Source organism: Carassius auratus, chromosome 30 (genome assembly GCF_003368295.1).
Source record: "Carassius auratus strain Wakin chromosome 30, ASM336829v1, whole genome shotgun sequence".
NCBI classification, from domain to species: domain Eukaryota; kingdom Metazoa; phylum Chordata; class Actinopteri; order Cypriniformes; family Cyprinidae; genus Carassius; species Carassius auratus.
In genome coordinates this window covers 1,395,216-1,532,386 of record NC_039272.1, presented here as the reverse complement: position 1 = coordinate 1,532,386, position 137,171 = coordinate 1,395,216, and the positions used below count along the sequence as shown (strand labels likewise).

General features: G+C 37.0%; 15 protein-coding genes across 31 annotated transcripts; 7 read left to right on the top strand and 8 right to left on the bottom strand.

Moving 5' to 3' along the window:
* Positions 1 to 2,335: 2,335 nt before the first annotated feature.
* On the bottom strand, positions 2,336 to 5,691 carry LOC113048784 (eukaryotic translation initiation factor 1A, X-chromosomal). Its single transcript, XM_026210632.1, has 7 exons — positions 5,512 to 5,691; positions 4,158 to 4,241; positions 3,673 to 3,776; positions 3,440 to 3,490; positions 3,281 to 3,362; positions 3,049 to 3,140; positions 2,336 to 2,710 (listed from the first exon to the last, which is right to left on the bottom strand). The coding sequence occupies exons 1-7, from the start codon at positions 5,525 to 5,527 to the stop codon at positions 2,705 to 2,707; spliced, it is 435 nt and encodes a 144-aa protein (XP_026066417.1). The 5' UTR covers positions 5,528 to 5,691; the 3' UTR covers positions 2,336 to 2,704.
* A 476-nt stretch (positions 5,692 to 6,167) lies between these two features.
* LOC113048783 (ribosomal protein S6 kinase alpha-3-like) lies at positions 6,168 to 19,754 on the bottom strand. Of its 2 annotated transcripts, XM_026210631.1 has the most exons (23): positions 19,449 to 19,754; positions 17,455 to 17,490; positions 15,149 to 15,210; positions 14,763 to 14,879; positions 14,584 to 14,665; positions 14,354 to 14,434; positions 14,122 to 14,201; positions 13,569 to 13,675; positions 12,965 to 13,002; positions 12,666 to 12,808; positions 12,512 to 12,582; positions 12,349 to 12,437; positions 12,178 to 12,242; positions 11,078 to 11,180; positions 10,855 to 10,985; positions 10,654 to 10,779; positions 10,357 to 10,446; positions 10,107 to 10,265; positions 9,655 to 9,816; positions 9,472 to 9,548; positions 9,234 to 9,351; positions 9,006 to 9,146; positions 6,168 to 7,300 (listed from the first exon to the last, which is right to left on the bottom strand). In XM_026210631.1, exons 3-23 carry the CDS (start codon positions 15,200 to 15,202, stop codon positions 7,178 to 7,180), a joined length of 2,157 nt encoding a protein of 718 aa, XP_026066416.1. In that variant the 5' UTR covers positions 15,203 to 15,210; positions 17,455 to 17,490; positions 19,449 to 19,754; the 3' UTR covers positions 6,168 to 7,177. The 2 variants fall into 2 exon arrangements, with proteins under 2 accessions (XP_026066416.1, XP_026066415.1); XM_026210630.1 differs by lacking the exon at positions 15,149 to 15,210 and having other exon boundaries at positions 19,449 to 19,753.
* Positions 19,755 to 20,944: 1,190 nt separating this feature from the next.
* Positions 20,945 to 29,035, bottom strand: LOC113048782 (pyruvate dehydrogenase E1 component subunit alpha, mitochondrial). Its single transcript, XM_026210629.1, has 11 exons — positions 28,864 to 29,035; positions 25,873 to 25,941; positions 25,226 to 25,399; positions 24,887 to 25,013; positions 24,667 to 24,758; positions 24,493 to 24,585; positions 24,202 to 24,357; positions 24,052 to 24,123; positions 23,837 to 23,904; positions 22,676 to 22,784; positions 20,945 to 22,219 (listed from the first exon to the last, which is right to left on the bottom strand). Exons 1-11 carry the CDS (start codon positions 28,918 to 28,920, stop codon positions 22,055 to 22,057), a joined length of 1,182 nt encoding a protein of 393 aa, XP_026066414.1. The 5' UTR covers positions 28,921 to 29,035; the 3' UTR covers positions 20,945 to 22,054.
* An 11,985-nt stretch (positions 29,036 to 41,020) lies between these two features.
* On the bottom strand, positions 41,021 to 51,086 carry LOC113048780 (pyruvate dehydrogenase E1 component subunit alpha, mitochondrial-like). Of its 3 annotated transcripts, none has more exons than XM_026210626.1 (12): positions 50,934 to 51,086; positions 49,692 to 49,712; positions 46,846 to 46,914; positions 46,199 to 46,372; positions 45,872 to 45,998; positions 45,654 to 45,745; positions 45,480 to 45,572; positions 45,190 to 45,345; positions 45,040 to 45,111; positions 44,278 to 44,345; positions 42,118 to 42,226; positions 41,021 to 41,624 (listed from the first exon to the last, which is right to left on the bottom strand). In XM_026210626.1, the coding sequence occupies exons 1-12, from the start codon at positions 50,988 to 50,990 to the stop codon at positions 41,460 to 41,462; spliced, it is 1,203 nt and encodes a 400-aa protein (XP_026066411.1). In that variant the 5' UTR covers positions 50,991 to 51,086; the 3' UTR covers positions 41,021 to 41,459. The 3 variants fall into 3 exon arrangements, with proteins under 3 accessions (XP_026066411.1, XP_026066413.1, XP_026066412.1); XM_026210628.1 differs by lacking the exon at positions 49,692 to 49,712 and adding an exon at positions 47,583 to 47,899 and having other exon boundaries at positions 50,934 to 51,064; XM_026210627.1 differs by lacking the exon at positions 49,692 to 49,712 and having other exon boundaries at positions 50,934 to 51,085.
* A 1,087-nt stretch (positions 51,087 to 52,173) lies between these two features.
* LOC113048779 (CTD nuclear envelope phosphatase 1A-like) lies at positions 52,174 to 60,186 on the top strand. The gene is made up of 8 exons (XM_026210625.1): positions 52,174 to 52,962; positions 54,821 to 54,887; positions 55,273 to 55,391; positions 56,131 to 56,202; positions 56,374 to 56,490; positions 56,656 to 56,767; positions 57,405 to 57,489; positions 59,265 to 60,186. Exons 1-8 carry the CDS (start codon positions 52,858 to 52,860, stop codon positions 59,323 to 59,325), a joined length of 738 nt encoding a protein of 245 aa, XP_026066410.1. The 5' UTR covers positions 52,174 to 52,857; the 3' UTR covers positions 59,326 to 60,186.
* Positions 60,187 to 62,810: 2,624 nt separating this feature from the next.
* gabarapa (GABA(A) receptor-associated protein a) lies at positions 62,811 to 67,076 on the top strand. Its single transcript, XM_026210624.1, has 4 exons — positions 62,811 to 63,031; positions 64,303 to 64,381; positions 64,495 to 64,613; positions 66,231 to 67,076. Exons 1-4 carry the CDS (start codon positions 62,942 to 62,944, stop codon positions 66,309 to 66,311), a joined length of 369 nt encoding a protein of 122 aa, XP_026066409.1. The 5' UTR covers positions 62,811 to 62,941; the 3' UTR covers positions 66,312 to 67,076.
* A 469-nt stretch (positions 67,077 to 67,545) lies between these two features.
* Positions 67,546 to 73,648, top strand: LOC113048776 (G protein pathway suppressor 2-like). 2 transcript variants are annotated; one of them, XM_026210617.1, is made up of 13 exons: positions 67,546 to 67,741; positions 68,126 to 68,149; positions 68,476 to 68,593; positions 68,705 to 68,814; positions 68,920 to 69,032; positions 69,617 to 69,696; positions 69,816 to 69,895; positions 70,045 to 70,219; positions 70,305 to 70,388; positions 70,889 to 70,965; positions 71,099 to 71,194; positions 71,349 to 71,432; positions 73,044 to 73,648. In XM_026210617.1, exons 2-13 carry the CDS (start codon positions 68,147 to 68,149, stop codon positions 73,134 to 73,136), a joined length of 1,113 nt encoding a protein of 370 aa, XP_026066402.1. In that variant the 5' UTR covers positions 67,546 to 67,741; positions 68,126 to 68,146; the 3' UTR covers positions 73,137 to 73,648. The 2 variants fall into 2 exon arrangements, with proteins under 2 accessions (XP_026066402.1, XP_026066403.1); XM_026210618.1 differs by lacking the exon at positions 68,126 to 68,149 and having other exon boundaries at positions 67,548 to 67,741.
* Positions 73,649 to 75,766: 2,118 nt separating this feature from the next.
* On the top strand, positions 75,767 to 85,761 carry tp53 (tumor protein p53). 5 transcript variants are annotated; one of them, XM_026210615.1, is made up of 11 exons: positions 75,767 to 75,791; positions 79,721 to 79,789; positions 80,006 to 80,051; positions 80,133 to 80,306; positions 83,206 to 83,389; positions 83,503 to 83,615; positions 83,761 to 83,870; positions 83,964 to 84,103; positions 84,212 to 84,309; positions 84,529 to 84,632; positions 85,066 to 85,761. In XM_026210615.1, exons 2-11 carry the CDS (start codon positions 79,743 to 79,745, stop codon positions 85,160 to 85,162), a joined length of 1,113 nt encoding a protein of 370 aa, XP_026066400.1. In that variant the 5' UTR covers positions 75,767 to 75,791; positions 79,721 to 79,742; the 3' UTR covers positions 85,163 to 85,761. The 5 variants fall into 5 exon arrangements, with proteins under 5 accessions (XP_026066400.1, XP_026066398.1, XP_026066399.1 ...); XM_026210613.1 differs by having other exon boundaries at positions 80,130 to 80,306; XM_026210614.1 differs by lacking the exon at positions 75,767 to 75,791 and adding an exon at positions 78,858 to 79,033.
* A 2,574-nt stretch (positions 85,762 to 88,335) lies between these two features.
* LOC113048773 (E3 ubiquitin-protein ligase TRIM39) lies at positions 88,336 to 92,476 on the bottom strand. The gene is made up of 10 exons (XM_026210611.1): positions 91,412 to 92,476; positions 91,180 to 91,304; positions 90,957 to 91,037; positions 90,119 to 90,235; positions 89,893 to 90,024; positions 89,649 to 89,777; positions 89,384 to 89,435; positions 89,252 to 89,278; positions 89,136 to 89,162; positions 88,336 to 89,043 (listed from the first exon to the last, which is right to left on the bottom strand). Exons 1-10 carry the CDS (start codon positions 91,434 to 91,436, stop codon positions 88,484 to 88,486), a joined length of 1,275 nt encoding a protein of 424 aa, XP_026066396.1. The 5' UTR covers positions 91,437 to 92,476; the 3' UTR covers positions 88,336 to 88,483.
* Positions 92,477 to 92,619: 143 nt separating this feature from the next.
* capga (capping protein (actin filament), gelsolin-like a) lies at positions 92,620 to 99,448 on the bottom strand. Of its 4 annotated transcripts, none has more exons than XM_026210623.1 (9): positions 99,266 to 99,448; positions 94,724 to 94,917; positions 94,392 to 94,546; positions 94,063 to 94,224; positions 93,789 to 93,938; positions 93,542 to 93,628; positions 93,235 to 93,367; positions 93,032 to 93,123; positions 92,620 to 92,948 (listed from the first exon to the last, which is right to left on the bottom strand). In XM_026210623.1, the coding sequence occupies exons 2-9, from the start codon at positions 94,914 to 94,916 to the stop codon at positions 92,883 to 92,885; spliced, it is 1,038 nt and encodes a 345-aa protein (XP_026066408.1). In that variant the 5' UTR covers position 94,917; positions 99,266 to 99,448; the 3' UTR covers positions 92,620 to 92,882. The 4 variants fall into 4 exon arrangements, with proteins under 4 accessions (XP_026066408.1, XP_026066406.1, XP_026066407.1 ...); XM_026210621.1 differs by having other exon boundaries at positions 94,724 to 94,920; positions 99,266 to 99,405; XM_026210622.1 differs by lacking the exon at positions 99,266 to 99,448 and adding an exon at positions 96,418 to 96,560.
* Positions 99,449 to 104,773: 5,325 nt separating this feature from the next.
* On the top strand, positions 104,774 to 111,244 carry LOC113048768 (extensin-like). Of its 2 annotated transcripts, none has more exons than XM_026210603.1 (10): positions 104,774 to 105,029; positions 105,986 to 106,042; positions 106,129 to 106,791; positions 107,148 to 107,780; positions 109,701 to 109,831; positions 109,940 to 110,033; positions 110,117 to 110,165; positions 110,300 to 110,374; positions 110,501 to 110,653; positions 110,745 to 111,244. In XM_026210603.1, exons 2-9 carry the CDS (start codon positions 106,002 to 106,004, stop codon positions 110,642 to 110,644), a joined length of 1,830 nt encoding a protein of 609 aa, XP_026066388.1. In that variant the 5' UTR covers positions 104,774 to 105,029; positions 105,986 to 106,001; the 3' UTR covers positions 110,645 to 110,653; positions 110,745 to 111,244. The 2 variants fall into 2 exon arrangements, with proteins under 2 accessions (XP_026066388.1, XP_026066387.1); XM_026210602.1 differs by having other exon boundaries at positions 105,982 to 106,042.
* A 924-nt stretch (positions 111,245 to 112,168) lies between these two features.
* LOC113048769 (28S ribosomal protein S31, mitochondrial-like) lies at positions 112,169 to 115,392 on the bottom strand. The gene is made up of 7 exons (XM_026210604.1): positions 115,021 to 115,392; positions 113,979 to 114,407; positions 113,641 to 113,793; positions 113,153 to 113,299; positions 112,999 to 113,072; positions 112,768 to 112,905; positions 112,169 to 112,667 (listed from the first exon to the last, which is right to left on the bottom strand). The coding sequence occupies exons 1-7, from the start codon at positions 115,137 to 115,139 to the stop codon at positions 112,441 to 112,443; spliced, it is 1,287 nt and encodes a 428-aa protein (XP_026066389.1). The 5' UTR covers positions 115,140 to 115,392; the 3' UTR covers positions 112,169 to 112,440.
* A 177-nt stretch (positions 115,393 to 115,569) lies between these two features.
* On the top strand, positions 115,570 to 123,987 carry LOC113048770 (mitochondrial ornithine transporter 1-like). 4 transcript variants are annotated; one of them, XM_026210605.1, is made up of 7 exons: positions 115,570 to 116,005; positions 116,548 to 116,645; positions 117,145 to 117,403; positions 119,045 to 119,182; positions 119,294 to 119,469; positions 122,321 to 122,479; positions 122,571 to 123,987. In XM_026210605.1, the coding sequence occupies exons 2-7, from the start codon at positions 116,591 to 116,593 to the stop codon at positions 122,690 to 122,692; spliced, it is 909 nt and encodes a 302-aa protein (XP_026066390.1). In that variant the 5' UTR covers positions 115,570 to 116,005; positions 116,548 to 116,590; the 3' UTR covers positions 122,693 to 123,987. The 4 variants fall into 4 exon arrangements, with proteins under 4 accessions (XP_026066390.1, XP_026066393.1, XP_026066394.1 ...); XM_026210608.1 differs by lacking the exon at positions 115,570 to 116,005 and adding an exon at positions 116,064 to 116,241; XM_026210609.1 differs by lacking the exon at positions 115,570 to 116,005 and adding an exon at positions 116,289 to 116,370.
* A 7-nt stretch (positions 123,988 to 123,994) lies between these two features.
* On the bottom strand, positions 123,995 to 126,354 carry LOC113048772 (transmembrane 4 L6 family member 1-like). Its single transcript, XM_026210610.1, has 5 exons — positions 126,126 to 126,354; positions 125,580 to 125,645; positions 124,894 to 125,030; positions 124,624 to 124,810; positions 123,995 to 124,297 (listed from the first exon to the last, which is right to left on the bottom strand). The coding sequence occupies exons 1-5, from the start codon at positions 126,300 to 126,302 to the stop codon at positions 124,289 to 124,291; spliced, it is 576 nt and encodes a 191-aa protein (XP_026066395.1). The 5' UTR covers positions 126,303 to 126,354; the 3' UTR covers positions 123,995 to 124,288.
* A 2,392-nt stretch (positions 126,355 to 128,746) lies between these two features.
* mpdu1a (mannose-P-dolichol utilization defect 1a) lies at positions 128,747 to 131,884 on the top strand. 2 transcript variants are annotated; one of them, XM_026210601.1, is made up of 9 exons: positions 128,747 to 129,119; positions 129,356 to 129,514; positions 129,750 to 129,815; positions 129,939 to 130,071; positions 130,156 to 130,241; positions 130,351 to 130,469; positions 130,582 to 130,692; positions 131,053 to 131,204; positions 131,719 to 131,884. In XM_026210601.1, the coding sequence occupies exons 2-8, from the start codon at positions 129,403 to 129,405 to the stop codon at positions 131,197 to 131,199; spliced, it is 774 nt and encodes a 257-aa protein (XP_026066386.1). In that variant the 5' UTR covers positions 128,747 to 129,119; positions 129,356 to 129,402; the 3' UTR covers positions 131,200 to 131,204; positions 131,719 to 131,884. The 2 variants fall into 2 exon arrangements, with proteins under 2 accessions (XP_026066386.1, XP_026066385.1); XM_026210600.1 differs by having other exon boundaries at positions 128,749 to 129,119; positions 131,053 to 131,884.
* Positions 131,885 to 137,171: the final 5,287 nt, after the last annotated feature.

Sequence of the window (137,171 nt, the reverse complement as noted above, 5' to 3'; positions counted from 1 at the left end):
GTTATCAACTACACTGTAAAAAATGAATCATGGGTCTTGTAATTTTCATCTAAAAAATTAAGGTGATAATTAAAAATAATGTGTGGATTTCATTAAAGAAATTGTGATTCAGTGTTGTATAGAAAAAAATGAGGACTTTTTACTAATAAAACCAAGAGATGCATTTTCCTCATTTTGTTTTAGGAGACTTAAGCAGTTTTGGTGCTTGAATTGGGGAACTGATTAAACTAAAAAAAAATTAGGAAAAGAAGGCTGCCTATTTAATTTAAGTGAATTAGCTAAATTTTGCAGTTTTATTTTAGAGGTGTTTGTTAGTTCCCAGCATGCTTGCATATGGCTGGATATGGAGAGTAAATTTTGAAATTAAATGCTACTTTATGTTTTTGAGTGAAGGGAGGCATCTATTAATGTTTAACGTTCAGTTACATTTGACATTTGTAAGAGTTTCTGTAACATCGAAGTTTCCATTGCACAGTGCAATCGTTACCACTGTGCAGAAGAGTAGAGCTTGTAGTTATGGATACTACTTTTCTAAGGCATTAAACCTTGTTTAATGAGCAGTAGCCTTGCTAGTGCTAGTGCAGTACTTTCCAGTATTTCTCAAGTATTTTCCTATTTGAGCTGATTGAGTGTATACAGTCTTGTAAATGTATAAAATAACAAAATACAAACAGATCTCATTTAAAATCACAGACTTCTGAGAATAAACTTAAAATAAATGAGCACATTTCCCTAATTATATTAAATGTATTGTGCAATAGACTAAATAATTTAGGAATTTAAATTTTACTTAATTTATTTGGGTAAATTTCACTTAAAAAAAACAACAACCTTAAAATCTACTCAAATATAATACGTGTAATATTGTTACCATACTTTTTTTAAGCAGATAGCATGTAATATTTTTTACAGTGTACATGAAGTGCATTAAACATAAGTCAAGGTTTTCCAAGCTGGGACTTATGATTTTAATGATAAGTTAATAATTAATTAAATAATTTAAAAAAAGTTAAATTAAAACAATTTTAAAAATTAACCAAATAAAACACTTGCTTAAATAAATTGTTTACCTACATGTTTTGTAACCATAACCAACATCAGCGATCCATGAATATAAAATTTTGATAGGCCTACTTCATTACATAAAAATTGTATAATAATAATTTCAGGTACTTCAATTAAAAATACATTAGGTGAAACAGGATCAGATATTATTTTCAGTAGTTAATTACTGAAAAGTTATTGCTATTGTGTAAATTATTATTGTATAATCATGTAATTCAAAAAATGCAGCCTAACTGTAGTATGATTAAAAAGTATTTTAAAATGTAATTTTATCTAATTAAATTTACTTAAATTTTGGAATCTGATTACATAGGCCAATTCAGATTATATGTAACCAGTTACTACTATTCTTGTGTATGTAGGCCCATGTATTAATAGTGTGGGTGTGGAGACATTTTTCACACTTTATTCCAAATGGACAAGCAGGAAGTATGCACTCATTAGCTATACTTGTCCATTCAATCCCACCAACCTCATAAATACACAAATAAAAACGATGATATTAGGGGATTTTAATTGTAATGTGTATTCTTGATGAACAGTGTAAAACACAGTTAATTATTTTTCAGAATGAACTATTTTAAGTGTGAAAATTCTCATTTACACTTCAAATTTGCTCAAAAAGGGGTCAAAAGAAACATTTAGTAGCAATCAAAAGAACCAACACTGCATCACATATATCTAACAGCAACGTTTGAGGTTAATGCTAGGTCTCCTCTGTGGAGGCCATGTGATATGGATGAAACGTGGCAGTCCAATACAGCCAGAGGGCAGCAGGACTGGCAGTAACGGGTCTAGATGAAGTGGGTCAGTACTTCTCTTATAAAACCACGCGCTCAGACAGAGTACAACAGTAGACAAGATCGACTCCAGACAACATCCAAACTTACTAATGCATGACCAAACTAAGGTCTTATAAAAAAAAAATAATAATACTACACAGAACCTGAAAAACTCTAATACTTATCAAGGCTATTGCCATTTTATGTACAAAATGTAAACCCTTTAAGGACAGAAATGTTTACCTACGGTTTTAACTGTATGATTTGTAATCAAGTCATTATTAGAAAATAGTAGTTTCAGTAACTTCTAGTGGACAAAATAGGTCACTGCTACTTCCATTCCATACAAACTGAAGGGGACAAATTATGATTATTTTTTTCCAGGCACAGCAGAAATGCACGCAAATGCCATGAAGACAGAGTAAATGGAGAAAATATCATATAAAAGAAAGCAACTATAACAAGAAATAAGATTCAGTCCAAACAAATAAAAGGCTTGAGTTTTTATTGTAAATTCTGGATTTCTTTGTATTTTTAATTCCACTACATACAGTGGAATACAATATAAATACTTTAAAATCATAACAAAACTATGCAGTCTGTGTTGTGTGGCTGTCATTGAATGAGAAAGGGTGTGATTGTTGTGACAGTCAGAATGCTCGGAGAAGACCTGTAGTGAGATTACGCAGCGGAGAGAGAGAAACAGATAGAGATGAGCAGTAAGCCTCCGAGTGTTTCTCTGAGGGAGGCTGCAGTAGGATATGGGGCATCAGTTATGCCCAAGCTGCAATTTTTACCCAGCAAGAAACTTTTCTCTCCTCCCAGTGTAAACAATATAACCCACCAGCAGTCGTAACTCAGATCTGTGAGAGAGAGCAGAAACAAACACAAATGTACAGGTTTTTCCAAACACTGAAGTATGCTGTATGTTAGTATGCAAGTATTTAGTTCGAACCTTAAAAGAGACGCTTGAAAGACCAGTGCAGTCAGAAACAGTTATTGCTTATGGTTGTTTGATCAATTATGCATAACATCTCTATCTACCATTCAAAGGTTTGGGGTCAATAAGACTTTTTCAGTTCTCCTCAGTTTCTTAATGTTGTTAAAGACTCTTCTCTCTTAAAGAACTTCGACATTTGTCACTTATTAAAAAAAAAAAAGGAAGAAAAAGTGTCATGATAAAAACAAATCAAACACGTACGTCATCAATGTCCTCATCGTCACTCCCAATATCATCAAACTGAATCTCATCATCATCTCCAGGTCCAAACGTGTCGGTTTCATTGATTTTAGCTGCAGGAACAAAAGATGATTAGCCAAGAGTCTTCAGTTGCATGCATCTACATCATCTGACACTTACAGTTGTGGGCGTTTTGTTTTAGTACAATGACATTTCCATATTACATTTCCAGTAAACAGAGTTTGAGACTCACCATGTTCTGGAAGCTCTCCATAGGCTTTAAGACTGCGGGCCTCATCTGCATTGTACTTTAAAATGACATCTGCTTTGGTATCCTGTGAAACACACATTCAAGAATTCAAAAACTTTTCATTTCATAATAAAACATCAAATGACAAATTGCAAAGCCTACCTGGTAATCTCTAAGGCCAACAAGGATTATGTCAGATGCGTTGATCCAAACCTAAAGGAGATATGATAGTACGTTTAATACTTAGGCAAGAAAAAAAAAAAAAAAGTTGTGTCCTTTTTAGGATTTCCTCTAGGTAAGCAGAAATAAGAGAAGTAAAATGAGTAAAAATTACATCAAATTATCTATACAGCCATTCAGATATATAAACTTACAGATCATTAACATTATTGTACCTTTTTCCGGAGCTTTCCACGAATGTGGCAGAGTCGCTTGACCCCATCAAAGCACATAGCCTCAAGCCTTCCATTTCCCAGCATCTTTATCACCTGACCATATTCTGGCACAAGACAAGGATAATTCTTGGATAACTGAACTGGTTTCTTTGCACGCGCGTGCGCACACACACACACAATAGATCAAACATTTGGCGTCAATAGGATTTAATGTTTCTGGAAGAACCAAACAAAAATACAACATATATATTTTTATATATTTTAACATTTAAATTCAGCGTCATTGCTCCAGTCTTCAGTGCCACATAATCCTTCAGAAATGACTTACAATTATTTATTTTAAATGTTAACATTTATCAAATATGATACACGCTTACTGAACCTAGCCTTTAAGTAAAGCTGAAACTTGATATATTTGCATATATACACAGGTCTATATTACTGGCGGATCTGAATTCTATCCCACATTGTTGACGTTTCCTTACCCTGGCCGTCCTCCTTGAAAACCAGCTCTCTCTTCTCGGATTCGTTCTCATTCTTACCACGCCGCCGATTTTTACCTCCTTTACCTATAGAGATGAAACGAACACTTTGAATTATCTTGTATGTAATAAGCAGATATTATAACTTCCCTTATATTTCAGTTCCCTCTCTCATCCTGGATATCACCTTTTCCAAAAGCTACAATATTGGATTCAATTAAAACACAACAGACACTTGTACATCTATTTACATACACGTGACACACTGTATATGTAGTAATAGGGCTGAAAGGCATTTATTTTTGCTCAGAATATTCACATTAAGCCTATACAGCATGCTACATCACATCTGATAAAAGAACGACATTAATTTTGCCCACTGATTGATAGTTTATACTTTTAGTAAGTTAGTATAATTCCTTTTAGTGTATTCCTAGCATGTATCTTTAACATACATAATCTTAAAATATACATCACTTTTATATCGTTAGCAATAATTACAGATGAACATTTATAGGAAAGCAACTAAGGTTTACGTTATGAAGTATTCTTTTATCTTTTTTATATTTATCAAATTTGAAACAACAGGTTTTTGAAGAATAATGAAAATAATAATATTTGTTTTCTTTCTTTTATAGCACCTTTCCAAAGCCAAAGGTTGTGCTATGAAACTTTTATTTGTACATCTCTCAATCATTTAATTGCACTGCTTTATGTTTTGCACCACAACAAGAACAACAAAACTAGAGCTTTTTACATAAAGTTAAGCATTAATAATCAATATTTCTAACCATTTCTTTACCATTATATTATTATCAGGGGACATAGAGTGCCAATTTTAGATTTTGACAATAAACAAACAAAAATTATATATATATATATATATATATATAGAGAGAGAGAGAGAGAGAGAGATAGATAGATAGATAGATAGATAGATAGATAGATAGATAGTTTTTTTTTTTTTCAAACAAAAACTAATTCTCACTTTTACTTTATGTCAGACTTCAACCTGGTTCCCATAACTTTGACCGTCATGCAAGATAAAATAACTTGTTTTAAACGAACCAGTTAACTGAATTATACAAAAATAACAAACAAAAAGGAGTTGTCGCAGTTGTAATGATACATCACAGATAAGGTAAATTTATAGTGGACAAACTGTCTGGTTATACACATCAGTTTCAGCATCGTAAAAACACACTCCAGCTCAACTAGCGGCTTTGAGAACTCGTGCTTTCAGAGGGGCGCCGCCGCTGGGCACGTTGCCGCCGCATTGCACGCGCACAGGCCGGCTGATTTAATTCAGCTCCGCTAACAACTGCTTGAACAATAAAGAGAGTTATATTTCCCTTACCTTTATTCTTTGGCATTCTCGGATTATAAATACAGCTGTCTTTGTTCGGTGATGTCGTACAAGAAAGTATGTGAATAAAGAATTGTAAAATTTCAAGAAAACGATGTCAAATAACTTCCCTCTCCCTTTTTTTTCTGATGACTTCCGCTTAAGCAATCCACGCCTGCGCAAAACACGATTTTACATAAAAACTTTATTTATACTCTCAAATACAATTTAAATGGGCGGGAAATACAAAGCGCGTAAATACATTTTAAAGATTTCAGTGCTGCCGAGTAATTTGGAGAAAAACATAAAATTGAATTGCAAGATTTATTTTATTTAAACTTAATCAGATTGTTTTTAATACCAGGGTAAATATCTGCTCTCTCAAGCACAACCGTGTGGGCAGAAGTGACCACTAGGACATATTTCTCACTTGCACTGTTATTATTAAAATACAGCAGCAACAATAAAAAAAGAAGTTGAGTTGACCTAATTCATGTAAATTAATTCAAGAACATGAAGACGTCGTCTGTTGCCAGAGTCTCACCAAACATGTAGCCTCACATGCAGACATACATATCCATTAACATAAAAAACTGTTCATTGCGAGGTATAAAAATAATACATTCTCAATAGTCTTTGAAATTATGATTGATAAAATTGAAACAATCTTGGTTAATATAGCCTGAAAACTTCCCTTTAATTTCATGAAGTGAATGAACATCAAGAAATACAAAAAAGGAGTGTGAGGAATCACTTAAGAGTAAGACAGCAGTATATCGGTCACTCCCAGTAAAAAAAAATAAAAAAAAATATGCCCTCATATATCCATCTACCATCAGCTCCTATATAATGTTACCATATCCATTATAAAAGATACAGCATACAACTGTTCTCATAGAAGTTCTGTTGAGTCGTTCTTATATGAAGGCTATTGGTCTGTGGAGAGGAAGAATATTTAAAGAATGAGGTCACTGTTTGGATTGCCTTTTTTGCAAATCAAATGCCCTTTAAGACACATGTGCATGACAAAGGGTTTTTGGACCACTTTGCCCAATTAAAACACTATATCAACACAAAATACTTGGTTTGTGACATACTACATTTCTAGGGACATACAACGAGGATTGTAAGTTTACTTGCATAGTTCTCTTTGATTTCACAAATGGTTTCAACACTGCACCATGTTGAAACACCACCTGAATTTGCATGTAGTGGCATTACTGATTGACAGCTCTTTCTTTCAAAAGGAAAAGCCTGAGTAAGCCATTTCAGCACGTGAGGTCTGTCTTGAAGAGGGTGGGCACAGCTATGGTCAGATAATACTAGCAATAATACGGCTCCATGCAATTGCTAGACATGATATCACCGCCACCACAATACAGAAAACAAACTCTCTTAACATCATACATTATCTCCACACAGAAATATTTTCATATCCATATATAATCCCATATGAAGTATATTTCTATAGTTTCCCCATAAAACAATTGTATATGAATTTAATATTCTCCCAAGAGCTTTTTATCATTTTTCTACATGATGATGATGCATCGATGATGAATGACAAGAACTAAAAAAATGTTTGTTTTTTTTGGTTTGGGCTGTCATTCCATGACGACAGTAGAACCACCATACAGCTCACATATTTATGTGCCATTTGTAGTTTAAATCCAAATGTTCACAGGGCGGTAGAGGTCAGCTTTTTGATACCACGACGCTGAGCGAGTGTGGAACATCCCACCGGCTCCAGTACGGGAGAAACATTTCTGTTCAGGGCTGAATAGGTGGCTGCCATTGCTCCCTGAGATAAAAGAGAAAATAATAAGAACACAGAATCTAACAGAAGAATTAAGTATTACAATTAGTGCTGGGCAATGATTAAAAATTGTAATCCCGACTTATCGCGTGGTTTTCTGCAATCGCACTGTTGTGTGCAAAAATCAATGATGAATTCAAAAGTAGTGTATTGTGCAATATTATTTTAAAAGTACTGCCACATGAACAAAATTGCAATAACATTAGTTTGCAAAACTTTTTTTTATAACAAATAAGGTGTTTTTTGTTTTGTTTTGTTTTTTACAGAAGTATTCCCTTTACATAGTAGCAGTTAAATTATTTATTGTAAATCTCAAAATATTAACATTGTCTAGTTGTTGTCTAGTTGTTGTTATAGAAAAAAAGTTATGCTCAGAGTCCAGAGCCTCGATCATAACATTATAAGAGGCACCTTCTGAGTAGAGACCTGCGCGATCACAGGACGCAACGCTGTGCAACAGAGTAACAAGTGTTTGCCGCATTGAGCAATGTGGACAGTCACAGATCTGTTGATTTCAGGAACGCATTGTCCAATCAAAGGTTTACAGAATCCACTCACTGCTCAACAGTTCTTGCACAGTGCTGAAAACTGCGTGCTTACGAATCCCCTCTCAACACACGAAGTGTATACATTGTGGAAGACTCATTGTGCATATATTCATTGTGTTATAAAAGAAATATGAGATCATGATGAACTGAGATGTCAGCTTCTTAAGCCCCTTTCACACTGCCATTCCGGCAAATACATGGGGTAAAGTGTTCCAGCAGTTGTTCCCGGTTCGCTAGATTTTGCACTTTCACACTGCCAGTGATTACCTGGGATATGTGCATGCTTTCACACACAACCCGTAAAGATCCCGTAACGACACGTGACATCAGGGCGTGACGTGTAATGTACGAGTCGAAAACGTTAGGCAAGTTACACTTTCACTGAAGCAAGCGAACGATCTCGGCGTCAGCGTGGAAAGTGAGGAACTAACTAATCTCTGCTTCATCACAGTTTGCACATATTTTTTTGTCACAAACAGCCGGTAAAAGAGTCACGCGATAACACACGTCATCACTTCGACACGGCATTAGATCTGGCTTTTGTTCACACAGCGCTTCACCAACCCGGGTTCAATACCGGAATCAATCCCGGGACGTGGTTGCTTTCACACAGAAGGCGACCCGGCAATGTTCCCGGTCCGACGTGCAGTGTGAAAGGGGCTTTAGTGATAATAAAGGGAGCCATAGCATGCACGCAGCAGACCATGCTTGCTTTTCTTTTAAAAATTAACAGTGAACAGTGGTTTGTGAATGTTGATGCTTAGCCTAAATAATTTGATCGTAGTGTTCATGTGAGCATTGCTGTAGTCTTAGGCCCACCCCAAATGCCCTCATTGGTTGAGACGCATGATGACACTCATCCCAAGCCAGTACTAAACAACATCCTACCCCTCCTGTGACCCATGGTTTGTCTGTATGTGTATCCAGAGCCAGGGAGCAATAGACTTTCAAAATAATAATAAAAACTGGTTTCATGCACTTTAAAATAATTATTGGCATTTATCAATTTATGTGTTAATGCGATAACGCGTTGAAATTTGCCCAGCCCTAATTATAATGATAATTCTGGACTGTCAGGGTTACAAGGAAACCATGATTCAATTTGCTAGCTTCATATTTTAAACTCTTATCGCACAGCAAACCTTCACTAGATGAGGTGCATCCTGGCGGTTAAGTTGGTATTTTGGTAGCTTGTCCTTGTTGACTATCCATGGGTGACGAAGAACTTGAGCAGCAGTCAATCTCTTGTGAGGATCAACGTGAAGCATCTTTGATACCAGATCCTGTCACCAAAGAGGTTTAAAGACTATACATCAAAAACATATACATGAGGCTAAGGAAGTCTCATAAACAAAAGGAGGGCCTTCAACCTTAGCCTCGAATGATACAGAATTCCAATATCCTCCAGAAAGGGAGAATTTCCCACTGCCGACCCGAGCCAGAATTTCTTCCGGTGTATCTTCCGGGCCATTAGCAAACGGAGTGAACCTGAAGGATGGATAAGAGCAGTGAGTTTTTAAACTGATATGAATATTGTTTTTTAACTAAATCAGGATCTATATGCAACAGAAAAAATGCAAGCAGAAAATGTATGCTATTTTAATGTACCCTGTAAGCATGGTATAAAGGAGAACTCCAAGACTCCAGATATCACAGGCTGCATCATAGCCTTGCTTCTTCAGGACCTGAGGGGATAATACAAGCACAAATATAATAACAGATTATTGAAAATAACTTACAAACATTGTATAGATATATTTAGCCTCTAAACTACAAAAAATCAAAAGGTACCTCTGGAGCGACAAAGTTTGCAGTGTAGCATGGTGTCATCAGCAGTCCATTTTCTGCTCGGAGTTGTTTGGCAAAACCAAAATCACAGATCCTGATGGATTCTGGGTTGCCAGATTCGTCCACATACAGGATATTACTGGGCTTTAGGTCTCTGTGTACTACCTGTAACCAAAGTGACAATCTATTGACCTTGATAACAAATATGCAGTATAAACCTGAAATATTTAAATATATATATATATTAATTAAACAACCAAAGTGCATATCTATGAACCATAACAAATCATAATAAATATATACATCTAAAACATGTATTTATTAAAAATAATAATAATAATTGATCGAAGGCACACCAAATAAGATATTTTAATGGTGTAACAGTGAACTTAATTATCCTGACTAAATTAATTCTTATTCCGTAATGTTTGGTGTGTGTGCGAGAATGCTCTTACCCCTTGGGTATGCAGATATTCAACAGTCTTTGCAATAGTGTGCAGGACAGCACTGGCCTCTCTCTCCGAAAAAAACTTTTGTCGGAGGATTTTATCGAGTAGTTCTCCACCTTTCATCAGCTCTGTGACCAGGTACACCGACCGCCCATCATCGAATACCTATAAACCCACAAAGAATCCGAATAACAGGAGACAAAACCTGAGACTTTCCAGTTATAAGTGTCCCACAGGCACTGAAACAATCACTCACATCTTTCAGTGTGATGATGTTGGGATGTTGTCCATAACGCAGCAGAATCTCAACCTCCTCTGTTGGATCTCTCCTCTCCTTACTGATAATCTGCAATCCAACCATTAAAACCAAATGCAGCCTTGGTGAGCATAAGAACCGTCTTCTAAAATCATACCAACCCTTATGAACGTTTGTGATAAATACACATGGAAAAACCTCTTTTCCATCTGACAAAGCAATCAGAACTGCCAACACATCACTTTATAAGATTTAGAAGAACCATGAAGACATCAGTAACAAAACGGATATATTTACCTTGACTGCATAGTCCATGCTTGTGCTCTTGTGCACGCAGCGCTTGCAGATGGAGTAAGAGCCCACACCAATGTCTTCTTTAACATCATATACATCGGTGAACTGAAGCGTGCTCCGGTGCGGTTGCTGTATAACATACGTGCATACACTTTATTCCCATGTTGCAGATGTGAGTGAAGTGTGTGAGTAACACAAGGATACCTGCAGTATGCCGCTCATGTTGAGGTTGCTCTGAATGGGCAGCTGGCTCTCCTCTTCTACTCCAGGAGCAACAAAGCTAAACCCTCTGAAGAGCTGATGGGCATTGGCACTTGGAGGGACACCAGGAGAGTCTGGGACAAATGAAAAATTAAATTGATTAACAGTAGATTGTTGGTACTGCAATATATTAATAAAACGTAATAAATATGCATCGCGCACACACCTCTTGGGGTTTTGGCAGTGAACTCCAAGTCAAAGTAAATCGTATCGTCTGGCCTCTGGTTGACTGGTTTAAAGGGAGGAATCACTTCCTTTCTGTATAATTTCTAAAGAGGAATACAACTCGTTTAAATTTAAAATATATAATTTTTATAAACTAAATGCATAAAAAAACAGTGCCCTGATGTTAAAATGAAATAAAATGAAATAGTATTGAAATTTTATACTATTTTGTGTAAATAAATCAAAAATACGTTTTAAATTGTACAAGTGAATTTAAGCATAATTATGAGTAGTGAAAAATGGATATTAATTTTAATCTTATTAAATAATAATGCTTTAAAGGTTCATTTGTGAACAGTTGATGGCAGAAAGGTAATATAAAAGTTAAAACAGAGGAAATGCACATAGACGATTAGAAATCAAATTATGGCTAAAATCTAACAAATAATACAGAGCTCATGGTATACAAAAGTAACTTTTACATGGTGTTTGCAGCGTGCAGACACAGCCACCCTACAATGATAAGAAACCATTTTTTAAATCCCCCCAAAAAACTGAACAGTCTCAATTATCAAGCGGTTTTGTTTTTTTCTGAGCAGTAGGACATCTCTGCCGACGGATTGTGCTGTATTATCATATTTTTGCCCTCACCAGTAGTACGCTGTCTGTAAATTTCTCCATATCTGAGCAGCTGTAATGAAAGCAAGTGTGACAAACAAAGCAGGTGTTTTGTAGTTGGATGAATAGGTCACTGTGAACAGAGCTGTTTTTAATAACGTAAAAGGGGTTTTTTAATGGTTGGGCAAGGTCTACAAAATTGGAATCATATGATGCGTACAGTTGAACATTGCAATGGACGATGACATTTTCAGGATGGGGGGGGGGGGGGGGGGGTTTGGGGATGATCTGCCCAAAGCATGAATGTGCCGGCTCAACATCGTGATGTCTATCAGCCATCGGCAATGGACGATGGCATTGTTTATTGGCCCAATCCTAGTTGTTTTACAGAATTATTGAGGAACTTCAACCAAAGTATGCTCCTGACTTTTCATAAAGGCCCATTATAAAAAAAAAAATAATAATAATAATTTATAAACTTACATTCCAGTCAATTGTGCTGAAGAACGAATGTCTTTTGATCTCTTCTACTCCATCAGGCCCGGCTCCTAAAATTCCAACCCCAACAATCAATGAACAGACTGAAATATACCAAATTTACTCAGCATGTACAACCTGTTCTTGGAAAACTAGTATAAAATGAGCTTTCCTCACCTAAGCGGTTGCCAGCATTCCTCTTGAACAGATTGCGGAGCAGGGACTGGGCCCCTGGGCTAAGAAACTGAGGCATACCCAGCTTGGCCCTGGAGTCAAAGAAACCAACGTCAGTACAAAGACTCCGTCATAAAGATCAGCGTTTTAAATAAATAAGACTTACTTTAAGATCATTGTCATGGTCTCCTTTCGGTCTTTCCCTTGGAATGGAAGCGTTCCGGTCAGCATTTCAAACTGAGGTAGAAATACATCAACAATGCTTCACTGTGACAGAAAAATTATGTTGTAATATTTAAATACAATATTAACCCACTTACCATTAGCACACCGTAGGACCACCAATCAGCACTGTGAGTGTGACCTCTGCGGTTGACCACCTCTGGAGCCATATATTCCACCGTACCACAGAATGAATATGCCTTGTTCTCATGGTCAATGGACTCTTTACTCAACCCAAAGTCTAAGAAACACACAACAAATCTTACTTGCACTAAGACTTATCATTGTGAGATAATCACAAAATGCCCAAAAAGACAAATCTGAAGCTATAATGAACTTATTCAAGATTGTTATACTGTATACCGAGTAATCCTTATTAGTGATAAAACACACATACCTGTAAGTTTGATGTGTCCATCATTATCCAAAAGAATACTGAAAGAGATCCAAATTTAGTTCTCTTATGCAAATGTACAATGCATTGAGTTAGTCAAAGTGTGATTATTAGCAACATCCTAATACCGTATTTTCCGGACTAGAAGTCACACTTTTTTTCATAGTTTGGCGGGTCTTGCGACTTATAGTCAGGAGCAACTTATATATCAAAATTAATTTGACATGAACCGAGAGAAATGAACCAATAGAAAACATTACCGTCTACAGCCGCCAGAGGGCAGAGGGCTCTATGCGGCTCAGTGCTCCTGTAGTCTACACTGAAGACATAGAGCGCCCTCTCGCGGCGGTAGACAGTAATGTTTTCTCTTGGTTCTGGGTTCTAAATAAATGCGACTTATATATGTTTTTTCCTCATCATGACGTATTTTTAGACTGATGCCACTTATACTCAGGTGCGACTTATAGTCCGAAATACGGTATGTGGATATAATATAAGTATATATTGATTAGAATTATTAAAATATTTATAGTATATAAAGTATATAAAGTTGCACTTTGAGCAGAGACACCTCACACTTTACTTAATACGTGGGTGAGAAGCATACTTTTCTGGTTTGAGATCTCTGTAGATGATTCCCAGTCCATGTAAATGGTCCAAAGCCAAAGCCAGCTCTGCAAGGTAGAACTTAACATCCTCCTCTGTAAACATCACCTGCATAGAGACATGAATTAGCAGAATTTCATCTATTATTACATTTTAAACTGGTTGATTCATATTTAAACGAGATTTACAAGTACATCATCATTCAAACATTTAAAGACAGTACAATTTTTTTTTTTTTTGGCAATGAATTTGTATTTAGCAAGAAGGTGACAGTAAAGATTCTTACATTTTTACAAAAACTGCTTTTCTTATAAACATTCTATTGGTAAAAGACTGGAGTAATGATGCTGAAAATTCAGCTTTGCCATCATAGGAATACATAACATTTTTTAATATATTAGCTTATAAAATGTTTTTTTTTTTTAATAATGCTATTCCACAATATTACTGATTTTACTGTATTTTTGATTAAATAAATGCAGACTTGGTGAGAATAAGAGACTTCATGAATAAAAAACATGTTAGATTTTTCTGTTCCTAGACACATAATTCACCTCTTTAGACAGGCGAGTGAAGAGATCTCCTCCTCTGAGAAAGTCCAGAATCAGATAGAGTTTGCCTTCTGTCTGAAATGCTGAGGAATCAAAAGTAAAGATTCAAGAGTTTTAAAGCGTGCATTAAAGTATAATTAGTAATAAGAAGTTGTACTGCAAGTTGAATTAAAGTTCAACAGAAACACACAACCATGAAGCGTAGGAAACTGGTGATGGGATGTCAATAACTCACCATAGTGCAGTTTAACAATAAAAGGATGGTTGACCTCAACTAGTATGTCTCTCTCCATCTTTGTACGCATTCGATCTCGTACTGAAACCACACACACCCAAACCAAAACATTATGAATCGCCATTATAAAAACTTCCTTTTTCAGTTTGTACAACTTCAATAATAATGCACTAACACCAAATGCTTTTAAAGAAGTTGTCAACGCATAAATAAATATACAAAACACACACCTTTCAATGTAGCTTTCTTCAGTACTTTCATAGCATAGAGCTGTCCTGCATCAGGTCCAGTTATCTTCTTGACAAGGAACACCTGCAGAAGCAAGTGCCATTATTAAATGAAAACCAACATAATGATGCTTTTTTAAATTTAAACACAATAATAAAAAACTGATATGTGAGCAGTTCACCTTGCCAAAAGATCCCTGGCCCAGCACCTTGCAGAGTTCAAACTGTCTTGTGTCCGCTTTTTCCGAGCCCTCCTTGACGTGGTGAGTGATGCTGATTTCCTTCACCAAGCCCTCATCCTATGAAGGAGACATATGAAGTTTGAGAAAGCTTGCGTCAACAACAAAACATGCAATACAACATCAAACCAGCAATCACAGAACATTTATCTTCTTCTGTTCTTTTAAAAATGGCTATCACAGCCGTGTAACTTTAAAAAAAAACATTAATGCTAAAAAACAATTGTCAAATAACACACAATCACTTCAACACACTCATCAACACAAACTCATGCTCAAAAAAGGTCTGAGAGTCAAGCAAGCACACACACACACACACACACACACACAGAGGATGTTAAAGAGAAGCCTGGATAGCTGTTGTCTCTGCAGAGGAGCAGCATGCCAAAGTCTGTAGGAGGAGAGAGAGAATAAACACCAAATAAAAGAAGCAGACATTATAAACCAGGCCCATCTGACTAACTGAATTAATCAATGACTGAACACTTACAACTGACCAGAAGATGAACTCTAGATACTAAAATACTTAATCCAAAAACTTAATGAAGTTCATACTTAACTTAATGATAAAACGCATTATATAGAGCTAAAAGTGCTACACTCAGCTTCATATCATTTATCATCTTCTTCCCTTCTTTCACACTCTCTCTCTTAACATACACTCGAGACGAGAAACAGGGTGAGACTTGTTAATAATCTAGTCCTAGACACAGAGTTCTATCAATAGACTGCACACACCAGTCTGCCAATATGAATAACTCTTAATCGTGGATGGAGATATTCTATCGATGGTGGAAAAAGACCACAGATGGTGATATCCATCACAGAGGTAAAATATGGCACAAAGATTAAGTGTGACAAAAAAAGTGTTTCAACAAGTCAGAAACGTGTGTATCAGTGCACAATAACAAATTGAGAGTAAATATTTTAAACAAAAAGCTTCTCTCCTGACCTGCTTTCACTAGCATTTCGAGCTGGCAGAATAGTTAGAAGCATTTCCATTTTGAAATAGACAATTTTACATCCACAACAAAGGGTTTGGGTAATAATTAACTTAAATAATGCAAATGAATCTAAAACTGAATTGAAATTCTAGACATTTGAAAGCTGGTGACATGATTGAGGGGGCCTGGCATGAGAAAGAGGAGCTTGAGAGGGTGCTGGCAGACCAGATTTTAACTGAAGCGTGACCAAGGATGACGTCTGAGGGACATCTCACAACAGGAAAAGGAAGTGAGCGTGGGTGTTGCACACTCTTTGTCAAAAAGATATTGAATCTCAATAACCGTCCTTCCCAAATACACATAGAACAGGACAAGCCTAAATATACACTAATGTCCAAAAGCCTGGGGTAATTAGGTAAGTTTGTAAAAAAAAAAACACCTTTTTAATATATATATTAATATATTTCATTTCTAACCTAATTAATGCAGTCTGGGTGAAAAAATAAATCTTACCAACCCAATATTTTTAAACGGCAGTGTGTTTGTATATATATATATATATATATATACATATATATATATATATATATATATATATATATGGGGTTGCACCGACTTAACGATTTTCAAGATCGACTTCAATGGTCTGCCATGACACTTTAAGCTTGACGTCGACTAGTCGCGGTCCTATAGAGGGTGCAACAGGATAAATGTTTGAAGGACTTCCACATTTACGCTCCATTTGCAAACAGTTAAAATAACAAATACATAAATACTATGAAAGCACTCCACATGCTTGTGTGATTATATTACTGGATGCTCGAAATTTAACAGGAGAACGCACATTATAAACAGCTTATTGTAAATGTTAGTTAAAGGTTCCTGTTCTAATCTAATGCGCTGCTGCACTGTAACGCACACACATAGGCTACAGCAGCTCGTACGTCATGTGCAGATCGCTGGCGCACAGGTAAAGTACTGTCAAAGTTGTTCTGTGATTTCTCAAAATAGCTTAGAAACTGAAAAGTCCTATAATTTATTTCTTAATAACTAAACCCACAGCTTCACTAATAGAGAGATGCTGCCAGGTAGAATTAATTCACACACGCAATCGCTCTCACTAATGTGTTCATATGAATGTAATCTCTACTGTGTTACTTTATCTGTATCTGATTTAAAATGAGCAGAAATCTTTTTTAAAAATCACTAGTCGTTCAACCCCTTATATATAGTGAGTGAACCTACTTCTCTGGTTCACAAACAGCCCTATCAATTGATCTGACAGCTTTCAGAAGAACATTTCTGCTGGGCTGTAGGAAAATGAAGCTTTGCTTGAAGTGAATGCCGAACATCCTCTTCTCCTGCTGGCCACTTGCCATGTCACTCATCCAACAGGAAACCAATAAAACCAGGCTGTACTCCGAGACAGGAAATGTGATGTTAAAAGCCGACTTGCTTATATAGGAGACACATCTTCCAATTGAAAGACAAGAGGAATTGCAGGAGAACAAATTATCCTCAAGCAGTGAACGAAGAGCTTGTTTGACTTACCACAAGGAACCCATATAAACTTGAATTGGCATACTTGGATCCATCAACATAATCAGTTTTGACAGACATATTCAGTTTGACAGACATATTCTGTCTAATCTGCAGACACACACCCAAAATGCATATATATTTGAACTTACTTGAACAGGAGCATCATCATCCACCATGGAGTCATCCTAAAAAGCAGGAAAATATGTTATTGCCATCATGTTAAAACAGCATTTGCAAGGGCTATGATCATAGTGTGTCAAATATAACCAAAATAATTAAATTATGTGATCTTCAAGAACAGAAAAGATGTACAGGAAATCACAAGCTCAATTTATTAGGGAAAGAATTTATATAAATGACTGTTGCAAATCTCTATTACTGTAATTTGTAAATATAATGGCTCCTTGAGGGCTATGACTATGTGCAACATCAAATCATCTGACCACATTTTGACATTGGAGTAAAACAGCAGTGGGGAAGATTGTTGTTTACAAGTAAATGATTATTTATAGGTCAACACATGAACAGGGGACATAGCAAGCAAAGCAGGATGGCTATTTCCAGACCACAGGATTAGCCCGGATCACAGGAAGTTCATCAGGGAAAGAGTACAACAGGACGGAGTCCTGACAGTGTAAGAGAGACAAAAAAACAGTTACTATTTAGCAACTTGGATGACATATTTATCCTAAAGCCAACAGCGCGTATAATCATCCCCTGGAGTAAGCAGGGCTTGGTGCCATACATGATCATTACAATATATACTCTAAATAGTTTATGGATCATCAATAGTGTTGTCTGAAAACCATTAGATAGTTTGATTGTGATTGATTCTGACACTAAACAAATTGTATGTTTTTACATGACATTACTGCTTGCATATTATATATTTAAATATATACTTCTAAAGTTGAATATAACTTTGCACTGTACATTTTTCAGTACACTGAATATCCATACAGTATGCACACAATACTGTTTAAAAGTCTCACCAAAGCTGCATTTATTTGATCAAAAGTACAGTAATATTGTAAAATATTACAATGACTTGTCCATTTTTATATATTTTCATGAATAGTAAATTTACTCCTGTGATGGCAACAGCAACATTTTCCAGCAGCAATTCCTAAATTGTCACAGTAACATGATCATTCAGAAAACATTTTAATATTCTGATTTGGATAATATACATACTTCTATGTATTTTAATTTAGGATTAGTACAGCCATTTAATGAAATTGTATGTTTAATATCTCATCCAAATAATTTCACAATCAAAAGTGTATGTGGGGGAGCTAAATGTAATCCACAGACTAAATCTGAACACTGACAGAAACACACAACCCTGCAGTGAAAATAATGAAAGTCTAAATTGATCGAATTCCGATTAGAGAACAACAGACAGTCCAGGTCCAGAAAGCAAAAATGCAGCTGTTTCATAATTAATGTAAGACTTTAGCCATGACTCAAAACCTTATGGACGGTCTACCTACACGGACAGTATTTGGGGGTAATCTAAAGTTGTGTTTGGCACATTTATGGTTTATTTTTGCACGCAAAAATGCTGTCTAGGTATGTTTGGAGCCCACTGTGTTTTGAGAAAATGCCTGTTAGTCAGTCTGTAAGAAGGCAATTCCCCGCCCTGTGCTGCTTATGTTTACTCAAGTCAAACTTCAAGCAGCTACAAAAAGCAAGCTTCAATTTTAAGTTACAGTGTAAAGGTAAATTTAGATTGTACACAGACACACATTCTCTCGCTCTCGTGCTGGGCTTGTCTGGTCAAGTCTTGCTTCGAAGATTTACTCATTCTTTAGTTTCATCAAGTAACTTACCATTAGTTAGGCACTAACAGTTAACATTTCAAATAAACTCTTCATAACGCTTTAAATACTTCGCTACGTCGTATAGTTACGACGTATAGCGTAACTATAAATCACGCACTTTTTCTGTATGACAGTTATGAGTTTGAAAAGTAGCGAAATTCGAAAACGCAAACCTTTTGTCTGAATACAGTGTTTGTAAACTGTAAACTTCGAGACTGAACACTGGCATTCCCAGTCATACGAAGAAACGTTATCGGATTAGATGTGATCGCACACAATCTAACAACACTCCTCGATTAAATAAACGTGATATAACCTACCTCATTCTCCATATGCCCCACAGGCAACTTCTGCCAGGGGTCTGCACACTGCGCCAGCGGCATCTCAGTCCAGATCTGTAACTTGCGATCAGTGATTTGACGCTGTCAGTCACTGTAAAGTTGCACTAAAAGAGTCCCGCAAAGAGGATGGTCCCTAACTGACGCATAAACAAAATATTTCAGTTTAGTTGTCTTTTACTTCTAAGGTGTCCGGCTGCTCTTCAAGAAAAAAAAATCTAAAGCTGTAGTAATGTACTTCCGTTTTCGCTCAACATGGCGTCGTCACCTGTCTGTCAGAACGAGGCTGGAGGAAACGTCATCATGCGTCATAGTGCGCGAGGGAACACTGGGGCCGCCCACCGATACACACGCTGTACATTGGCGCTCAGGTAGTTTAATGGAGTCAACAAGGAATTATAAATCTATTAAGAGAGATTATATCTATTCAGTCAGGCCTTTAACATTTCGACTGGTTTTTTAACAACGCATGTGATTCACATTGATTTGAGCATCCTCGCTTGTGCTCCTTTTCTACTATTAATTCATGTAGAACATTCTGTCTTTAAATACTTTGGTCACTTAATCAATTTAAATCTCTTTTCCCCTTCATAAGAAAAACACACGTGACACATTTCATAAATGCAGTGCACAGTCACACCACTGCAGACACCACAATCCTCAAATCAGAGTTATTCTAAGCCCTCTGCTACTGCTGGATGAGTGTCTATCAGCAGTTTATCATTCTCACTCTCTGTTTTTGATGAGACACGGTTTATGTGTGACCCATTTCCCCAAATCAATTCAATTTACGCTTTGTTTAGTGTGGCGACCATGAACCAGGTAAAAGCAGCATATTTCTACAAATAAAGAGTTTTTTTGTCATGTTGTCAGTGTTTTGTCATGGTCTCCTGAGTATTAATAGCTGGGAGAGCTCCCCAATGTGTGCTGTTTTTAACCCTGTAAATTCTAAAGACTTTTTTTTTTTTTTTTACGTTTGCATGTATGTTTCGTGTCATAATTGATACACACATAGAACATCTAGTATGACACAGCTCTCACTCGAGGAAGAAGTTAACACTGCAATTTTATTCAAAGGCCCAAAATGAATGAATATAAGTAATTTGCAGATAGTGATACTTACATGATAAAATGTATATTGTTTGTGTGCTACTTTTGTACTTGATGTTAGAATATAAAACTTGAATAAGAAAAAATACAATTCACAGCAAAAAGACACATTTAACACAATCTGAAGGTGACATTTTTAGAATTACACTAAAAGGCCTTTAACTTGCTAAAAAGTATAAATGATAAATAAGATGCGAGATGGCATGTAGTAGATTATGTAAAACTAGTTTTTCACCATGCTTTTACCAGGCCTAGAAATTAATGTGCCTAATATAATTTTCATATTGGGTCAAGGAATGTATCAGTTTTCATTTAACTATATCTTTAACAAATAGTAGAAGAACATAAAAGGCATCTACTCACAAATATTGCATTTGAAACATTTATTTGTAGTTGTAGGGCATAAAATTCACAATGTATGAAACATACATGGCCTCTTGGTGACTCCTCCTAGTCAATGTCGCATTAAGTTTTAACCTTGTGATTCTGATGCCCCCTTTAAAATCTCAACAACATCCTAACAACTATTGCAAACAATTTTTTACTTTCCCTATTTAAATTTTTACTTTCCTGATTCTCAGAGATGTTAAACAAACAATATTTTAAAACAACCATTAATGCACTGGAAATGCCAAATGTGAGTATTCCCAATAAAATTGTTTTTATCAAATTCAATTTCTCACAATAAAATACATGTAAAACAAAAACCCGGTTTTAAATAAAAGCTGAAGAGGGTGAGAGGGTAAATAATTATATTTTTTTCCATTCTAAAGTCACATTTTCAGCTGTTTATTTTAAATCTTTTTTTTTTATGTGAATGTTTAACACTCAAACACTCTTGAGTGTTGAAGAGTGTTAAAATACAACAGAAATACATTTGTACTTAAATTGTAATACTGTAATATTTGGAACCCTTGTAATATTGCCACAGATTTAGAAATGTTAAATTTTCCCCTTTAAATATTTTGTCAAATTAGAACTGCAAAATGGTTGAATTTCAGACACCTTAACCAAAAACACACTCCTGCTGATGTATAAAGTGAGAGAAGTGTGTGTGTTGACACAAAGCAGCAATATTTGGTGTTTGTGATTTATTTACATGAGCTAAATATTCTGCCATGACATGGACATTGGGTAATAAGCAATAGAGGCATTGCAGACATTTACAAAGTCCCATTAATTCCAAGTTAAAGACCACCATGTTCATTCACAACATGAACAATCAGATGAAATAAAACAAATCTACATTTTAAAATTTATATTGAGGGTCAGTGTTGTAATTGAAGACAACAAGAAAACAAGGCAATGATAATATTAACATGTGAATTGAGGCAACTTATCTCAGTGTGCCTGAGAGATTTTGCTCAGTTTCCCAATAACTGACTATGAAACTTATAGCCACATCAGAGGTGATCATTCAACAGGAGAAGGTGTACTGGTAGGAAGGGGAGGGAACTTGGGATGATAAAGAAGTCAATTTAGCTGACGGACTTGAACTTGATCCAGGGACTGGTGCCACGTACTTCCATAGGAGGTTCATTGTAGAAGATGTTGTTGCAAAGTTCCTCCAGTGGAGGCTCAGGGTCTGTGGTGGCAAACTCAGCAGCATCTTCAATCTCCTTCTTTACCGCCACATCAATCTCCTGCAAAAGGTGTCAACTGTTTAGTGAAAGTGCAGAAATGTCCATCTTTCAGCATGAAAAATTCTTATTTTTGGGTATTATGTGGCTTTCGTGGCCTAATAGATAAGAGAGACGGACTTGTGTAACCCGAAGGACCGAGTTCGAGTCTCAGGTCCAGCAGGGATTGTAGGTCAGGAGAGTGATTGAGGTGAGACCCTTGAGCAAGGCACCAAACCCCCATCTGCTTCCAGGGCATCTCAGAACGAGTTTGTGTTCACGGTGTGTGTATGCACTTGGATGGGTTAAATGCAGAGCACAAATTCCAAGTATGGGACACCATACTTGGCCTTTCCTTTCCTTTCCTATTAATAATCCCTCCTAACCATCAATGTGACTGACACACACAAGAACAACACTCACTATGTTAGTGATTGTGTCCTACTTCAATCTGACTCTCGTAAGCTTCTGCAGGCTCACCTTAAGCTCCTCCACGCTGACCATGTTGTTGCTCACCATGCGATCCTTCAGCAAAGTGATGGGGTCACTCTTACTGCGCATGTCATGAACCTCCTCACGTGTGCGATAGCTATGGGAACAGTGGATAAGGAGACCAAAGATTGTCACATATGGGGAGGAGCACTAATTGAAAAACAACAAGTAGATGGTGGCTTCAAATCAAATCGTGTCTGCACTACAAGTGAGCTGCACGCTGCAGTTAACAGGAATTGTCACTTGCACAATCGAAGTAGTGTCGCATCATCACTAAAGATTATATACAGGAAAAAAAAGCTATTTATGAACCACAGGATTGCTTGTAAGAAAGAATTGAATGCAAAAGAAAAGGCAGTAGAGCTCACTGTTTCCATCAATGGTAAGTTTTAATTTAGAATGTGTTTGATAATGTAAAAAATAGTCGTTTTCTTGCTTGAGCAACTTAATGTATAAATCTTTTCCACAAACTATTTAACAATATTCTTTTAAACATGTAATAAGAAATGTTTGTTGATTACCAAATCAGTAATGGATTAATCGCTCAAAGGAAAATGCCACTGTTTTTCCATATTCCACAATGTTCTTCCCTGAACTTTGCAGCACTTCGACCTCGGCACAGTAATATTATCATTCCTGAAAACTCCCCTCTCCCTCTAACGTCCGTCAATACAACCAACGTGAGGAGTTTTTAGGAGTGATGATATTACTGTGCTGAGGTCAAAGTGCTGTAGTGCTCTTCCGCCATACATTATACTTATCATTTTTATCCACTTAGGAAATCTGCATTTTTTATTATACCTTATTGAAGAACCTAATAAAATATGAAAATAGATATTACAAATATTTAATACAGGTTATAGGGAATTGCACGCAGCATACATGGATTTTTACATTTTGTTTTTAATGACCCGCCCCACAAATAGTGTGACAATTTCTTTACCCACGTGTTACCCGCGGAGTCCCTGGGTTATGAGACGACCTGTGCATCACTAGCACACACTACAGTGATTGAGTGCATGCACTGAGACGGGAGAGGTACGTATCGACTCGCCTAAGTTGAGGGATGCACATAGTGGAATATGGAAAAACGGTGCCATTTCCATTAAAACAACAGTGAGCTTTGTTTGAGATTATATAAAATCCTACCTTACTCCTGGGTCTGTCATACTGTGTCCATGGAAACGATAGGTCAGCAGCTCCATCAAAATAGGACCCTATGAATGTAAATGTCAGATGTATTATTATTGCTAGATAAGTGCTTATATTTCATGAGTGTATATGCAAACAGAAAACATCTTAAAAGTAGTGTAACAATTATCTATACATCTCTACAATATCACAGCACTCAAACCACAGCTCACTTTTCCTGATCTGCAGTGTTCAGCAGCAAATTTGGTGGCCTCTCTTACACAAAGGACATCCATGCCATCCACCTACAAAGCCACAGAACAGCTGATGAAGTATTCTGACATGAAGAGTAATTTTAGACACAAATAAATCCTGCATCTTACTCTTAATCCAGGGATGAATTCGCCTCTCTTGTAGTAGTCAGTACTAGATGCCCCTCTCTCTATAGAAGTACCCATGGCATATTTGTTATTCTCGCAAATGAAAATGCAGGGCAGCTTCCACAGAGATGCCATATTATATGTTTCAAAGATCTGACCCTGCAGAAATAGTGCAAAAATGTGCATGAAACCTCCCTGAATGCACAAGTTGTTCAAATTTAGTAGCAGAATTATCAGCTTAAATCACTCATTAGGACTAGCATGATTGTTTGGATCTGCGTGAAAGTGACTTACCTGATTTGCAGCACCATCACCATAGATGCAGACACACAGATCCTTGGTGCCCAGGTATTTGCAGGCAAACGCTGCACCTGCCCCAAGAGGCACCTGGGATACACATGAATAGTTATTCAGTACTGATATCTGCACTCTATTCATAAGGAACTCTAATCTATTAAATTAAATTACCTGAGCTCCCACAATTCCATTTCCTCCATAAAAATTTTTAGTGTACATATGCATAGACCCTCCCTTTCCTTTGGCAATGCCTCCTCTACGACCTGATGAAGAAATAGAGATGCATAGAAGAGGTATAGAATAAACAAATATATAAACAATAAAATAATAATTCAATAATAGAGAAAAATAAGAGATCAGAATTTTAAACTATATGTTTTGATGTTCTCACCAGTGAGCTCTGCCATGATCTCACGAACGGTGCCCCCTCTAGTGTAAGTATACCCATGGGCACGATAGGATGTGATTAGATGATCTGATCGTTTGATAGCAGCCTCAACACCAACTGCACATGCTTCCTGTTAAAGAACAAAATGCATTTATAAGTGTTTCTGTGTTCACTATGTGTCAACATTTGAGTCAATTACAAATGACTTTCGCAACCATGTGAATCAAAACATACAAAATATTCAATGTGACTATTTTACAGTGGCACAAATGTGTGTTTAGAACTCAAAAAGTCTCAGATAATCTTGCGCTTGTAAAGTTTATATCTGTGTGTTTGTGTCACCTCTCCATCATAAAGGTGACAGAAGCCCCTGATGGCCCTCTGCTTGTAGAGTATATCAGATTTGAGCTCCATTCGTCTAATGGTCTGCATCGTGCGATAGTACTGAAGCCCCTCCTCTCTTGTAAGCACAGCCTGCAGTGGAGGGCCCTCCTCCAGCTTGTATATGTCACATTTCTGCCAAAAGAAAAAAAAATGCTTTCAAATGCATTAAGTTTTTATGTTTTAAAGCTTTCACCTTGCTGCTCACTAAGGCTGCATTAATTTGATCAGGAATACAGTAAACACTAATATTGTCAAGTACTATTACAATTAATTTAAAATAGCTTTTGTATTTTATTATATTTTAAATGTGGAAAAGCTGAATTTTCAGCAGTCACATGATCCTTCAGAAATTATTCTAATATACTGATTTGGTGCTCAAAAAACACTTCAAAGTATCAATGTTGAAAGCAGATGTGCTGGGATGAATTTAAACGTTTTATATATATATATATATATATATATATATATATATATATTTTTTTTTTTTTTTTTCTTTTTTTTTAAAGAAAGAAAAAGAACTAACACAAGCTTATGAATGGTAGTGTATATGCACTAAAATAAGTATTACATAATAAATTAAGAAACTGCTTATCTGATAAACTCACTTTGATATCAAAGGTGGCCTGAGGGGTAAAGTCTGCATACGTCCTGGCAGATACCACCAATCTTGCCCCCTATGAAACATAACAACAACAACCTGAAAATTCATTTTAAAAAATTTAAATAGAAAAAACTTGAGAAAAGATTTGTTAATAAAGAGGTGATAATAATAGAAAAAAGCAGTCGCGTAGAAACAATCACATCTAAAAGGAACTGAAATGTCAACAACCCCGGTCAAAGCACTCTGTTTGAAACAGGAAGTAAGCCCAGGTAAAACTAAATATATTTGTAATAATCGGACCTACATAACCAATGTATTTTTACTCAGCAACTAGATCAACAAACCTGCAATCTAATACCAATGGCGATCATGCGACAGTGACCGTTGGCGTACACGGTGCGGTTTTTGCAGTCGTACGAGATCGCAAACGTTTTTTTCTCCCCTTAATGTTACGAGCACCTCCCGACAATTTTCAAACATTTTCTCTGCTTTTCAGCCATTCTCGAGTCTTTGTCTTGGTTTCTTTTTTGGGAAGTCACAAGACATAGCTGCCACAAAGAAAACGATTTCATCCTCAGAATCCATATTTTCATGAATGTCACGAAACGTAATGCCTACGTCAGAGTTTTTTAAATTGTAGGAAATTTGTGTTGTGTGTTACTGCCTTCGTATGATTTTCGGATGAACTCATCATGACGTGCGAGGACTCACGAAGTTACGACCAGTGTTGCCAATTTGGGGATTTTGACACAAAATTCTCAGCGTTCTCAGCAGAAATTCTCAGCAGCACCCTTCTCAGTCGGAAAAGGGTGGATTGCCCACTTCAGGTTGGTGGAGAGTTCCTGCCTCAAGTGGAGGAGTTCAGGTATCTTGGGGTCTTGTTCACGAGTGAGGGAAGGATGGAACGGGAGATTGACAGACGGATCAGTGCAGCTTCTGCAGTAATGCAGTCGGTGTACCGGTCTGTCGTGGTGACGAAGGAGCAAGGCAAAGCTCTCGATTTACCGGTCAATCTACGTTCCTACTCTCACCTATGGTTATGAGCTGTGGGTCATAACCGAAAGGACAAGATCCCGGATACAGACAGCCGAAATGAGCTTTCTCCGTAGGGTGGCTGGGCGCTCCCTTAGAGATAGGGTGAGAAGCTCGGTCACTCGGGAGGAGCTCAGAGTAGAGCCGTTGCTCCTCCACATCGAGAGGAGCCAGCTGAGGTGTCTCGGGCATCTATTTCGGATGCCTCCTGGACGCCTTCCCAGGGAGATGTTCCAGGCACGTCCCACCGGGAGGAGGCCCCGGGGAAGACCTAGGACGCGCTGGAGGGACTATGTCTTGTTGACGGTATAGTGTCACTATACTACACTGGGGCGCTAAGACCCACACAGACCACATGGTGAGCACCCCCTACTGACCTCACTAATACCTCTTCCAGCAGCAGCCTAGTTTTCCCAGGAGGTCTCCCATCCAGGTACTGACCAGACTCAGCCCTGCTTAGCATCAGTATTTTGCACTTTGTAGTAATAGAGTGTGTTGACTGAAATAAGTCTCTATGAATTCAGTTTTTGTTTTTGGAGAATCATAATATCTCTTGTATTTGAGCAGGACAAGGATGCACTTTAGTGACATAAGACAAATTCCCAACATTGTGTCTTTGCATCATTTCCATCATATTCAATGTGCTTGCAGATTACAAGCATTTCCTAATTTAACTTCAGAATTTTTTGTTATACTTAATCTTTTCTTTTTTACATTTCTTTATTTGTAAACTGTGTATATATACATATATATATATATATATATATATATATATATATATATATATATATATATATATATATATATATACTTTCCTTTATCTTTACCAAATTTACCTGTATTTACTTTGTTTTCACATTTGTTGACTTTTTGTGAAAAATTTAGACTTTTGGGGGTGGTTCTAGAGAATTTTTGAGGGAGGGGATTGGCAACACTGGTTCCGACCTTTAGAATCGCACCGTGTATGGCCACCTTTAGTGTTGCTACCAGCTTGACATTAAGTATGGCATGCAGCTGGACATTTAGTGTTGCATCCAGCTGGACATTTGCCACTCAATAGCAAATATGATGCAAGACACATACTGTCTCTCTCATAGAGGTCACCTTCTATTTCCTACAGAGAATTACAGAAACAGACTACCATTTTAATCAAGTGTTTTCTGAAAAGCACATTATTTCTCATTTGTTACATTGTTTTGTCATAGGTTAGCGTTAGTTCAATGACAGCTTGTTTACTGACAAGTTTTAGACGTTACCCTCCCATTGCATTTAAGCTAGTTAGCCAAGCTAAATTAGTTTATACAAGCAGTAAAATATCTGATTATACTTATGTAGGTGCAAAGTCCTATGTTAACTTCACTGGAACAGGAAAAAAGCTTCTTACTCGTCAGAGAAGGCAATCAAAAAAGTTTAATCCAAACACAAAATTACAAAACTATACAAAATCCTGATGGCTCCTGTAGCCTTTCCTATGGTTTCACCTGTTAAACCTTTAACTGCTGTTACCTTGAACGTTTAAACAAGAGTTATTTTTTAATGACAGACGAAAACGGTAAGAAAACTGTTTCTCCCTTATTTCCTATACACGAACAACTACCCAGTTCAATCTTCCGCCCAAGTGGGCGTAACCATTAAAGAAACAGAACAGAAATTAGCCTGTACATCAGAAAACATAGGAAACAGTACTGAAATATATATATAAATATATATAAAATAAATACAGGAAAAAACAGAACTACCTCAGAAAGAAAGATACAAATATGATATATTCAGTTTATGCTTGAAATCAACACTCCAAGAAACAATACCATACAAATTATTGAAACGTAAAATTGGCTCTTACAACTTACATCAATAAAAAAAAAATTCTACATTGGTTGACGTGATGTGGTTAGCCTTCAAAACATTAATAAATTTGCTAGGCAAAGAAGCACACTTTATTAATCAAGGGATAAATACTTACGTTCCTGCTGGCGCTGCCTCTCAGAATGTTAGAAATGATGGGTAACATCTTTCTCATAATATTTACCCGCAGCCTACTAGAATCAGATCTCTTACAGTCCTTCTTTCACACTAACCTGAGCCCAGTGACTGAGAAGGTTTAGTAACCCCAGAGAACAGTCTGGATGATGGGCTGGACCGACATTTCGAGCCTATATTTGTTTTGCCCACCTTTGACATTTTGCTCAGAGCCAGCCGGAGCCAGTTTGCATTGAATCAAACAGAATGTGGCAACTGCAACAGCAGAGTATTGATGATATATAAAATCTCTAGAACCACCCTCAAAAGTCTCAATTCACAAAAAGAATATACTTTCCTTTATCTTTACCAAATGCACCCATATTTAGCCTACTTTTTTTCATATTTGGTATCTTTTTGTGAAAAATTTTGACTTCGACTTAAATTTTTTTGAGGGAAGGGTTTGGCAACATTGGTTCTGACCTTCAGAATTGCACCGTGTATGGCCACCTTTAGTGTTGCATCCAGCTGGAAATTTAGTGTTGCATCCAGCTGGACATTTGCCACTGAATAGCAAATATGATGCAAGACACATACTGTCTCTCTCACAGATGTGACCTTCTTTTTCCTATAGAGAATTACAGAAACAGACTACCATTTTAACAGGGCTTTTTCTGAAAAGCACATTATTTTCAACATATTATATATATTTTCAACACCATGGCAGCTGGTAAGTGGTGTTTCATTCTCAGCTAAGTGATTTTGATGTTTATTTACTTATTATTATTTTACAAGAACGATGTGATGTGAGAACATGCAGATATGTTGTTTATATTGCTGTGTGTAGCCTGTAGTGTACAAGTAACACTAGCGTGCTGTTTGAGGGAGAAAAGTTTCACAGGCATCAAGGGGTCTGGTCTTTTTTATGTTATTTGACTAAACTATTATTATTATACAGTACTTATTTATTTTTTTACACGTTGAGTGCCTTAAAAATAATTATCACAACACTGGTAAGGCTTATTCAGATTTTCTCATTCTCTGTTCCTAGATGGACAGAGAGTGGAAAGTAATAGATCAAATGGGGAGATGGAGATAGAGTGTGATAAAGCGAGAACCACCACCCGCTAGGGGACGTTGTGAGTGTCCGTAAAAAATGTTAAATGATGGCTCAGCCCGCAATAGCACTTATGTGCAAGTGAAATTTATTTACAGTGCCAAAAAAAATAAACACAGTCCAATGGTGAAAAAAAATATATATAGGTGCACAAAGTACCAAAGAAACAACAAACAGAAAAATAAAGAGGGAATAATCCAATTGAAAAAAGTCAATATACAAGTATCCACAATATACAGGAGTTAGAAAAAAAAATCGCTCGAGGCACCACAGTTGCTCTCTCGCTCTGACTTGGTAAACAAGTGATGAGTTTTAATCTGGCCTGCCCTTATATAGGCCAGACTCCACCCCCTTCACATGGGACTTCTCAAATGGGTAATAAGAGACGTTTAAAACCCCATTACTTCAGGCATTTCGACTTTTACACCAATTATTAATACTAAACACAAACTCAAACACGTAATCAACAAATAAAATATTAAACACAAAAATACTACATTCAACCATTTAATTTATATACACACAAAAACAAGGTACCCCCTACTAACATAAAACAATGGTTTGGCTGGTTTCCGGTGCGCTGCGGCAGTGCGGCGCAGTCAGTGACGTCATAACTGATCCCCGCTCTATCGCTCTGTTTGGCAGCGTCTCACACCGGAACACCGACCATCGCACGCCCAATTCAATATAACAAACACCGATTAGACAAGACAACATCAAACAACATGCAGTGTGAGTGTGTGAAATGTCCGGGGTTATGAATATTGACGGATGTGGAGGGGAAGATGAAATAATGTCCAACACATATGTGCCATCGGGAGTGCGTGTGCACCCGCGCTGCCGACGGCGGAACACCAGGAGGGAAATGAGCGTGAGTTATTACAAAGGTAAGTATTTCTGCTTAAGTGTAGGTGTGTGCGTGTGTGTGCCAGTGTTGCCCAGCAGTGACAATTAGGTCAGCTTTGTCACACAGAGGGAGAAAAAGAGGGAAATGTAGAGGCACAAGTGACAGAAAGAGAGCAGAGAACTGCAAGCCAGGAGACAGAGGATGGTGAGAAAGAGGAAAATCAAGAGGCACAAGAGTTTTCTATAGTTTTTACTATGGCTGTCACTTTTAGTTCGAAAATCGATTGCACAATCGATCTGACCAACCAAAAAAAGTTTCGAAAATGAAAATAGGGAATCGATTTTTACCAAATATGTACACTATTAATTTTAAAAGAATTAAACAATTAAAAAATATAGATGTAACAAATCTCACAAACAAGCAGAAAAAGAAAATAAAGAATTCCGAAAGTGCAGTATGCGTTGCTAGACAGAAAATACCAGCAATTTTACCCGCCTATAAGACCTCTTATGATGCGTTGCGTTCACACCAAACGTGAATAGAGCATCTGGCTCGAATGATTTCAGTGCTAAGTCAATGTAAACAAGCGTTTACGCGCGTCTGGAGGTCTCGTGGTGCAGTAGATGCGAATTCGCCTCATTCGCGCATCTAGTTACAGGAGATTCTGAGTTATGAAAAGACCCATTGCAAGCTGAGAGCGACCCGCTTTTGTGATGGAAAATTGGCAGTAATACCCCCACCTTGCGCAGCTGTACCTGAGTGTCCCTGGGACATCAGTGCGGTCGGAGCGCGTCTTCTCAACAGCTGGACATATAGTGAATAAAAAATGCTCTGCTCTGGACTCCGAAAATGTTGATCGACTTGTTTTCCTGTCCAATAAATTTGTAATGGCCCTAGCCTTTTTTGCGCATGTCATTATGCCTGCCTAGTGCCGCATAGCCTAAGTGTTGGTTACGTTCAATAAAAAAAACACACATGGTCTGTTCTCAAGTCCATTTAAAGTTGCATTTTTTGAACAGTTGTTTGAAATGGATTGAATAATTATTTAAAATAATCTTTGAGATTTTTAAATTGCCTGAATCCAATCATTTTACAATCGATTCAATGAACACTTGTGTCTTAAAAATCGAAAATGACTTTTTCACAAAAGTGATAGCCCTAGTTTTGACTATAACCGCTGTTCTTAATTATTCTGTAGAACAGAGAAGAAAAAGCCATCAGGTTGGGACAATTTAAGACATTTCAGTTTCTAATCCCAGAGCTATTATTATTTTAAACTTAAAATTGTCTTCTCTATTGTTTCTTTTTCAAAACTTCATCAAAGCATTTGCTGCTGTATCAATGCATAATCATTCATATCGATACGCTAATCAGCAAGGAATGCATCACAATATATTGCTGTATTGATATTTTGAACAGCGCCATTTAAAGCCTTGTTCCATGTGCCCCTTTTATACTTTGAAAACCTGTCCCTCCAAAGGTCTCTGCATGGCCCTGCTCAGAGGGAATGTGAGCCAGGTTAAAAAAGTTAACTGCTTAAGTCATTTGTGGATTAATGCTTATTGGAGACGTGAACCATTTCAAACAATTCAGTTCGATTTGGTTAACTGGTTCAAGAAGATCCGGTTACATTGAATGATTCATTCTTGAACCGGATATCAGGGTTTTGACACTGAAGAGAAGACAATGCTGAATAAAGTCATAGTTTTTGCTATTTTTGGACCAAAATGTATTTTTGATGCAGTAATATGCAATTATTAGCCGTGCCCACTGTATGTTTTGTTGGTTTTCATGAGACCCTCCTTGAAATGACCGAGATCCCCCATTGGCCCCCAATCAAAATTGTCTGGAGCCGCCACTGGCCTTCAGTAAGCAACTGTAAACTACATACCCTAAGAAATCTCTGCAACAGCTAACACAGCCATATGTATAGGATTCATATATTATGCCGCACACAAGCTCACAATGACAGCTGATCAACAATTTCAACAGTAGGCTAGATGGAAGTGGGTTAAATTCAGAGTACATTTCCCTACATAGATCAGTAAAAGTAATCCAACAATACACGATTCATTATTAACATTCACATCACTCTAAAATGATGACGCACCCACAGCAGCAGAACTGTACAAGTTCTGGACATCCACACACCACGCCACAGTATTTTCAAACAACTGATACACCTCCATTTATAATGTGCATGATTCAATACTCATCAAAAAAACATTGTCACTTGTCACTTGTAAATAAAATCCGTGAGTCTTTCAGTCCATCTCCCTCCCTTTACTCGTGTATATATATAAAAAAAAACATGTCCAAATAACTTGTTGTGCTCGATGCTAGCTGTTAGCCACTCATAGGTGCAATCTTTGGAATGGCACACAAAGCCGTTGTTAATTCAGTTTAAATAGTTTATCCTTCAGTTATTCCTCATTTTTTTGCAAAAGAGCTGCTTGATCTGGTGTAGAGACCCTTACCCATCAGAGATGCAGGCTTCTGAACTGAGTGCTGATTATAACTTGGGTTCTCCTTGTCCTCTTTAGTCAGGATAAAATGTCATCCCAGTTTTCCAAAAAGAACTTCAAATTTTGATTCGTCTGACCACACAACAGTTTTCCACTTTGCCACAGTCCATTTTAAATGAGCCTTGGTCCAGAGAAAATGCCTGAGCTTCTGGATCATGTTTAGATATAGCTTCTTTTTTGACCTATTGTTTTATCCGGCAACGGTTAAAGGCACGTTGGATTGTGTTCACTGACAATGTTTTCTGGAAGTATTCCTGAGCCCATGTTGTGATTTCCATTACAGTAGCGGTCCTGGATGTGATGCAGTGCCGTCTAAGGGCCCAAAGTGTTAAGCAGAAAGAGGACCAGAGAGAGCAATTCGCGGAGCAGATACAGTCTTTAATGAAAAAACACAGGAGCTTGATAATTCTTGTAAAAACAAAAAAACTCCCAAAGGAAAAAAAAAAGGAACCAAAAAACCTTCTCTCGTTCACACCGGACACCGGCAGACACAATGGAAAATCCTGATGTGGTAACCCCAACAGACAGGACTAGGACTTGGACTAAAACATGACAGGGGATAAGACATACAGAGTTAGCGAGTTTAGAGGAATAATCTGGCAAGGCAGGTGGGGAGGCAAGGAAAAGAAGTAGGAGTGCTAATCAAAGGAGAAGGGGGAACAGGTGCGGGAAGCCAAGCGCAAAGAGTAGCGCAATGAGGAGCAGCTGGAGGAGATTAACAGCAGAAGGAAGGTGAGAGTGAAATAGGAGGGGAAGAGGAAAGGAATCTGAGTAAAAAAGGGAGGGAGAAAAGAAAAGAGCCAGGATCATGACACAAAGATCACGGGAATGGTTTTCCGACCTTGACCCTTACAGAAATTGTTCCAGATTCTTTGAATGATATTAGCAACTGTAATTGATGATAACTTAATTTTTTCTCTTAGAAACTCCTTTCTGATATTGCTCCACTATTTTTCGCCGCAGCATTGGGGGAATTGGCGATCCTCTGCCCATCTTGACTTCTGAGAGACCCCTGCCACTCTGATATGCTCTTTTTAAACCCAATCATGTTGCCAATTGACCTAATAAGTTGCTAATTGGTCCTCCAGTTGTTCCTTATACGTACATTTAACTTTTACATTTAACAGTCACGTCACTGGTGATGGCAACATCTTCGACTGGTATGGCAAGGCCCTTGCTGCAGTGAAGAAGGAGTCAGAAGTCTCAATGCTCATGCATTACCAGTCAATTACTGTACATGTTACAACTGGATGTCCCTAGGAGTTTTATATTCACTCATGCCTGACCCTCAGGAATGACAATACATGGGATTTGTTGATAAGGTGAAACTTTATGGACCAGTGGAAATGTCTCTTCCCAGTCAAATACTGAGCCTTGATCCAACAAACTCCATTTTGTCCATGTTCAGATTAGCAAAAAAAAATGTTGTCCTGATATAGCAAACCATTAACCACAATGGCAGTCAGATACTGATCAAATTTCTCTGGAGACACATCTCATTCTGAAGAATATCTGCAAAAAAAGCACAAGTGATTATATTCAATAATAAGCATTTACAATAGGGATATGATTTTGGCAGCACTGCCGAATTCATACCCGCCCCAATGATATCAAGTTTACTGGGTCAGGGTCCAAATAACCTCATTCTGAATCTGGAGACACATCTCATCCTGTAGAACAGCGGTTCTCAATTCCAGCCCTCGCGCCCCACTGCTCTGGACGTTTGTTCTATTCGAACGTAAGTGCCTTGTGAAGTGGACATCACAGGATATTTCGCCATGATTCCAGTTCGAAGCGAACGTATATGTTCCATTAAAATTGGGAACAATGGGAACACAGTTCATGCACGGAGCTCACTTCTAACGAGCTGATTATATGAATCAGGTGTGTTAACAAAGAGAGACGTGTGAAATATGCAGAGCAGTGGGGTGCGAGGACTGGAATTGAGAACCGCTTCTGTAGAATATCTGCAAAAAAGCACAAGTGATTATATTCAATAATAGGCACGTAATACAGGGGGTATGATTTTGGCAACACTGCCGAATTCATATCGCCCCTCAGTAGCCGTGTTTCTACTATCGAGCTTAAACCGGCCGTGCTAGTGTGTGCCAGGGCTAGTCGCGATTCCACTGTCACTTCCGGGGCTTGATCGTGCCTCGTCAGGCCTTCCTCAGGGCCAACGGCCAGGGTTTTTTGGCCCGACAAAAACCTTGGGCCAAAGCTGGCCAGCTGGGGCTAGAGGAGGGGTTATGAACAAAGGTGGAGTTTCTCCACGTCTGGAGAGCGTCTGCGCTGCGGATCATTTGAGAAGGGTCTAGACTCTATTGGATCATTTCAGAAAGATAACAGCTTTAACACCAGCATTAAAAAGTTTTTAAATAAGTTGAGTTCAAAACTCACTTTCAGTCAGCAGTGAGTGTTTGAAATAACTTGATACGATGTGGATTTTAATCACTGTACAAGGCAGAAATATTTATAAGCGATGCAAAAGGCATTAACATTATTGTAAACATAATATGACCACTTGAAGAAATCAGACGTCAGCTTCTATCACAATCGTGTATTTATTTAATAACTTATATTATCTGTCATAGTCTCATCTCGAGAGTTTAGCGCCATGTAGCCTATCATAAAAATATAATAGCCTAATGTTTTTGTTTGGGAGCTTTTATAATTATAGAGATATAAATGTGACGTACAGGCTAGGCAACTGTGGCTACAAATAAAAAGAAACAGACTCGACTGAATAAGCAGGCTATTTTCATGAGCGTTAAAAATAAATAAATAAAATAGAAATTAATTTATTTCAGTCTGATTAATTTTAAGTCCTGATAAATACATTCATTATGATCAATGTATCACTTATTCAATAAATGTAAAACAGGAAAAAAAATTGATGCTTTAGAATTTGAATATTTAACAAAGCATGCAAACAAACGGCCTCTTTTATCATGTTCGTTTTTTTGATCGCGCATGTTCCAGTGACTTATTTCTTAGTTTTCTGATAACTTCTCTATTTGGTGAAATGATGAGGTTGCGTGACGTTGTTCTGAGAGGCGTGTAAAGGGCGTGTTTTAGTGACACGCAGCGAAGCTTCAGGCTCCACTGTGGAAACACTGCGCTATTCTGGCCTCGGTGCTACTGGCCCGAGGCTATTAGCCCCAGCCGGCCCGTTTTAAGCCCTGGCTCGCACTGGCCCGACAATGGAAATGCGGCTAATGATATCAAGTTTTCTGGGTCAGAGAAACATAAAACATGGGTCAGGGGCCAAATAACCTCATTCTGGAGACACATCTCATCCTGTAGAATATCTGCAAAAAAGCATAAGTGATTACATTCAATAATAAGCATGTAATACGGGGGGTATGATTTTGGCAGCACTCATGTCATCCTGTAGAATATCTGCCAAAAAGCACAAGTGTTTAGATCTAATAATAAGCATGTAATACGGGGTGGGGGGTGGGGGGATGTATGATTTTGGCAGCACTGCCGAATTCATACCGCCCCCCAATGATATCAAGTTAACTGGGTCAGGGGCCAAATAACCTCATTTTGGAGACACATCTCATCCTGTAGAATATCTGCAAAAAAGCACAAGTGACTTTATTCAATAATAAGCATTTAATATAGGGGAGTATGTTTTGGAAGCACTGCCGAATTCATATCGCTCCCAAATGATATCAAGTTTACTGGGTGAGGAGCCAGATAACCTCATCCTGGAGCACCGGCGATGCCGGGGGGGGGGGGTGGTATATATATATATATATATATATATATATATATATATCCATGGTAGAGATAAAAACATTTTTCTCTTCAAACTACGCAGAACAATAATAAATAATTATTATTTCGACATTTATTCATACACTGAACCGTGAACCGTTTCTGTCAGACGCGTCCGATCCGAGAACCGAGGAGCTGATGATACTGCGCATGTCGTGTCTTAGGGCTGATGATGAATTTATTCAGTCAAATTAATAAGGCTCGGGAGACGGAGTTCCAGGTGTTAGAATATAGACTTTACTACTCAAAGTAATAAAGCAGAGATGCCGGGCACTGCATCTTAATCTTCTGTCTGCCCGCGCACTCGTTTTATACCCTTATCTCTATATCTTATTTGGTAGTTCCGGTTTTTAATTGGCATTGGCTGCCAAGTTTGCCAACCCTTATCACTATATTTTTCTTAATGGTGGAATTCGGCCAAATCAACAATTAAAAAATCTCTTCCTATTGGTTGGCTATGGTCACTTGAGACATTCCCCCAAGTCTGTTTACTACAGATGTCATTTTTGAAATCCTGCAAAGTTCACAGGGTTATTTTAGTTCACAGGTGCATTTCAGAGGTCAGTTTAGTTCACAGATACAACTTAATGGAATATTACCAGGACCTCCCAGTGGGATGTCTTTTATATGTCCAATCCTGTTCAACACTACTAGTGCTGCCCTATGGGAGGGCCTTTATACACCTGACCCTCTTCATGACATCCAATATTAGGAATAACTCGGCATATTGATCAGTATATTGCTTTCTTTCATAGTTATGCATAATATTATAAGTAAGATAATACCATATTGAGTAAATAACATAGAATAACACATTTGTATTGAATAATACCAAAACAAATAACACAATACGCATGTGTGATTCAGTGTGAAGCAGACTGACACACAGAGCGTCTGAACCGAACTGATTCTTTTGGTGACTGATACTGAGCTAATGTTATAAGAGCGGGTAAACCGAAGGCTTGAATGAAGGGCAATCATCTCCAATGACATTACAGCGAGCGCAAAAGTACCGGTGAACCGTTTTTTTTTTCAACTGGTTTATTTGATCGAATTGTCTGAAAGAACCGGTTCACTTGAGCACCTGCTCCTTTGCCCCTTAAGTGCCCTTTTGTCAAAGCAAAATTTCCTCATATTTCTTTTTGTAATAACATACTCTTTTGTGAATGCCTGCCCACACCCAATCATTATATTAGTACAATTTATTAACAATAATTTAGCCGTAAATAAGATGACCAACATTATGACCTTTCACCTGACGATGACGACCTCATCCGACCGCGGCGATTCCTCATTTTTTTATTGTTAGAGGATATTTTCAACACCGTGGCAGCTGGTAAGTGGTGTTTCATTCTCAGCGAAGTGATTTTGATGTTTATTTACTTATTATTTTACAAGAACGATGTGATGTGAGAACATGCAGATATGTTGTTTATATTGCTGTGTGTAGCCTGTAGTGTACAAGTAACACTAGCGTGCTGTTTGAGGGAGAAAAGTTTCACAGGCATCGAGGGGTCTGTTTTTTTTTATGTTATTTGACTAAACTTTTATTATATTACAGTACTTATATATTTTTAACACGTTAAGTGCCTTAAAAATAATTATCACAACACTGGTAAGGCTTATTCAGATTTTCTCATTCTCTGAATTATCATTATAAAAATAAAAACAATTCAGAAATGAATTAAAATATTATATTTTAAATGTGACACAAATATTTTTTTCTACAATAGCAAGTGTTTACAACAGCAAGACCACTGTAGCCTGTAAACTCAATAATATCTCTCTGGAAATTAATGTAAAAATATCAATGTCAATAAAAAATGCATAATATACCTGACCTCAAAGTGCAGTTTGAAGGATATGAATAACAAATGTAGCCTGTCATTTGTTTACATCGCAAAGGTGTTCGATTTTAGACAACTACAGCAGTAATAATGATATTAATCACTATATTCCAGTGTATCAGTTTTTTAATGTTTTGTAAGTTTAAGGTGGACGTATTGATTAGGTGCAAGAGTAGTAGTGATGGTTAAAACAATAGATTAATTCTGAAATAGTAAATTGAGCCTTGTTCCTAGATGGACAGAGAGTGGAAAGTCATAGATCAAATGAGGAGATGGGTGAAGAGGAATAAAAAGAAGGAAATGTAGAGGCACAAGTGACAGAAAGAGAGCAGGGAACAGCAAGCCAGGAGACAGAGGCTGGTGAGAAAGAGGAAAGTGTAGAGGCACAAGTGTTTTCTATAGTTTTTACTATAACCGCTGTTCTTAATTATTCTGTAGAACAGAGAAGAAAAAGCCATCAGGTTGGGACAATTTAAGACATTTCAGTTTCTAATCCCAGAGCTATTATTATTTTAAACTTAAAATTGTCTTCTCTATTGTTTCTTTTTTAAAACTGCATCAAAGCATTTGCTGCTGTATCAATACATAATCATCCATATCGATACGCAAATCATGGCCCTGCTCAGAGGGAGTGTCAGCCACATCAAAAAAGTTAACTGCTTAAGTCATTTATCGATTAATGCGTATTGTAGACTCGAACCATTTCAAACGATTCAGTTCGATTTGGTGAACTGGTTCTAAAAGATCTGGTTACATCGAATGATTCGTTCGCGAACCGGATATCACTACATTTCAGTGTTTTGAAATCAGACAAAACAGACACTGAAGAGAAGACAATGCTGAATAAAGTCATAGTTTTTGCTATTTTTGTACCAAAATGTATTTTCGATGCAGTAATATGCAGTTATTAGCCGTGCCCACTGTATGTTTTGTTGGTTTTCATGAGACCCCCCTTGAAATGACCAGAACCCCCCAATTGCCCGCCCCAATCAAAATTGTCTGGAGCCGCCACTGTTCTGGAGACACATCGCATCCTGTAGAATATCTGCAAATAAGCACAAGTGATTATATTCAATAATAAGCATTTAATACAGACAAATACACAATTAAATACACGATCAAACACCAATATACAAATTGCAATGTATAACTTACGACTATTTTCGCAACTGGCAGCATCGCATGACGTCATGCGCGTGCACGAGAGGGGAGTCAGATTTATATGTATGATAGAAGAACATAAAGGCATCTACTCACAAACAAAGACTGTTTTTGAAATATTTATTTGTAGTTGTAGGGCATAAAGTTGACATTGTATGACACATACATGGCCTCATGTTGACTCCTCCTAGTCAATGTGGCATCAAGTTTGAAATATTCTAAAAACTTTTGTAATATTGCCACAGAATTATAATTTAGAAATGTCAAACTTTCCCCTTTAAATATTTTGTCAAATTAGAACTGCAAAATGGTTGCATTTCAGACACCTTAACCAAAATCACACTCCTGCTGATGTATAAAGTGAGAGAAGTGTGTGTGTGTTGCCACAGAGCAGCAATATTTGGTTTTTGTGATGTATGGCATGAGCTAAATATTCTACCATGGCATGGACATTGTGTAATAAGCAAAGAAATATGCAAAGTCCCATTAATTCCAAGTTAAAGACCGCCATGTTCATTCACAGTAATGAAACAATGAAAAAATATCTAAATTTGTAAATATATATTGAGGGTCAGTTTTGTAATTGACAAAGACTACAAGAAAACAAGGCAATGATAACATTAACATGTGAAATGAGGCAACTTATCTTAGTGTGGCTGAGAGATTTGGCTCAGTTTCCCAATAACTGACTGTGATGGCCCGATGCAGCCACACATCAGTGAGGAGTAATGTTGCGCATGCACATGCATACAAACACTTATTATTCATATGTTCTTGTAATTTATCCTGCACATTCTTTAGTATTTCGTTTTATTCTTTCAATAGTTTCTGTTCATATATTTATTTGGCAATAAGACTCAAACACGGTTTATTTTTCATTAAGATATTTATTTGAGTTGTAGTACATCACTGACTGATTGAAGTGCACACCATTTAGTTGGTATTGTGCAGTACATGCATCTATTAATATTACTTTCTTTGAGTTTAAGTTACCGCTGTGTTGCTGAGGAGTGGATGACTGGAGCTTTGGATGGTTCGGCTAGTTCCGCTACCAACCAGCAGATTTACTCTTTTAGAGGTCTAAACATGCGTTTTTATGATTTGGAGTTTGTTTCCTTTATGAAACCTTTGTATGTGATTTTTTTTTAATTCAGTAAAATATATTTTTTTGGAATATATTTCTATGATCCTCCTTCCTTGACTGTTTGGTCCCTCACACTGACTATGAAACCTATAGCCACATCAGAGGTGATCATTCTACAGGGGAGGGTGTGCTGGTAGGAAGGGGAGGGGACTTGGGACGATAAAGAAGGCAATTTAGCTGACAGACTTGAGCTTGATCCAGGGGCTGATGCCACGCACTTTCATAGGAGGTTCATTGTAGAAGATGTGGTTGCAGAGTTCCTCCAGTGGAGGCTCAGGGTCTGTGGTGGCAAACTGAGCAGCATCTTCAATCTCCTTCCTTACCTCCACATCAATCTCCTGCAAAAGGTGTCAACTGTTTAGTGAAAATAGTCCAGTAAATGTCCATCTTTCAGCAAGAAGAATTGTTATTTTTCAATGATTCCTGTTAGCCTAGTATCAGGAAAAGGAGGTAGGTAAGTTTTTGTATTTAATTATAGTTCTATTTTATTAGTTCTAGGTAGGGAGTGAATGATGTTTATGTTCTTTTGTTATCAATTAGGGTAGTTTATGTTGGGAGTCGGATATGCTGAAGTTCACCAACTGAGGTGAAACCCCTGAGCAAGGCACCAAACGCCCATCTGCTCCCAGGGCGCCTCAGAACGGGTTTGTGTTCACGGTGTGTGTGCACTTGGATGGGTTACATGCAGAGCACAAATTCCAAGTATGGTAATATAAATGAGTAATCCCTATCTTAACCACCAATGTGACTGACACACACAAGAACAACACTCACTATGTTAGTGATTGTGTCCTACTTCAATCTGACTCTCGTAAGCTTCTGCAGGCTCACCTTAAGCTCCTCCACGCTGACCATGTTGTTGCTCAGCATGCGATCCTTCAGCAACGTGATGGGGTCACTCTTACTGCGCACCTCCTGGATCTCCTCACGTGTGCGATAGCTATGGGAACAGTGGATAAGGAGACCAAAGATTGTCACATATGGGGAGGAGCACTAATTGAAAAACAACAAGTAGATGGTGGCTTCAAATCAAATCGTGTCTGCAGTGCACTACAAGTGAGCTGCACGCTGCAGTTAACAGGAATTGTCACTTGCACAATCGAGGCAGTTTCGCATCATCACTAAAGATTTTATATAGGAAAACAAAGTTATTTATGAACCACAGGATTGCTTGTAAGAAAGAATTAAATGCAAAAGAAAAGGCAGTAGAGCTGACTGTTTCCGTCAATGGTAAGTTTTAATTCAGAAGGTTTTTGATAATTTAAGAAAATTAGTTTTCTTGCTTGAGCAACTTAATATATCAATCTTTTACACAAACTATTTAACAATACTCTTTTAAACATTGAATAAGAAATGTTAGGAAATAATAAATGTTTGTTGATTATCAGATCAGTAAATGGCTTACTGGCTTAAAGGAAAATGCCACAGTTTTTCCATATTCCACTATGTTCTCTTCGAAGTTCGCATAACTCCCCTCTCCCTCTAACTTCCGTCAGTATAACCAACGTGAGGAGTTTTTAGGAGTGATGAGATTACTGCGCCAAGGTCAAAGTCCTGTAAAGTGCTCTTTCCCCATACATTAAAATTATCATTTTTATCCGATTAGGAAAGCGGCGTTTTATTTTATCACCATACTTACTCGTTTAACTACTCATGTAACCCTCCTTAAATAGGGAAAACATGAAAGTGTTTGGTAGCTTCTAAATTCATTTCTGTTTGGATCCTATGGAATGAATGATGCTAAGCTAAATGCTAGCTTATGCCGCGTTTCCACTGAAATTACCTGGAACCAGGAACTTTTTTCCACAGGAACTATTTTCCCAACAGACCTGTTGCTTTCTGCATTTCCACCGCGGTCTAAAGTACCGGGAAGATTAGGCATATACACTGGTGACGTAGGCCTGAGCGTGCTTCTCAATAAAAAGTATGCAAATTTCAGTGTTGCATCTTTGGTAGTTCAGACTTTGCGCATTCGACTCAGGAGTGTGATGTCCGCGACGACGGTGAAATCCGGTAATTCTGCAAACAGCAGCGTACTTGATAACGTCAGCTCGTCTTGGCTACTGTAATTTTCTTTACTGTATATTTACAATAAAACGAAATTGGATATCAAATACCACTGCCTCCTTTCATTTTCATTTAAACATAATAATAGCCGCAGAAATGTACTTTATTCTAAAGTGTATTGTGTATATATATAGCCATTACAATGAAACAAAATATTATATAAATTGCTTCTTTTTATTTTAATTTTAACATATAGATAAAATGAATACAGACCGAAGATTACCTGTAAGATTTACCCAAAACAAATTATATTTTATGTTTAACCACTAAAGAGACATCAGAGCCAGCGGCACATATCAGAAGGACGAGCCGAGGTGAGGCTGCTCTCGGCGGATACATAAGCACTGAGCTCCCGCTGATCGCGTGGAGCTGCCCGTCTCCAAAATCAGCCAAATACATTTTTAAATAGTTGCTGTCTTTATCAATAAATCGCAGATTTGAGAACTACATTCTCGCCTGAAAAACTTTTAAAATTACATTTCATGACACAATAACAGGAATATTTTGAAAATGATCCGAATAAATGGTGGCTGAAATCATAATGCTGTGTTAACTCAACCAATCAGCATGTTTAGCACCCAATTCCCACCACCGAAAGTTCCGGAACTTTGAAAAAGTACCACCTCGCCAGCAGGGATTTTCTGAGGGGCATTTTTTTTACCCGGAACTTTATTTAGTTCCTGGTTCTTGCAGTGGAAACACACAGAGTACCAGGTCCAAGTCCGTAGTTCCTGGGTAAAGTTCCTGCAGTGGAAAAACGGCTATAGTGGCACACTCTACAGTGATTAAGTGCACGCACTGAGACGGGAGAGGTACGTATCGACTCGCCTAAGTTGAGAATTGCACATAGTGGAATATGGAAAAATGGTGCCATTTTCCTTTAAAACAACAGTGAGCTTTGTTTAATATTATATAAAATCCTACCTTACTCCTGGGTCACTCATACTGTGTCCATGGTAACGATAGGTCAGCAGCTCCATCAAAATAGGACCCTATGAATGTAAATTTCAGATGTCTTTTTATTGCTAGATAAGTGCTTATATTTCATGAGTGTACAGTACAGGCCAAAAGTTTGGACACACCTTCTCATTCAAAGAGTTTTCTTTATTTTCATGACAATGAAAATTGTAGATTCACACTAAAGGCATCAAAACTCTGAATTAACACATGTGGAATTATATACATAACAAAAAAGTATAAAACAACTGAAAATATGTCATATTCTAGGTTCTTCAAAGTAGCCACCTTTTGCTTTGATTACTGCTTTGCACACTCTTGGCATTCTCTTGATGAGCTTCAAGAGGTAGTCACCTGAAATGGTCTTCCAACAGTCTTGAAGGAGTTCCCCGAGAGATGCTTAGCACTTGTTGGCCCTTTTGCCTTCTGTCTGCGTTCCAGCTCACCCCAAAACCATCTCGATTGGGTTCAGGTCCGGTGACTGTGGAGGCCAGGTCATCTGGCGCAGCACCCCATCACTCTCCTTCTTGGTCAAATAGCCCTTGATGCCTTCAGTGTGACTATACAATTTTCATAGTCATGAAAATAAAAAAAACTCTTTGAATGAGAAGGTGTGTCCAAACTTTTGGTCTTTACTGTATATGCAGACAGAAAACATCTTATAAGTAGTGTAACAATTATCTATACATCTCAATATCACAATATCACAGCACTCAAACCACAGCTCACTTTTCCTGATTTGCAGTGTTCAGCAGCAAATTTGGTGGCCTCTCTTACACAAAGGACATCCATGCCATCCACCTACAAAGCCACAGAAGAGCTGAGGAAGTATTCTGACATGAAGAGTAATTTTAGACACAAATAAATCCTGCATCTTACTCTTAATCCAGGGATGAAATCGCCTCTCTTGTAGTAGTCAGTACTAGCCGCCGCTCTCTCCACAGATGTACCCATGCCATATTGGTTATTCTCGCAAATGAAAATGCAGGGCAGCTTCCACAGAGATGCCATATTATATGTTTCAAAGATCTGACCCTGGAGAAACAGTGCAAAAGTGTACATGAAACCTCCCTGAATGCACAAGTTGTCCAATTTAGTAGCAGAATTATCAGCTTAAATCACTCATTAGGACTAGCATGATTGTTTGGAGCTGCGTGAAAGTGACTTACCTGATTTGCAGCACCATCACCATAAAGACAGACACACAGCTCATTCTTGCCCAGGTATTTGCAGGCCAATGCTACACCTGCCCCAAGAGGCACCTGGGATACACATGAATAGTTATTCAGTACTGATATCTGCACTCTATTCATAAGGAACTCTAATCTATTCAATTAAATTACCTGAGCTCCCACAATTCCATTTCCTCCATAAAAATGTTTAGTGTACATATGCATAGACCCTCCCTTTCCTTTGGCAATGCCTCCTCTACGACCTGATGAAGAAATAGAGATGCATAGAAGAGGGACAGAATAAACAAATATATAAACAAAACAGATCATTCAATAATAGAGAAAAATAAGAGATCAGAATTTTAAACTAAAGGTTTTGATGTTCTCACCAGTGAGCTCTGCCATTATCTCACGAACGGTGCCCCCTCTAGTGTAAGTATACCCATGGGCACGATAGGCTGTGATTAGATGATCTGATCGTTTGATACCGGCCTCAATACCAACTGCACATGCTTCCTGTTAAAGAACAAAATGCATTTGTAAGTGTTTCTGTCTCTACTATGTTGTCAACATTTACGATTACAAATGACTTTCGCAACCATGTGAATGAAAACATACAATAATATTCCATTTGTCTATTTTACGCTGGCACAAGTGAGTCTGATAATCTCGTGCATGTAAAGATTATATCTGTGTGTTTGTAATGCATGCGTTACCTGTCCATCATAAAGGTGACAGAAGCCCCTAATGATCTTCTGCTTGTAGAGCTGATCAGCTTTGAGCTCCATACGTCTAATGGTCTGCATCGTGCGATAGTACTGAAGTCCCTCCTCTCTTGTGAGCACAGCCTGCAGCGGAGGGCCCTCCTCCAGCTTGTGTACATCACAATTCTGGCAAAAAAAAAAAATGTTTATGCTTTCAAATGCATTAAGATGTTTTAATGTTTTCGCCTTGCTGGTCACTTAGGCTGCATTAATTTGATCAGGAATACAGTTAAACAATCATATTTTCAAGTTTTATTACAATTAATTGAAAATCCCTGTTTTATATTTTATTATATTTTGAAATGTCATCTATTTCTATAATGGAAAAGCTGAATTTTCAGCAGCTTTTACTCCATCACATGATCCTTCAGAAATTATTCTAATATACTGATTGGTAAAAAAACACTTCAGAGTATCAATGCTGAACGCAGATGTGCTGCTTATTATTTTTATGTAAACGGTGATGAATTAAAAATATATATATTTCAAAATATTAATTTAATAAAAAAAAACTGTACTAGCATCAAACCTATGAATGGTAGTGTATATGCACTTAAAAAAAAAACATAATTAAGAAAATGCTTATCTGATAAACTAACCTTAATATCAAAGGAGGCCTGAGGGGTAAAGTCTGCATAGGTCCTGGCAGATACCACCAATCTTGCGCCCTATGACAAAAAAAGAAAAAGAAAATGCAGTAAAAAATAAATAAAAATAAAACACTCAGCTGAGAAAATGAGTGAGGATGGTGTTAAAAAAAGAAAAAGCCAGTCACATAGAAACACACACACAACTGACAGGAACTGAAATGTTAACAAGTAACAACCCCGGTCAAAGCACTCTGAAGCAGGAAGTAAGCCCAGGGGAGACAAAATATATCTGTAATAATCCGACCTCCATAACCACTGTAATTTTACCCAACAACTACATCAACAAACCTGCAATACCAACAAATCAACACACAGGTCTAGACGTGGGAAAACTGACACAGTGCATTGTATCATTGGTTCTAAACTGACTTTGCACATCTTTTTTGATTATAGGTTTTCATGTAGAAAACTGAAACATCACAAGGGATCCTTCCATAATTAGATGTGAGACCAACATGCTGAGCAGATCTGTTGCTTTTGATATCTAACTGTGACAAAAAAATGAATCAAGTTTGTCGAAGAACCATCTGTTTAGTGATTGAAGTGTCATTGGCCAGAGCATTGTGATTGTGAGTATGCGAGTGTTCTGGGTAAAGTGGAAGGGTCATGTAATACTCCATATATTCATATATATGTATATGAAATTGACAGTATGTAATTTTAATAAAGGGGCTGCCAGTACTCACAGCAAGCTGTGGCTCTGGAAAGGAAGTCTCTCCAGCCATCCTGTGGGTGAACTCGGAGGAAACAACATCTGTCAGAGGTCTGTTGTGTGGCCCAAAGTGTCCTAAAGTCTGGCCACTGCTAGCTTGTCCTAAATCCTTGTATTCTGTACAAGTGTTTAAATGTATCTGAGTTAAAGGAGGGGAAGCTGAAGGGCTGTAGGGTTGTGCATCTGTGTGAAAGGGGGTCGGGATTCGGGATCAGGATCATGAGGAGCGGTCAAATTAGCATATTCACTCTGGACTGCCAGGAGCTGCAGAACGGCCCGGAGAGTGGAGGACTGTAAAAAGAAGGTCACATATCACTCCAGAGGCTCAGACTCAGAAGGCCATAAAAAGGGAACATTTAAAAGGAACAAGAAGAGAATTTTAGGCATTTAGAGACAACAAAGAAGGCGTTTTACTGCACAAACCAATCTAATCTATGATAATCTACACTAGGTAACTCACAGGCAATAAACAACTGTTGATGGCTACCAGTCAGATAGTATTCAAATGGTCAAAATGGCTGATGTTGACAGACACTGATTATTATGAGAATTGAGATGTACAGTTACATGAACTGAACATATTTTGTGCAAAGAAACTTTTAGAACTGAAACTGCCATTTTTGATAATCACATGGACATATAATATTATTAGCCAAATCATATGACAACTTCAAATACCAGAAAGCCACAATCTATCTCAAACAGGTTTCAACCGATGTCTCTCTTCCTATTAAAAAGTTTCTAAATCCACCAGAGAAAAAAATGGGTACTTTCCATGACAAATCGGGGAGTGTTTTAAACGTACACACGTCTCTGAGTGTGTGTGATTTTGTGTGTGTGTGTGTGTGTGTGTGTGTGATTTAAAGGTATGATGTGAGATATAGTAAATGGCTCAGGTAAATAGTGCAGAATTGTTCACCTCAAACCCATAACACAGCAAACTAAAAAAGCCACGATTAAATAAGCAGCAAGTAAAAAGCATGTAGAAGCATGTTTGAAGGGTTCACCCAAAAATGTCACCCTCATGTCGTTCCAAACCTGTAAGACCTCCGTTCATCTTCGGAACACAGTTTCAAAGTTTAGTTAGTGTGTAATGTTGTTGTTAGAGTATAAATTATATCTGTAAAATTCTAAAGCTCAAAGTTCAATGCCAAGCGAGATATTTTATTTAACAGAATTCGCCTACATCGAATGACCAGTTTGGACTACATCCCTCTAGTTCCTGCAGTAATGACGTCACTAAAACCATTTTTTGACTAACCTCCGCCCACATGAATACACAAACAGGGGGCGTGGTCTTGTTGCGCTTGCACGGAGAAGGAGGAAGAGCTGCGTTTGTGTTTGTCGCCATGTCGTTGAAACGCTGTTATTTTCATCTCAGAGTCCAATCACCTTTGTTTGGGCTTCCCAGGGAAGCTGTACTTAGAGATCAATGGTTACAATTTATGTTTAACTCGGTTCCCGGAAATTATAATCCACATGTAAAACTATGTGCAGCACATTTTGCTGAGGACAGCTTCCTGAGGACAACTTCCTAAATCTCAATCAGTTTAATGCCGGATTTACGCAAAAATGATTCAGACAATGCTGAATAAAGCCATAATTTTTGTTATTTTTGGACCAAAACGTATTTTTGATGCTTCAACAAATTCTAACTGACCCTCTGATGTCACATGGACTACTTTGATGATGTTTTTAATTAACTTTCTGGTACTTTCTGGTACCATACATACATTTTCATTGAAGGGACAGAAAGCTCTGGGACTAAATCTAAAATATCTTAAACTGTGTTCTGAAGATGAACGGAGGTCTTATGGGTTTGGAACAACATGAGGGTGAGTTATTAATGACATAATTTTCATTTTTAGGTGAACTAACCCTTTAATATGTCAAAACCAGTTATTGGAAATTCAGTGAGGATGATCAAAAAATAATAAGTGAGGAAGAAAGTCTTGGTAATGAAATAATTTCAAGCAAACATAATAATCATATTCATATCCACGGAGAGAACAAAAAGTGAAGAAAAGAGCAGCTGACACAGATGTCATATAAATAAGCCCATTTCTAAAACTACCATCCTTACCTCTGATACCAGTTCGGCTCCCTTAAAGGCAGCCCATGGAACAGTAAAAACGAGCAAATGTGATAGTGAGAGAGAGAGAGAGTAACAAATATTTTATTATTAGACTTAGGGTCACAGTTAGAGGAATAAAATTGATACAGTCATTACAGATGAACTGCAACTTTTAACTTGTCATCTAGAGTAAGAAATTAATCAGGGCTCATGGAAAAAAAAGACATCAATATACCCATGTTTTGAATTGCTTTGTTGTTTTATTATATGTTCAGGCCAATGTAGTTATTGGATTAATAAATGTATCATATCTAAGAACAAATGTGTAGTTCATATTGAAGTATTTTTCATGAGAAAAAAAAGTAGGACAGATAAGAAAAAGCATTTGCATGTCAAACTAGCGATAAAGAATAGAGGCATATCATTTAAAAAAGTAACTGGACAATTATTTAATATTACAATTTTTAAATTTGATTAAAGTATTTGAAGTCACTTTGAAGACTCTAAGTGAATATGTTATAAGGTTTTTGGGAAAACATGCCCTGACAAAGGCAAAAATATGTCCCTTAAAATATTTAACAGTAAAAATATTGCAGCAAAACAACAATAATAATAATAATAAATATCTTATTATTATAGCGAATAATTCTGGACACGCTTATAATGTTGTAAACTCCTACTTACTCAAGAACTGAGTGGCATTAAACTAATAGAAACAGACTAAACATTGCTGTCCACTAAGTGTTGCATAATACAAAGTATATCAAGCATCTGGACATTTTCCACTGGACAGTAAATATGATGAAATACACAGACTGTCTCTCTCACAGAGGTCACCTTCTATTTCTGACAGAGAATTACAGAAACGGACTACCATTTACCAAGCTTTTTCTGAAAAGCACATTGTTTCTCGTTATAGTGTTTTGTTATTGGTTAGCGTTAGTTCAGTGACAGCTTGTTGACTAACTAGACGTTACCCTCACAGTGCATTTTAGCTAGACATCCAAGCTAAATCAATTTTTACAAACAGTAAAATATCTGAATATACTTACATCAGTAATAAAAAGAAATGCTACATTAGACGACGTGAAATAACCAGCACAAACGTGAGAATTAGACAGCAATGCGAGGGTGTCAGTCTGGCCTTGCGGACCCGAGGCAAGGTCAACATGGCATTACTGCGCTTCAAAACATTCGTCAATTTGCTAAGAAAACCAGCACACTTTATGAATCAAGGGATACAAAACTTACGTTCCTGCTGGCGCTGCCCCTCAGAACGTTAGAAATGATGGTTAGCATCTTTCGCATAATATTAACCCACAGCTAACCAGAAACAGATCATTCAGTCCTATTCTCATACAAACCAGAGCGCACAGTAAACAAGGTTTACGCCGGCTGCAGATTTGCTGCACATTCCATTGTAAATACCGCCCCCTGCTGAGCAGAGCCCGCACTACACCAGCATTCTCAGGCTTGATTCTGAGCTTCCTGCATCACTAGCATGTAGTATTCTGTCCTTACAGAGTGATATATATATATATATATATATATATATATATATATATATATATATATATATATATATATATATATATATACTTCATGCATAAAAAAGTATGTTCATTTTGTTGTTTTTAATCAAGATTCAAGAACTTTATTGTCATATGTACTACAGTACAATGAAATTCTTACTTTGCTTACTCCTCTTGAGAATGACAGGGTATAATGGGAACATATATAACTAACACATGCAATTCAAAGTGTGTTAAAAAAAATAACAACTTTATAATAGCTTAAAAAAGAGATTAAAGAAAGGAAAAGAGAACCCTTATGTTAATAAAAAAATGTAAATAAAAAATTCTTGACAGAATAAATGTGTAGTGCAAGCAGCAATGAAGTGACAAATTGTAAAGTGTCAAGAGGTGATAAAGTGTCAGTGTAAAGACTAGTGTTTAAATTGTCAGTAAGGTGCATTAAAAAAAAGCACCAAACTTTGGAATGCAATTGCACCGATCCACAAACAAGGCTCACTTATTCGTGTGCTAACACAAATAATACAATTTCAAAACAACTGTAAACGTTTAACATTTATTTTAGAATTGTGAGGTGTTTAGCATTGAATTGTTTATGTGATGCATTAAATTATATAAAAATATGGCATCTTACCTGATAAAGGTCTATTTCTGTCTTTTTCCTTTTTGCAGGATACTGTATTTTATTAAGATAATTTTAAGATAATTTTGTAAAATCCAAATATTCTTTACAGATCTTTACTAGTAAGATGTTCAGTGAACCATAAACAATTATTGCACATGCATCTGTGGTACAGTCGTTCACAACAGTTTATAGGCAGCAGTCAATTAAGGTGACACTTAAAATACCTTATCAGATATAAACCCCAAAAAGGTTCCTGATCACCTTTGTGAACATGTCATAAGTCCTGCTGCATCGAGGTATAAGATGTGCATTGCTACAGGGAGACATAAAGCACATATAATCATCCTTGTAGTGACAAACCACATGTAATGAAGTGCCCACCACCCAATATATTTGTGAATGAATCTGTGAGTTTAACAGTTTCTGAGTCTCCTCGTGTGGCTCTCGTTCTTCTCTTGACCCAGCTGCTTAACCGAGGACACCCTTGTTGTTTCTCGCCCGGAAGTGACGAAATCAAAGTACTGATGGCGGCTCACAGTTTGCTCCCGGATATGTAATGAAACGAATTTGATGGCGTTTTGTTGGACTTTTGGTAACTTGGCCGTTTGTCTGAAGTCCTGAGATTATAATCGAACCTGTCGAGCACAAGAGTCGTCAATCCGTGTAGGGGTTATTTGTTTTAAAGCTGGTTAGACCCACAGCTAGTTGCCTTACCATTGAAATACAAGTCCAGTTAGCCTGTATTCGCAGAGGTTGGTTTGTGTGCGTGGCTACTACACACTTAAAGACGTTTGACATTTAAACAGTGTTGTGTCACTGGCTGGTCCAAGTGTAGCATATTGTCAGGTTTCTGTAGTTTGGCTAGCCTCTCTTGCGGTACTTTAAAAGCAAAAGAAGCGGCGGGAAGTTGTTAGCCCCGTCTGATTAGCTGTAGCCGTGGTCCTGAAGTCATTGCTCTCTAGTGGATAGTGTGAGTCTCTTCTATGCTTCACCGTCGAGCTGTTCGCAGACTGTCAGCATGTTGAAGACACGACAGTGTTTACTCGGGATTCGCAGTTTTCTCGGAGTGACGTCTAGAATATGGAGTTTCATTTTATACATCCTCAGGAAGCATCTACGAACGGTGAGCGAGTCAACATATGTCAAGTGAATCACTTAAATGTTTTTCTGTTTTTCATGTATTCCGAGAAGTCATCTGTAAATAATATATATATAATATATATATTATTTTATTTAAATGTTCCTGTCTTTAGATAATCTTTAAAAAAACATAATCTAGCATTGTTTGATATGTTAGAAAATGTGTAAACAAATCATTCGAGTAATATTGTTTTCATGCACAAATTCTTAAGAGTTGTTTGTTTTTAACATTGCTCAGATTTTTGTAATTGATAATATATTTACTGTGCTGTCATTTATGGAAAATGTCATGGTCCTCATTCACTATTCCGCTGGGTCACTGTAGGATTTGTAATAATAACATTACCTTGGTATACGAGTATAGAAATATGTTTTAGATTTGTTGTCTGCTGCTTTTATTGTTGATTTGTGTTTTAGTACTCCTATTTATTGTTTCAGAAAAGTTTGATGAAACTTTGGCACAGTAGGAAGTTTCAGATTGTGCCTGCTTCTGCTGTACCTCTGTTATCCTGGGGAAGTTTGTTTATGGTGCTGTATGTCCTAATTACTTGGGACTATGGACCCCTTCTGTATGTTATTTAGCCTGCCGTGAAGGGAGTCACAGACTTATAACTATTAAAGCACAATACGCTCACTGAGAAAGGTATCAAATATTTCCAAACTAAGTCTTGACAACAAGTTTTTTTTTTTTTTTTTTGGTCAGGAGTTCTACATTTTCAATTAACCACACAATAAAAGCATCTTATACATGTTTTATTTTTCATGTATATGTTTTGTTCAAAACAAGTTTTAATTGCTAATAATTGTTAAGAATAATAAGGGCTATCGTGTAATTTCATAAACGCACCGTTGCTGGAAAACTGTTCTAATAAATTGATGCATCCAAGACTATAATGTTTGGGGCTTCTCTGTAAAAACAGCTCAAAATGACCTTGGTTTGTTTTACGTAACTACCTGAGCATGTGGCATGTGTGTCCTAGTAAATTTGATTTAGGGATTTTACTAGGGATGCACGATAATATCGGCACAATATCGGTATCGGCCGATAAAAGCTTAAAATGACCATTATCGGTATCGGCCGATATGAATATTTCTGCCGATGAGCCAAACCGATATTGTCCAAGTGAAATAATTGACCTGTTTTTCAGATGTGAATGTCTGTCTACATTTGTAAAATAATAAATTTATGGTAGAATCAGTACAGAAGAGATACATGGATTTCTCTTCAGTAAAATTAAAGTTTAAATATATCAGTATATATTTGTATATATATCGATATCGGTATCGGCATCGGACAAAATTATTTTGAAAATATCGGCATATCGAATATCGGCCAAAATCCAATATCGTGCATCCCTAGATTTTACTGCTTCTACCTTTTATGGGTTTTTTTTTCACCAACATCCATTAAGTATTTTTTTATATATCAGTTTTATTCTAATCACACAAAACGGTTTGTATTTTATACATAAAATCACATTGCATAAGTAGATATGAAAAGATTTTTCTACTTGCCTTACACTTCTGTAACTTCTTTTGGCAGCTGTTTTGAATGTGTATTAATAGTCCAGTAGTGGCAGTATAGTGCCATTCTAGGTGTCTAGATAAATAGATGTCTGCTATACGATGCCCTCTTCTGAGGTTTTTGCGCCAGCGTGATGAAAGGGTGAAAGAGATGGAAATATTAGGAAGAGAAATTGATAATGAAAAGAACCAGAACTCTGCAGGGCCTCTTTATGATTGGTTTGAATATCGTGCATTTTGGGAGCGAGATAAAGATCACATGACTGTTCCATGTGCATCACTGACTCTGTCTCTGTCTGCTGTCCTGTCTTCCACAGATAATCCAGTACCAAACAGTGCGTTATGACACATTACCTCTCTCCCCTATTTCCAGAAACAGACTCCGTAAGTTCCCTCACCCGGTTCTTCTCCCTCTGTATGTGCAGTTCTGTCCGCTAGGAGAGCTTCTAACCACACAACTGGATGCAATGTTGCAATTTATTGACGACTCATTTGTGACCCAGAATCATGTTTTGTATCTAAATCAGTCAGCAAACATTTGTTTTTAAGAAGTGATTACCTTACACTTTGGGTAGAGTTGATTCCTCTGTGAAGAATTCTGTAAAATACTAACTTTTTTATAATCAATATTTAGAAATTATAATAAAAGCATGAGATCATATTGGCATAGGATTGGGAGAGGTTGGTGGACATGAGATGTTAAAACTTAATGTTGAATCACCACTTTTCACTGTGTGTGTGTGACGCATATTGACCATTTGCTGCTTAGATGCGGTGAAGAAGAAGATACTGGTGTTGGATCTGGATGAGACTTTAATTCACTCTCACCATGATGGCGTCCTTAGACCTACAGTGAGGCCTGGTACACCGCCAGACTTTATCCTCAAGGTACATGAATATACTGCTTTTTACTGAAAAAAAGCCCCTGACACTAGCTAGCTCTGTCATTTTTCTATTCTATCTGTTTTCTTTTTGTTTATTATATAATAAAAAAAAAAAGACTTGTTATGTTTGCTGCGTTAGGCTAACTGAAACAGTCATAGCACTTGCATATTGTTGCTCTTTTGTTGATTTTGATTGATTTTATTGTAAGTTGCTTTGGATTAAAGCATCTGCTAAACGACTAAATGTAAATGTACCATCTATTGAAAACTCTCTATTGATTTTTTGTTTATTTAGAAATTAATATGTTTATATTCAGCACGCATGCATTAAATTGACAGTAAAACGACTATGATGTAGATTTACAAATGTTAGAAAAGATTTTAAAAAATTTCAATAAATGCAATTTTTTGAACTTTCTATTCATATCAAAGATTCCTGGAAAGATGTATCATGGTTTCAGCAAAAATATTAAGCAGCACTACTGTTTTCAGCATTGATAATAATAAGAAACTGACTTGAGCACCAAATCATCATGATTTCTGAAGGATCATTTGACACTGAAGACTTGAGTAATGGCTCCTAAAAAATAGCTTTTCCATGGGAATAAATTACATTTTAAAATGTATAAAAACAGGTATTTTAAATTATAATAATATTTCTGAATATTATTGTTTTTCTGATTTAAAAAATGCAGAATTTATTAAATTTTGATTATGGATGACACCTTCTCTCTCTTTCTCAGGTGGTAATAGACAAACACCCAGTCAGGTTTTTTGTCCATAAAAGGCCACACGTTGACTTCTTTCTAGAAGTGGTGAGTAAAATTTGTCATTTGAGCAAACACATTAGTCTTTTTTTTTATTAGTAAATGTTGCTAAAGGTGAAGTTGGTTTGTGCTCTAATTTTTCTTTTGACAAAATTAATTCACCAATATTCTAATGAGTATAATGTGTACAGTGTGTCCTCTTGTTGTAATATATATCAGGTTAGTCAGTGGTATGAGCTGGTAGTATTTACAGCTAGTATGGAGATCTATGGATCGGCTGTAGCAGATAAACTGGATAACAACAGGGATATTCTCAAAAGAAGATATTACAGACAGGTAAAAACCCACTGCCTCCACATTTGCTCCTGATAAGGTATTTTAGGATTACTCTATGCACAGACTTTTTGTTGACTGATCCTGTCTATGAAGTAGTTTTTCATGTCTGTTTGTTCACTTACTGAACCTGTTCATCTGTGTATCTCTTTCCTGTTCTTTTTTTAGCACTGTACTTTGGATTTAGGGAGCTACATTAAAGATCTGTCTGTAGTACACAGTGATCTCTCCAGTATAGTCATTCTGGACAACTCGCCTGGAGCTTATCGAAGTCACCCAGGTTTGAGATCTATATCTTTACATCTATGGCGAGCACATTCAAGATGATTTGTGACCATTGACCACAAAACCAGTCTTAAGTCTTTGTGGTATATTTTTAGCAATAGCCAAAAATACATTGTATGGCTTCTTTTATGCTAAGATCGTTAGGATATGAAGTAAAGATCATGAAGATATTTTATAAATGTCCTACAGTAAATGTATCAAAACTTTTTTTATTATTATTAGTAATATGCAGTGTTAAGAATTCATTTGGACAGTTCGCAATTTTCTCAGTATTTTTAATTTTTTTTTGCACCCTCAGATTTCAGATTTTCAAATAGTTTTATCTCTGCCAAATATTGTCCCATCCTAATAAACCATGAATCAATGGAAAGCTTGTTTATTCAGCTTTCTTGTGATGTATAAATCTCAGTTTTGAAAAATTGACACTTACGACTGGTTTTGTGCTCCAGGGTCACATTTAGTATCAGTCCACTCAGATTTTCAAAATGTAATGTTAATTCTATGTTTAGGGAGACAAACATTCATCTTGAGCATCCATAAAAAAAATATAAAAAAAATTTAGCAGTTGCTAAAATAATTTTGTGTAATAAATTGTTTTATGAATGTAATTTGAATTTTGTTTTCACCCCCAGACAATGCAATACCTATAAAGTCGTGGTTCAGTGACCCAAGTGACACAGCACTTCTTAACCTGCTCCCAATGTTGGATGCATTGAGGTATTAACATTTCTTTAAGTCATGGTCATAGTAACCTCTTAATCATGACTAGGACTACACAGAATTTATGCCCAATAAATTATGCACAGTTTGAACATCTGTCATCATATCTGTCTGAATCTATACTAGGGGTAAGTAATACACCAGTAGACACGATTAACCGTTAGATATTTGTCAACTGGTAGAGATTTTGGACTATCATCTCTATCATCCCGGTTTCATGCTTACATGGCATTGTTGTGCCATGCGTTCATTTAAAGTTATAATTTGTACGCATTTTTAAGCATTACGGTTAAAAAAAAAAAAAAAGTGATTTTAAGCTGTTGAATCAGCAGCGCAAGAGAACTAATTTCGCTATATGCATGTGAAGAATTATTTTTGAATGTGAAGAGTTATTTTTGCCCCGTTATAGGTCTTGAATGGTTAAATACTAGGGGTGGAACGATACATGTATCTTGATACGATGAATGAGTACATACAACGAACACAGGCAATTCACCCCAATCCAGAATGTGGCGACCACAGCAATTCAACGCTGTTTGATAACCAGCTGCCAGCAGAAGAACAGCAAATGCCGTGTGTTGCACACTTGAAAACAAATCCCACTAGACAGTGACCATGTGCTGATTTTGAATGCGTCTATGAACTTTTATGCCAGCACAATCACTTCAACTGTTTCCTTATAACACCAGAATCAGCTTTAAACACTTATTGTCTTATTAATAATGCATCATTGTATAAAGGTCTGCTTTTTTATTAATGAAAACAAATAGGATGTAGCTTTCTGCCATTTGAGTTTCCTTTCTGTGTACAAATTAAGTGCCACAAAAATGAACTGAAACTCACTTCCCCTAGTTTATCTGTAAACTAAATCAAATATATTTCAAGAATTTATTCTTTGTATGTATATATGTACTGCAGATTATATATGTGTAAAATAATTTAATATTTAGTATTTTTACATCTAGGTGGAAAAAACTAATTTTTACTACTGTCTTTTCAAATGGAATGAAAAGAAACCGAACATAGTAGATTATTTTTTCTTTTTTCTGTTGTACCGAAATCGTACTGAACCGTGAGCCCTGAACCGAGGTACGTACCGAACCGTGACATCTATGTACTATTCCACCCCTATTAAATACACACAATTGTATGTCAAAATGCCTGTCTTTGCAAGTATCCTCATAAACACAGTAATTTAGGTCTTAAGTGAAAGCAAACAGCTAAGAAAGAAAACGTGTAACAGTATGTTGGATCCGGGAAGCTCTTAAAGTGACAGCAGTCTAATATTCCTGCTGTCTGTCATTCATGTTAATCAGACAACAAAAGAGAAAATCTCTCACTGCTCTTGACTAAATCATCTTTGTAAATTTAATTAAAAGAAATATATATTTTTTATTGGATCAATGTATGAAATCATGAAGCAAAAATAACCATATTGTGTGAGATATTGCTACGGTGAAATAAAATCACTCATATTGTGATACAAGATTTTGGTCATATTGCCCACCCCTAATGTATTCATAGTCCAAAGAAGTCAAATATTCTAATAATAATACAAAAATGCATTCTGTCTAACAGTGCACACAGATTGATAAACTTGATTCCAAAAAAAATCCTTTGAATATCACAGGTTAGTTTCTAATTAAAATTGTTTGGGAGTTTTTGAGCATGACTGCTAAATCACCCACAAATTGTTCTGTTCTGATTGAACTTTTGTCACGTCTCATGTTGCCGTTTCAGTAATTTGCCCTGTTTTTTCACTCCCTTTCTAGGTTTACCTCAGACGTTCGCTCCGTCCTCAGTCGAAACCTCCACCAGCATCGTCTTTGGTGATCATATCTGGCAGGGCCAATCTCTCTTCTGGTCGCTGTCTGTTTTTTACATGGCTCTGCCCGCTAAGTGTTAGCCTCTCCTGCACTGGAACTGTCAGCCTCTTGTCATCGTAAGCTCCCATTAGTCATATGGACTCCTCTGAGGAAATGCTAAGAAATGCTGGGAGGACAGAAAGGAGAGACACATGATGAAGCGGCGATTACAATAAACTCAAGGCAAACGGAGAGGCCAGCATTTTTTTATTTTATTTTATTTTTTTCCTTAAAAAATGGAAACTCTGCCTTACAGTTGTTGCATTCAACATGTGCATGATGGAGTGTTTCTGAGTGAATGGGGGTGAAAGCTTCTGATTTCAATTTTACCTTTTATTTTTTTTTAGGAAAATTAATCGGTGAATCACTTCATAAGCACTTACCCCCCCCCCCCCTCCTCAACATCTGTGTTTGTCTTTTTAGTTTCGTATGACCTTAGCACAAATGGTCACATGGTCTTATCTACTCATTCTCTCTCTAGGATTCTGTCCTTCCTCTCTCCTTTGTTTTTTCTGTCTGCCATCTCAGGTATCTGGTCCTCTTCTCTGTTAAGAGCGAGAGCTGTTAATACCGTTGTACTAATAGTATACTGTGGTAGAGAAAAATGTACGAGAAGCAGGAGAGAAAACTACAGTTCAAAATTACAGCTTATGGTATTAATTTTCTGTGTTTTTTTTAAATGGCTCATATGTGAAACCTCTGGTTAAATCAGAGAGGTTTTCACGGATGCTCTTTGATATGGATACATCAGCTACTGAAAGAGACCCTGAGCAACAAGGACTCTTCTATAACAGAAAAATAAAATGGAGCCTTTTGTCAACAACTGAAATTATTGTCTCTTCCAATTTTTTTCGGGTGGGGGGGTATTTAACATTTAGATTGGCTGAACTTTGTAAAGTATTTAGACTCTTAACCAATTTCTCATTTTACTGAATTACAGATCCTGGATTCTGTTTTGTTCTTGTGATATTTAGATTTCAAAGCAATAAATTTAAAGCTTACATTCAGATCTGTCTCCATCCATTCAACAACTGATAGATAAAACAAAGTTTGTCCCTATTTATTTATTTTTTTTTTCGATAATCCGTTTAACCTGGGTGTACGTCATAATACACAATGCTTCCATTGCATGAAAAAATTTATGTAAGAATATGTATTTTGGATGAAGAGATTGTTCCAGCATTTAAATATTGTAAACCTAAGCAGTGAGAGGAGGTCTGTACCATTTTCATCAAAATTGAGAATGACTTTAGCACATTCTTCTATTTATATTTGTTCCAGGGTTTTTTTTTCCTAGAGATGATGCACTACAATTTTTTTTATAGTGCCCAGATTGACTTGCATTGGGCTTTGACAGTAGAACATATATTTAAAATAACTTAGGCCTAATATTGTTCGCTAACTGAAACTTCTGTATTATTTTTTTCTTTGTTTTGCTCTGTTACTTCTAATAAATCAAAATAATGAGAAAGAACCAAATTGCCTATCACAGCTATGCTGATGATACCCAGATTTACCTAGCCTTATCTCCAAATGACTACAGCCCCATTGACTCCCTCTGCCAATGCATTGATGAAATTAATAGTTGGATGTGCCAGAACTTTCTTCAGTTAAACAAGGAAAAAACTGAAGTCATTGCATTTGGAAACAAAGATGAAGTGTTCAAGGTGAATGCATACCTTGACTCTAGGGGTCAAACAACTAAAAATCAAGTCAGGAATCTTGGTGTGATTCTGGAGACAGACCTTAGTTTCAATACTCATGTCAAAAGCAGTACCTAAATCAGCATACTATCATTTAAGAAACATTGCAAGAATTAGATGTTTTGTTTCCAGTCCAGACTTGGAGAAACTTGTTCATGCCTTTATCACCAGCAGGGTGGACTATTGTAATGGGATCCTCACCGGCCTTCCCGAAAAGACCATTAGACAGCTGCAGCTCATCCAGAACGCTGCTGCCAGGATTCTGTCTAGAACCAGAAAATCTGAGCATATCACACCAGTCCTCAGGTCCTTACAATGGCTTCCAGTTACATTTACGATTGATTTTAAAGTACTTTTACTCTTATATAAGTCACTAAATGACCTAGGACCGAAATATATTGCAGATATGTTCACTGAATATAAGCCTAACAGAGCACTCAGATCACTAGGATCAAGTCAGTTAGAAATACCAAGGGTTCACACAAAACAAGGGGAGTCTGCCTTTAGTTTTTATGTCGCCCGCAGATGGAATCAGCTTCCAGAAGAGATCAGATGTGCAAAAACACTAGTCACATTTAAATCTAGACTTAAAACGCATCTTTTTAGCTGTGCATTTATTGAATGAGCACTGTCAAATGTCCGAACTGATTGCACTATATTTTCAATGTTTTATTTTATTTTATTTTTATGTAAAATCATTTTCTAACTGTCTTTAAATATCTTAATCATTTTAAAAGTTTTAAAATTGCTTGTTTTATTTTTGTTATTTTTCTTCATGATTATTTTACTTTCTTTTATGTAAAGCACTTTGAATTACCATTGTGTGCGAAATGTGCTATATAAATAAACTTGCCTTGCCTTGCCTAATAAAAATCAAACCGGTACCATACACACTGTACATACATACATATATACAATTCATAAAGCACAAGCAGAACATATTTCTATGTACAACATTTATAAAAAAAAATCTTATACATTTTAATTCAGTGGAGCATTTAATGTAATTATGCAAGAATGGCTTTATGGATGGTTTTCACAAAATCATTCATTCTGCGTTTGTTTCATGAATAAGCCCCAGTGTTTAAAGTGTGGGCAATGTTGGATTTGTGCCACACTTTGAATGTGGTCAAAACCTCTGAGCACAAAATCTGACCCATCACCGCAGGGTTAATATGATGCTTTAAGCAGTTCATCTTCATCTTTACATGTCTTAGAGTGGCTTCTTTTGTGCCACCCTACAATTAGTGTTTTATAGAGATCTTGATGGAAAACTGATACATCATTGCTCCACTTACATGGTCAAAGGAATTGTTGGCTTCACTGTGGCTTTGTGGCTTGTTTTCCAAATCATTTTGAAGGATGACTTTTTCTAGGGACTGCCTGGGCGACTTATTTAAGCATTTATTGAACTAAATTTGACTGTTGGGTTTAAATACCTATGTAAGGTATCCATATGTGACCTAAAGTTTTATTTAAGTCATCTTTGTTTACTTTGCCTCATGGCTTGGGTTTGACATTCTGAACTACCATATTCCCTTATGAGAGGGAGCAGACTGTTAGCAAAATATCAGATGTGTTTTGATTGAACTTGAAACCTTTCTGTGATTTCTAATGACTAATTTGTCAAACTTAGCCGGCTTTTTATTTGATTTAGTATGGCTTATAATTGTACAGTTTCAGGCAATGCCACGCAGGCCTCCTGGCTACTGCAGACGTCATTACGCAATTGACGTAATGTGACGTGCGCCGCCTCCCTTGTTCCTTGTTATTGGATATCCCTCCGCCCTCGGACGCAGTTATAAAAAAAACAAGCTAGTTTGTAAACACCATCGACGGTAGATTTTCCTGGAGATTTTTAATATCTCCTAGCCTTTGACAATGAAGTTTATGTACAAAGAAGAACATCCATTTGAAAAGCGACGATCCGAAGGGGAGAAAATCAGAAAGAAGTACCCGGATAGAGTGCCTGTGAGTCAGACAAATGAGTTGTTTTTGTCAGGGCCCCGCTTGTACACATAACATAAACCGAGGCTTTACACAGTGACTTAGCTAATTTATTAAGGGAAACCGTGTAATAATAATCATTCGTCTAAAACACACGAAACAGTGCATATATATGGTTAATCAATGAATTGTCATCGTCGTTTTAAACTGTCCTTCAAATATATTAAAGGACTGGCGTGGCGTTAGCCTCAGTTAGCTTACGTCTCAATACAAAATTGTGGCATCGTTAACATTACAAGTAATAAAATAACTAATATATTTTTTATAAGATTATGTGATGTAAGTTTACATTCGATGGATATCAAGGTATTAAATATAGAGAGAGAGATCGTCTCTGCGAGTCATTTATACGAACCTTCTTATTTTGACAGAGTCGAGGACAAAATGACTAAAATATGAAATTGTCTTGCATACAGCACTATGTGGCCTCTCAGACTAGGTACAGTCTCAGTTGCATTATGTGTCGTACTCAAATATCAGCAGCCAAATTTGTTAGAAAGGGAATGTTTCCCTAAGCTGGGGAATTCCTATAACAGCACTGTTATTATACTACTAAAAGATGCTGTTGTTATCGCATTACTGTTGTAGGGGAATTTACAGTTAAGACCCAAGGACCAGATATGTCGCAATGAAGACCAGGAGTCAGAGATGAGTTCAATTAATAATAATAATTTTACTTGGAGAAAATAGTTTGCAATTTCATCAGCAGAAGTCAGCTTCAACACTCTCGAAGGAGTTCGCAGGCCGCCCCCAGTACAATACAAAATCAACCACAGTTATACCCTGACAGAGGATACTAATTGCGTCAATACATGAGTCAACAAAATTCTGATTGGTTCCAAAACCTAGATAAAACTCTCCAAAGACGTAGATCTGATACGCTGGACACTGGCAGTTGATTGTTTGTCCTGGGACTGTCTGAGCTTCTCCCTGTACAGACAGATACTAACACACATACACAGAGAACTTATCTAAAATTCAAGGCTTTCTAGCACTGGCAAGTGTCTTATCATTACGATTGGATACACACACATAATATGTGGACATTAATCTTGAGGAAAATAAATACAGCAGACATAAGGTTACACATTTCACTCTTGCTATAACTTGATTAATAGTCAAACAAGAAATCATGTAATAATATAATTAATATCAGTATGAAGGATATGGCAACTCGGCATCCACTCCTTCACTGTCATTGTTTATTACTACAAACAGTGATTTGTTTTCCGCAGGTGATCGTTGAGAAAGCTCCCAAAGCCAGAATAGGAGATCTGGACAAGAAGAAATATCTCGTCCCATCTGACCTCACAGGTTTGATTCCTTAAGTAATACAGAACAAATTACATTATATTTAATAGTATTAAAGATATGAAGGATATGTATTGACATATATATTTTTTTATTTATTTTTCTTATTTCTGAAGTGGGGCAGTTCTACTTCCTCATTCGGAAAAGGATCCACTTAAGGGCCGAAGATGCCCTCTTCTTCTTTGTAAACAACGTCATTCCCCCAACATCTGCCACTATGGGGCTGCTTTACCAGGTACATCATTTGAATGTATCTGAATATAATTATTTTAGTTTGTTTTAAAGGTGGTCATATGATGTTGCTAAAAGTAACATTATTTGGTGTATTTGGTGTAATGTAATGTGTTTATGCGGTTTAAGGTTAAAAAAAAACCCATATATTTTCCACATACTCTACATTATTGTTGCTCCTCTATGCTCCACCTTTCTGAAATGCATGATTTTTACAAAGCTCATCATTCTGAAAAGCGAGGTTTAGGCTGATTGGCCGAATACCTCAAGCGTGTGACGGTAATGTTATGCCCCTCACCATACTATGATGCCGTGTTCCAGCGTGACAGACCAAACTCTAAAACCCATTACAAAGGAGGCATTTGTTGCATTCAGTGGGTACATAATTATGGATTATCATGAGAGGGCAGTCACACTTGACTTTGAATGTGCCAAAAAAATTTGGACACTGCTGCAAATATGGGTGGGAGAAGGATATAACATCAGGTTATAAACCAAATATCCCCTCAGTTATCACAACATGGATTCATATGTACTTGTACTCGTTGAAATGGTCTTATTATATTGTACGCTCTCTCTCTCTCTCTCTCTCTCTCTCTCTCTCTCTCTCTCTCTCATATATATATATATATATATATATATATATATATATATATATATATATATACACACTCAGCAATAAAAAAATTATAAAACGTGTCAGCATTAAAATGTACCTTCTGTTCCTGTTTGCATTGACACTTTTTATTAGATTTTTATAATATTTTAAAGATGTATTATATAAAATGACCGCCTTTTTACGCATTCTGTTGCATATCGCGGCACGTAAACATAAGCAGATCTGCATTTGTGATTGGAAAAATGACAAACAACAAGCACTACTCTACACGTTTGAATCATCAGTGGCAAATTCTTTAAATATGAAAATGTACTTACAGACTTACAGTGCTTAGAAGCACCACACTGTCCTTGCAAAGTTGGAATTGTCCCACTTCATAGAAACAGCCTTTGTGCACTAACAGCATTGTACTCTCCCAGCTTCAGGAAACAGTTCTCCATAAAATGTGCTGCAAACATTTGAATATTTGGGTTGAACTGTTCTGGAACAATGTTGTAAGTCCAACTTAACCACTGATTTCTAGTTGTCTCTTCTTTTGGAAGACCAAACAAAGTAGTTTCGCTTTCACAACGAAACACACAGCATCTCCACAACATGGCGGTGGAAGCAGCAACAATATAAATAAATAAAGCAAGAATCAAAGTTACGTCTTCTTTCTTTGCGTGATCATTTGGGCGGTGTTATGCAAATCTTCCCACACAGTGACATCGACATAATGTTCGTGTTTAAACAAGGCGACTTGGGGGGCGTGGGCGAGTCTTAACATTGATAAAGAATATCTCTCTGGGTTTGAGACTGTAGTCTTCGCATCTTTAGGGATCTTATATGCACAAACAGCTTGTAACACTCCAAAGAGAAAGGAAAACCTGAAATTGCATCACGACCCCTTTAACTGAACCTTTTGCACCTGTTTGTTTATATCAGTAGATTTTATAAAATATAATTTGTGAATAATGAAAAAGAAGCATTTCTAAACTATTTGTCCCTGTTTTTGTGTTGTAGGAGCACCATGAAGAAGACTTTTTCCTTTACATTGCCTACAGTGATGAAAGCGTCTATGGGGACGTTTTGAGAGATGTGTAACCAATTTACTTGCCCCACACTACCCTTCCTTAAAATAAAATGATCAATACATTAGGCCACACAAAATGTACATTTTGAATGCAATTTCATATCCTCCAAGTCTGTTTATGAAATATTGTTTGTACTCCGTGTTGCCTGCATATTGTTCCTTCCTACTTAAGAGTTCCTCCTTCAGTCTTGCTTTTAGGCAGACCGGATACAACCTACGTCCTGGTCTGTTTCAGTAAATTAGTGGTACTGATATGCATAAAAGCTTTTTTAGTGTTCTACACTTCTCCTTTCACTTTTTCTCACTTTCCCCCAGCACCGACACACATCCTGCAGCCACCTTGCTAATCTGATGATCTTTGTTTGGTTCGAGTTTGCTTTTTAGCCACCATATTTCCACTGAACAAAATAGCTGATAATACTGGACTATAATACCATGTAATGTTTGAAAGTGTACCATTGCCAATAATTCTTATTTGAAATGAAATGGGTTGGGGCTGCTGTTCATTTGAATAAGCTGGTTAAAAGGTAAAAAAAATGTTGTTTTTTCAGTTGATAAGCTGTAGGAGTTTGCTTTTTTATGTTTCAGTTTTCTTATAATCATTATTATGAGGTTAACATTCATGACTTGACTGGCCTTTCTTTTTCTTTGGGGGGGGGGGGGGGCGTTGTTTATATTATGGATTGGTGTGTTTCGTTCCTTTTCCCCTTAAAGCTTTAATTGTCATGGTCACCCATCTTAAGCGTCCCATAGCTATAAACCTGATGTAAAAAGCTGCCCGTGTCAGTCTTTAATGGGTTTTGAGTTATGCTTTTCTCACAGATCTGAGAACAGACAGACATATATAGACAGACAGACAGATAGATAGAAGTTATCATAATTAAGCATATGATTTAAAAGTAATGTACAGTTTATGCCTAGTTGACTTGTGCAGGTACATACAGAAACTTAAAAATAAAATCAAAAGAGAAATAAACAAAACAATCAAATGAATGTTACAATCAAAAATTAACACATTTAACAGCTTTGTTATTTTTCAAACTGTGTTTTATTTTATATGTTGCTGAACTTTTGCATTCAAATTAAAAAAATAAATATTTCCAACATATTTACATTTATGTATACTAGATTTAGCTAATAGCCATTTATTTAGACTAAAGCAAAATATAAATTTTGATATAAAAAAAAACTATATAAATATATTATTTATAAGACTTGTCTTAAGTGGAGAAAAAAAAGCAAAAATATTATGATGGGCGTTTCGTTCCTGCTCCTTGACACGTGACATGTCGTCATCAATACACGCCCCCAGAGGAAGTGCGCCAAACTGGGCTTCCTGTCCATTTTTAGTTTGGTTAATTACTGATACATTTGTTTATTTTTCTTTAAGGAAAGCCTACAGACAAGCTCAGCATACTTTTAAACTCAGAAACGGACAAAAGTGCGTTACATGAAGATTCCACGAATGTCACTGCAAGAGTTTTATATTTAGTTCGCTAATTTTGCAAGCTAGCTGACTAGGCTGTCACTTGAGCCGTTAGCCTGCTGGCCCAATGGTTAGGTGATAATGCAACTTACTGCAAATAGAAAAGACTGAAATAGCTTTCGTCTGTATAATTTTGAAAGTTTTTGAAAAATAATTTTCTTGGAAACATTTACTGAATCGACTGTAAAAACGTTCAGGTTAATGCAAGCGTAGCCAGCTAGCTTGTGAGGCCGTTAAAGAGCTAACCCCGTTTCGCTAGTTTGCTCATTTATTGCCTTGTATTGCTTCTCAGATTACCACTTATCTTTCTTCTTATTTATATTTTGCTCTAACTCGTAGTCTTTGGTTTTTAGAATTGATATGGTAAGTTGGTTTATAAACCGTTAGTAAGGCTCGTCAACTTTTTGACAGCTTAAGTTTGTGTTTGTGATGTGTTTTCCTGAACCCGTCAGATATCTAAATCGTGCTGTACTGCAATACTTAGAATGTACTTGGTTCTGTTACATTTTTAACGTTGACATTTAACATGGTTAAATAATTTCCAGACTATCAGTTCTTGAATTGTTTCTCACTCTGACTATTTTAGTTGTGGTAAAGCCACTAAAATCTGAATGAGTCAGTTTAGTGGACTCATTAGAGTCTAGAAATGCAGATATTAATGTTGTAAAAATTTTCTAACATCTCAACAGCTGGCACCGCCAATCCCTACCATCATGCCGGCTCTTCTGGAGAGGCCTAAACTGTCTAATGCCATGGCACGTGCCTTGCACAAGCACATTATGAGAGAGAGAGAGCGGAAGAGGCAAGGTGAGCCCACAATTCTGCTCTATATTATTTCTACTAAAATAATTCCCATGTTGAATTAGGGTGTTGTTGATCATGTGTACTGTGTGATCCCTTATCACTTGTTTATCTCAGAGGAAGAAGAGGTTGACAAAATGATGGAGCAGAAACTAAAAGAAGAGGAAGAGAGGAAGAGGAAGAAAGAGATGGAGGAGAGAATGTCTTTAGAGGAAACAAAAGAACAGGTCCGTCTTTATGATTGCTGCATACTAATACTTGGATTATTTACAAATGGTGTTGTAGTTATGTTGTTGTTAAGGACTCATGAACAACCCTTTATTTCTTATTAGATAATGAAGATGGGAGTGAAGCTGCAGGGTCTTCAGGAGGAGAAGCATCAGCTTTTTCTGCAGCTGAAGAAAGTCCTACATGAGGAAGAGAAAAGACGACGCAAAGAACAGAGGTATGCAAAAGAGAGCTGGCAAATTCAGATGTCAAATGAAAAAGTTAGGTCTCCACGTGATAAATAGTTTATCAAGCCCCAGAAAACAGATCCTATCCGTTTTGTATGGGATCTAACAACTAGTCAGCGTAGTTGTCTGGTATCCAAACCAAGTGTTTTGTCTGGTAACGTTACTCAAAACTGTTTTAACAGTCAAGAAGTTGACTGAGAAAGCCGGAGAAGAGCCGAAGAAGCAAACATGATGATAAAAGAATTGTTTTTAATAAAATGTCTTCTGACTGGCACTTATCAAACAGGAATGAGTTCTGTTATTTTAAATTTTAATAATATTTCACAATATTACAGTTTTACTGTTTTTGTGTATGCCTTGTTGAGCATAAGACTTGGTTGTGTATACGGTATGTGAATGAATATATATATATATATATATATATATATATATATATATATATATATATATATATATATATATATATATATATATATATAATACACATATATGACAGGCCATAGTGGTCAGAGATTTTGAAAATGACATTTGTTAATCAGTTTATTATAACTAGAATTCTTTTATATGTTTACAGTGACATGACAACTCTGACTTCGGCAACATACCAGCCTAATATGGCCATGCACTCTGGGCAGCACCTTCTCAGCATGCAAGGTGACCACTGTTTGGCCTCTTCAGTGATCAGTCAAAGTATAAAGCTGTAGCTGTCAGAATTGACTAGAATTGCCCTTCAGTAATGACTTCATTTTTCTCCACTGCTTATTTTCACTCAGGGGGTCAGGTTAGTCATGGGCGTCCAGGTGCTCTTCTTGGGGAACGGAGCAAACAGCTCTTCCAGTCTCAAGTCATTCCTGTAAGTGTGATATTTTAGTGTAAATCAATCCATTTGTAATAATAATGAGGGACACCTGGTTCAGCTAGCATTCACAAACTGCATTTGTTTTCCGGTGTGTGTGTGCTTGAGTTCATTAAAACATTATTGGATGCTTGCCACTGTCTCAGACGCGTCATTTCCAGTCTCAGCCGGGGTTCAGTGCAGGTGGAACAGAGCACGGCCAGTATTCTGGAGGCCAGCCGAGTCACAGCCCGTATGGAGTCACTCAGCCGCAGCATACATCACCTTTTGCCTCCAGCCAGCCAGTGCCAGCCAACTATGCCAGTGGTTCACAACTTAGAGGTGCCTTGTTCATATTTTCATTCAGTCCATATATTTAGATGTGGATATGTGTTACTTTTAAGATGTTATAATTTTCTGTTCCCAGGTGCATCAGCATTCCAGGCCATGACGTACCTGCCCCATCAGCAGCAGGGCTATGCGGTCCACAGTCATTTCACCTCTCAGCCTGGTGTGTATAATGTGCCTACATTCATCTTGCTACACTGTAGCATACTTTTAGAATTAAATCGTATATCTAAATACGTGTGGCGATAAGTGGTTACTAATTTTGCAGTGCATAAATAGTTTTTCAAATCATCCAATCGAAGGTGCAGTTTTAGTTAGGATTACTAATTTGAAAGTTATGTGTCAGTTTAGTTTTAATGTTTAAAAAGAAGTATCTTGTGCTCACCAAGACTGCACTTATTTGATCAAAAAATATTTTTTTAAAACTGTAATATTGTAAAATACTTTTTAAAATTCTCTTAAAACTGAGGATTTGTTGATGAATAAGAAGTCAACAGAATCAGCATTTATTTGTAATAGAAAACTTTTTTAACATTATACATATTTTACTGTCACTTTAAATGAATAAAACAGGGCCTGTCCCACATAGGTGTTAAAAGTTCTTTCCATTGTCCTTTTGGCAGACACCTTTGCAATCCTTCTGTATTTCTTCTTTTATTCCAGGTTACATCCCCAGTGCTGGAATTCCCCTGCAGAAACAGTTGGAACATGCTAACCAGCAGTCCGGTTTCACAGACTCGGTAAGTAGGGCCGGTCAGGATGTAAACTCTGATAAAAAGGAACAAAGGAAGGTCAGCTGCTTTGAACAGCTGAGTGCAGAGGTTTACTGGATGCCTGTGTCCGTGCAAACATTACTCATATTTGGGTTTTCAGAGTCCATTGAGGCCCATGCATCCGCAGGCTCTGCATGTGAGCGCTGCAGGTTTACTGCCTACTCCCTCTATTGCTGTCCAGATCCCTCCTGGCAAGGTCAGAGCCAAGCCAATTCATGAAATCTATATTATCATAGTCTTTCACTTGATTAAGATAAAGGGAATTCATATATTTTTAGCCTAAAATAGTAGGATTTCTTTGCTATTGACATGTTTTGAGCATAAATGTCTTGTGGTTTTTCTTTGGACAGTCTGGCTTACCATATGCACATCCACCAAGGCCAGCTTCCCCAGGCGCATTCACGCATGGAACGCCCTCACAACAAGCACATGCAGTGAGTTCTGTCTGAACCAAATATACTTCTTTAATTATAGCATGCATGTACATTTATACACTACCATTCAAAGGTTTGTTCAGTGAAATGTATATATATGTATATATGTATATATATTTCTCTCAAATATTGTTCACCAATTTGTCTAAATTTGTGTTAGTGAGCACTTCTCCTTTGCCGAGTTAATCCATCCACCTCACAGGAGTGGTATATCAAGATGCTGATTAGGCAGCATTATTATTGCACAGGTGTGCCTTAGGCTGGCCACAGTAAAAAGCCTCTCTAAAATGTGCTGTTTTACAGTATTGGGGGGTCCGTGGGGGTCCGAAAACCAGTCAGTATCTGGTGTGACCACCAATGCAAGTCTGTGTAATGTTGGTCCACTCCTCTTCAATGGCTGTGCTATTGGCAGGAACTGAAATACGCTGTCGTAAATGCCAATCCAGAGCATCCCAAACATGCTCAATGGGTGACATGTCCGGTGAGTATGCTGGCCATGCAAGAACTGGGATGTCTTCAGCTTCAAGGAATTGTGGGGTCATGCATTATCATGCTGCAACATGAATTGATGGTCATGGATGAATGGCACAACAATGGGCCTCAGGATCTCGTCATGGTATCTCTGTGCATTCATAATGCCATCAATAAAATCCTCCCATGTTCGTTGTCCATAACATAAGCCTGCCCATACCATAACCATACCATAACCATGGGCCACTCGATCCACAACATTAACATTAGCAAACCACTCACCCACTCGACGCTATACTTGCTGTCTGCCATTTGCCCTGTACGGTGAAAACCGGGATTCAACTGTGAAAAGAACACCTCTCCAAAATGCCAGACGCCATCTAATGTGGCCATTTGCCCACTAAAGTCAGTTAAGACGAGAAAGACGAGAAATGAACATTCAATTCACAGGCAACAGCTCTGGTGGACATTCCTGCAGTCAGCATGCCAATTGCATGCTCCCTCAAAACTTGCAACATCTGTGGCATTGTGCTGTATGATAAAACTGCACATTTTAGAGTGGCATTTTATTGTGGCCATATTAAATAAATGCTGCTTTTTTCAATTTTATATTAATAAAAGAATCCTTAAAAATATAAATTATATATCACAGTTTCCACAAAAACACTAAGCAACACAACTATTTGGCTGCTAAAACTCATCTTTGCCAACACAAAAATAAATAAATTTCAAAATACATTGCATTCCATTCCACAATATTACTGTATTTTTTAGCAAATAAATTCAGCTTTGGTGAGCATAAGAGCCTTCTTTCAGAAACATTTAAAAAAAAAAATCATAACACCCCAAACTTTTGAATAGGTGTGTGTGTGTGTGTGTGTGTGTGTGTGTGTGTGTGTGTGTGTGTGTGTGTGTGTGTGTATATATATATATATATATATATATATATAAATACATACACACACACACATATCTCTCTTAATTGATGAACATCAGATTTCATATTTCCAAGAAAAAATCAATAGTGAATATAAGTTATCAAAAATATACCAAATTGTTGAGGAACAATAATTTAATGTCTGTATAAAATCTGTTTAAGGAAAGTGACATTATTTGTTTTTCTCTCCTTTTGTTGTACAGGCTACATTTCAAAGCTCTTCTCAGCCATCTCCTCGCCACACCTACCTTTCGCACAGCCAAGCAGGGCAGAGGTTTTACCACCATGGCAAATAGCTTTTAATTTCAGTATAATGCAGATAGATGTTGAAAAATAAGATTCACCACTTATACTTTGAAGGATTTTTGATTAAAGCTAAATACCACACAATGCTTTGCTATTGATTGGGTTAATGTCACATGCAAGTCATTTTCTGTTATTCTTCAGCTGGTAGACATCCCTTTGCAACAGGATTTGCCATTTATTTCAATATTACAGCCTGAGAGTTTATTTTATGCATTTGAAGACGTGGACAACAGGTGTGCCAACATTAGTAAAATTATAATACTATCACTAAATGACACAACTAGAGTTAAATTGGGACCGCCTAGATCTTGCATTAACACTGATGAATGCACCTTTTCTCCAATTCAGATTTCATATGATTTTAAATTGTAAATGTAATGTTTTTAGCCAACCTACTGAATTTAACAAAATTGCAATGAAAAACTAATTTTATGAATAATCTGTTTAAAAGAGCTTGTTAAAACGGTAATAAATAGTTGTGTAGAAAAAAACTTTTTATTTAGATTTTTCTTTTGTCTGTGTGAATTATTTTTAGTGGCACTCAATTATGTGGTTGGGTGGAAGTGTTTTTTGATATTGGCTTATGTAAATACCTTGATGATGAAATTTATTCAGCACTCGACATGTCTTTTTCAATTCAATTAGATCTTTTGTTTCGCTGTTGGCTGTTCCTCTTAAATACTGTGGAAATCCCCAGCATTATTGACCACATAGCTCTTCACCTCATCTTGAAAGGATGCCACTCTATTTAGTCTGTCCTACCCAAAATTTCCCTTGAGTTAAATACATCAGGAATTAACTATTTAAGCTGAAGGTTTACTTCTTTTTCTGTCTCTCTCTCTTTTTATTTTAGATAACTCATAAGGGACACAACTTTACAGCTTTCCCTCTAGCTTATAAGCATCTCAAATTCTGAAGCCATTATAAGTAAATCACTTGTTCAGTAATGTTAAATAAATGAAAAATCTCTATTCACTTACCCTCATGTTTTCAAAAACCTTTGACTTTCTTTGGTGGAACACAAATGGAATATGTTTTTGTGTTTCATTGAAGAAGAAAAATGTTGGGAATGATATGAGTGAGAGCAAATAATGACCGAATGGTTATTTCTGGATGAGCTGTAATTTTATAAAACCTGACAAGGGTACTGTTAGTAAAATGCCATGGAAGTGTGTGGTTAGCCATCAGAAACTTCCAGAAGGTCCTCTCAAAAACCGCTAAAACTTGACAGGAAGTTATGGAGGAAGTTGTGTAGGTTGGAACTTGTCTGCCTCCTTTTCCGTACCACTCCTTTTACAGTACTTGCATTTACTGAAGGGTCTAATAGACACCTTTTTGTGGTTGCATCTCAAAGATGAGATTAAGTTTAGTTTGACAAATAATATGTATAAAACAATACGCGCTCTAAATGTGGTCCAGTCTTGAGTGTTTGTGCTTATGTGCAAGTATGAATGAAGTGAATGTCTGCTATAAAAAATTTGCCAGTATATGCATGTAGAAAAGAGCGGGAATTAGAGATTCTGTGTGTCTGTGTGTGTGAAAGACAGCGAACACAAATTTAGCTGTTGATTCACCTCCGGCCCGCCCACTTACTGTTGGCCTGAGCTGGGTTTTTTTTTTTTTTTGAAACTGCTCTCCGTCTCAAACCGTCAGAGAGCGAGCCAAAGTGAGAATTATGTGACTGAGTGATTCATGTTGAAGATGACATAAACCAAGCTTCTTGAAGATATAAAAGGCTACAAAACACCTCAATTCACTCCTTTGGGCTAACTTTGAGTGTGTGCTCAGAGAATAACAATGAACCCATTCGTCTGTGACTTAAGAGAGCTCAATGAATGCGATAATACAAGATTTCTTTGAAACAGTTATGCAGTCACCATTTCTCTTTCAGTCTCCCCCGAAAAAACCAAACCTCAGATTGCAACACGTTAACCTATAGTCAACTCGAGGACAAGAAAAAAAATCAAAGTGAAACTCCCTGCTGCCTCTTCAGCTGTTGTATCAGACTCGAACGAAAGCCAGTTGTTTGTTGTTCTGTGTGTTAAATGAAGTGTGTACAGTGTGATGCTGGCAAAATTAGTGACGTGAGAGGCAACATGTGACTAAACAGGCGGGAAGATTCAGCTCATCGGAAGAGAATGAGAGAGCTGCAAAATGTGACAGAACAAACAAGACAGTACAAGTAAAGCACATTTGGTCGCTATCATCGTTTTTGAATGGAAATGAAAATGCAGAATGTATGGGACATTGAAATGGTTGGGAGGTTTTGTATGCAGGCCAGCCACTGGAGAGAAAGCAGGGCGGAAGTTGACAATGCAGTTTGAGCCAGTATTAGAGAGAGAGAAGAAGGGAGAGAGAGAGAGAGAGAGAGAGAGAGAAAGAAAGCCTCTCATGACTCATGAAGATGGGCTCCTTTAGAAAAAAACAAGAAAAATACATTTGCAGATAGAAAAAGAAACAGAATTCTTGGTGTATCAGTTTTTTTTTGTTTTGTTTTTTTTACGAGATGTGTCAAAATGAAAGTGCAGTGACAACAAATGAATGGGTCTGACTCTTCGTCTCTTTGGCAGGAAAGTACTGCCTCTCTGGGTACCGATGGTTATGGTTTTTGTTTATTTTTCGAGTTCTATCTTCCTATAAATCAAGTAAGTGACAATATCCGAGTACATATATTTTTGTCTTTGGATTTTACTCAATATCGTATTTTGCCAGTGCTTTGGATTTAGTTGTGGAGATGTCACAAGTTGTAATTAATTATGCTATAGGGCCGAAATTTATTCCCGGGTATTTTAGAGGATATGTGGTTCATCCATATTTTAAAAAGGCGCACAAAAATCTATTGGTTGTCCATTGACCCCCCTTCATGACGTTTTTGGTTCTTATTTGACAAGTTCACTGCATAAACTCAAGAAGCCACCTTTCTTTCTCAAACTGATGAATATTTACAATATTTGCGCTCCGTTGATCGCGATTAATTTGCGAGATGGAACCTGCGTATCCTTCGACTTCATATTCGGGATTTGAGAACTTTATTCCATGTTCTAGGACTGAAGCACCAAACATTAACAGGTAGGTGAAAAGGTAGCTGATCTATACGAGCTCTGGACAAATGTCTTTATTTATAAGCAAATTTGATGTAAAATTGTTCGATTTACGTTTATTTATGCAAGTTCGGAGATCTTTCATTGTGTTTTTAATATTTTTATCCTTGGTTTAGGCAGAGGTGCCTGGTTGCTAACTGCTAATTTACATGTGCTTCATAAAGAGTGATAAGACTCAAGGAAAAACAAAGATGAATCTCAGTGTTATCTCCGAATTACGATTATTTATTTAGTCTTGTAAAATATTTATGATTTTATATGCATTATAGAAAATTAGAGTTGTGCAATGATGTGTCAGCCATTTTGGGATTTGCAGGAGTGTTTCTTTTATATATTTGCTCATTTCCTTTCGATTTGAACAGAAAATCAAATCTTTTTTTCTTATATTATGAAATCTTATATTATACTTCTCTTTGGTACATTTTATGCTATTGTGATAACTGCATATCAGAATTAGACTTTTGAGAAAATGAAGAAATGTGAGATGGGGTTTATCATTTATTGTAATCATGTTGTTTATCCTAAAAATTATGATTCTATAACAATTATAATACTGATAAGTTAGAATTCTAAACATACTTTGAACAAACACTGAGGAAAAATACAAGTCGATGCCGTTAATGAAAATATATGCTAAAAATCAAATTACACAACATATTTACATTTAAAAAAATCATTTGCTGTACCTATGATACTTCAGAGTGTGTTCTATTCATAAAACCAAGTTAAAAGGTTGAATAAAGTGCAAAGTATCTACTGAGAGTTTACCGAGAGATTTTATGTTTTCTTAAATAAAGGCTACACACTATAAACAAAAAAAGTGTATTTTATACAATTATCAGATTTTTCTTTTAACAGAGAAATTCAAAACATGCCATTTTAGCTGTAGGTTTAAGAAACTGTATCGAATGTTCCCTCACGCACACATGCACACACATGCCTTACTCTGAAGCATCATCAGAAAAAAGGGCAAACATTTTTATGTCTTCTTTTTTGCATTTTTGCAACTAGGTTTATAATGTCCATCACCATAATTTTTGCTTTTTGGTGAAAAATGTATTACAAAACTCAAAGCTGTGTAAAGTTCTAAGTGATGTAAAGGCCAGGATAGCTTTTGACATCATAAAAATGAATTGCTCGTAATTTTTATTAATAAATTATCATCCATTAAGTGCATAATTAGCAAAGGAAAAACAACAATTAGTAAAATTGCATTATGTCTTTTATACTGTAATGGGTCTATTACATGTTCTACAAAATATTTTCTTTTCTTTCTCTAAAACACAATACTGTTACAGAAATAAAACACTATATATGCACCACTGCACTTGGTAATGTTAACTATACAAAGTATATATTTGGAATTTATTTTATTGGAATATATTTGTTGGAATTTATTGGAAATGTTTCTTTTTTAATATAATACCAATGCCACTTTTCTTTATATATATATATAAAAATCTCTCATAATGAATTAATCATAATATCAAATTAAGTGATTTGCATTGTGACTGATTTGTCATTGTTATCTCCGAGAACAACAGAGATGCACAAGTGTAATTAGTACTTTCATATGGGAGCATAGAGTTTAGATTGTAAACCAAACTAACTTGTTTCTGATGGTTGTATTTCTTCTGGTGTGTTATTAAATCACAAAATGCAAAAGAGAGAATGGTGTTAATGTTGACTCACCGGTTGCTGGATCACAGTTTCTGTTGTAGACCAAAAACTGCCTCTAAGCTCCATTAATTTTCTAATGTGTGTACAAGCATTCCTTCCTCGTAAATGCATGCATACTGCAGAATGTAAATTAAAGGGTTGAATATCATAAATGTGAGTGACGTATAACAGCAAATAATAACATTTCTGAAATGTTATTCATCATAACACCACTTTCAGTCTGAGTGATGAATCGATCATGAAAGACCTCATCTTCTATTATTTAAGTGATGTGGGGACTCAACTGACTGGTCACAGGTTTCATGCATGATTTTATAAATCACAGAAATACTGTGTCTGTGAATTGGGTAAACAGTTATTTTGTAAGGCCTCTGGAGCTAATTATTTGGTGACATTTCTTCAGTCACACACAACATATGTATACAAAAATTTGTAAATCTAGGTTAATCCCTGGATTTTTATAGTTTTAAATAAATAAATGTATAGTTTTGATTTGAGGTTTACCATACCATATAATGGAGATGAGCTCATTCGTTTTTCTAACCTAATAAAATCAATGGTCCATCTGTCTCTGTATTTTCAATCTCAAACTTCTTTTTTATTTGCATATGCATCGATAGATACGCTTTGCAAAATACGTCCCGTCGTGTAATCCAGTATTAAATAGAATAAAAATATATATATATATCTTTTGTATTCGGAACGCTCTCTGAATGCAACGCACTGTAATAAAAACGAACTGACAACTTCCTCGTTACGCAGATTTCGCGCCTTTTGTAAAATTATGCGCGGTTTTTGGTAACATTTAGATCATTTTAAATTTCAAAATGCGAACGAAATGACCAGTCATCTATTAAAAAAATCGTTATTTTCTCTCTCTTGTTTTCATTTAATTCATTCAGGTCAGTCAGGTGATGCTGACGTCAGCAGACTCCTCCTGTGGGGAAATCCCCTGAAAGACCACGCGTGGATTTTGGTTTAGATTTTTAAGAGGCCTGTTTTTAACGTTTTGTTGTTTTGGACCTTGCGTGAGTAACTCGGACTCATCACCGAAAGACTCTTACGAGAGTACCGTGAAAACCGTTTGGAGAGAGGAGGTCGGCGAAGTAAGTGCTGATTCGTTATCCGTGTGTACACATTTTTAACAATAAGTGTTTTATTCGAAACTAATTATTGCAATAAACTCGGAATTTAGCATACAGTATTACTTTATGCGTGCAGATATTGTTATTTTAAAGAGCTGACGTCGATGCAATAAAAGCTGATTAAAAAAAATTCGACTAAAACTAATGAATTAACAACAGCGGAAACTCAGAGGCCCAACGGCGCTTTAAACGTTATCGCAACGTCAGTCATGAATCCGGTTCGCTAGTTAGCAGTAGAAGATGTTAAAATAGGTTTTTAATGCAACACGTTGTTTCGTTGTGTCTTTTTAAGGAATATGCCTTTGATGTCTGAATGTTGTTGTTGTTTTTTTTCCACTTTATCGGTAAAGTTAGCTACAAATTAGCTAGCGTTGATTAGCTAAGCGGTGTTTTCGAAACTTGGCTCATAGAAGAGCGCTTATATGAATGTTTCCGTTTAGCTGTCACTTGATTTAAACCTTTCCTTAAAACCTTTGGGTAATATTTACGTGATTTGGTTGTTTAATTAAAAATTAATCGCACTTCGTAAAGAAACAACGTCGACGACTGAACCGTTTTTTTATATATATATATCCAACGAGGAGTTGTATTTTCTTTACATTTTCTCCCAGTGCTGAGCTGACTGAAAGTTTTGTGTTATATCTGTAGTTTTGCGAATCTAAAACAAGCCATGGCCGAAAGTCAAGAGTTTGCCGACCTGTGGGAGAAAAACCTCATGTAAGTTTGCAACAGAGACCCGGTCATATCTTCAGTTTTATGTGGGTGCAGGCCTTATTATGTAAGGTTTCTGTAACAATTTTATGGTTATTTATTTTGGGTTGGTCAAGATCTATTGAACTTGTCATTTTGCATCAGTACTCTATGTATACTGTGTGTGCTTTATTAGTTTAAGGTTAAACTAATTCTAACTCTCTCTCCCAATTTGTGTCCCAGTTCCACTCCAGAAGCTGGCACTTGCTGGGAATTGATCAATGATGAGGTATTGTTAAATAAGCCTGTACATACCCTCCGGTATACATACTTGTTTTTCAGTGCTGGACTCTTATGTGTTTTTCAGCAGTATCTTCCAAGCCCCTTCGACCCAAATATTTTTGATAACGTGCAGACTGAACAGCCTCAGCCCTCCACCTCCCCTCCAACCGCCTCTGTTCCAGTTGCCACTGATTATCCCGGGGAGCATGGCTTCAAACTGGGGTTCCCGCAATCTGGCACGGCCAAATCTGTGACCTGCACTGTGAGTTAAAAATACACACATGCATCCATGCATACAGTACTCATCTTGCATAAAATGTGGCATTTTAGTGTACTCGATCACCCATATAATTCCTCCAATCTTATAATACTATACACTAGCATCCTAAATAAATGAGAAATCATTTTGGTAGTTTCAGATTATTGCTATTGGTTGTTCATATTCTGTTTGGAGATAAAACGGTTTCTTGTGAGAGTAGATCAGTGTTAGTGGTAATATCTAGTTAAAAGTTAGTCACAGTTAGTAGTGAACTCCCATTATTATGTAGATGTTAGATTAAAATATTCACGTAGATGCATTTGTACCTGAGGTCATGTGGAGACTCCTTGTCCTTTCTGGTGAGCGCTGGATCGGAATGTTGCCAGGATACCGCCAGACTTAAATAGTTCTTCATCACCTCCTTCGTTCCTGTCCAAAATAATACTTCAGAATTCCCATCTTTTGTGTATTCGCTACTCTGGTGTAGAGAGCTTCTGTGGTCATACAGCTTGTCAATCTAACATCTGGAGTGGGTAAAATAAGAAATTGATTTTAGCAGTTTCTTATTGCATTATCTGAAGACATGAATGGGCATGTTCTCCTGTAGAGCGCCAAAAACATCTCCGGTAGCGATGGGGTTAAAAAGGAAAAAAAAGTGCTGCCCCACAGCCTCCCACCCCTCACCAAGTCTTTTTTTTCTATCTCTCTTTCATCTGTTGTACTTTTTTCAGATCCTAATTTTTTAGCAAGGCTATTTCCTTTTTATTTGTTGATGCCACACAACCCTACAGAAGCAGTTTGAAGAATGGATAGAAGCAAATCAGTTTGGAGAGGGTCCAGAGAGAAAAGGCTGTGCATTTACACTTGTGCGTGTTTAGTAGATTATTTTATCCAGAGAGACTTAGAAAAATAATTACATAGCCAATAACAGTCATTGTGTACAATATCAGGAATATTAGAAAGCTACATTTGGAGAAAAAGCTATAGCTTCTGTAGATTATCTGTGTATTTTAGTAAATCTAGTTTAATACACACTCTAGTGTGCAGTATGTAGAAAGAGGTGTTGCTCTAAGATGGCTGCATGGCAGAAGATAAGATGACTACATTCGTTGTCAAAGAAGCTTTCACCTACTCCTCAGTGTACACTACCAATTACATTAGTAATGACTCGTACATCTAGCTTTGTCAGTCTCTATTGTGTTTAGCCATCTAACATTATTCATTCTGACAGTATTTATATTTTACTTAGTCTTGTAATCTGTGAAATCTTTAATATTAGTTTTTACCTTTAATGTTTTGAGCAGCAGTGTTTTATTAGTAAGCTGTATCTGGAGTTTGAACATGTCTGAACTTGTCCTCATAGAGCAGTGGGGGAGGGAGGGGCGAGGGGAGTGTCAGTTCTGCAGAAAACAGCAGTCTACAAGACTCTGAGCAGGGACGCTTGGCATCCAAAAATTTCCTGTAAAACAGTTTTAGAAAAGAGAGTAGAATTTTAGGCTGTTGTAGTGCAAGATAGTCAAGCTGGTGTGTTTCAGATCCTGTGAGAAACTACACCGACTGCACATGATCTGGATGGTAAGAGGACAATACGATTTCAAAAGCTCAAATGTTGAATGTGATAAATGATAGAATATGTACTATTTTAAATCTAATCAGTTTAATATTAGATGTCTGAACTTAACTTAACCTCACCTGTAGTAGTGGTGTTTTAAAGGAGATAAATGTATTTGTTATTGTTGGCACTCTGTCAGTCCATTAAAACCTCTCTTAAAGATGTTCACTTTAAAGCACCAAAATTATAGTTAAAGTAGCTGAACTCACTGATCAATTAGTGTTCAATTGTTGGACTGCTAGTTGATCATCTTATGCCATCGTTTATATCAGTTAGCATTTTCAATAATAAATGATATGAACGTTCTGTTGACTTGTGTGATTATTGCTAAAACTAACTGCTGTGAAGTTAGGGCTGGGCGATATAGCTAAAAAATGTATCAATGATATGTTTCATATCCTTCAGTTATTAATATTGTTTTTTTTTTGTTTGTTTTTTTTAAATAATCTTTTATAAAACAGAGCTGTGTGTGTATGTGTTTTATATACAGATTAAATGTGGCTTAAGGAAACTTTTGTCTTGTCTCCTGAGGCCACAGGAGGGCGCAATGAGCAAAATAATGCAGCACATTTAAATTATCAACAAGAAAATAAATGTTTATAAAAATAAAAAAAAACTGCATTACATTAAATTAACTCATATAAATCAAATATAATTTGTTAAATTGCATATACAATTTTGAACAAAACGGCATAATTTATGCATTGCTTAATACAAAGAGCCGAATCACCCATCAAGCAGATTGCATTTAAAAATGAGACGCAGTGAAAAGGTATGAACAAATTTGCAACGTGTTTTCTAAAAGCTTATTTATTTATTAAACTTTATTTAACATTATTTAACTTTGCAAGGCTAATATTACATCTCGTGTGAGATGCGAGTGCAGCAGACTCATTTGTCCGTCTCAAAATGTGCTGAATATGCATTTTGTGTGAATGGCTTGTTTTCGATTTTCGCCTAATCAAGATCTTCTCACAATGAGCTTCTATATTTCTCTAATATTTTGAATGAATAACGAAGCAGTGGCGCATCTTGTGGGCTAGAGTAGACTTACAAAACATCCTTATCACAGGCAGGCACAGCACTCATTTCAGCATGTGTTTGTGTGTGCTGTCTGCATCGCTCATAGCACGTCCCTATATTGTGCACTTTATCGAACATTTTTTATATTGTTATCGAATACAGCATACCATTAATAAATATTGATACCGTTTTATCGCCCAGGCCTTTGTGACATAAAAGTGTGACTCGTTTATGAGTTTAAAGCACATTTTCTGTCTCTGATTTCAGTACTCCTCTGATCTGAATAAGCTTTTTTGCCAATTGGCGAAAACTTGTCCAGTTCAGATGATGGTGGATGTTGCCCCTCCCCAGGGCTCAGTGGTCAGAGCAACAGCAATTTATAAGAAGTCCGAACACGTGGCTGAGGTGGTCCGTCGATGTCCCCACCATGAGAGAACCCCAGATGGTGATGGTATAGACATGCTCTTTCTCATCCAATCTTACACTGTTGTACTGGAAAACACTAGCTATACTGGTGCAAGTTCCACTAAAATCAATTAACACACCTGTTTACTCCCTCCTCAGGATTGGCTCCTGCTGCTCACCTGATTCGAGTGGAAGGAAACTCTCGTGCTCTTTACAGGGAGGATGAAGTCAACTTGAGGCACAGTGTGGTGGTTCCCTACGAAGCTCCTCAAGTCAGTCTCAGTATTTTGATCTATAATAAGCAAGAGTAAATAAATTAAAAAGAATATAATTGCAAATGTATTAATGTTTTCCTGTTGTAAGTTTTCGTCATTGTAATGTCATACTTTCCTGTGCTGCTTTCTTTTTTTTTTTCAGCTGGGAGCGGAGTTCACAACCGTGTTATTTAACTTTATGTGCAATAGCAGTTGCATGGGAGGGATGAATCGCCGGCCCATCCTCACAATCATCACGCTGGAGACTCATGAGTGAGTCGTCCATCTTTGATTACTCTGTTAGTGAATTGTATTCCAATGTGGATACCAAGGATCATAAAATCTGCTTTTACTCTCGTCTTGCAGTGGTCAGTTGCTGGGCCGAGGGTCTTTTGAGGTGCGTGTGTGCGCGTGCCCAGGCAGAGACCGAAAAACTGAGGAGAGCAACTTCAGAAAAGACCAGGAGACCAAAACCTCGGGAAAGACCCCCTCTTCAAATAAACGTAGTAAGTTTGTATGTTTATGAAATAAATTCAATTTTATTCCACATACATTGCTGAATAAAAGCATTAATTTCTTTAAAATGTCATATTAATTTGAAACTGATCTGCCAGGTTTGACGAAAGAGTCAACTTCATCTGTGCCTCGACCTGAGGGCAGTAAAAAGGCCAAACTGAGTGGGAGCAGTGATGAAGAGATGTATAACCTGCAGGTGATCATGCACCTTCCTGTGGTTTTTTTATTTTTTTAATCATCCTCCTGTGATTTTCATGGTAGTTGGTTGGATTGAGGGGTAAATTCCACTGTGTGAAAGGAGTTAGTGTACTAATATAGCTTGTGCTTTTCAAATGCAAATTCGGTTGGCTAAGACCTTTAACAAAGTGTAGTTTGTGTTTGTATGACTTTTAATATTAGCCTCCTCTTCATACAGGTGAGGGGTAAAGAAAGGTATGAAATACTGAAGATGATTAATGACAGTTTGGAATTGAGTGACGTGGTGCCTCCATCTGAAATTGACAGATACCGGCAGAAAATGTAAGTGATGCTTACACGCTGCACAAAGATCTTTTTTTCCAGGGCTGTCACTAACAAATATTTTGGTAATTGGTCATTTATTCTGAGAATGAGTTGAGTAATCAGGTCATTTTTCTTTTTGTAATAAAAATGGATCTAAGTGGACTTAAAATACATGTAATATTAAGAATACTTGATTCAAATAAAATATCAAAAACAAGTAACCATTTGCTTCCATTGCATAAAAGTAATAAAATGCATAGCCTAATGGAATATAACAATATAATCAAATCCTATGTACATTATGTATTATATCAAATGCCTGCAGAGGGAGTCAACGGACTGACGGCTGCTTTTAATACTTTACAGATCCAAATGATCCTTGTTTTTATATTGACTAAAACAACATTATTGTTATTTTAATTTAATTTATTACTGATTTTTGTTTTTGCAGACTCGCCAAGGGTAAGAAGGAGAAGGATGGCCAAACACCTGAGCCCAAAAGAGGCAAAAAGCTATTGGTTAAAGATGAAAAAAGTGATTCTGATTAGGATGGCGGGATGCTGGGATGTCTTTTTTTTTCTTTCTTTCTTTTTTCCCTTTGTTTGAACAAAACAGTTTGTCATAGGGAGCACTTGGTGATTTTGCAGATCCATGATCCCTCAGTCCTGTATGTCATGTGTTATCTTGTTCATTCCACTAGGACCTTTGTAAGTCAGCTGATTCAGAAGTGGTCTATATGAATGAGGCTAGTGATGGCCGGGTGCTGTAGGTATGTGGTGCTTTATCAGCACTGGAGCCATCAGTTTGCAGACCCGATAAATGAATGTCCAGCACTGAGGTTTAACCGTGTGTGGGATTATTCCTGCTGTAGGTCAGTGCAGGTCACTCTCCTCCCAAACACGTAGTGATAAGTTTGTATGACCACTTTTTTTCATAAAAATATATTAATGCCAGTATTTTGTAAACTGTAAACTTTTTTAAGAAAAGACTATTTCTGAGTAGATAAAACCAGCATAAATGGTTATAAGCCAAATGACTGTAATAAAAATAACACACACAAAAAAAATTATACTTTGTTTTTGGAATCCTTCTTATTGGGTTAATTTCCGTTCATATTTGTATGCAAATTAAATTGTCAAGAACTGTGTTTGAGTCCGTCCTGGTAATCTTGATCATAGTATTCTGCTTGATGTATATTTTTATGCCTTTTTTTTTTTTTTTTTTTTTTACTGTATACACCATTATCTTTCATACATGTATTCGCTCATGCATTTATTTGTAGCTTTTATATACATTCTTTATAAAAAAAAAAAAATCTCTCAGATTTATAAGTCTCCATTTCTTTTCTGGTTCCAGCATTAATGCACCATAACATATTTACAGCATAATGGCATAGTAAAGTTAGCATAGTAAATGATTTTAAATAATAAAGATGAGCTACGAAAAATTGCATCTAAGATTAATAATAAAATTATTACATTGTATTAACCTAAAAAACATTGCTCTGTTTGTTACAACTATCAATTTGGAGCTGGTAAATAATCACAGTGTGCTTGTATAGTACTTTTCTGAACCTCTTAAAGTATTGACTGTTGGCACTCTAGGAAGCAAAGTTTCCAAAACCATCCTGGATGCATAATACCCTAAATTTAATAGAATGGTTTCAAACACCACCCAAGTGTACACACTTTTTCCACAGTAGATGGTGCTATATTAAGCAAACGTGCATTTTTGTTAACAATCATGGGATAGAATAAAAATTTTAATGGATTATACATGGATGGGTTTTTTTTTTTTTTTTACATCATTATACTCCTAGGCATTTTTGATTTGGATAAAATGGAGCATTTCTTTCACAATGCCTACCTAACAAAAAATGATTTTAAGAATATTGATTTATCAAACTGTTGGTAGTCACAAGGACCAATTGACCTGTGCATTGTGGGCACAGCATTTAAATTTCAGAAAACTTTGCACACATTGACACCAGAATGGTCTGAGGATATGCCAAATTTCATAATTTTCCATTAAAGGGAACTCATGAAAATCCTCAGAGTTGTGCAAATGTACTGAAGTTTAAATTTACAGTATTGTTCAAAATAATAGCAGTACAATGTGACTAACCAGAATAATCAAGGTTTTTAGTATATTTTTTATTGCTACGTGGCAAACAAGTTACCAGTAGGTTCAGTAGATTGTCAGAAAACAAACAAGACCCAGCATTCATGATATGCACGCTCTTAAGGCTGTGCAATTGGGCAATTAGTTGAAAGGGGTGTGTTCAAAAAAATAGCAGTGTCTACCTTTGACTGTACAAACTCAAAACTATTTTGTACAAACATTTTTTTTTTCTGGGATTTAGCAATCCTGTGAATCGCTAAACTAATATTTAGTTGTATGACCACAGTTTTTTAAAACTGCTTGACATCTGTGTGGCATGGAGTCAACCAACTTGTGGCACCTCTCAGCTGTTATTCCACTCCATGATTCTTTAACAACATTCCACAATTCATTCACATTTCTTGGTTTTGCTTCAGAAACAGCATTTTTGATATCACCCCACAAGTTCTCAATTGGATTAAGGTCTGGAGATTGGGCTGGCCACTCCATAACATTAATTTTGTTGGTTTGGAACCAAGACTTTGCCCGTTTACTAGTGTGTTTTGGGTCATTGTCTTGTTGAAACAACCATTTAAAGGGCATGTCCTCTTCAGCATAGGGCAACATGACCTCTTCAAGTATTTTAACATATGCAAACTGATCCATGATCCCTGGTATGCGATAAATAGGCCCAACACCATAGTAGGAGAAACATGCCCATATCATGATGCTTGCACCTCCATGCTTCACTGTCTTCACTGTGTACTGTGGCTTGAATTCAGAGTTTGGGGGTCGTCTCACAAACTGCCTGTGGCCCTTGGACCCAAAAAGAACAATTTTACTCTCATCAGTCCACAAAATGTTCCTCCATTTCTCTTTAGGCCAATTGATGTGTTCTTTGGCAAATTGTAACCTCTTCTGCACATGCCTTTTTTTTAACAGAGGGACTTTGCGGGGGATTCTTGAAAATAGATTAGCTTCACACAGACGTCTTCTAACTGTCACAGTACTTACAGGTAACTCCAGACTGTCTTTGATCATCCTGGAGGTGATCATTGGCTGAGCCTTTGCCATTCTGGTTATTCTTCTATCCATTTTGATGGTTGTCTTCCGTTTTCTTCCACGTCTCTCTGGTTTTGCTCTCCATTTTAAGGCATTGGAGATCATTTTAGCTGAACAGCCTATCATTTTTTGCACCTCTTTATAGGTTTTCCCCTCTCTAATCAACTTTTTAATCAAAGTACGCTGTTCTTCTGAACAATGTTTTGAACGACCCATTTTCCTCAGCTTTCAAATGCATGTTCAACAAGTGTTGGCTTCATCCTTAAATAGGGGCCACCTGATTCACACCTGTTTCTTCACAAAATTGATGACCTCAGTGATTGAATGCCACACTGCTATTTTTTTGAACACATCCCTTTCAACTAATTCAACTAATTGCCCAATTGCACAGCCTTAAGAGCGTGCATATCATGAATGCTGGGTCTCATTTGTTTTCTGAGAATCTACTGAACCTACTGGTAACTTGTTTGCCACGTAGCAATAAAAAAATATACGAAAAACCTTGATTATTCTGGTTAGTCACATTGTACTGCTATTATTTTGAACAATACTGTACAACCAAAACACAGTATCCACAGGATCTCATCCTTTAGATATGACGATTGTAATCATTTTATCCACTTTTCCAATATGCTCTTGAGCCCGAAGCACTAAAAGGGCAGCTTATTGGTCCTCATCATTAGTCCCCTATTAAAACATTTGTCAAGTTAAAAGAATTGTAAACTTTCATGAGAAGACACCTCTGGAGTGACTTCTGTGGAGGACAGTGTGATAAGTGTGCGTCCATCCAGTGGTGCGAAAAGCGGGTACAACTTTTCACGGAAATTTGCGATGAAGGTAAAGATATGTGAGCGTGTCTCTACTTTATAGAAAGACACCTGTCCTTCTTCATAGTCCAGGTACACTCCCAGCTTTTTGGGCACAAGTGACAGAGGTAGCTCGGTTTCTGGCTTGGTGCATGCATAAAACTGCCGTGTGCTTCTCCATATTGTCCAGAAGCCCTCAGAGGGGTTCATGGGACACCGGCCGTTCCTTCTGGAGGATGCAGTGGTCACTCCAATACGCCAGTAGCCATTGTTGGCAATATCAATTTCCCAATAGTACCGACTGGAAGTGAGCCCTTCCCAGCCCAGGACACACGGCCAGCTGTCGAAGCGCTGGGTACTGTAGGACACTTCAGTTTCATTGAGAGCTTCCTGTACCTTTCTCTTGTCATCAGAGAGCTGCAGCCATGGGTGGCTTGTCATAGGGTCCAGTGTGATGTCCACTAAACAGGTGCAAAGGTAAATTTTGCAAGCTTTCTTAAGCCAAAAGGAATTTCATTGACAGATGAATTATAAACAGCTGTATCAGAGATACCTGAAGCACTGCGGATCCATCTCCATACTATAGAAAACAGTTATAAACATTATAACATTTTAGATACTTTCCCCATTAAACTGTGCACTGAACAAGATAAATGCAGAAATCAGTACCTGAGTTTGGAATGTACTTTGGTGTCTCTGTCAAAACATATGGAATTGTACAGTATGAAAACGAATGGCAAAATTGTTTATAATCATTTAAACTATCACTTTTAATAAAAAATTAAAAGGTGAAAGTTTTACCTGTTTTCCAGGTACGCTGTTTGCTGAGGAGCCATAGCTGTGGAACAACACCCTAAAAAAACATTGTAATACATACACATAAATATACTGATTATATTACTAAATTACATTATTATGTATTGTAGAACATATACAGTATGATATAATGTTACATCTCTAATTTGTAACTGTTAATAAGAAGAGGTTTAGCTGAATAGGCCTATATTGATCGTTTTTTTTTTTATTATTATTTTATGTTTATTGAACTCTTCTCATAAACTTGTACCTGGCTGTCCTGTTTCAGTAGAGACCAAGTAATGAATTCCAAAAAAGGGAACAGAGTCAAGATTTTCCTCTTCTTCAGTTCCAGCTGCTTCAGAAAACGGGCTAAATCTTGCCTCATCACACCACAGCGCTGTACACAGGGAATGTTTTTTTTTATATATATATATACATGTATATGCATAATATACTGTATACAGATTTGACACATTATTACACACTGGGTTCAAACCCACTATCCTCCTCACCTCGGACACAGTCTGTAGCTCTGTAGCCCATTCCATGATCTTCTGCTTCATATGCATGGCAGAATCAACCTTGTTCTCTTTCTGCTCCCAAGATGCATCTCTTTGTTGTCGCCATGTGCCCTCACTAAACAACTATAGGAGGGAGAATATAAACAGATAAAATCTTTTTCTTAATGAAAACGATGCATGATGTTTAAACATAAGTGTCTTATATCCATGAACTCACATCATCAACTTTCTTGAGCTCCTGTGCCCACTTAAGGATGAGTTTGCGGCATTGCTCCATACTATGTGGCTCTGCATGCACACTGATATTTGGGCCTTCGTCTGCACTGGAGCGAGGCTAAAACACACACACACACACACTGTCAGTTATTACTGAAATGTTTTAGATGTTGTGTGTAGACAAACACACACCCATTACTGTGTGGAAGCAGTGATGTCTCGCTAAAGTTGGGGCTGACTGATCGGCCACGAGTTCACAAGATGGATCTCCAACTTAAGGCAGAATTCCAGATGTTATTTCCAAGTAAGTGATGGGAAAAAAATCAAAATTTCGAGTTGTCTGGAATGCAGCATAATTCTGCTGTGGTTTTATTGGAAACTTAAATAGACAAAGGATCTGGCAATATTGTGTTTAAAATGTAAGTTACCCACTATTAACTATTTATTGAACCCATCAAATCCTGATAGCACAAGAACATCACGGAGACGTCTATTTGTCATCTGCAAGATGTATTTTTCAGAGTGTTTGCTCATCTGCAATAGGCTTCATCTATTAAACGTTTCCTATCGGGGGTCAAAAAGACATATATTAGATGTCTTTAAGATGTATATGATTTAGAATGTATGTAAAACTGGCATAAGAAAGTCTTCTTTCGGACGCTTGTACACAGCAGATGCTTTACAGATCAAGAGATCTTTAAAAGACGTACGTGTGCTGTCCAGTAATATCATACTCGCGTATAGTTGGTCGGAACATCAGCAAGCCTGTGATTATGTCCAGCCTCTTGCCTATAAAGGCAGTGATATTTGAAGATATTGTAAAAAGCATTACATATTACCCTGCAGACATGTTCCACCTCCTGTTTCCACTGAGTGATAAATGTAATGCATTCCTGCAGGCTGCGGAGATCCTTCAGGTCCTGTATAACAACAGAAAGGTGATATATTAATTAGGAATAATGTCAAACTTCAGAACAGTACAGAAAAGGAAGTTCTATAGGAAGTATTTATCTATCTATCTATCTATCTATCTATCTATCTATCTATCTATCTATCTATTACCTTTTGTTTAGGACTATGAGTGCTCTTGCTAGGAACTGAGCTGTGAGCCTGAAGATCTTCATCAGGAAGATTCCAGCGTACAGCTCCGATAGTGTTACTCGCACCAGCTTCAGGCGCCTCGTAATCTGTGACAAAAACAAACATCTATAATATCTAGACTAGTTTTTAAACATTCAAACACAGTTTAAATTGTTATTGTGTTGTGGCTAAAATCATAGTCTCTAAAACTTACTATTGCCCTTCAGGATACTCTTCATATTGGCTGGTTGGAAAACACTTTTCTATTGCGGGAGCAATCCAGCTCAGAGATGTGTGTTGCACGCGGACGGAAGCAGAGCACAAGGAGCCAGATTCTCTCCTGCAGTATCATGTCATCTGTGTGGACTACACAATGAACTTTGTCTTCTCAATCCACCCTAGCCACTGACACGATATCTCACCTATCATTTTGTGTAAACTCATGTTAACTGAGAGGAGAACAGTGATAAGGGCACTGGCATCACAAGCTTATGTAATCAGTTTATGTGGGCTGAAAAGGTATTGTAAGGTGTGAAGTCAAAATAATTTATATGAAACAGATAACATACAAACATGACTGTGTTTGGTTTAAATTTGAGCAAACTGACTTATAAATAGTTTCTGATCTACTTTAAAACTAAAATGTAAATAAAACTGAATCAATATCTCTGTCAATATTATTACATTCAAACTAAGCCAAGACCAGAAATGAATTATGTGAAACTGTTCATATCCTGTATAGGAAATTGCAGTTTCATTGAACGAATGACGTAAAACTGATAAAAATACATGCTGAAACAGCAACAGTAAAACAACATCAAACAACTGCCACAGCAACAGACATGATGACTGTTTATTGCTCATCATCATAATATTGCTCATTTTTCTCACCACACCTGGATGACTGTCATTTCAAGATACCTGCAAATATTGTTTAAAAATGAAATTGAACTCATTTAGTTCAGATCAGCTGGATCGATTTCCTAAAACATTTCATACATGTAATATAAATCTACTCGGTGAGAACTGTTATGAAATAGTCATGAGAGTTTAATATGTTCATTGATTCTTTAATGAGTCCATAATGCCTTAATCTTTTTGTAGACATAATGGGAAAATATAATGGAAGAATGTTTGGATAAGAAAGTAATTGGGCCATATTTTACTTTAGCTTTTATTAGTTAAGTCCTTGGTTGGTGGATGTTCATATATATATATATACGGCTCATCCTTTATCTTATAAAAGATGATCACACTGAAGGTTATGAATGTATACTCCTAGTCGTTGCATAAGCAACTTTTTGTCCTTATATTTTGTCCTTATATTGGTCTAATGAGGCTCAATATACAATATAGCAAAGGTTAACAGACATCATGTCATTGCATAAGTATTTGAACACCTCAAATTAACAGACCACTGGGTTGTATATAGGCACTTTATATTAATGCAAAGCATTATACATGTGACAGAATCAACAATTCAGAAATGTATTTATATTTATTAAATGGGCAGTTCCTGAATAAAAATGCCACCCATCCCAGTTTTCACAAAACCTGGGATCAAACAAGCATGTTTTGGCTAATAGCAAAGAGTTGCAACAGATAAGCTAAACTAGTATGCTTTGTGATTATACAAAATGAGTACCACTTTCTACATACAGTACATCCTATATGTTGGTGTGTGTTTATCTCCAGCTCTTGAAGAACTGTTTGAAGAGGACAGATTCACGGCCCTGAGGGAGAATTTCCACCTGAGGTCACAAAGAAATTTGTTAAAAGAGCGGACAGTTCTGCACACAAATAAAATGAAATCATGAGCTGCGTGTTGCTGTACCTGCGTTCTCATCCTGGGATAGTTCATTTCTGTAATAAACTCATCTGCCACCTTCAGGGCAATTGTCTTCACGTCCGCATTGGCTCCATTACCTGTGTATCAAAAAAGAAAGTCATTACACAAAAATAAATAAATAATAATAATTAGTTTGATTAATACACACACACACACACACACACACTTGAACAAATATACACAATCACCTTTCCAAATGTAAATCTTCCCACTAGATCCATTGTCCAGGATGAAGCAGCCATTTTTCTCCAGCAGCTCTTGACTGAAAGGGCCTTTGTCACATAGTTTTGTCAAGATCATTTGGCCAGTCGTATTAGACACCTGAGAGAGAGAATTACAATAATGACTATTATTTTACCTATGACATACTTCCAACTGGTTTTGTTTGATTTGATTTTCAGATAGACAAACAGTTCGATTAACCAAAAAAAAAAAAAGTTAGATTTGCCTTTTTTTGATACCTGCAAAATACACTGTAAAGGAGAGAGAGCTGACCTTGTAAAGGGAAGCAGAATTAGTAATGTCTGCATCAGCATCTTCCTCTGTTGAGCCGTCCTTCAGAGCTGGTATTGGACCAAGTGCCTTTTAAGCAAAACAATTAATAATTTTATATTATATATATATATATATATATATATATATATATATATATATATATATATATATATATATATATAAAAAATACATTTTTATTATCCAAAATTGAAATGAATTTCTTCTTATGTGGTCTGGTATTTGTCACCTGAACCATCTCCAGTGGTTCCTCTCCCTCGGTCACATCAATGATTTGAGCTTTCCCATTCCTTTCAGTGTCTCTGATCAGCATTGCTATCTCACGCACCTTCTGACGCTCAAACATATTGGCTTTGGAACCTCTCCATGTGACTATAGTCTGAACATAAACATGTGCATTTGCATGAAAACACCAACTAAATGACAGGCCATGTTTATCCAACTAAAATACCATAGCAGCACAATGACAGGCATTACAAAAATAACTTTTTTGACATGCACACCTCTCCAAGGTCCAGTATAAAACAGTCGCCCTTGTTGAAGCTCCCCCAGCTAAGCTCCACCTCTCTTGCACGGATGTTTTTCTTTCCTTTGACTTGGTAGAGATGTGTAACAGGGCCAATCCTGGTCCTGGCGTTCTTAAACCCAGAATCCACCCCACCCTCCTGAGACAGATAGAGAAACTAGCAATTCCATCATTCCATAGAGGCACATACTTTGCACAAACACAAAATTCTGGGGTCTTTAAATGTGATGCACACTTCTAGAATACAGTTTTAAATTATTTTTACTGATTTGTTGTTTTTGTTCTACTGCGGTCCCTTTTTCTCACCTTGTAGCTGACTCCTTTAGGGAAGAGTCCCATGAACTCAGGTGACTCGTATCCTTGCACCTGTCGGTGTTGTACTGGCTCTCCTCCCAAGAAGCTGTCCAACTGAGTGGCAAGCATGGCACAAGCACCCTGCTCATCCCGGGATGATTTCTCACCTTGACCAGGGAAGGAAAGCCAACAGTAAGAGAAAATGCTAAATCTACAGGAACCTTAACTTAATCTGCCAAAAATATTTGAACAGTGCATGTTTTAACAATGCTGTATATAAGCAGCATCAGATGCATTTTTAGTCATTCTACATTTATATGCACGCATAAACAGATGCTACACACCCATCCACATGTGTAGGTCACTTCCGTCCTTTCCACGGTTGCCGAGCACAATATATGAATCCCCATTGTAGAAGATTCCCCTTTGTGATGGTTCGAGGAGCACGGCCTTCATCTTCTCAACCCTCCAGACATACAGCCCTGGCTCTCGCACTTCATGGGTAAACTGGCTCTGTGCTGTCCGCAGATTAAGCATCCTGCTGAGGGTGGAAAGCAAGATTAAAGAGTGTGTGTTCACATAAAGGTCGGGGGCTGCGTTATGAGAAAGGCAACGAGGGAAGGTGAGGTAAGAAAAGGGGGAATGAAGCGAGGAGAAAGCAAGAGTGGATGAGAGAGAGGGAGAGAGAGAGAAAGAAGAGAGCCTATGTACAAGGAAGAACAGAAACAGGGAAAGCAAGGGGATAAAGAAGGAAATATGAAGTATTATAGTGAAATATGATGGAGATTGTAGAAGCGATGCAATCCAAACAGAGAACTGTGGCATGTTTAAATATAGGATGAATGAAAGGAGAGAGACAGAAAGCAATAAGAATGGGGAAGGAGAAAATGGGAATCAGGAAACAGAACACTGAAATATGGGAAGTGACGGGAGAGATAGAGCAGCGGACAGTGATGGAATCAGCCTGAACTAGACAGTAGAGGCCGGTACCCTGAAGGTCAGGGGTCAGTTATGGAAGCACAGCATGGGATTGCATGCTCCATTAGACATGCATAATGGGAAGGCCGGTGGGAGGTGAGAGCAGAGAGATCAAATATAATAGAGCTGTAAAACGAGATGCAATTGTGCCACACAAATAATTCATAAGACCAACTGTTGTGCAGCCATACAAGACACATGGCTTACATACACCCATCCACGCTCACCAAAGACAGACCGACAGATCAACAGAGCAAGTTCTCCCCTAATCACTGCATTTATGGTGATTACTTAATCCATTTAGCGGTCAGATGTGAGGTCACAAACAGAAATGAACCACAGGAGAGTGATGCAGCATCCTTTGACTGGTTTCACATGATCGATGTGAAAATATCTGAATGTTTACACTATTTCGACATCATACATCTTTAGAATAAGATGACATCTGTTTCCTCTTGAATGATTATGATTGTACATTTGTGTCATGTTGGAGCAGATGGTAAAGCAGTCGAATGCTCACTTAGACACCACCTTTTTTCACTTCCCTATAACTGTCAAATTAAGTATGAATAGTAACACACAGTATGATGAAATTTCAACCAAACTCTTTTTTTTTTTTCAACTAGTACCATTTTTCAGTCCTTAGCTGGGTTGTGTTCCACTTAGAACTGAACCGAAAATTATTTTAAAATTAAGATCAGTTCCTAAATTTAAAGCAAACACAACACAGAATTGGGATTCCAATTTGAATTTAAGGAATTTGAATAAATATTCTGATTACGGTAAAATAAGTTTAACATTGTCATATGATACTATACTGACGTCAAGTATAATAATTAAAGTATTAAAAAGAAATTAATCTTTTTTTCTTTTGTAAAAGTAATAAAAGTAGTAATATTCAAAAAAATAAATAATAATAATAATAATAATAATAATAAGTAAGATTTTAACATGAGTTAAAAATCTAACTATATAGAATTATTATATATATAGCCTGATTTTAACTTGTATTTTGAAGAGACACAACAACATAAAAATTTAATATCTGTCAATTTCTTACCTTAATGCAATGGTCTTTGTTGAGGTCAGTCCAGCTCCTGACAGTTCTTAAATGTAACTGCTGACTGAACAATCAGCTTTGCTGCATATACAGTTGACTGACTTACTTCACAACTTCCTGCCATTTCCCCCTCAGTAACTTACAAAGGCCAGGCACATATATTGAGGCATTGACTATGTGGAGCTCTTGGTTAGAAGACAAAAGCTTGTTAACCAAATGATTAGCCGCAGGGAAATTCTGATCATCAGCATCTCACATCTGTTGCAAACACACTGTATGCAAACACACTCTTTTTGACTACACAAGCAACACATCATTTAACTGATCCCATTCTGGTGTCATTTATATTTACGGAAAGAGTGAGAGATAAAGGGCAAGAGTAATGAAAAGTCAAAAGACAAAGTCAAAAGGACAATGTCTGAAAATGTAACCCAATGAACTGAAGCTTGTTCTATTTTTATCAATAACTTTTTTATGGATCACCTCATGTACAAATGTCATGTGAGCGGTTACATACAAACAAAAAACAAAAAACAAACCCATGATTAGGATTCATATCTGAGATCTGTCAGTGTAACATATGGCAATGCGAAGTGAGGACAAAAGTAGGATTTCTCATTTATAATGAAGGTAGTTTCCATCATTACTCATTATTGTCTATTGGATGGAAGTACACTGAGGTTTTTGTAGTGAGTTTTGACAGGTCTATTTTTACTAACACAAGCATAACAACTGTTAACTGCCTAAGCAAAAATTGTGTCTGTGTTTATGACATTTACTGTAAGGCATTTACTGGGTGTGTAAGACAGAGAGTGAAAGAACTGTCAGAAGTCATTAGTTTAGGCTAGACTATTTCATATCACATGAATAGAATATATATTTAACACGCACACACAAATACATATATATACATATATACATACATATATACATACATACATACATATATATATATAGGCTGGTAAGCGTTTACAATTTTTAATCTAATTAATTTGGAGAAATTACTCCCAATAGATAATTTAAAGTAATTGTTGTGTAAAGCATCAAACAGGCATTACAAAAAGTAGGTTCAGCAAGAAATATTTTGTTTGATAAAATGTATTACATATACCCTACTCTTTTGGACCATTTGAGTAAATTATGACAGAATTGTAATTTTTGGTTGGGTGAACTATAACTTTAATAATTTATTTTCTTAATTTTATTATTATTACTATGAAAATATGAAATTTCTTTAATGAAATGATACTCTGAATAATAAACTAAAACTGCCAGTAGGTGGGGGTAATGTCTTAATGATTAAGTTATCGAGTCATTTATTCATATATTTGATTCGTTTAAATGGCTGATTCATATGGAAGAATATGCGTAGCAATATTTAATTTGGAATGTAATATGCAAAATGACAATTCAATATGTAAAATGGCAATGCATTTCTGTATTTACATTTTCCAATACATTTGTCCAACGTTTGGTGCAAAATGAAAATTACATTAAAAAATTACATTATTTTGCCATTTCATACACTAGTTTTAATATGTAAAATGAATACTAATTTTAACGCTTTATAAGTTGCAAAATTCAATTGAAAATGCACAGAAATTATTAGATATGTGTAGCATGTTCAAGCAAAAACTGTGGCTAAATTTGAATTCAAATGCCATTTTTCTTAATTTCATTTATACTCAGAGTCAAGACACTTACGACTGGATTTTCGTTCAGTGTCCCACAATGAATGTAGCAAAATCACTGCCTGAACAGGGCGGGGCTTGCAGAAGGTCAAGAGACTCAAGAGGATTCAAGTGAGAGTCTTGTCCACGTTCTCTATGATGTTCTTTCACTTGAATCCTCTTGAAGAGTATATCTTTTACACATATACACACATTTTTTAGGGCTGCACGATTAATCTAAATTAAGGCGATAAATCGCGAGAAGCTGCGACTGACTGACAGTAAATCTCCATCCGAAAGACAGAGGGCGCTCTCGCGCTGAAACTCAAAATAGGGCTTGCAGAAGAAATCGACGATTAAATTGCGTTCATAAATTAAACGTGACTAATAAACACACGACTATGACAATATATGGTTTATCGCGATTTGTCATATTTTACTATTCTAAAGTATATAATAATGTAACACTAATAAACAGCTTTTATCACAGCTTAGATTACTACGAAATATGTTGCATGCTTTATTCTGTGCAAGAAGCCACACCATCTCACAGAAAGAGTCACTTCAAACACTCGACTGACGTTTTGATTTGAGTTTGGACTAAAAACGTTATTAAATGTGGTATTTTCAAATTGCTTTCAGGTGGAGCAGCATTTACTACACATGCATAGTTCACTGATAAGCTACACAAACAGCTTTCATAATCACAGAAGCATTTCTTCAATTTCATAACGGATCTGTGAAGCAAATGTGGCTCCACCTAAAATCAGGTGATGGAGATTTACTACTAATCACAGAACCGGCTTTACTAACAAGATACTTCATGACAATCACATTTGATTCGCTTAATCCCTTATACACACACACACACACAGACAGATATGGATTTGCTAATTAATGTTCAAAAGATTGGATGCCGGAACTTTCAGAAAACTACAGAAAACTCAGTTTCATTTTAAATATCTTAATTTGTGTTTTGAATATTAACAAAAGTTATACATGCTTGAAATGACATGAAAATTTGTGAATTATGAATTTTTTCTTATTTGGTGAACTTTTAAATTAATGCAGTATACAAGGATCAAGAGAGATATATGAATTTCATTTTCACTCACTAAATTAATTTAACATCATTCAGGTATCTTGTAACAGTACATCTTTATACCACATATACTTACCACAGTCTGTGTAGGCAAATAATGACTTCTAGGCCTAGGACAAGTGGAATGTGGGCATATGATATTATTTTAATGAAGTAACTTATTTTATATGTTGGTCTGGGATAACAAAGAGAAAATACTTCTTTCTTATATGAAAAACTGGTTTCGCTTGAAAATTGTCTCTCTTTTATATGTCACAGGGGTTTCGGTCTTGAGCAGTGAGTGACATGTTCTTCTTCTTCTTCTTCTTCTTTTGAATTTGCGGCAGCATAGACGCATCACCGGCGTATTACTGCCCTCCTCAGGTCATTTGAGGCCTCGGTTTATTCTTTAAATCCTTGCGTAAAGTCCAGTCTTGTGCAAAAACTTCATAAAAATCTTTGTAGACTCATAGTCCTTTGGGTTAAGAATAGTCTGAACAGATATATTAGAGACTCCACATTCTAATAACTCTGAAATCATGTGACATCTTGCTGTATGATGGTTGGAGCACTCCATTATTACATGATTCACCGTTTCTTCTTGTCCACATCTACATCTGCCATCTAGATGTTTTCCAACCCTTGCTAACCCAAAGTTTAGTGCACAATGGCCCAACCTTAATCTAGTTAGAATGACACTCTCTTTCCTTTCTAATGTTGTATTTAGGTTACGTCCTACTGTTGGCTGAACAGAATAATAATGTCTGCCTTTATGTCCCTCATTCCATTCTTTTTGCCATAATTTCAATGTTCTTTCTTGGATAATACTTTTACATTCTACCCTACCGAACATAACCTCCAACTCTACTTCACTTTTATTTACTGCACTTCTTGCCATTTCATCTGCCTCTTCATTTCCCTGAACACCAATGTGAGCAGGTACCCAAATAAATCCAACTGTACTCCCCATTTTATTAACTCTATTAAGTGTTACTAAGACTTCTACAACTAAATCTGCCCTGGCTTCACTTTTCCTTCCCTTTAATGCCATTAAAGCAGCACTTGAGTCTGAACAAATTATTCTTTTCCCTGGTCCATTTTCCTCCACCCACTCCAAGGCCAATAAAATAGCCACCAGCTCTGCAGTAATGGCTGACATACTATCTGTTAACCGCTTTCCATTCATTAACTTCAGCTGAGGAATACTTACTCCTATTGCGGTTTTCCTACTTCTTAACTTCATTGAACCATCCGTAAATATCTGCACATACTCGGGCCAGATTTTCTTTAAATGATTATAAACCATATCCACAGGATTACCTTCATATTTCTTTATTTGATCTAAAATACTTAGGTCCACTTTAGGGACTGGCAGTAACCATGGAGGTACTGGAGGCCAAATAATTACTGGCGCGATCATGATATCATTCACTCCTATATCCTGAGCTTCCTTACCTATTGACATCTTCCCACACTCTTTTTTATTTCCATCCCTTTTCTGGAGTTCCCAGTGTTCCTCTAATGAAATTCTAGCCGGGTTAGAACAATTATGACTTCGTAGCTTTGTCCAATAAAACAGAAACAATTTATTCCGTCTGAGCTCTAATGTAGTCTCCCCCATTTCAATTAACAAAGCATTAAGTGGAGTAGATCTCATTGCTCCTCCACAAATTCTCAATGCTTTTGCTTGAACTACATCCAATTTGTTTAAAACAGATTCTGATGCTGATCTATATACCATGCAACCATAATCAATATTAGCTCTAATTATTCCCCTAAAAATCATCATTAAACACTCTCTACTTGCACCCCAATCTATTCCAACTAAACATCTTAAGGTATTAATAACCCTCTCACACTTTTTCACTGTATTATTTATGTGCTCTTTCCAAGTCATTCTTTCCTCAAACCAAACTCCTAAAAACTTAAATGATTTAACTTTTTCTATAGGACTATTATAAATACTTAAAGTCTTATCTAAAAGTTTCCTTTTTAGACCGAACACAACATATTTTGATTTTGATACTGAAATTCTAAAACCCCATTCATCTGCCCATGCCTCTACTTTATTAATTGCTTGTTGTACTTGTTTATAAATATAATTCAAGTTCCGCCCTCTTTTCCAAACAGCTGCATCGTCAGCAAATAATGCCATTCCAAAACCTCTATTTAACTTACTAAAAATATCGTTAATCATTACATTAAATAACACTGGGCTAATAACACTTCCCTGAGGGGTTCCATTTTCCACATTTTCCTTACTGGACATAGATCCGTCTACTCTCACCTGAATGGTACGCTCCTTCAGAAAATCTTTAATCCAATTTAACATCCTACCTCTTACCCCTGCATCATATAGCTTTATCATTAAGCCCTCTTTCCATACTGTATCATAGGCTTTTTCTATGTCTAAAAACACACTCATGACAACTTCCTTATTCGCCATAGCTCTTCTAATATCTAAGTCCAACACTAATACTGAGTCCATAGTAGATCTACCCATTCTAAAACCACTTTGATACGGAACAAAGAATTCCTGTTTCTCAAGCATATATACTAACCTATCCGTAACCATACGTTCCATAATCTTACATAAAACAGCTGTAAGAGCAATTGGGCGATATGATTTAGGATCATCTGCATTTTTCCCCGGTTTTAATATTGGAACAATTGTTGCATGTTTCCATTCCCTCGGCAAAATACTACATTCCCATACTGCATTAATTAATTCCAAGACTTCCTCTAACACGACATCATCCAAATGAAGAAATATTTGATATCCTATTCTATCTCTACCAGGCGTTGTATCTTTCCCCCTAGCGATAGCTTGTTTTACTTCTTCCACTGAAAAATATGCATTCACCGCCCTCATGTTATCTTTATTATATTCAAGTTTATGCTTCTCATTTTTTAATTTCTTTTCTCTTTCCTTTTTACTAATTGGGCTAATGCTTTTAGAACTATGCACCTCCTTAAAGGACTTAACTAATAAATCAGCTTTGTCCTTATTTTTAACTGCTTCCTGTCCCTCAAATTTTAACACCGGAATTTTATTAGTCCGATACTCTCCTGTCATCCTATGCACCAGAGCCCATAACCTCCTAATGTTTGTTTGAGGTCCTAAAGTACTACAAAACTTACGCCAGCTTTCCCTCTTTGCATCTTTTATAACTCTTCTAGCCTTAGCCCTTAATCTCTTATATTCTATTGCACATTCTTCCATTGGAAACTTCCTTACCCTTCGATATGCCTTATTTCGAGCTAACACTGCTTGAGTACATTTCTCATTCCACCAAGGCACCATTTGCCGTTCTTTTGGACAATCAAACTTTGGAATGAACTCTTCTGCTACCTGAATCAACATAAAGCACAAAGAATCATTCCATTTGTCTATATCGTCTTTAACCACATTATTAATCTCTTCCTGAGCTCTTATATTAAATTCTTCCCACCTAGCCTTGGAATAATTATATTTTTCTGACCTGTAATCCTGCTCTTTTACCAATTTCCTCCCAAATCTACTTAAAATTGGCACATGATCACTCCCAATCGTGTAGCGATCCATTATATCCCACTCTCCTCTCGTGGCTAACTCTGGAGAAGCAAACGTTAAATCTAAACATGAACTACCACCTTCATTAACCTGAAATCTAGTAGGTCTACCATCATTTAACACCACCAATCCGTGTTTATCCAAAAATTCTTCTAAAATTACCCCATTTCTATCCCGAAATCTACTACCCCATAAATCACTATGTGCGTTAAAATCTCCCACCCATATTACTGGTAACTCAACCTTATCCATTATTCCTTCTAATTTTTCCTCCTCTAATATTAAACCTGGGTTGTAATAATTAATCACAGTGATTTTCCCTCGATCTGACCAAATTACACCCACTACACATTCAAGTTCAGAATTTATCTCAATTCTTCTATGTTGTAATCCTAATTTTATAAAAGTAGCACACCCACCCCCTGCACGATTACCTCTGTCAGCTCTTAAAATTTTATAACCTGGAATGACAAAATCCAGGTTTGGTCTAAGCCATGTCTCCTGTACACATATCACATCTGGTCGGACTACAAAAGCATCAACAAATTTCTTAAATTCCTGCCCATTGGCTACTAAACTCCTAGCATTCCACTGCAGTATATAAAACATATTAAATACTTAACCTATTTCGTCCTCTGATGACTCACGTCTTTCCCCAGATTTACCTTTCTCTTTAATGAACGGAGCTTGCTGGCTTCCTGTTAATCCTCCATGCATATACTTATACAACATTTCTGGATGAATATCTTTGATCCCTAGAAATCTATCCGCCACCGCAACTACTTCCCTTGCAACATCTGATTTATTCTTAGCTCTCTCCATAATCCTCCACACAGCTTCTGAGAAAAAAGCTAAAAATTCAGCCTTTTTGATAACTATGTCATCATCGGGCGTTTTCTCCCACATCTGTTGTTGCTTTACCACACCTACTTCATGACCAACACTTGTTCTCTCAATTCTTTTTAACGCTTCTGCATATGACAACTTTTTCTCGTCCCTCATCTTCTGTACTGCTTCAGCTTTTGCATGGACTGGGCATCCCCTAAATGCAGCTACATGACTACCCCCACAATTACAGCATTTGATCTGACTTTTACATTCTTTGAAATCATGATCTTCGCTACATTTCCCACATCTGCGTTTACCCTTGCAAGCCACTGCTACGTGCCCGAATCTCTGGCAGTTAAAGCATCTTAGTGGTGGCCTTTCATACTTCTTAACTCTGAAGCATAAGTAGCCTAGCATAACTTTTTCTGGTAGTGTTTCTTCCATGAATGTCAACATTACTGCAGAGCTTTCTCGCCCATCATCTCTTTGTTTTTTCCCCAAACGTCTTGCTTTGGTCACTTTCCCTCCTTTTAAGTTGCTTTTCAGATCTTCCTCAGTAATTTCAAAGGAGACATTATAAATAACTCCTATTGACTCATTAATTCCAGGAATAAATCCTTCTACACCCTTTCCATTTAAGTTCTTTACTTTGCAGGCTTTCTTTTGCTGCTCAGAAGATTTACAAATGATCATTAACATTCCATTTGCCATTGTCTTAGCATGTCTGATGTCACCTATCTCTTGATTTATAGCGCTTGATAACTTCAAAGGGCTAATCGATCCAAAACTCCCTTTTCCATCTCTAACTTTAAAAATCACTTTAAATTCTTCGTCTCCTGGATTGTTCTCCATTTTCCTACTCTTAACTTGTCTGTCTGTATCACTATCTGTAGAATTTTCAACTTCCTGAGGGATTTTACGATTTCTTTTCCCTTTTTTACCCTTCATTTTCATCCATTCCCCTTCAACCTTCTCATCCCCCCCAGATCCATCCAACATAGGCTGAATGTCAGACTATTCACCCGAAAGTGATATATAGTTCGTTCAGTTTCAATCAAAAACCCCTTTTGTTGATTTCCAACCTTCCTCGATTCAAACTCGAGCGCCACCAACGTTACCGGTCAGCTGACCGTCACCAGTGAGTGACATGTATGATCAGTGATGCCTTGTAACAACGTGGGGCAGCCAGTTCCTGTCTCGACGTGCACGCGCCCCCTCTGGTGACGTCACCACGGCTGCAGCTGTTCGGTTCGTCTGAATGTAATTTCACAGACAACACGTATTTTTCGACGGAACGACTTCGATGTAACTACGAAAGTGACGGGTTTTTGTTCAATTGAAAGCATATACGGTTCATCCTCGGTCAGATGTGGAACTTCGTATAACGGAAGACGACTGTTAGCTAACGTTAGCTGTCACGGGCTAAGTGTTTGCTGATGAACTAGATTTGGGTGTCTGTTTTCGTATCGGACAACCTTGGGTATGTCAAAACAAAACAACTCACCCGGTCAACTTTTTCGAAATTAAACGCACATATATTTAAACATTAGCAAAATTGGTAACTAATACTGTTACATGATGTTCTTTAGACTGTAACGTTATTTAAAAATAGTTTTCGCTTTGCTGTAGTTTAGCATTGACGGCGAAAGCGGAAGACTCTGTTTGTCTTGATGTGTTTTTGTATTCAACTTAATATTGCACCTGTTGTTTAAAAACTTTAGTTGTATATTACGCGTGTAATATTATTAATGAAACGTGTTATGATGTTTGTTTCGAATTACTCTTCTGAATGTGAAACTCAAGGCCTTGTCGGCCCTCAATCACGCGTTCGTGTGACTTTAGGCCAGGAATGTGACGTCGTCGTAATTTCTTTAATTTCCACATAATTAAAAGAAGGGCGATCTTGTATTTCGGGACGAATGTGAAACAAACAAAACCTTGCATTTTGAGTGTTCATTTGAATTATTTTGTCCCTGGAACACGACTGACAGGTCAAAGTATCGTGAGATTAAAACGCATTCTGTGGGTTTATATCAATTCCTTGTAGTTTGGGGTGTGTTCTCGAAATAAGTTTGAACAATTTTAACAAAACACATAAAAAATAGGCTCTTGGATAAGAGTATAGCATGTAATTTTTTTTAATCATTATTCAAGAGTGGCGTGAATGACGAATGCTGAAAAGGATCACTTGGCTTTTATATTTATATATATATATATATATATATATATATATATATATATATATATATTAGGCAAAGAACAATTCCAGACGTAATTGGCATTGCACTGGAAGTCTTACTTTTACTTTCAGATTTTAGAAGATTCAAAGTATTTCTTTCGACTTTCCTTTTTATTTTGCTGTTTTTAGGTCAGTCCTGTTCTGTCATTATTGTGGAAGAGTAACACTTCATGTGTTTTTTTTTTCACTTAAGATAGGTTTAAAAGCGGAAAAATGGTGAGACAACACTCAGGATCTCCTCGTTCTAAACACAGGTAGTACAGTGCTGCATATATATAATAATTCTGATGTGTCTGCATAATGACCAGTGGCTCAAAATTTACATTTGTTTTTAATACAGGCCATTCTCAGACAACTACAGCAGCATAAATCATGAAGGGCGATTTGGCCCCCCTTCAAGAAGCCAGAGAGGTTTTAGAGGACCTCCTGGAAAAGCCCCACCAAGTTGGAGAGATAACAACAGAAATGGACCCCAGCCATACCCCAAGAGGCCCTCGCTCATGGGTGAACGCAGAGAGCGGCCACATGGACCGTGGATGCAGCACAAGGATAACTTCCATCCATATCCCAGCTTACAGGATTCACAGCGGGGCCGCAGGAGGCCTTCTCCTCCCCGCTCAAGCCGCCCTCCCCCATTCCAGCACAGGCAGTCCCCACATAGTCCTATACATGGGCCATCAAGCCACAGAGCACCACTTTTCCATGAAAACCACCCTGGCCACACATCTCCATCTCGCCATTTCCACGGCCCTCCAACAGACAGGCGGATTCCTTCCCCACATAGTTCTTTCAGGGGTCCACAGCGACGCCAAAGCCCTCAGGAGCATGACAGGAGCTGGTGCCCCACTCCTCGGGAGAGGCCCTTTGGCCGACCTGCACTTGGCAGGCACCACTGGAATCGCCCAGGAGGATACCCTCACCCTCCCAATGGGGATTCGAGGCTTTCTGGCCCACCTCAAAGAAAACCAAGAGAGTTTCATGGAAGGAATTCATATCCAGAGAGGTACAAGAATCAAGCTGTGCAGGCTGGGTAAAGTAAGAATACAGTTATATGTTAGAATGCAAAGTCCAGCACACTGCAGGGTGGTGAGCGTAAATCCCAGCTTCCTTCAGCTTTCTGTCAGTGTAAAGTACCGCAGGATCTAATGATAAAGCCCCTAAAGTGAAACTGGAGAAAATGTAAAACCATTTGAGGCTATTTCCCCTTAAAGTTATACTGGCACAGAAGTGGTATGGCATTCAGCAGCCTGGGGCTGGATCTAAATTGATAGAAGTTAAGAGCCTCCACAAGAGCTTTCTCAAGCAGCACAAACTGGCATTATAACAAACATGTTTGTATTCTTTGTAATGGATATGTAGGTGGTCTGCAGAGAGAGATCAGCGTGGGCCGCATGGAGAGCTTGGGAGGGAGTCCAGGCACCCCAGCATGGATTGGGCACATGGAGGACGGGGAAGTCCACATACTCATCCCCCTTACAGATCTCCGGCAAGAAGACCAGGCCCACCCCCATCTGGATCATCGTTCAGACCATATCCTCCTTTTCGTCCTCAGGAAAGGCCCTTTGGACGGCCAATGAAGTGGAAGAGTGAAGAATTCAGACGGCCACCGTCATCAAGCGATATGGAGCATGGGCCACCAAAGCGCTTCCGCAGGGAGTTGTCAGTGAGACCTCTTCCTCCCAGGGGCTTCCGAGGTCGTGGTTTGTCCCTTCAAGATAAGAGTCGACTGATAAAGGCGCAGAAGTTTAGAGCAGAGTCAGTGGCCCGGTTCAAACTGCCTCCTCCAAGGCCAAGAATCTCGGAAAGAGTCCAGAAGCCCAAGCCTGCACCAAAGAATGCCAAAGATTCCCCAGGAGTCCCACCACGCAAGTTATCACTCAAAAAGATGCCATCATCCAGAGAGTCATCCCCCAACACAGACTCCAAGACTGCAGAACCTGAGAGGGACTCCGAAACAAAGGTGGCATCCCATCGCTCTGTGAGCGCACACAGGTATGGTATCACCCCTCATACTGTGGCAATGGGCGCGTGAGGTTTACAAGGTCAAGCTACCTGTTTTTCAAAGGCACAACTTTCATCAAAGGGGTGTCACCTTGTCAGATGAGATGGATGAGGAGAGAAAAAAGAAAATCATGCCTGTTTTCCTCCTCATTTTTGACAACAGTATGATGTTAATCCTTGTCAAGAGAATGTGATAAGAGATAAGTCTGAGCAAGTGCTTTTTCAAAGTTTCGCAGTCCTTCTCGTTCCAAAAGTCAAATGCCATTTGTTCCACAATGCTGCATCAAGATTGCCTCTGACCCAGAAGAGATGTTTAAAATGTCTTCCAGGGAGGGAAATGCTTTTTAAGCCTGAATCTTAATTGTTTGCAGAAGGACGCTCTGCCTTATTATGCAACTGACCGTGGTAACGATGAGCAAAATTCAGTCTGTCACTGCTACATCATACGGACATAGGATAGGATGTCTTGGAAAATGGAAATGTGAATGGATTTTATAGAGAATGAGAAGAATTCCATTTCTGCAGTTACAACGTTTAGACCCTGTCATTGGTTTGTTCCCTTTGATTGGTTGGATGAAGAAACCACAACTCTGGGGCTGTACTCAATTTTCAACTTAAAACCAATTTGCTTGCAAGAAGAGAAAGAACTACCATTTCTAGATAGAATACTGTAAGACTTGGTCAGCATCGGATTAGATGACCATGATCAGAAGAATAAAACTTCATCACCAATAACCACAGGAATGCCTTGAAGCTGCAACCCAAGCTCCCAACAACAGGCCTCATCATGTGATAACTGCTGTGAGAGAGGAGACACATGCATTTTTTTCAGTGGTCGATTAGAGACATCAACAAAATGGACATTCTTTTTTGTCATATCTCTCTTTTGTCATCATGTGGGTGGTATTAATGAAAGATTTAGGCTCTTAAATTTATCCTTGGCATTGCAGCATTGACAACAAGCAGGGATCATGTTATCTTACAACCAAACCATTGGCTGAAATGGCAGGAAGTTGAAGTTGTGCTGAAGATGAGACCTGATTCAGTTTTGCCTAATGAAACATTTGCCAAAATAAGCATAAATGTATAGTCAATCTCAATAGAAGTTCTGCAACTGAAGAACTATCCAAGCCATTTTATATCCCAAATGCCTACCAGTTGTGTGAAGATTCATATGATACACGAGTTTGGAGGTTCTGCAGTTTATTCAAGGAGAAGTGGCCAAAATTTCCAGAGAAATCAGTCTCGTTTTGTGAAGATCCTGTTGGATATCTCAATGGCATCGCATAATCCAGAGCTGCAAACCAATGTTTATACCATGAAATGCGTGTTCCAGTGTGAAGCGTTTGCAGGCCCCCAACACATCTAATCAAGTATGAAAGAATAGGTCGGGAGGAATGTGTCTGGCTTGTCAAGTCTGGATAAAAAGGAAGTGCCAGAATGCCTGTCTGTTCCCTTTTTGGCGAGTAAAATGATTCCTACACGGCGTTCTTCAGTCTACTCATTCAGTCTCCCTATATCAGTTATTCACGTTAGCAAAAGGAAGGCTGCTAAAGGCCAAGGTGAATCAGGGAAAGTTAATCTACCAATTCAAACTGAAGCATGACGATGATGGGCTTGCTTTGCTGTAAGTACCCATGTAGTAATCCATCATTGGTCCTTCTGCATTTGCAACAATACAATTGGGTTCTTGAGGACCGTGAATGTTTGAGTAATTTAGTTTGAAGTGCAACATTTCTCTCCTCGGATCCCGAGGCACAAGCTTATTCCACTTTGAAACCAGATAACATTGTGCATGCCTTCTGCTTTATCTAAATGCTTGACATTTAGAATTTATTCCCAGATGTTCTATATTAAGTTCCCAGATGTTGTGGATGACTTGTTCAAATGCCTCGTTGACTTTCTTTTCAGCCCTTCACCGATAGACCGACGACTTTCACGTGATCTTGTTGTGGTTTCCCATTGGGAGGCGGGGCACAAACCCAGCACTAGCCCTAAGAACAATACACCCTGGAGGAATAAGGCACCCAAGAGCAAATCTGGTAAAAGTCAGAATGATTTGCAAGTAATTTATTCTGTAGCAGCATGCTAGTATCATGTAACATTCTTAACTTTTTTTTTTTTTGTTCTTAATTTTCTTGATCTTCCAGAGGAATCAGAATCTCATGGAAATTTAACATTGAATGAACGCTTCACCAAGCTACAAAGTCCTGTTAGATCTCCACAGGAAAAGAAAGAAAGAACGTAAGTGAGGAACTGTTTTTTTTTTTTTGTTCTGTTACAGCTGCTAAATCTTAGCTGAATGCAACCCTTCACCATTTTTGTAGGTCTTCTGTAAGTCCAGAAAAAACCATGAGGAAGCCTGGATCATTTCAGGTAATTAAGGTCTTAATATGTGACCGTTTTACTTATCAGATTTAGACGTAAAGGCATGTTTTGTGTTATAGAACATTTTGTAGTGTGTTAGTCATTTTTGTGATTTGTAGTGAAACAAGTTTCTATAAACACAGAGGCCAAATTTCCGGCCAACTGCTGGAGTGAAGGGGGGGTCAGCCCCTGATGGAGTTCCTAGGAAACCATTGATGGTAAGCAATTCTTAAGCTGTGCAGTTATACACAATTATTATTTAACTGTCTAGTCTTTGTAGTAGGCTTAATTTGGTTTGTCGTTTCCATGCACATTTAAAAAAAAAAATTTAATTGTCCTCTAAGGGCTCTTTAATTCCAAGACCACCCTTCAGTCAGAAGCCTGTCTTTAAGAAGAGTCAAAGTATCATGTCAAAGTACAAGAACCTTCAAACGTTGCGGCATAAAGTGCCTCATCAGCGTCAAGCCACTAGCTATCGCCGGTGGTAACCCAAAATGGTGAGTCTAGTTTCATGCACCTTAATAATACGTAACTTAATTTTTGTAGAATGTTCAGTTGCTATTACTCATTAACACTACTTTTTTGTAGATTGCACATGCTGAAGCAAGTCGTCCACTGCAGAGCCTCTCTACAGGGCTCCTTTACCCTCTCACCTTCTCTCATCTCCTGTTGGACAACAGTTTGAACTAATCTGTTTAAAAAAGTTTATTTTTTTTCTCTCTTGTGTGCTTTAGATATTAAGGTTCAAATTGTGTGCGATTGTCTTTTTAGACTTTCAAAACAGAGATTAGAGTTAGATTTTTGTATATACCTTTAACCAGTAAGAAAGCTCTCTGTTTGCCAGAATTTTGGTTTGAATTTGGTTTTGGTTAGAATTTATTTTTGGTTGTGGTTATGTTTATATATTTGTGTCTGGATAGCTGCTTTTTGAAAGTGACTGTTAAAAGACTCCTATCACGTGAAACGATCTTTGTAGAATGAGTAGCTTTCATTTGATGAGCTTGGTTGAGCTCCATGTGTTGATAAAACACACATGTACATTCTTTGTAATCAGACACTTTGAATAAAACTGGAATTGTCAGATGTTTTCCGTTGTGTGAAATCAAATACTATACTGCTTATTGTCATGTTTGCAGATTTGCCTCAACACGTTTGCATGCAGGATTCCCTCGCACATTGAATTTTCCTACATTTCGGATACATGGATTCCGAGAGTAAACTATTTAATGCTCAGTCAGTAAACCAACCAAAAATTCTGACTCATTTTTAACATTACTTTTGATTCATGTGACGTATCCATGGTATCTCAGCAGTTTAATGCTGAATTCTTCCAACCTTTGCATTTCTGTCATCCAGCAGTCTATTGAAATGTTTTTGGCTAATACAAAGGTGCCCAAACCAGATCCTAGAAAGCTACCTTCCTGTTGAGTTAAGTGCCAACTCTGCTCAAACATGCCAATCTGTAACAAATGTTTCTAAAGGTTTTATTTTTCTGGTGAAGGTATGATTGATTAGGGGTGGAGCTGAACTTTGCAGGAAGGTAGATCTCAAGGAACAGGTTTGGGGACCTACCTGTCTTTGCTCAAAGATTGATATTTTTAAAGGTGATAAACAACATCCTGTTGACCTGAACATATTGACAAATTGTAAATCACACATTAGTTGTTGAAATTGACATAATACCACATGTGCGGAGTAAGACTTTGATGTGTTCAAAAGAGTGGGAACCCTGTTTTATTTGTATAGTGCTTTTTAGAATATACACTATTACCAAGCATCTTTACAGATAAAATTAATGTTTATAATACCTTAATGCCTAGCTCTATACATTTAGCAGTTTGGAGCTGGTGATGGGGTATGATAAAAACAACCGAACAGCTGAAAGTTGCTATAGTGTATCACTTTATTTGAGTTTACTTTATGTTGATAAACTTATAGAATTTTTTTTTATTTTTTTATTCTTCATGCTGCTTTGGAACAACAAGTATTGTGAGAAAAATCAACAAACTGAATTATGAGCAGCATACACAACATCCAGACTTTATTGAAAAACAGTTATGCTTTAGTAAATCACATATCAGAAAGTTTGCAGCAGGCTGAATATTACTATGATGCAGCTGACCATTAAGAAACGACAATGTTCAAGTCTCTTAATCTGGTGATGGATGCAGTTATTACTTCGAGTTGCTTAATGAAGTTTTGCAAATTATCTCTGCATTTAGGACTTTGCTGGTTCTAGGGCATTCAGGACAGTTACAACCAAAAGCATCTTCTGTCTTCATCCTTATGCCTCAGCCTCTTTCAGAACATCATCTTTCCGTCGGAAGTAGTCTCTGAACCAGTCAATATGATCTTTCTTCTGTTGGACCGTGAGGTTGTGATTCTTTGCGAGGCCTGTGATTACAAGCTCCATGAAGTGCCTGACTGGACCCTGCCGGGGAAATGATTCATCGAGGTGCTTCTCCAGGAACACGTGCTCATGGAAGGGCACACTTGCCTCCTCTTCCAGACCTGAAAAAGTTGCACGATGTGCGCAAAGAAAAGTTTAAGATAAGGTACAGGATTTAAAAACCTGAATCTAGATGCAACCTATTCTTGCAGTAGAACTCACCAGCCTCATTGTTGATTGGATACTGCCAAAGTTTGCCCTCTTTGGTCCACTGGATCATCTCCTCAAAGCCATTCCGAGGCGCTTGATTTGTTGCCTGGACAATTTGATTAGCTAGATCAATGTCCCAAAGTGTAAGACCTGAAATTCAGAGCGGGGAATGGGACATGGTAAGTAAATACACTCGGTTTCACTTGAATGGTCTTTATATCTTAAATCAGAACTTTTCCTTGCCCAGATCTGACGGTGTGTCTTGCTCCATGCCTGCAGTAAATATGTTCAACCTCTTACTAGTGAAGGGACTCTTCCTTTAAAACAAAATAATGCACAAGTTTAGTAGAAAAAATTATTATATTTAAAAAGAAAATATTTTAGGGAAGTTTTTTACCTTCTGCGGACTGCATCAAGTTCACCAGTAATGCCTCTGTCTTGAGTATATCCCTTTCCGTCATCATCAAAACGAATCTGACTGCTAGGTCTGGCGCTTGATCTGCCATTCGTCCTCCTTCCGACTTTCATATCTGCAATTATGTGTCTGAAAGTTTTGAGATGATATCACATAATTTTTCCAACAGATGAACTAATGCTTCACTTTATTTATATAGTTTTATTAACAAATAAAACCACTTTCACAACAAGCATTATTATGCAATCAAATTCACGGAAATAGCAAGTGATTTTTTTGTTCTTATTGTGATGTACACCTTAGTGAAACACTATCGAGAAAATTGTAGGTCACGAGCCGTAGTCGAATTGTACAAAATTAAGTCTGTTGCTTAAATGGAAGATCAAACTATGTTGTTCTGATTAGATGTATCACTTACAATAAGTTTAATAAGACTCATTTAGGAAACAGACATCAGAATTGAGCCCTACCCTATGTTCTGTCCGTCTGCTCTCTTCTGCGTGTCAGGTACGGCTTCATGTTTCCTCAGCTGCTTAAGAAGCTCTGACTCGGCCTGATGTTTGTTTGGGAGTGTGGATGCAGCAGCAGAGACTGCAGCAACCAGCGCTGGATTCAAGGTCCCACTAGAGTACAGAAAATACTGAACAATTTCACTTCAGGGTGGATGCATTGTTTGCTCATCAGAAATTATGATTTAGACTTGTGATTTAGCTGTTAGTGTAAACATACAACGTTGCTGTCATTGTAGACATATTAGTTTCAGCATTACCAATTAGTGGATGCATGTACGTATATATGTATAACTCACTGCTGTTGTGAAGCTTCGGCTGTGGCATGCTGGAACATGCTGTGCGCGCTTTCCATGGGCTCTTGGTCGGGCCTCTCACTCATTCGTGGAGTCTTTGAGGGTCTTATTTTGCGTACGGTTGTGACCTCCACCTTCATTGCCCCAAGTAGTTCCAAAAGACTCTCCTTGCCACTTTTTGTCTTTTCCACCTGCTTGCTGTCCTCAGGTTTATCCACTGGTTCAGTCTCTAACTGTGAGGTCAAAGTCGCATTTGAAATTTTGGTGCACTCTTCCATTTCAGTGCTCTTCTGCCCATCAGGGTTAACCTCTACTTTCGCCTCATTCTCTTCTGGTCTCTTTTCTTTATCTTCAGACAGGGACGTGGGAGTCTCTTTATTTTCACTAAAAGAGATGCTACTGGTTCCTAATGGTCTTTTTGTACATGGAGCCCTGAAATAAAGATATGAGATCAAATGAGTCTTCATAATTTAATATAGAATTTATACATGGGCTGAAATGTATATTTACATTTAGCAGACACTTTTATCCAAAGTGACTTAGAAATGAGGACAATAGAAATTGAATCAAAATCAACAAAAGCAATAATATGCAAGTGCCATGACAAATCTCGTTTAGCCTAACGCAGTACATGTAGCTAGGTTTTTATTTGTCTTGTTTTTTATTTATATTATAAATAATAAAATAGATAGAATAGAAAATAAATAGAAAAAAGCTTATAAAAAGAAATCAAGCAATAGAAAATGAATAGAGTGCAAGAGATTGAGGGTCAAGTGTTTTTAAATAAAAACAAATAGATAAAACAGAACTAGAATAGAGAGTGCTAAAGTCAGAGGGTGAAATAAAGATGGAAGAGATTTAAATATTTTATATATTGCAAACACATAATCTAGACGCAAATGGAAAATTCTGCAGGTTAATCAAGTGCTAATTTATTCTGATATCCGAGATATTTCAATTTCAGACTGAGACTTTTAACTTACACGTAACGTTAAACATAATTCAACCAGATCAGAGCTGTCTGTATCTTAAATCTGTAGCTTACCAGATAACAGGAGCAAAACTCTCCCTCTCTTTACATTTTGTGGAAGGTACTCGTGTATTCTGCGTATTAATTAATCTATTTCGAACCTGATAAATATTTATTAACAGTCTTCTATACATGATTGCCCCTCTCAGAAGACCTCAATGTCGTCCATGCACGTTTCCCTGTGCAGCACAATCAACTGTCCGCCAGATGCCTGCCTGAGAGGTATAAATGTTCCGGGCTCCTTTTTGAATAAACCGAATAGAACTTACGTCTCATTTGTCACATGTTTGAACATTCAGTGATTTTATCTGTTTCAATATATCTGTATCACATACTTTTCTTTAGGATAGCTAAATCGGATTGCAAGAGGAAAAGGGAACCGTTCATAAACTGGTCCAGGGGAAGGCTCCGCTGTCAACCTCCATCGCTTCTAGTGAAGGGAAGCCCGAGTCATTTATACGAGTTGGTTCTTTAGAACAGTTCGTTTTAAAATGATTCATTGAATCTTTTACGCCACGACGTGACCTTTGACATGTCCACGTCGCATTTTACCCGCGTTTTTACGTTTTTGTTGTTTTATTGTCCGTAAAGATGTTCACTGTGATGTGAGCGTTTATTAAAACCACTGTCTGTTTTGCACCATATTTCTGCTAAGTCACCGTATACTACTAGCATACTAATACAATGTTTACCATAGAAGCACGTGGTAAAAGTAGAAAAAATGCCATGAAAGTGTGTTATATTCACTGTTCATTGAGTTCATCGTTTGTTTACTGAGTCGTTAGGTTAAAAAAATACTGAGAGTTAGGTTCGTAACCGAGTCGTTTGGTAAAGATTCGACTCCTTTGAACGATTTGTTCAAGGACCAGGCATACATTCGCTACATCCCTTTGAGAGGTCATGACTCATCTGATCACAAATTAATAAATTCAGCAAGGAGCCAGCATGAATCAATTCATCTCGCTACATATTTTCTTTGTACGCGCTCTCGTGTAAAAAGGTAGGCATGCTTGTGATTTTTTCGTTGTCACAGTTTGACGTTTAAGATGTTCAATCTCGCTGTTCGTAGTGTTCAGTTCAGGTGATGCAAGAACACGTCTGTCTGGAGCCAGCCGTTTTTGGTCTTACTTTATTTTGCGTCACATAAAAGACAGCTGCATAACAGCAATAAAAATATTGCATCAGAAAGGCGTTTCTAGTGAAAATTATCGCTGTGGTTGAAGAGCTAGGCTTTGTGTGAGTTTTTCAAACCCACATGGTCTGTCATTGTGGCTTGTGACTTTCTCCAGTCGGCACCCTGAACTTCATTACTACATGAAACTTGAAGTTCAGCTTCATGCTGTCTGCTTATGTTACTTTACGCATGTACAAAGTTTTAGTTATACTTCAATCGTACTGTAACTAAATCAACAACAAATTCTGAGTGTTAAGTACCTACCTATTTTGTTTTGGTAAATTTTATGGTTTGCTTTCAAAAATGCTAAGTAAACTTACCATGATTAACTCATTTATTTTATTCTCTCTGGTTTATCTTTTGCACAGATCTTTGATTTAGGACTTTTTGGAGCGCTTGGAACCTTTCATCATGTCACCACATCCTGTGGTTCAGGCAATAATAGACCTCTCTGCTGGTGCTATAGGTAACTTCACCTTACCTCAAGGTCATTCTGGGGCACAATCGGGTACATTTCCCTGGGCCCTATAATGATCGAGCGGGGGTTCACTTTGTCAGCATTGTAAATCCTTTCTTTTGTCAGCTCTTATCAGAGCTTTGATCGGTGTGTTTTTGCTTACCCCTGTGGACCCATTGTCACAGCAGTCCCTACCCCATGCACACAAACACGCACACACACACACACACACACACACTGACTTGTTCTGTCTGGCTTAGATCATTCTGATAGATGTGTGAGGATGATTGTAGTTTGTGATACTGTTTGTAGATTAGTTGTAGAACATTGCTTTATAACCCTTAAACAAATTTGTACCGCAGAAAAAACAAGAAAGAGCAATACACAGACAAATGTATTTATACAATCATGATTGAAGGCTAATGATACCATTCTTACTGTCCATTTGTTTTGACAAGAGAAGAAGGTAATTTCTCTTTCTGTTCTCCCGCTTCTCCTTTCTCTTTAGGGGGCACAGCTTGTGTATTTAGTGGTCAACCTTTGGACACCGCTAAGGTGAAAATGCAGACATTCCCCACTTTGTACAGAGGCTTTGTGCACTGCTTTGTGTCTACATACAGACAGGTGGGCCTTCGAGGGCTGTATCAAGGTACAACACCGGCCCTCATGGCCAACATCGCGGAGAACTCTGTGCTCTTCATGTGCTACGGCTTTTGCCAAGAGGTGGTTCGCTTCATCTCTGGTCAGGAGAAAGGGGCTGTGCTCAGGCAAGTTCTGTCTGTATTTTGAACAGTACATTTACATTTATGCATTTTGGCAGATGGTTTTATCTTAAGCAACTTACATTGCATTAAAGGTTTAGCTCACCTCTCGAGGCATCCTAGGTGTATATGACTTTTTCTTTCTTTCAGATGAATCCAATCGCAGTTATGTTAAAAATGGTCCTGGCACTTCTAAGTTCTATCATTGTATTGGGCAGGAGTTTCTGTTCAACAGTCCAAAACAAGTTAAATAAAGTGCGCTTATCCTGAATAAAACCAGCCTCACACAGCTCTGGGGCATGAAAAAAGGCCTCATGTAGTGAATCAATGCATTTTTTTTTGTCAGAATAATTCCATATTTCAAATGTAATAAACACTTTTCTCTCATTTCTGCTGATTGTTGTATGTGGAGGCGTTCCGGCGGATGACGTAGAAAGTATGCGTTGCACGCGCCTCTGAGAAAAGCTAGTCTCACGAGTTTGTTTAAAGAAGCAAAGTTTCCTAACTTTAGTAAAGGAAAACAAGTCTTGGCTTATATCGAAAGCCTCTGACAATTTTTTTTTTTTTTTTTTTTTTTTTTTTTTTTTTACAAATCCTCACTTTTTTGCTTCTAATTTGTGACTGGCGTTTTTTTTGTTTTCTCTCCATGTTCATCTCTACTCATGCTAAGCCTTGATAGAAAAGTATTTATTATGTTTGAAATATGGATATTTTTCTGACACATATGCATGGATTCGCTACAGGAGACCCCCGGAACCATGTGAGGCACGTTTTATTATGGATGCACACACTTTGTTTAACGTGTTTTGGACTGTTGAACAGAAACACCAGCCCAATACAATGATAGATGCATTTATTTGATTAATATACTGTAAAAACAGAAATATTGTGAAATATTTCCATTTAAAATAACCGTTTTCTATTTGAATATAGTTTGATATACAGCCAAGTATGGTGACCCATACTCAGAATTCGTGCTCTGCATCCAAAGTACACACACGCACACACACGCACACACACACACAGAGCAGTGGGCAGCCATTTATGCTGTGGCGCCTGAGGATCAGTTTGGGGTTCAGTGCCTTGCTTAAGGGCACCTCAGTTGTAGTATTGTCAACCTGAGACTCAAACCCACAACCTTAGGGTTAGGTGTCAAACTCTCTAACCACTAGGCCACAACTTCCCCCTGTTATATATTTTTATAAAATATGATTTAGTCCTGTAATAGCAAAACTGACTTTTCAGAAACCATAACCCCAGTTTTCAGTGTCACATGATCCTTCAGAAGTAAATATATAAAGTAATAATAAACATTTTTATTATCATCAATCTTGTGCTGCTTAATATTTGTGGAAACTTTGATGGAAACTTTTCTTTACTGAATAGAAACTTCAAAAGAATAGCATTTTTTAATAAACATTATTTTGTAACCTTATAAATCTCTTTTCGATAACTTTAATGTTTCTTTGCTGATTAATCTACAGTATATGAATCTGTAGCCTTTTATTAATTTCTTTAAAAAATATATAAGTAAATATTACTGAACCTAAACTTTTGCATAGTAATTTATATACATATCATGATCACAATTTTAGTAAATAAAAAACAAAATATATGTATTAACACTTATTTCCCATGTCTGTTCAGTGACGTGCAGAAAGCGTGTGCAGGCTCTGTGGCCTCTGTTTTCTCCTCTCTGGTCTTATGTCCCACTGAGCTGGTGAAGTGCCGACTGCAGGCCATGCATGAGATGGCAGCTTCCGGCAAGATCAGGCACAGTCAGAAGTAAAGATTGAGCCATCCTTTCTGTGGATAATGTGCACATTTTTATTTGCTAGTATTACTCATGATATCATATACCTCTTTTCTCATATTAAGCATGTTTGTGTTTTTCAGCACAGTTTGGTCCGTGACAAAGTCCATTATGCATAATGATGGTTTTGCAGGGTTCTTCCAGGGTTTAACCCCCACAATTGCACGAGAGGTGCCTGGATATTTCTGTTTCTTTGGAGCATATGAGGTCTGTCGCTCTCTCTTTGCTGATTACATGCACTGTGGCAAGGATGACATAGGTATGGGAACAGTTACAGTTTCTACATGTTATCTTTAAAATGATTCAACCGTGTTGACAACATAATGACTAACAGCATACTTTTTCTCATTTATTGATTGGTCTGCTATTTTTTCTGTTGTTTATTATTGAAATGGCGTACATGAATCAGTCATTAGGAGGACAAGGACAAACATTTCAAATCAGTCAGTAATCTAAGAACTCATTGTTTTAAATCTAGCTGGTCGTTCAGTTTGCTAAGTTGATCGCGAGAAAGACACACATCTCTCGTAGGCTTTAGAAGTCCCTTTTTTCAGTGTTTTACCCATCAAAAGTTTGGGGTCAGAAATATCTATTTGGTACTAGGGCTGCACGTTTTCAAGTTTTTCATTAACCGTTAACCGAGGCCCTTAGCGGTTAATACTCGGTTAACCATAGTGTGCCATAGTAACCATAACCATAGCAATTTCCGGACATTGGCCGAAAAAAAAAAAATCCGACAAAATTTAATCTCTCCGGTCAAATTGTCCTATTAAAACTGCCTAATAATGCCGCCCATTAACACAATCTGAATTTGAGGAAAAGCCTAGAATGTATAACAAGGAGACTCCGCGGCCGCCTCGCTAAGGCTATGACTATGAGTATGTTTGACAGGTACAATATTTGAAAATCGATAATTATTTATTTATTTACTTTAATTACATTTATATCTTTTTTATATTTATATCAACCCATAGACTTTCAAATATCAAAATGTCATGAATTAGTATGTATTTGTGTACAAAATGACATATAAACATATTTTCCTATTATACTTTGCCTGGAAACGCTTCCAACAAGGCGTCGGTTCTATTTCTAGCATGCACGCGTCGAGCCGCGCGTCTCACGCAGGCAGTCAGCAAGCTCTAACCCAGTGGTTCCCAACCTTTTTCAACTCGCGGCCCACACAACCAAACACATATGTTTGCGCGGCCCACTTCAAAAAAATTAACTGACCCCGCTATTGTTGGGTTAATAACTTAGTACTCAGAAGCTAGATTTTAAACTGTATTTATTGAATAAACATGGACAAAAAAAAAAAACTATCGCGATTTTTTTGATCAATTTTGCAATTGTGACACACACCGATATGCTTTTACAGTCATAAATGCATTCAGGATTAATTTTAAACATATTTCCAAAAGAAAACCAATCAGAGCTTTATCAAAAAGTTGTAACATCTCTAGAACAGACATAAGTCAAAATTATCACTATAGTGAAGATGTAAAAAAATGTATAGACTTGTGGCAAAAAAAAAAAAAATCCTGTATACAGGGACTTTTTTTTCTTTTTTGCCATGCATTCTTCATAGAGCTCATTAATTGTAGCGGTGCCTCAGGTGTTTGCAGTGTGTATACAGTAGGCTATGTGTTTGCAGTCAGCAGTGAGAGCGCATAAATATAACGCGAAAGCACATTAAAATAATGCACGAGTGCGAATCTCTCTGTTCGCACGCAGATTTCCTTTGCTCGTTCACACTTAAAACGTGTCTCCTCTCACTTAAACTGCATCCTGTTCACTAACAAATTCACTCTATGCTCATGTGTTGGACATGAATTATTTTCGCACATTTTTATTTCTAGCCTTTTACCGCAGTGAGAACGCTCTGATCCGTCAACATTGGCTCAGAAAAAAGGCGCATCACAGACAGTGTGTGAACCTGGAGTTAGGCATATGCCCAGTCTCTGTTCTCGCGCTAGGCGCAATGCATTCTGATTGGATCAGATAGCATACTACGGGAGGTCAGGGCCACGGAAAACTGTGCTATAAAGCGATTTAGAAATCGTGCACGCTCAAATCGTGATTTTAGGACGTTTCCTTTTAATCGCACAGCCCTAGAATGGACTGCAAATGAACAGAAAATAATTGGCGGCCCACCTGCAATACCACCGCGGCCCACTAGGGGGCCGCGGCCCACAGGTTGAAAACCACTGCTCTAACCTGTTAACATGAGAGCCGAATTAAAAACAGACACGCAACGCAGCCGAGATGCTTTCGCCACGCATCCAGTGTGTCCTGACCGGCCTAATGATGCCCGGGTGTTGGCTGTTGAGATTACAACAACAAGGTTTTACTTTAAGTATATCTAAGCACTGTATTGCAATACTTGCATTTTGCCCCGTCACTGTCAATTTTAAAGTGCTCCAACGCTGTACTTTTTTTTGCCCGCTTCATAATAGAAAAATGACTTCTTCTTGTGGACATTACAAATGTCTGGGAGCGCTCTGGCGGTCTCTGGTGGTGCAAAAATTTATTACAACTAAATTCAATGCACGCCATTGACGTAACTTAACCGAGCAAAATGTTTCACTCGGTTACGCAATTTTTAACGGTTAATCGGTTAACCGGTTAACCATGGACACCCCTATTTGGTACATTTCTTCTGTGACGATTTATTAAATTGATTAAATGTGACCGTAAAGGCTTTTATATTGTTACAGAAAAAGTATTTCAAATAAATGCTCTACTTTTTCTGTTCATCAGTTTTCATCAGCTTTGCCATCACTGCGATAAATGAAAATGTCAAATATATTAAAATAGAGAACGCTATAATAATTGTTGACAGTTATGTTGATAGTTTCACATATTACAGTTTACTTGGTTTTTGATCTAATAAATGCAGCCTCGGTCAGCATAAGATACTTTTTTCTAAAAGTTTTCAAAAGCATTAAAATCTTACCGCCCTCAAACTTATGAACGGTAGTGTAGGTTCTGTATTTGTTGTAGTTTTTCTAGTAGGACTCCCGCCTGCATTACTTTGCTCATGTTTGTGTGATGTTCATGATAATTGATTAATGTCAGCTTTAATAGGTTGCTGTGTCTGTGTTTTGCAGGTGTAGCTCCTATTGTGTTCAGTGGAGGTTTTGGGGGAGCTTGTCTCTGGCTTGTGGTTTACCCCATGGATTGTGTTAAATCCAGAATACAGGTCATGTCGATGACAGGCAAGCAGTCAGGCTTCTTCAAGACTTTCATGCATATCTTCAGAACGGAAGGTATGAGAAAGATCTGTTTTTCTGTATAAAAATTGTAAATGGACATTAACATGAAAACCCTGTTTTGACTTGTTTTTGTCTAATTCTTTAGGTGTAAGGGCTTTATATTCCGGTCTGACTCCTACAATGATCCGTACGTTTCCAGCCAACGGTGCTCTGTTCTTAGGTTATGAAGCCAGCCGCAAACTCATGATGGAACAGTTTGAGAGCTGACCCTGTAACAGCACGCTTTTATTTCTCTGGTCAGATTTTGAGCCTTTTTAAATGACCAGTCTATAGTTTTTCATTCAACATGTCATGGTTTGCACACACTAACACACATTTTTTTATGATGCTTTGCTTTGTTTTATTTATTTTGATAACACTTTACAGTAAGGTTATACTTGTTTAGTGAGTTCATCGGGTATCGTGAACTATCATAAAGCATTTATTAATCTAGGTTAATGTAAAAATATACTATTGTTAATACATTGGTTTATAATAAATTAATGTGAATGTAAACATTTAGGGCATAATGTTAACAAATTTAACTTTACTGTAAAGTGTTACCATTATTTTTTATGTTATGTGGCTAAACCTAGGTCTGAAGGTCTAAAAACATTTCCGTTGTGCTAGTAACTTTATTCCCATCATGCCTTCATGCCTACAATTGGAAACATTTACTCTATATACATGCAATTTTCAGGCTACCTCTGTATTCTTTGCCAGTTTTGTAATTCGTTAAGTCCCGTTGAATGAACTAGAACTATGCAATTCAGTTTTGAATGCTATTCTCTTGAATACTTATGGACAAAAGGAACATTTCCATTAAAACCTGAATGATCTGACTTCCAACAAACCCTAGTTTTAGAAATACACTAAGTTTGTTTAATCAGCATAACCATAAGCATTGTATGTTTGGGTTTTCATTTAGTATTTCAAGTGAGGGGAAGAATGCCTTAATCATGATTGCTTAAGTTCTAATAAGGAAATCTGTGTTTATGTGATTAACCATTAAATTTGGTTACTGGATTGATGACTTAATAACGTCTTATTCACTTTGTAACATTTCGTATTCATTTTAAATGTTTGAAAAGAACAAACCTTTTAAAATTTAGACTGTCGTTGTGACAGTGTGATGTTTTTGTATGTGAGCCTATGCTTCTTATACGTTCAGTCGTAGAACATTTACACCACAGACAGTCAGATCATTTAAAAATAGTGTACTTTAAGTCAGCTGTACATTATAGCAGTATTACATTTTGTGACATCTTCGAATCTGAAATGTACTGACTGTAAATATTCTACAATTTGATTCTGTTCTGAAAGAGTTAGGTTTGTATAGTTAAACACCAGCTCTCTACCGAACTGAATAACTTTGTAAAACCAGGATTGCATTTCATGTGAGCTATGTGATTTTTTTTTGTGTTGTTAAAGAGATTTGAATTAACTTGATACAAAATCATAGATTTCTGGGGAGAATTAAATTGTGTAAATGTGAATTAAAGTCTGACAAAACATATCAACCACACTGTGTACAAGTTTGGATTTTATTTATATTTTGGAATGTTTATTTCATTTCTAAACTATAAAAATACAGATGGATACAAAACAAGTGTTATGCTATTAATTAAAGCCATTTTCCTTTAAAATATTTGCACTGGAAGTCATTGTACATAAGCTTTTACTAGAAAAACAGTATTAAACATCAGCAACAAACCAATAGATGAAAACAAGATTTGAAGAAGTGTACACAAACAAACGGAGAGCATCTTCCACGAGAGGACGCTGGTTATATGAGACACGAGGATGTGATCTCTGGCTCCTGGATTACAGCGGCTACAAAATAACAGCAGAAAGTGTCAGAGAAAAACACATTTATTTGATAAGACAGTAGATAACAGACAGGAAAGCATTAGGTGTTCTCTAAGTGTACTCATGTTGAATTGAATTAAAGTTTTGGCATTAACAAAGGTGAAAATGAATAAAGTATTACAATTACTGCAGATGAAATGTGTCTCTGCCTGGTTAAATCTTGACATTAAGTGGTATGATATTTCTTTAATATTCACTGTTATCTGTTGTTTTGTTTTTTCTTGTGAAAAATGACATCAGAAGGCTTCACTATTTTAAATCGAATGCAGTGTTTGTCTTATTGCTCTCACCCCTTTCTCTTTGCAGGTTCCACAGAGGCAGCCGAAGAGGCCGTTGATCATCTGTGTGCCACAGAGGATGAGCTGCAGAGCGCTGGTCACCAGCAGTGTTGAGAACAGACCCACATTAAACTCCACCACATTCTTTGGCTCAGTGCAGGTTCCCCAGCTGCTACGGTCTTTAAGGTAACTCTCTTCTCTGAGAGATACAGACAAAACACATTTAAACATATCTAAACATTGTAAGGATTGTCATTACAAGTGCTGAGGTCTGTCTCTTACTGGTTTTTGAAGGGAGTTCCCCACATGATATAGTATTGTTTACAGTATGGCCCATTGATTAGACCCATCATTGCCACTACGAAACTGTAAAGGGCACCAGCTACACCCACTGCTGCAAATAAAATGGACAGGAACATCTAAAATAGAAAATGCATCATCAGAAGGATTTCATTTAAGCACATAATATACAAGAAGTTAATTCAATCAAGCAGTTCCTTGTGAATTGTTGTCAAAATTTTCAGCATGGTCATATTGAAGACACTGAATTTTCTGAACACTCAACAACATGGCCGAAAAGTGACCTTCTACAAATGTGTCATTGCTCAGTTGAGGTTCTGCAAATATTTGCAATGAGGGCACATTTTCCAAGCCACGTGTCAGACTCATGAGTCACATCATGTGACATATGTTCTTCAAATCACATGTATTCGGTTATATTATAAATACATTAATTTGTCTTGGTTCTTCCTTTACTTAGCATGCAGCATCATCACAAAATATTGATGTAGAAACCCATTTCTGTGATTTACTTGTATGTATCAAGCTTTTTAAAGGTGTTAAATGCATCACTTTTCCTGAGCTTGGACAATCTTCCTCATAGTTGAATTTCTAAAGCATTATAGATATTTGAAAAACTTCAGACTAAAAATTAAGTGTCTGTTGGCGTCAGGGTTGAGCAAACTCACGCCACAGCGATTAGCACAGCAACCCTGTTTTCCAGTCAGGTGAATGTGAAACGCTGGAATCAGCACCTGGAGGAGAGAGAGGACCGTTCTTCAAGATTATCATCACTTTGTCATTTGACACCATTTGGATTGTCTTTAACACACAATAAATGTATTCTATATTTTTTTCTTTCAAGGTCACACTTTGGATTCACTTTGATTTCCATTTGGTGTGCCACTACTTTAATACTTCTCTGCTGTAGTATAATAACTATTTGGCTCATAAAGATAGGCGTTGCCCATGAAACATCAGGATTTTCTTTAATCTCATGGTTTCTCATAAAACAAGGCAAAAATCTTTTTGCACATTCCTTTCCCAAATCAAATTAAGACTTGGCTTATTCTTACAAATGCAGCTTGTTCATAGAAACATGTGACTGACAAGCTCCAAACTAAACTCAGAATCATATCTATACAATATATATTGTCATATGATGCATAAACAGAATTAGAATTTTTATATAGTTCAAAATTACTTTGTTTAGAATTAAATCAAGTCAGACTTACCAGGATTCCCCCTCCAACTAGTCCTCCCATGTATTTGACCTCCTCAGTAATCTGTTGATTCTGTGCATATTTTACATCCCAGCCAGGAAAAAACAGTATAATATTACATATTATGGAGATGACCGCCAGCGGGTAAAGACCTGTCCCGACGCAAAGCGCACATTTTCCAGTACACATGCTGCAAGATGAGTGTTGATCCTGAATTCAAAGAACAGCTATAATTTCGACACTAAAAAGAGCTTGACAAAAAGTTTGGTTATGGTCTTGGAGTCGCATACACACACCCTGAAGTTGTCTGTCTGCCAGAGTGCAGAGGTTTTAATAAACACAGCTAGTTATTTATTACTGTCCAGCCCATCCATGTAACCACACCCTGTCCAGAGAATCTCTATCCAAATCATACGATATCAAATTATATTGTTTTATTTACTCTTCTTTCTTAGGTGCTTGTAATGTACAGTGTTTACCTGTTCATACATGAAAACCTTTTAATCCAGAACTCTCTGGAATTCATACAGGACTGAAAAACTTTTACAATAACCATCATCAGATATTAAAAACTTCAGCTTATAACCCATTGATGTTTATACATATTTAATGACATTTTTGTTGGGATCTATTAACATCATTCTGTTTGTCATAGCAGTTCTTACAGTACATCTGAGTCAGATCTGACATGAAATAAATGACAGACTGTGGAGAAGTGTTCTGGGTGTTGTATTCACTGAATTATATTTGTACAGGGTGCTGTAAAGCAAATGAACTGTGAGACTTTGGACTCTCTCTGTAGTGAGAGAAAAATGCCATGACTGTGAGTGACACAGTAAAGCAAATAGAGTTATCTAAAAAACTGTGTGCCGTTTCCTTTGTCAGTATAAAAGAGGAATCATTAAACGACAGTTGCTGTCCAGCCTATTTGTTTATCAACATGATTCTTCTGTAGTAAACCTGTTTTATTTCATTCAAGACATTTCCCACGTTATAATATTTCCATTAAAGGAGTTGACTGATGATAAACAGATTTTGTCTGTCACACAGTACTAGTTAGTTTTTGATGTTCAGCAGAGTTTATGTTTGAGAAGAGGTGCAGTCAAGGTTCAAGGAAACTGCAAGAACTTGTCTCCTTTAAAGGCTTTTCCTGTCTGCCGAAGCCCTAATCCTAGTGTACTGAAACATGCCGACTGACACACCCTATCAGCCACAACTTGGACAAAAACTTGCTTGTCAAATGAAATGCTTCGTTCAAGTGTAAGAAAGCATTAATGGTTAGTGTCTGTTATTTCTTCGAAGTGTCTGAAAGCCTATTTTTACTTTTCTTTGCTCTTTCTCATTTTCAACATATAAGCTGGATGTCACTATCATTACATTTTGAAGAGGTCTTCCTGCAACATAGGTTGAGCTACAGAACTAACTTCTGTCTCCCGATCTCCAGCTGATAATATGCATACACCACAAAATAAATGTTGTATTTATAACACAACATTATAAAAGGTTCATATATTCAAGCCAAACATGCACATCTTAGAAACATGTGAAATCCACAGATGATGTAGGCTTACATTTACTGATAACTTAAAACAAACTGACATAAGAGTTTAGGATGTTAGGTAAGATAGTATCTACCACTGAGTGTATTACTTTTTGGTAATCTTAAAAGATAGCTCTAATTATTGCACAGTGAAAAACTGAAAATCCAGGAACATGTTGCACTTGGTCAAATCACGCTCACCGAGGAGACATGCTCGGTTCATTTAGTTTTTTCGTGGCGACAACATAATAGGCCTAACTCGTAGGAACGTGATAATATGTTGTGGCCACGAGATATTAATTTGTGGGGACGTCAAATTAGCCCGTGGGAATGTGATATTATGTCGTGACCGCGAGATCATTTTTTTTCGAGGTAACGACATCCTTATGTCGTGGCCTCGCGATGCTACGTTGAGAGAACGTCAAACATTTCACGTGCTCATTACTTTTTATATTGAGGGAAGGGAACGACATATTTTTAACCTGGCAACGAGTTTAATGCATAAACAAATCTGCGTGACCATAGGAACCAGAGATGTATTCATATTTTATTTTGAATAAAGAAATTATTCGTTATTAAATTATTATATTAACCATAGGCCCAGTAGGCTGTAAATCAATTAACTGCTCTTTTCCCCTAGTATTTGTATGTTATTATTATTATTATTATTATTAGCCTATTATCATTGTTTATATTTATTTCCCCCTTCATTTCGATCTCTTTCTTTGACATTCTAAATACTTTTATATATAATAACCTAGGCTACTGTAGCTAAACGTTGAATGGATTTTTTCGTGGAATGTATTTTAAATGTAACATATATTTAATTTTATTTCGGTTGATTAATACACTAGAATTATAAGTACTATTGTGTTTCGTTGAAGAATTAATCATTAACTTAGTTCAATTTGTAAATGAAAACGCTCATTTCCCACATGGGCATAAATACAATCATAAAACCAAAAATGAATTGGCAGATAAATAAGCTTGTTGTGTTTTTAGGAGCACTGTAAGGAACATATAGCCTATGTGACTTACTAGACTGTCTCATTGCAGAGTTTAATGCCGAGAAGGACTCTAGTCTACAAGACTCTGAAGGACTGAATTAGGAGGGACCATAGACGGTAAAAGAGGGACGCAGCCTCGTTTGAGAAGCAGCCATAGTAACAGGTTTCCTCAAGAGGGCAGTCGGCTGAATGATCCTCGAGCGCCCCCTGGAGATACACATCTTCCTTTATTTCATCCCTCCGCCCCCAGTGCTGATGGCAAGGCGTTTGACAAACATTTGCGTAATTTGTGTAAATACAAAACGTCCAATTTGTAAACTGTAAAGTACTTCAGTTCATTTACCTTAATTAATACACTTCCAGGAAAACAGGGCTCTCATTTCGGTAGCGGTAAACCCATCATTAGAGAGCTGTTGCAGTGACTAACCAGAGACGCCCCTCTAAACTTAAACATCATTGGTGAGGCTTGCTTTGCTGTCAAACTAGAGACCTTTTTGCTGGAATTCACAAAATAAGACATGTTTTGACAGGTCATTGGTTTAAAGTTCAAAAGTGGTTTGCTTAGATGTAAGAAAAAAGACGACAAAAAGTCTCGCGTTTAATTTCGAATGACTAGTTATTTAGTTTAACCCTGTGACTGGTTATTTGTTGCTGTCAAGCAGTAAGTTTAATTGACATTATATTCCATGCTTCAGATTTGCGCAGGTACACGATAACACAAAGACTAAGGAATACATAAACTATGGACACGTCTGATGAAGGGAGGATGTCTCGTTTGAAAGAATTTTTGCTAACTTTCTTCATGCCAGAAAAATGTTATGACCACTTTTTTCTTCACTTCAACTTTATGCACGGTGAGAGACATTTTTATCTTGAATAAACATATGTAAATATATTCAAACATACCCTGGTTTGTATAAACATGTCCTCCAAAACAATTACATTTTACAGTGGGCAATACAATTAACATCAATTTAACACATTCAATTTACAGATGACTGGTTGTAATGGTGTTATTTTTCAGGATCAAGTGATTTTGTAGAAATAACAGAATATGTATTAACTGTTTTTGTGTGTATTTGCCTCTAGTTCCCTGTCTGAAGATTCTCTCAAGTAAAACTATGGGTATATTGATTTTGGTGGGGATTGTTATTGGTAAGTAGTCTGTTTTACATCATATTTCATGTCCTCCAAAGTTGAAGTTATTACTTTTTTTCTGCTTTATATCTAGTGTGCAACTGTGTTTCATAGCACGTGTGAATCTCCTTCTTCCCACAGCTCCACTCCCTCAGATTTGGAAAGTTCTTTGGTCTGGGAGTTCTAATGGACTGTGTATAACCTCCATTTTTTTGGAGATGTTGGCCATCTCTACGCATGCAGCCTTCTGTTACACTCAAAAGTTTCCCATTGGGTAAAACAACATTTGCATTCATTCTAATATATGTGTGTGTGTGTGTGTGTATAATATGTCATGAATTTGTGTGTGTCTCTGCAGTGCCTGGGGGGAAAGTTTGTTTGCATTGATCCAGATTGCTGTCCTGGCTTTGCTTGTCCAGCATTACCAAGGGAAAACCACAAAAGGTTAGACAAAGAAAAATGCGAGAGATTTAAACTATATGAGAAATGTATATACATTTTTTTGTAATGTAAATGTTCCTGTTTGAATGTTTGTTTGGGGTTTTTCTTGCAGGTGTATGTTTTCTTGCTCTATACTGTGGCTTTATGTTCCTGCTTGCCTCACCTTTGACTCCTGTGTCAGTGGTTTGGACCCTGCATGAGTGGAATGTGCTGCTGGTTATTGCTGGCAGGGTGAGACAGGTCTTAGTTCCTACAGAGAAATATGCATAGAGAATGTATGTCTGTACATTGTCTTTTCAAAACAAAGATAGAAGTCCTTGTGTATTTTATGATTTGTGTTTAGTTTTTCCAGGCAAGAAGTAACTTCAGATCGGGGGACACCGGACAGTTGTCTGCGCTCTCGGTTTTCCTGGTCTTTCTTGGCTCTCTGGGACGCATTTTCAGTTCCCTGCAGGTGCACACACATTTACTTGGTAACTTGGTAACTTTCCCAAGCAGTGATATTGTATGTTGGACTTACCACAAAGTCAAAGTCTGAAACTTGTGCAATTCATGCATTTTATTTTATTTTACTTTTTTGTTCCCTGTAATTTTTGATTATAATTTTTAAACCCATAGTATAACGACATGCTCTGTCATTGATCTATGTCATCACAGAAGGTCAACTTTTAATGAACTGTAATTTGTTTTTGTTTCTTTGGAACTATAAAAATGGAAATTTGCCACGTTTAAGCAAACATTTGGCTGTTTTAATATTTCCCATTACATTTAACATTTGTCTTTTCACACATACAATCTCTCTCTCTTTCTGAAGGTCACAGGCCTTTCTCTCTCAACTCAGTTGCATGCAGTGGCCTGCTGTAGCAGTGCGGTGATAATGGCACAGGTTCTGATGTACTGGAGTAAAAGCATGATAAACAGCAAGAAAGAAAGGGAAGTGGAAAAAGACAAGGCTGAATAAAAGAGGTAAAATAAACTTTGTTAGTGATAAATGGTGTTTAGTAATAGATTTTGAGTAAGTGAATTCAGTTAATTCAACTACAAACCATCTTGCACATATTTTCTTAAATTAGCTTCTGGGCACCCAGTTTCATCTCATACTGATATCAAATCTATATTAGTTTATTCAACTAAAGACGTCTGAATATTTGGCTAGAATGTGGGAAAAATTATCCAAACTATTCTATTTATTTGGGTAAATGTAGTACAAATAATATGGATTTTATCATTAAGTTTAAATAAGGGAAAATGTACATGATGCAAATCACAAGGCTAATTCACATGTCAGCCTCTGTGTGGCAGTAGTTATTTATAAAGCTGGTGATTTTTGCAATAAAGCACCAGTAGATGGCAGAAGAGTGGTCTTTATTAAAGTGTGTATTACTGAGTTTTTTACTGTTCATGCTGCCTCTGTCCTATATCATTATATATAAATGGTGTTAACTTTTTTTCTGTTTTTTTTTTTCTGTCACCTGCTCAGATATTTTTACTCTCTTGGATTTACACCTCAGAATGTGCATTTGCACTTCTGAAAAAGAGGTTGTCAATCATTAAATGCCTCATGAAATGTATTTTCTGATATTTTATTTTTTCTGTAATAAAATATGTTTCTGATCTATTAAAGCCCCTCTAACATGTTTAAACAATTTTTGCCTCATGTTGAGTGAAAGTGTCTTTCTGGATTATTAGTGAAGTCAACAAGTGGTTAAAATGTATTGGAATGAGTGGCAGTCTGTCCCTGGTGTTGCTTAGGCGCTGTGTTAACGCTGTGGTGTGGTTTGTTTGTTGGATCTGGTTGTGTAGTCTTGGCTCTGTCTGCTTTGTGGGAGGTCTTCTCTGTAGGGCTGTGTGTGTTTCCGGAGCAGTGAAAACTCGGTGAAACGAGTCATAAAGCGTGTGTGCATGCGTGTGGTTCGTTCCTTATCTACCTGTCTGACAGATCTCAATCTACCATCATAATGATTTAATCTGCGTGTGTGTGTGGAAACACCACACTGTGCGTGTGTTTGTCCGCCCTGCCCATAAGGGGCTGAAAGAAACGTGTGGGAGGACTTGAAAGAATTATGTTAAAGAACAAAGTGATTTACTTATATTATTTATACGTACGACTGCAGATTTCAACTGTGTGTCTCAGTGTCTGTATTATCGGAGCACTTTGATGTGTGTTGTTTGGTTGAGTGTGATAACAGCCCATTGATGAAGTTGTCTGTATATCTGAAGAATGTGGTCTTAGTGTTTGGTGAGTATTTCTATCTGTGTGGGCCGCACTCCAGATCCGACTGTAGATAGTCATTCACGGTGTTCTGAAATTTGGACAAACATGAACAAATGAAAAACTGAATGAATGCAGATGAAGTAAGCCTTATTTAGATGGTTGTTTCGTCAGGAACTTTTATCTGCCCGGGATTTTTTATTATTATTATTATTATAATTTTTGAAAACATTTATAATAAGCAGATTTGAAATCCTTTCCTTTATGACGTTTTCTGTGCACACGTGAAGTTGGCATTAAAAACTGGAACTGGCCACATACCTTTAACATTAATTTTTGCAGCATTTCATTCATAAATTCATTTTTTCATTTTACCATTGTTCCAGACCAAGATTTTCAGTCAAATCACCCTAAAATATGAATTATTACATTTTAAATAGTTTATGCTCTAAACAATGAGCAAAATATATACATTTTAAAAAAAATAATGTGATTTTTATTATGTTTTGACACCAATAACAACTGTCCCTCAGATGTGGTGGGGTTTCCATTATGATCAACACTTGTGTCCCTAATAAAGTTTTAATTTCTTTTAAGGTTATTATACATTTTTATATTAGAAGAAAGTTTGAAATAGGATTCTATTGTAAATGTGTATGAATATGTGCATGCATGTATATGTGTATATATATATATATATATATATATATATATATATATATATATAAATAGAGAGAGAGATATGTAGATATATAATTTTGTAATTGGGGTGCATAAAAATACTATTAGAAAGTCAAATGAGTCAGTCATTTTAATTCAACAATGTTTAAAATTAAATTTCTATCACGTCATTTTCATAATGTCAGATGATGCTGTGGTTGAAATGTGACTTTTAGAAAAAACGTGTATGTATGAAAATACATAGAAGTGTAATTAGGTGAAGAAACAGCCATGCAGCTATTTAGAGTAAAGTGGAAAAACACTGTCTGTCTTTCTCTCTCTCACTCTTCTACTCTCTTCATCCTCCATGCAAGAGCAGCTGCAGCAGATCAATACTTCAATCTAAGTGTTGTAATCCCTCTGCGGTTCAGAGCAGCGTGTCAGAACTAACACTCTCCTCTGTTTCTCCTGTGAGCGAACTTAAAATAGATGAAAAAACAAAATGACGTGTTGTTTGCATGTTCAAACAAAATGTCTGTGAGAGAGAGCAAGGTAGTGAAAGAGATTAATAAAAGAAAAAGGAAAGGTGTGGAAAGGCCTTCACCGATCATGCCTGCAACGGTTCTTGAATTTTTGTCCGTCTGGCCAGGTTGAGTTCATAGGGAGCATAAAAATAGTGATAGGAATGTGGTAAGATTTCAGTAGTAAAAGTGAAATCTAGTTTATCAAGCAACTTTAGTTCTTGAAATTCAGCGAACATGTTGATCCACATACAGTTGGTGTTGTCTCTCCCCCTAGCTAACTGAAACACTTTATCACCTGCCGATTTCATAGGCTTTTGTGGTGTTTGTACACACACTTCTTTGCAGTATTTAAATATAGTGAAATTGTACATTTTCTGTGAAGAAATGATTGCCTTTAAAATACATTATATGATAGGTAGGGATGCAAATACGATGATTATTCTCTTTGTGTTACAGCTGATAAATGGTAGATGTTAAAGTTTTATACTATTTTGTCTAAGTGAAGTAAAAAAAAACACTAACAATTAAAATCACTGTTTTGGATTCAGGCATTACAACAATTTAATCTACAGTAAAACAAGTTGAAATTCATTTTGAGATTTGGGTTAACATATTTATATAATAGTGTTGTTAATTTTATTAGTCTTTAATGATTAACTTTAAGTGAACATTAGATGATGGCAAAGGTAGTCTAAATGTAAAAACTGGAATTAAGCACGCACAATTTTATACTGCATATCAACTGATACTGATTAAAAAAAAGTAATATCTAACAATATCCGATATTGTACCATATTGTGCATGTGTAATGATGACATCTGAAGAAAGTTGCTACCAGTTAAAGTCAAGATATTGCACATTTACAGAATAGAAGGAATGTGGTGGATTATATGTGTTGTATCTTAGTTTGTCTATTTTAAGATTTAGTTCTACAAACGTCATTGAATGGCAGGCGTTGAGCTGATTATAGACCAGTGTTTGCGTTATAACCGAGATGATTGACACTCAAGCAAAGTTTAAATAATTTACATGTTTCTGGTGACTCACGTTAAGCTGTGTGACGTTAGTTAAGACGATAGTGACTATATTCTGCTTACTAGTTGAGTTTTTTTGTCACTCATCGGTTTATTTTTCTTGCACAATCCTTCGGTGGCAAATACTTGCTATATCTCTCTCCCACGACATAATCACCACACCTACAATCTGACTTCTGCACTGACAAACCTGCACTACTTCTCTCTCTCGTTCCTTTTCTGTTTTTGTTGAGCATGTAAGTCAAGCGTAATAAAGTTCTAGGTGGCATTCAAGCAGACAGCAGCGGTGAAGTATGCGGTTGGTCCTGCTCTCTGTTGTAGCTCTGAACTGGAGCATAGCAACTGTGTCCCGTCGAGTCATAAAAATGAATATAGAGCCAAACTTATACCCCTGTTGGTTAAAAACGTGTTTAGCTCTATGGTAACTTTATAATGCTATTATACAGTATGTCACTTAGTAGTAATATTATGTGTGTGTGTGACTGTATTCATGGTTCATGAGAAAGTGTATATATATGTATTTATGCATGTAAGTATGTGTATATATATATATATGTGTGTGTGTGTGTATTATATATATATTTGTATGTAGAGAGAGAAAGTGAGAGACTTTGTGAACTTTATTGGATTATGTATGTTTGTATGTATGTGTTTCTCAGATTGTCTAAGTGAATCAAGTCAACAGACATTTAAATGTTGTTGAACTGAAATTGCGGAGTCTGTTTCTTCCCCTTACCCTCTCTTCTTTCTTTGGTGGGTGTGGGGTTGAGTTTTGGGGTTAGTTTGGGGGATTGCTGTTGCTTTGGGAACAACCTGTAGAAGCCTCTGTTTGTTGCTAGGAGATTTTATGCTTTCAGCAAGAAAATCTGTCTTCCCTTTCAACTGAACCCCCACACAGCGTGCGCGCACACACACACACACACACACAGTATTGGAGTTTGCCAGCTGATCCTTTCTGAAAATAAGATGTTAATAGCAAAACAAATCCTAAATGAGTGGATGATGCTTCTCATAGCTTCATGTATCTCTCACCCTTCCCCTGTACACTTGACATGATGTTACTGGATCTTCACAATATGGAACATATAATAGGCTACATTAAATAAACAAATGGAAGCATTAAAGTATTGTAAGTATATAAGTATTTAAACACTATCTTTGCACTATACATGAAAACTTAATGATTCTAAAAATGTTTTCAAACATATTTTTCAATATTATATATATATATATATATATATATATATATATATATATATATATATATATATATATATATATATATATATATATATATATATATATATATAATGTGTGTGTGTGTGTGTGTGTGTGTGTTTATTATGTATATATAAATATGCACACATACAGTATATATTTTGAAATATGTAAATGTATAAGTATTTATATAAATATATTAAACATATAAACAGCATATTTTTCTTAGATATATACATGCATGTATACATACATATATATATATATAAATGTATGGTGCCATGTCTGTGTATGGCTGTTACTGACAAGTTAGAAGAGACATTTCTGTCTCTGTTTTTCTTTGTAACGTGACAACAAAATGTCTTCCTGTTAGGTTGAACAAGCCACACTAACTTTGATTTATGTTTTTAAATGTTTTTGAAAATTGCTTAATTAAAATCATAACTACTAAGGTTCCATATTATTATTATTATTATTATTATTATTATTATTATTATTATTATTATATCAAGGTCTAGACCCTTTTTCTTTTTCATCTCCGTAAATTTACACCAAATAAAGCAAATAATTTACACCAACTTAAGTTTTACAAAAACAAACAACAACAACAAAAAAACAGGCAGTCATTTCCACACTTTGCAAAAGATATTGTGCTTTTAAAAAGTGTTATTGACTTATTGACACAGCTTCTTGCAATAGCATTTATGGGTCCAGCTGAATATTCTTCGTCATATGTGTAAGTGTTTATAACTCCCATCCCCCTTTCAAAACTCTTCCTTGGCATCTCCCCCCAGTTCCTCCCCTCCCCTCCACCCCCGATTAGCCGGTCCTGACTGCACCATTACCATGAGAATAGCGGGGAGCAGCGAGCGGGTTAAGCTCGGGACTGCTGAGAGAGGGGAGACGAGGCACTCAATGCAACGCTAATTTTCTGCCCGGTAGGAGAGCGAGAGAAAGGAGAACAAAGGCGAGCATAAGAGGCGCTGAGAACCGCGCGCTTTTACTGCGCGCACCTGCGTGCTCAAAAGCGCAGGACAATGAGCCTCGAAGCAGCCAATTACGGCCTGGACAGCCACTCGCTTTCTCTCCTGGAAAAAGCGGGCAAAGTATGAAAAAAACGAGAGAAAGGGAGGATATTCTTCCGACCTCTGCGTTTTGATCTTCCTAACTTTTATCAGTTTTAATCGATGTCCACTTTCTTCTCGGGGTTAGGTGACGGAGGTCAGATGTCCCCTCAACACTCCCTGTCCCTCCCAAATCAGTGTCCTCTGCACTCTTTGTTCCC

Coding starts and splice junctions, on each gene's coding strand:
- LOC113048784 (XM_026210632.1), bottom strand. Junction 3,491..3,672: donor GTGGAAAGCTCCGGAAAAAG/GTACAATAATGT, acceptor TATCTCCTTTAG/GTTTGGATCAACGCATCTGA. Junction 3,363..3,439: donor TTGGCCTTAGAGATTACCAG/GTAGGCTTTGCA, acceptor TGTGTTTCACAG/GATACCAAAGCAGATGTCAT.
- LOC113048783 (XM_026210630.1), bottom strand. CDS start 19,511: ATGCCGCTGGCGCAGTGTGCAGACCCCTGGCAGAAGTTGCCTGTGGGG. Junction 17,491..19,448: donor TGGGGCATATGGAGAATGAG/GTAGGTTATATC, acceptor CCTGCTTTTTAG/GATGACTCCATGGTGGATGA. Junction 10,266..10,356: donor ACATCATCACACTGAAAGAT/GTGAGTGATTGT, acceptor GTGGGTTTATAG/GTATTCGATGATGGGCGGTC.
- LOC113048782 (XM_026210629.1), bottom strand. CDS start 28,920: ATGAGAAAGATGTTACCCATCATTTCTAACATTCTGAGAGGCAGCGCC. Junction 25,400..25,872: donor AGGCCACCTTTGATATCAAA/GTGAGTTTATCA, acceptor TTCTTTTGGCAG/AAATGTGACATATACAAGCT. Junction 24,358..24,492: donor GTGATGGTGCTGCAAATCAG/GTAAGTCACTTT, acceptor CTATTTCTGCAG/GGTCAGATCTTTGAAACATA.
- LOC113048780 (XM_026210626.1), bottom strand. CDS start 50,990: ATGCGAAAGATGCTAACCATCATTTCTAACGTTCTGAGGGGCAGCGCC. Junction 46,915..49,691: donor GAGCCGAACTGGTATCAGAG/GTAAGGATGGTA, acceptor TTTTTGTCATAG/GGCGCAAGATTGGTGGTATC. Junction 45,573..45,653: donor ATGGAATTGTGGGAGCTCAG/GTAATTTAATTG, acceptor TGTGTATCCCAG/GTGCCTCTTGGGGCAGGTGT.
- LOC113048779 (XM_026210625.1), top strand. CDS start 52,858: ATGTTGAAGACACGACAGTGTTTACTCGGGATTCGCAGTTTTCTCGGA. Junction 55,392..56,130: donor CGCCAGACTTTATCCTCAAG/GTACATGAATAT, acceptor TCTCTTTCTCAG/GTGGTAATAGACAAACACCC. Junction 56,491..56,655: donor AAAGAAGATATTACAGACAG/GTAAAAACCCAC, acceptor TTCTTTTTTTAG/CACTGTACTTTGGATTTAGG.
- gabarapa (XM_026210624.1), top strand. CDS start 62,942: ATGAAGTTTATGTACAAAGAAGAACATCCATTTGAAAAGCGACGATCC. Junction 63,032..64,302: donor AGTACCCGGATAGAGTGCCT/GTGAGTCAGACA, acceptor TGTTTTCCGCAG/GTGATCGTTGAGAAAGCTCC. Junction 64,614..66,230: donor CTATGGGGCTGCTTTACCAG/GTACATCATTTG, acceptor TTTGTGTTGTAG/GAGCACCATGAAGAAGACTT.
- LOC113048776 (XM_026210617.1), top strand. Junction 69,697..69,815: donor GCACCTTCTCAGCATGCAAG/GTGACCACTGTT, acceptor ATTTTCACTCAG/GGGGTCAGGTTAGTCATGGG. Junction 71,433..73,043: donor CCTCACAACAAGCACATGCA/GTGAGTTCTGTC, acceptor TTTGTTGTACAG/GCTACATTTCAAAGCTCTTC.
- tp53 (XM_026210613.1), top strand. CDS start 79,743: ATGGCCGAAAGTCAAGAGTTTGCCGACCTGTGGGAGAAAAACCTCAT. Junction 79,790..80,005: donor CTGTGGGAGAAAAACCTCAT/GTAAGTTTGCAA, acceptor TTTGTGTCCCAG/TTCCACTCCAGAAGCTGGCA. Junction 83,616..83,760: donor TTCCCTACGAAGCTCCTCAA/GTCAGTCTCAGT, acceptor TTTTTTTTTCAG/CTGGGAGCGGAGTTCACAAC.
- LOC113048773 (XM_026210611.1), bottom strand. CDS start 91,436: ATGAAGAGTATCCTGAAGGGCAATA. Junction 89,778..89,892: donor AGCTACAGACTGTGTCCGAG/GTGAGGAGGATA, acceptor CCCTGTGTACAG/CGCTGTGGTGTGATGAGGCA. Junction 89,044..89,135: donor ATGGATCCGCAGTGCTTCAG/GTATCTCTGATA, acceptor GCACCTGTTTAG/TGGACATCACACTGGACCCT.
- capga (XM_026210623.1), bottom strand. CDS start 94,916: ATGCTTAATCTGCGGACAGCACAGAGCCAGTTTACCCATGAAGTGCGA. Junction 93,368..93,541: donor ATTCTGCTTCCCTTTACAAG/GTCAGCTCTCTC, acceptor TCTCTCTCTCAG/GTGTCTAATACGACTGGCCA. Junction 93,124..93,234: donor GAAGATTTACATTTGGAAAG/GTGATTGTGTAT, acceptor TTTGATACACAG/GTAATGGAGCCAATGCGGAC.
- LOC113048768 (XM_026210603.1), top strand. CDS start 106,002: ATGGTGAGACAACACTCAGGATCTCCTCGTTCTAAACACAG. Junction 106,043..106,128: donor TCTCCTCGTTCTAAACACAG/GTAGTACAGTGC, acceptor TTTTTAATACAG/GCCATTCTCAGACAACTACA. Junction 110,375..110,500: donor TTCCTAGGAAACCATTGATG/GTAAGCAATTCT, acceptor TTGTCCTCTAAG/GGCTCTTTAATTCCAAGACC.
- LOC113048769 (XM_026210604.1), bottom strand. CDS start 115,139: ATGTATAGAAGACTGTTAATAAATATTTATCAGGTTCGAAATAGATTA. Junction 113,794..113,978: donor GCCGAAGCTTCACAACAGCA/GTGAGTTATACA, acceptor TCTGTACTCTAG/TGGGACCTTGAATCCAGCGC. Junction 112,906..112,998: donor AGACACACCGTCAGATCTGG/GCAAGGAAAAGT, acceptor TCTGAATTTCAG/GTCTTACACTTTGGGACATT.
- LOC113048770 (XM_026210605.1), top strand. CDS start 116,591: ATGTCACCACATCCTGTGGTTCAGGCAATAATAGACCTCTCTGCTGGT. Junction 117,404..119,044: donor GAGAAAGGGGCTGTGCTCAG/GCAAGTTCTGTC, acceptor ATGTCTGTTCAG/TGACGTGCAGAAAGCGTGTG. Junction 122,480..122,570: donor GCATATCTTCAGAACGGAAG/GTATGAGAAAGA, acceptor CTAATTCTTTAG/GTGTAAGGGCTTTATATTCC.
- LOC113048772 (XM_026210610.1), bottom strand. CDS start 126,302: ATGTGTACTGGAAAATGTGCGCTTTGCGTCGGGACAGGTCTTTACCCG. Junction 125,646..126,125: donor TAGTTGGAGGGGGAATCCTG/GTAAGTCTGACT, acceptor TCTCTCCTCCAG/GTGCTGATTCCAGCGTTTCA. Junction 124,811..124,893: donor GGAACTCCCTTCAAAAACCA/GTAAGAGACAGA, acceptor TGTATCTCTCAG/AGAAGAGAGTTACCTTAAAG.
- mpdu1a (XM_026210601.1), top strand. CDS start 129,403: ATGGACACGTCTGATGAAGGGAGGATGTCTCGTTTGAAAGAATTTTTG. Junction 129,515..129,749: donor TCACTTCAACTTTATGCACG/GTGAGAGACATT, acceptor ATTTGCCTCTAG/TTCCCTGTCTGAAGATTCTC. Junction 130,693..131,052: donor GCATTTTCAGTTCCCTGCAG/GTGCACACACAT, acceptor CTCTTTCTGAAG/GTCACAGGCCTTTCTCTCTC.